The following is a 130,161-nucleotide window of genomic DNA, read 5'->3' as shown; positions in this document are numbered from 1 at the left end:
CTAAGGGTACTGATTAGCTTTACCAGAATCATAGGCACTGAAACTGCACAATAAACTCTGTTTCATTGTGATCAGTAGTGGGCTGGGGCAACTGTTGTTTTTATCTCCCTGTTCAAATGAAATTCATTGTGTCAAGTACATGGCTTTCTAGCTTGTTGATCAGTGTTAGTAGCAGAGTTTGGTGTGTAACCTAGCGATGAAACTTGGGTTTAAGGTTTTCTTGTGCCACTGAGTTTTTTAAGCCCTTATATCATAATGTCATTTATGATATTGTGCACCTCCAGGCATTTGCTCCCAACTAATTTATGAGTGAATGATGATGAAATTTAGTTTGTTCTATTCCAGAAGTAATGATGAATCAAACTGTCTCTGTCACAAAATTGCATCTTTCCAGTTCACAGTTCACACGGGGAAAAATTTGTCTGCTCTTCATGAGAATTGCCGTGGCGATGTCTACCACATGCAGCATTGTATGTACGAAGTTGTCTGAGGTGGCACCATAGTCTCTCTAAATTAACCTGCTGCAAAAGGATTTTGTAGGTTAGGCCCACATCCATTATCTTACTAAAAGTTTTGTTTAACCTCTTACTAGGCATGCACTTTGCCTTTGTAGTGCTCTTACATACTTCCTTTGTGTGGACCTTCACATTAAACATATTAGTTGCTGTACTGTGGAAATCTTTTGGTGTGCACAATGTCACAATATCAATAGCTTCTAGAACTACTAGAGACCATTTTAATGACCTAGTAAAAAACAGTTCCTGGAGATGACTGATATCATTGATGACTTGATGAAAAAGTGGCTTATGAAACCCAGTGTTGCAAGAGCCCTCAAATACAGATTGTATCACTGGGTGGCATTCCAAAACCCAGCTGCCAGCATTGACCTAGTAGGTAAGAGGCCACATCTCCAGCACAGTAGATGACATGAAGAAAGAAATTTATGGACACACACACACACACACACACACATATATATATATATATATATATGTGTGTGTGTGTGTGTGTGTGTGTGTACTGGAATTGGAAGGAAATCTCAAAATTAGTTACACTAAGAAATTAATAGAAGTATCTGTTTGACAAATAGGAGGCTTCTGATGCAATGATTGAGTTCTAGTACTGAATGCAAGTGCCCTTTGTTTTGGGGGGCTATTTTTAAACTTCATATTCACCTATTCTCTGAACTCTTCCTTGGTGACATTGTCACAAACTTACGTGTTGCAGAGCTCTCAGAGTAATTCTTCATATTAGGTATATGAGACAGAGTAGAGAACTATTGATGGACACATTTTCCTTGGCAGTTTACACTAAATGTTATTTATGCTTGTGACCTTCCCATTTGCATACTTGCCGTCCACCTGCAGTTTAGTTGATGACTCCATTTGCAACTTTGTGCATTTATTCTATTTTGGTGTGTTTTTCTCTTAAGATAACTCAGTCTTGTGTTATGGTTGTGAAATATCTTTGCACATCCCATTGGTATTTTTTAGAATGAGCATAATTTTATGTTTTAGAATACAAACGAGTCTTCAGATTGAGGACCTTGATAATAACTACTATCTATTGGTGCAAAAGATATCATGAGTTTTTCCAGTTCCTTCTTCAGTTTAATGATAATGGTAATTCCTGGATGGGAAAATATGTAAAATAAGCGAAAGGCAATCATTTACCTGTGGAAGATTGGCATGTGGCGTGCATGCTGGCATGAGCCCCCCCCCCCCTGCCCTCCCAACACACACACACACCTGTGTGTGTGTGTGTGTGTGTGTGTGTGTGTGTGTGTGTGTTCCTCAATAGGTAAATGGTTGCTTTTCTCTTATTTTATGTAGCCTCCTTTGGTTTGGCATTCTGTGGCTGTAAATGTTCAGTATGCGAAGTTCCAAGCTGTTATTCAGAAGTTAACATTTCCAGCTAAAAAGCTTTTGCAGAGTAGTTTTATTACATTGGATGTGATCTTTCTCCTTTGAGTTCATTTTTTATTTATGACATAATACTGTCAACAAGATAACTTGCCCTTGCATGATATTTGTTCAAGAGTGCCACTAGACTGCCCACTGGGAGGAGTTGGGGTTTTGTTCCATCATATTGGTCACGTATTTATGAGCAGCTGTCCACAGCACTGCTACCTAAGATATTATCAGTAACACAGTTTGTCAATGTTGCCAGGCAATAGAACAGCTGGTAGTAGCAATTCTAACAGCGTTCATTGTCATCCAACCAAACTACGTTACCATTTGTTTGCTAGAGGGCTGAGAGCATTGTTTACTTGTCATTTACTGCTAAAGTTTTTTGGTTCAGTCATCAGGCTTGTCTGAAAAAGAAATGGGTCAATTGCATTTGGAGGCATGTTATTAGTGTTTCTTGTGGCTTGTTTACTGATGTTAAAGTTCTGTGAAGATGCTCAAGGAACTTAAAAGGGAATCCTTAGAAGAAAAGTGGAATTCTTGTCATGACTCATTAATAAATTTAGATATTATGTATTTCAGATGGATTTTAAAACAGTTGTACTGATCCTTCATATATTTCACATGCAACATATAAAGGAGTTTGTTGACTGCGTACAGAGACTTGTGGACGGTCACCATTGCCCCCCTTTTTCTGCACTACTCCATGTACTAATGTAGTACACCACTGGGGACAGCACATGGCATACAAAGAATTTTTATTTAGGTGTAGAATGTTTCCAGAGATTTAAAGTAAGAAATTTTGTTACATATCCAAATGATAAAAGATGGATAACAACGAGACTGAAGTAATGTAAAATTTCGGATATTTCATATAGAGTAACATCTGTCATGACCGTTGTTTGTGAGACAAGAAAATTCTCATTTTTTCTGTGATGCTGATATTATTTAAGTCCATTCATTATAGAGGGTGTCCCTGCAAGAATTGTCAATATTCATGTGTATGACATTAATGATTATTCATAGAAAAATGGCTTAGTAATAAAGGACTCTAAAATGCATACCTAAAGAGCACTTTTTCAGTAGAAGAGATTTGTTTCACAATAGCAAAGATGTAGTGCTCATAGCTCTTAAGATATGCATTTTGGAGTCCATGATTACTCAATATTTTTGTGTCAAATGAGCAGTCCTGTCATATCCCAGTTACTGACCATTCCTCCCAGGACAGCCTGTATGCAGCTGTAGTGTCTACTAAAATTATGTACTTTAAAAAATAAGACCAATTACTATCACGGACAATGGTGGCAGGTCAGAGTAATGTGTTTATTTAATGAATATTGCAGAGGACTGCTTTCTTCAACCTCAGAGACAAATTGGTCTAGCTAATTCAGTTGTAGGGCATAAATGGTTTTTCTAATGGAAAAATCAGTTACCTACCCCTCCACCCAATAACTGATGTCTCAGGCAGACATTTTGTGAATTCAGATTGCAAGAAAATTTACGTGAAAAACGTACAATTCAACTGACGTCCTTGCACTGCGTGTGTAACTAAGTTATCCTTCAATTTTGATTGATGTAATATGTTGGCTAGAAACATAATAATGAAATGCATATCATCATTCAGTGACCATAGTGTAGAGGACGGAGGAAAAGTTTTGGATAGCAAATTGCTATCCTTTGGGGTGAAATCATAGTATGAGCTGTTTAATATAGTTATTTCATAAATAGTTTCACCCCAACAGGTTGGCTGTATTCAAGAACAAGCACTTGAGAATGCATTTACAACCCTGAAACTAGCTGCAAAAAAAAAAAAAAAAATAAAATATATATATATATATATATATATATATATATATATATATATATATAAACTGCTTTCACCTCTGGCAATGTTTGTTAGTGTGAAAAATGCTGACTTTCACTCTGTATCATAATCCATGTTAAACTGTAGGTCCCTGTATAACTTTCTGGGAAAATAAGTTCAAAGGTTAGAGGAAGGCAGCTGCATATGACCTGTAATAGGACTGTCTAGTAAAGCACTGTGGATTTAAAACCAACCCTTGGATTGAAGACACCTTTAAACAAATAAAATAAAAAGTGTAGTTTTGGAACTTCTATATCCAAAACAAATAATTTATCAGTTATGGACTTGCAAATAGAATTCTCGTTTAAAGATAATGGGGAAGATCATAGTTTACTATACCTTCCTCCAATTCATGACCAATATACTGTAAGTAACTGTCATTTAGGTGATTTAAATGAGTGTATTGTGTAATGCTTTTTAATCTACTATGTGCCTAAGCTACGGATGCTAGTGCTAAATGCCAAGCACCCTCAAAAGCTCAGCTTTAAATGATGCTTCATGTTGCAAGAAAAATTCAAAAAAGAAATTACGATAAACTCTGGACAGACTTCAGAAACCTTGTTCAGTATGATGGAGTGTTGCTTGTAACAGAGAAGGGTTTTTTTCAGTTCCACAGTCTTGGTTGTGAGGATGGTTTGAGAACTGTGCTGAGGACTACCAAATCACAACTGAATTGACCGCTTAGTCTCTCATCTAATTCTTCATCTGTCACAGGATCTCAGTTCTGAGAGGAAGATTGGGAAGTCAGAAAAAACTTTCACCATTAGACTAAGACAACTGCAATAAAACAGCTAGTTGGGAGCACTGTATTTCATAGATCCAAAATCAAAAATTTTCCGTGTAGTCCACTTTTTGCTCATTTTTTTGTTTTTTCCAGTGTCTTGATTCCTTCCTTGGTGTGTAATCTGGAAGATCTGCAAAATACTCATCTACAGCTGTCATAACCTCCTTACTGACATCAATGCATTCAAGCTAAAAAATATTTGACTGTCGAAATGTGGAAATCAGAGGGTGCCAAATCTGACAAAGAGGGATGATGTCATAATAATTTTCTTCTCAAACTCCTCAGTATTCCCATTGCAAAACATCTTTGTACAACCTCTTACCATGTAATTTTTCATTCAATTTGTTCATAGCTAATTCTTTAATTAAAATGTACTCCCTCCCCCCCCCCCCCCCCCCCCCCCCGTACTTTTTTTAATTTAACTTCTGATATGTGTGTGACATTTGGTATTAGACACACTTTAATTGTCAATCACCTCATACTACATTGTGCACATTCTGAATGTTTTAATCTGTGATGGTGGTTTTGGGATGTCTTTTGTGTGGGTAGTGTATGACAGAAGTACAGCCATATTAGAATTATGTTGCCTATGCAAAAATATTGGGATCAATGGTTAGGAAAGGGTGGAAATGACTGAGTGACAGATACATTACATAAAACAGATTTATTAATACATTTCAAAGCTCAGCAAATTACAGTTGTGTGTGCCATAGAACAATTGCCTTTAACATCAAACATCTCATAAGAACAAATTGTTATGCTGAAACATAATAATTATTCAAACCAGCATTGGCTCAAGATTATTAAACTACTCTTAAAACAATTATTGATCCAACAGCAAAGAAGTTGTTCAATTGAATGCACTTTACAGTTATTTACGAGAGCATCAAATAAGTTGTCTGAAGTGAAATTACACTACAAACACCAGAATATTCATAATTCCCAATCTTTGGATAATGTAATTGTACAGCTGCTACTTCTGCTTAAGTAATGGTACCACAAAATAAATTTTAACACAGCAAAATATTACACTGGTTGTACTTCGAACACCACCCAGCAATGAGCGTAATGGTATAGTGAGAAAATTCTGCCTACTTCATTTGGCAGCCAGATCAACATTCAGAATTATTATTGTCAACCAAAATTATCAAAAACACTTCCTTCCCTTTTTCAGTGCTTGTTCAATTTCCAGGTGCTGTTTGTTACAGGCAAATATTTGTAAAACCAGTTTCCAAGTCGTTTGTACAGTATACAAAATATCTTGTAGTGTACCTGAAAATGCTGACTCTCCTACACCATTAAGGAAGACAATTTATAGAGACCTTACTCATTCACAAACAATGGTCAGTATATTCCACTATACATCGTGATGACATCCAATAAGACAACACAGTGCCTTCTGTCTAGAGCCAAGTAAACAAGTTCTCTGCACTGGCAGTGCATACATCGAGAGCTGCACTTGTTGCTTACTCGCCGTCACAGTCCTGAGTCACTACTCATCTTCTACCTCTATGCTGGCACAGTTTAAGTCTCACTTAGTGAGAGAGGTCACCTCAGCATCAATAGAGAGTATAGCCAACATAACTATAGTGCCGAACACGGCACATGCCCTTAAAAAAAAATGTTGATTCTGAACTAAAAATGAATTTTATGACATCATAGTACTCTACTGTACTCATTTTCATAGCAAACTTACTGTTAAATAGTTTAAAAAAAAACTTGTGGACAAAACTACACTGCATGACAAAAAAGAGAAGCAGCCAGAAAAGATGGAGAAAATGAAATAAAACCACATGGGTTGAGGAGGGGGTGTGTGTGATATTTTTATAGTGATTAGAAAACTGTGCCGAGTTTACAAAGAACTTTGCAGAATGAGCTCACTTATTAGTATGAAATTGCACTTTCTCTGTTCTGGGTGCATGCACCGATTGATTTGGAAAGGATGTCAAAGGGATGGTGTTGACGTCCGAGTTTGTCCCACTCTTGTTCTGTTGGGGATGGAGCTGGGGATCTCAACATCATGCAGACAGTCTTTGTTATTCAGTCTTGAGTACTATATACAGCACGGGATTACCATCTGTCCCTTTCAGTTTGTATTTATGCATCCTGGACTTTCTCATACTGAATACTGTACATTAGCCCCTCTTCACAGACCTTGGTAACACAATGAGAGAAGTTGTAAAGCTAGGAAACTCTAGAAATCATTTATGCAACTCTTAATTCAGTATTGTAAACAGAACAAATTTTAAAAAATCTTTACAGCTGTGAACAGTGTCTACATTACAGTGGGAGGTGTACTGGAGGACTAAGAAAACATGCTATACATCAACATCTACACTCTGGTTGAGTACTTTGTGTACCACTGTTACTGCCCACACTGTTCCTCTTCCAGTAGAAAATGGGGTGTGAGAAGAATGATTATACCTTTAAGGTCATTGTGTGACATACATAGAAGGAAACGGCATGTTGGTTGACTCCTCGAGAAATATAAGGTCTCAGAATATTATCAGTAAACAGTATCATGACACACAATGCTTCTCATAAGATGTCTGTCACTGGAGTTATGTGAGCACCTCCATGAGGCTTTCAGGTTTGCTGAATCAACCGGTGATGAAGTGTTCTGCTCTTCTGTGGATCTTCTCTATTTACTCAATCAACCAATCTATCTATCTATCTATCTAATCTGGTAAGGGCTACAGACTGTTCAGTAATACTTGACAACAGTTTGGTTGTGGGTTTTAAAGCTACCTCCATTGTGGGTGGATAACATTTCCTGCAGATTCTTCCAATGAATTTGCCTAGCATCTTTCTTTTCTACAGTCAGTTTTCTGTTATTATTACACCGTCTATTGCTCCATATGCAGCCTTCCAAATATTTGATGTATTTGACTGCTTCCAGTTACTGTTCAGCAATCATTTAATCTCATCTATTTATGTGTAACACATTATATTTGTTTATGTTGAGTATAAACTACCAATCCCTGCACCAAGTGACACTCCTCTGCAGGTCTTCCTGCATGTTACTACAATTATGCAGTATTGTGAGTTCTCTATATTCAACAGTATAATCTGTGAATAGTCTCTAGGAGCCCATTACATTATCCAAAAAGTCCTTAATGGTCCTACAACACTTCCTTGTAGACCTGAAAATTACTCTATTAAGACTGACATGCTATTTCCTAGGAACTCTTCAATTCAATCACAATACTGACCCAATATTCCATACAGTCATATTTTGTTCATTATGTGACAGTGTAGTATTGTACAGAATGCCTTCCAGAGCAAATCAAATTTTAATCACATAATACATTGCTGTGCAAAACTTAAGGACGAAAGTAACTTTAGCATGATATCACTCCCAAGTATCATAGCTTGATGAAGCTTGGAGAATACATAGAAAGAACTGTTACAATATGATACAGAGGATAACTGAAAGTTATCCACAGTTAGATGTACAGAAATGCCACTTTTATTCAAAGATTACACTGAAGTCACCGTGATTCATGATGTTTCCCTAGACATTGCAAAAGGCACTAAATGGTTCCTAACAGTGTACATGATCACCACAGATGGCTGTGCGTACTGTCCGATGCTGACCACTAGGTCATTATGGAGTACTTGTGGTAAAGTGTTCCATTCCTCCACCAGCACAGTTGACAAATGTTGGATGGTCGTGGTCGTGCTGCAGTATGTCTCCCCGACACGTCTCACATCTGCTCAATGGGATGTAAGTCATGGGAGGGAGTGAGGGGGAGGGGGGGGGGGATGGGCAGGCCAGTCCACTTGTCAAATATCGTCTTGTTTCAAGAACTACCCCACCTGTGCTGTTTGATGTATCACACATTGTCATCCAGAAAAATGAAGTTGTGGCTGAATGAGGCTAAGAAGCGTCCATGAATCAGCATGGTTTTAGAAAACATCATTTGTGTGAAACTCAGCTTGCCCTTTTATCGGATGATATACTGAGAACTATGGATGAAGGGCAATAGGCAGAGTCCATATTTCTGGATTTCCTTAAAGCATTTTACATGGTGCCCCAATGCAGGCTGTTAACAAGGGTACGAGCATATGAAATAAGTTCACAGATGTGTGAGCAACTCGAAGACCTCGTAAATAATAGAACCCTGTATGTTGTCCTCGATGGCAAGTATTCATCAGAGACAAGGAGCAGCCCTGGAAAGTGTCATAGGACTGCTGTTGTTCTCTATGTACACACAAACAATTTGGCAGACAGGGTGGGCAGCAGTCTGCAGTTGTTTGCTGATGATGCTGTGGTGTATGATAAGGTTTTGAAGTTGAGTTACTTTAGGAAGATAAAAGACGGCTTAGACAACATTTCCAGTTGGTGTGATGAATGGCAGCTAGTCCTAAATGTGGAAAAATGTAAATTAATATGGATGAGTAGCAAGAACAAACCTGTAATGTTTGGATAGAGTATTACCAGCATGCAGACTGACATAGTCATGCCGTTTAAATATCTGGGTGTAATGTTGCAAAGTGATATGAGGTGGAATGAGCATGTGGAAACTGTGGTGGGGAAGGCAAATGGTTGGCTTCGGTTTATTGGGAGAATTTTAGGAAAGAGTGGTTCATCTGTAAAGGAGACCACATATAGGATGCTGGTGTGACCTATTCTTGAGTACTGCTAGAGTTTTTGGGATCCATACCAGGTCGGATTGTAGGAAGACATTGAAGCAGTTCAGAGGAGAGCTGCTAGATTTGTTACCAGTAGGTTTGAAAAAAATGTAAGCATTACGAAGATGCTTCGGGAACTCAAATGGGAATCCCTGAAGGGAAGGCAGCATTCTTTTTGGGAAACACTATTGAGAAAATTAGGAGAACCGGCATTTGAAGCTAACTGCCAAACAATTCTGCTGCCGCCAACATACATCATGTGTAAGGACCATGATGGTAAGATATGAGAAATTAAGGCTTATATGGAGGCGTACAGACAGTCGTTTTTCCCTTGCTCTGTTTGCGAGTGGAACAGGAGGGGAAATGACAAGTAGTGGAACAGGGCACTCTCACCATGCACCTTACGGTGGCTTGTGGAATTTCTATGTAGATGTAGCTGTACATGTAGACTGCACCCCTGAGAAGATGCACAGGGGAAGGGGCACCGACATATAAAAAATATTGGGAAGGGGGGGGGGGGCATACTGGAAGTATTGCCCTGGGAAATTTTCTAAATTTTCGATGAAAAATAGTGAGTTTTAAAGTTTTTTGTAAGCATTTTAGAGTCATATGATCAACATTAGAACCCCAAAAACTGGACTCTTGATAACTCGACACTCCGGAAAACTTGACAAGCCTGACACATTTTTTAGCTTTGAAAAACGAAACAAAACATAAACACATACGGTATTTTTGTAAAAAGCTAATTTAATTTACAGTAATAATCATGCTTATAGACTATTACAGAGCAGTGAATATATAGCACTGAAAAGGCTGAAATTATGTTTAAATAAATCCTAAATTATCGTTAAAAGCATAAAACATAAAATATTGCTGTCGCACATTAATAACACTTTGATTAATAAGTGAAATAGCTAATTTAAGCTTACTTTGAATAAGGATCGGGGTTCGTTAAATAAAAACAGCATCTCAAAGTTAATGCTTCAATACAGTTAATAAAGTTAATACAGTATTCCTAATAGTTTCAGTCAAAAAAGTATGTAAATAGTGGGTTTTAATTGGGTCTTGCACCCTAAAAATATTTAAGTATTTGAAAATAACTAATACAGTACTATATTAACATAGTAATACAGTACTAAACTAGTACTAATATTTCAAAACTGAAAATTTAACATTATATATGTATTTAATTCTCTATTTTATAAAGATTTTTAATATTACTCTAAATGCTATTATTAGGGCTAGAGTGTCTTTAGAAAGGTGCAAATGTCGACCGTCTGACTGGATTACTGAATATGAAGTCGTTGATGACTGGTTGGATATCCAATTCATCCAAAACATCTCTGTAGGCATGAAGAACAGCCAACTTGTTCAATTGCTTCTGTCCCAGCAGTGAGCTGGCTTCATTGTTTTCATACTTCTTTGGTATGCTTCAATTCCGAGGAAGCAAAGGATCATCAACTTGTGAAGGTTTTTCTTTTAAACACAATTCCCAAAAGTGTTCAAAACTATCATGCCTTCCATTCAATATACAAATCAAGCCCTGATATATTTTTTCCAGATCAGCAACACTTAGATGAGGGCATTGAATTTTTTCATTGACATCCTCTACTGGGTTCATTGCATGGCAATAAAGACATAAAAAGAAATAAGTCTTGAATTGTAACATTGACTCAAGGTAATCTGTACATTTGTATGCAGCTTTACTGTATGGTTAAATGATGATGGCGTCGTCTTGGGTAAAATATTCCGAAGGTAAAATAGTCCCCCATTCGGATCTCCAGGCGAGGACTACTCAGGAGGACATTGTTATCAGGAGAAAGAAAACTGGCGTTCTACAGATCGGAGCGTGGAATGTCAGATCCCTTAATCGGGCAGGTAGGTTATAAAATTTAAAAAGGGAAATGGATAGGTTAAAGTTAGATGTAGTGGGACTTACTGAAGTTCGGTGGCAGGAGGAACAAGACTTCTGGTCAGGTGAATACAGGGTTATAAATACAAAATAAATTAGGGGTAATGTAGGAGTAGGTTTAATAATGAATAGGAAAATAGGAATGCGGGTAAGCTACTACAAACAGCATAGTGAATGCATTATTGTGGCCAAGATAGATACAAAGCCCATGCCTGCCACAGTAGTACAAGTTTATATGCCAACTAGTTCCGCAGATGATGAAGAGATTGGTGAAATGTATGATGAGATAAAAGAAATTATTCAGATAGTGAAGGGAGACGATAATTTAATAGTCATGGGTGACTGGAATTTGATAGTAGGAAAAGGGAGAGAAGGAAATGCAGTAGGTGAATATGGATTGGGGGGAAGAAATGAAAGAGGAAGCCACCTGGTAGAATTTTGCACAGAGCATAACTTAATCATAGCTAACACTTGGTTCAAGAATCATAAAAGAAGGTTGTCTACATAGAAGAAGCCTGGAGATTTTGACAGGTTTCAGATAGATTATATAATGGTAAGACAGAGATTCAGGAACCAGGTTTTAAATTGTAAGACTTTTCCAGGGGCAGATATGGACTCTGACCACAATCTATTGGTTATGAACTGTAGATTAAAACTGAAGAAACTGCAAAAAGGTGGTAATTTGAAGAGATGGGACCTGGATAAACTGAAAGAACCAGAGGTTGTAGAGAGCTCCAGGGAGAGCATTAGAGAACGATTGACAAGAATGGGGGGGAAAATACAGTAGAAGAAGAATGGGTAGCCTTGAGAGATGAAATAGTGAAGGTAGCAGAGGATCAAGTAGGCAAAAAGACGAGGGCTAATAGAAATCCTTGGGTAATAGAAGAGATATTGAATTTAATTGATGAAAGGAGAAAATACAAAATGCAGTAAATGAATCAGGCAAAAAGGAATACAAACGTCTCAAAAATGGGATCGACAGGAAGTGCAAAATGGCTAAGCAGGGATGGCTAGAGGACAAATGTAAGGATGTAGAGGCCTATCTCACTAGGGGTAAGATAGATACTGCCTACAGGAAAATTAGAGAGACCCTGGAGAAAAGAGAATCACTTGCATGAATATCAAGAGCTCAGATGGAAACCCAGTTCTAAGCAAAGAAGGGAAAGCAGAAAGGTGTAAGGAATATATAGAGAGTCTATACAAGGGCGATGTTTTTAAGGACAATATCATAGAAATGGAAGAGAATGTAGATGAAGATGAAATGGGAGATATAATACTGCGTGTAGAGTTTGACAGAGCACTGAAAGAGCTAAGTCGAATCAAGGCCCCGGGAGTAGACAACATTCCATTACAACTACTGACAGCCTTGGGAGAGCCAGTCCTGACAAAACTCTACCATCTGGTGCGCAAGATGTATGAGACAGGTGAAATACCCTCATACTTCAAGAAGAATATAATAATTCCAATCCCAAAGAAAGCAGGTGTTGACAGATGTGAAAATTACTGAACGATCAGTTTAATAAGCCACTGCTGCAAAATACTAACACGAATTCTTTACAGATGAATGGAAAAACTGGTAGAAGCCGACCTCAGGGAAGACCAGTTTGGATTCCGTAGACATGTTGGAACACATGAGGCAATACTGACTCTACGACTTATCTTAGAAAACAGATTAAGGAAAGGCAAACCTACATTTCTAGCATTTGTAGACTTAGAGAAAGCTTTTGACAATGTTGACTGGAATACTCTCTTTCAAATTCTGAAGGTGGCAGGGGTAAAATATAGGGAGCAAAAGGCTATTTACAATTTGTACAGAAACCAGATGGCAGTTATAAGAGTCGAGGGGCATGAAAGGGAAGCAGTGGTTGGGAAGGGAGTGAGATAGGGTTGTAGCCTCTCCCCGATGTTATTCAATCTGTATATTGAGCAAGCAGTAAAGGAAACAAAAGAAAAATTTGGAGTAGGAATTAAAATCCATGGAGAAGAAATAAAAGCTTTCAGGTTCGCCGATGACATTGTAATTCTGTCAGTGACAGCAAAGGACCTAGAAGAGCAGCTGAACGGAGTGGACATGGTCTTGAAAGGGGGATATAAGATGAACGTCAACAAAAGCAAAACGGGGATAATGGAATGTAGTCAAATGAAATCGGGTGATGCTGTGGGAATTAGATTAGGAAATGAGACGCTTAAAGTAGTAAATGAGTTTTGCTATTTGGGGAGCAAGATAACTGATGATGGTCGAAGTAGAGAGGATATAAAATGTAGACTGGCAATGGCAAGGAAAGCATTTCTGAAGAAGAGAAATTTGTTAACATCGAGTGTAGATTTAAGTGTCAGGAAGTCGTTTCTGAAAGTATTTGTATGGAGTGTAGCCATGTATGGAAGTGGAACAAGGACGATAAATAGTTTAGACAAGAAGAGAATAGAAGCTTTCGAAATGTGGTACTACAAAAGAATGCTGAAGATTAGATGGGTAGATCACATAACTAATGAGGAGGTATTGAATAGTACTGGAGAGAAGAGAAATCTGTGGCACAACTTGACTAGAAGAAGGGATCGGTTGGTAGGGCATATTCCGAGGCATCACGGGATCACCAATTTAGTATTGGAGGGCAGCGTGGAGGGTAAAAACCACAGAGGGATACCAAGAGATGAATACACTAAACAGATTTAGAAGGATGTAGGTTGCAGTAGATACTGGGAGATGAAGAAGCTTGCACAGGATAGAGTAGTATGGAGAGCTGAATCAAACCAGTCTCTGGACTGAAGACCACAACAACAGCAACAGGTGTTCTTCAAAGTTTTTCAGTATTCTCAAGATACTATAAGCTCGCATACTCCATCAAGTCGGGCAAAGGGGTCGCAGACCAGCTTGGTCATTGGCGCTCTCACAGCGTATGCTTCTGAAAAGTCCCATCCTTGTTGGATTTCCTTACGGTGTTTATTAAGCCCTTGGCTAAAGCCATAATATCCCTCATAGACGTAAGATGGCAGAGACTGTCTACAACTGCCAAGTCTAAACTGTGAGCAGTGCAGTGCACATAATGTACTTTTGGTTGTATATCCAAAAATAACTTTTTTAGTCCTTTGAACTTGCCTCTCATATTCGAGGCAGCATCATAGCACTGTCCTCTTAAGTTATCCATTGACAAAACAAGATGAGCAAAAATGTCTTTTAAAATACTAAACAGAGTTTGTGATTTAATGTTGGGGGTCTCGTATAAGCCAATAAAGTCTTCATTGATGATTAAGGAATCATCGACAGTATGAATACAAAATGACACTTGTTCATGAATCGAAGAATCACTTGTTTCATCAACCATAATAGAAAAATGTTCAGTCGTCTTGTCTGAAGCCAATACCTTTCTCAACACAGACTTTCTTAGTAGATCAATGATCTCATTTTGAATGTCGTGGGATGTCCACTTATACCCCAAACACCCTAACCAATTTTTGAACTCAGGTATGTCATTCTCTCAGAGTTCCAACAATTGAAAAAATTTGAGTTTACATCTTCATGCCCTCTAATTGCTAGTCCTTGTTGGCATAGAAATTGCACGGTAGTAAAAATAGTCTCAAGAGCTAAACGGCCTTTCCTCATATCGTTATCTAACTGTTCATTCAGCTGGGAGGCCACATTGTGGTTAGTGATAGAATTTAGTTTCAGAACACCTTCTTTATACATAAATGTATTTTCATTAAGATGGAATTTTTCCAATGCCTTTTTCTGGTTAGAAAATCCTACAGAAGTAAATGCATCTTCTTTTGAAGAAAATTGTGATAGATTTTTAGCATATGCCTCTTTGCAGGTTCTGCAAAAAACTTTTTTGATAGATGCTTCATATTCTAGCCATGTATATTTGATCAACAATGACTGCTGCAATGGTCTTCCCTTACCGGATTGTCCAGGTTTTGGCTGTGAATAGTTCTCGCCTGATTACGACGAAGCAGTTGGCGACACAATAATTGTTGGAGGTTAACTTGCAGTATCATCAACTTCCAAGTGCGCCTTTTTGGTAACAAATTTATCCATTGCAAACTTAATTAACAATATACTAAGAGACTAAAGTAAATGGATAAAATATAGTCATATAAAATAGTCCACTAGACACTAAAGTCAGAACACTAAACACGTCTGCAGCATGCACTGAATGAAACTATACATACTGAATGACTGCGACGTCAAGGTGATGTGAGGTGGAGGGTTCCAGGTGCTTCTGTTCCAGTCCTTTTGATGTCGCCGAGGCCCCAGCACTGGCCCACCAGTGCCAGACTTTACCCGAAGGTTCATACACTGGGACAAATTCTAAGTGTTCCTGCAGCACCGTAACACTATCATGATTCACACCACTCGTTTTCAGTTAACCTGCATACTACTGTTATAATTATTTGTTTTAACTATTACTGAATGTATTTTAAAAGGTAAATAGCGTCAAACAAGGAAAATAAAAAATTCCAACATAATTTTGTGATTTTACAAAGCATAATATAACTAATAATTTTCTTAAATTATTGGGGGAGAGGGGGACTCCACCTCCCCAAACGAATTTTTGCGGGGGCTCGGGCCCCCCTCAGGCCCCATGGAATCGACTCCTGTGCACAGGGGGAAGGAGTACAATATTACAATAATGTTGACTGGTGAGTGTACTTTGTTCAAAGATTTGGATGTCAGTATGCCCATGTAACATTAGACCTCCAACACCATAACACCTGCACCATCAAAGTGATCATGTTTGACAATACTGGATGTACCTCACATGGTGAGAGGTGGGAGTGCAGACTGCACCCAGGAATATTGTCAGACAGGATTGTTTTGGTGGTCCAGATGTTATGGTTTGGGGATGCATAATTTCTCGTTGGCATATCGACCTCCAAATCTTTGAAAATTGTAAAATCACTGGTCAGTGTTATTGTCACACTCTACTACTTCCCTGTGTACAACTTTTCAGGGGTGCATTCAGCCATGACTTAATGGAAGGCAATGTGCAACTGCATCAAACAGAGCAGGAGGAGGAGCTCTTGGAAAGAGAAGATATTTGGTGAATGGACTAGCCTGCTCATTCCCCCAACTTAAATCCCTTCACACTTACATGGGATGCATTGGGGCAACACATTGCAGCATGTCCACATGCATGAACAGCCATGCAGCAGTTGTCAAGTGCACTGGCGGAGGAATGGAACATTCTACCACAATAACTCCTTACTAACCTTAGGGCTAGCACAGGAGTACATGCATGCCATCAGTGGTGATCACACATCCTATTAAGAACAATGTCAAGCCTTTCGTAATGTCCAGGGGACCATCATGAATCATGGTGACTTCAGGGTAATTATCGTCTTTGAATAAAAGTGTCATTTCTGTTTGTCATATTGTATACTTCAATTACTGGAAAATCCAGGAAGGACTGTAACAATATGTGCAAAGGAAAGTTGCCACTCACCATATTATGGGGATGCTGAGTCACATATAGGCACAACAAAAAGACTGTCACAAGTATAGTTTTCGGCCAGTAAGACCTTTGTCAGAATTAGATGACAAACACACACATACACACTCATGCAAACGCAACTCACACACACGATTGCAGTCTCAGCTCCTGCTCGCAGTGTGGTCTCATTGCACATTTCTTTTATTTACCTTCTGTAGCAGTTCTATGTGTGGTCCAAGTTTCACCAAGCTATGTTACTTCGCAGTGACCCACCATGCTAAATTTACTTTGGTTGTTATGTTTGGTACACCAGTGTATTTATGATATTAATTGCCAATGATGCAGCGACCATGCCAGAATTTGAAGATTTATCCATTTAAAATGTGGGAGAAAAAGAACTGCAAAATTGCATTCTTTTTGTCTCATACTTCTTTGTTTTAAAAGAAATTCAGACATTTTAAATTTCTGGTCAACTTTATCAGATTTCCAGCTATTTTGTACTTAAAACAATTGTAGAGACATGTAATACACACAGTGGCATAGAAGACGGAGGTAGATCTCATTTATTGCCATTACTCACTTTAGTTTGTTTGGTTATGATGGTTGTATATGTGGCAGTGGAAACTGAGTACAATCATGAGGTTGTTGATAGAGACCATTTGTGCTACATTCACATATATTACCACCAAAAATATAGGGCACAGTAGTTACAGTGGAGTCATATGTTTTTTCGTTTCAGGTATTCCGTGACCACATTCTTTCCGTATCCTTTCAAAATGGAAATAGTATAATGTCTCCATTAACACAATTGTCGATTGCAGAGGAAACAAAAGTAAAGAAAAAATGAGGTCATGCTTTTGTGTTGACACAACTTACACAAAAAGTAGGGAATTCCCATCAGTCATTCGAATGTTTCACAAGACCAACTGATAAAACTATATTCTGACAGTTCCTTTGGCTGTGCCACTCCAGATATGACTCCAATGAAAGGGTGTCCATTGTGCTTGCTCTGATTATAATATGCTGGGTACACCAGCTGAATTTAGTCCCTTAACTCCCGAAACCAACCAACCAACCAACACCAGATGATGATCATCGCACCTCATTGTATGTGACAATCTGTAGCAGGTGTACTATAGGTTGTCACATACAACCATTTTATGTAGTCTGAATCACTACAAAAATCTAGCTAAATTTGTTTTTTTTTTTATTATATACAAAGACTGCCAATACTGTAATGCTATTGTTGAAGTGTAAACAACTCGAAATAGCAGTTTGAGCACGAAATTCTCAGAATTAATTTTGACTCTTAAGTTCTCAAGGTGATTCCATCAACTTCACTACTGTAATGCAACCTCTCGATTCTGTTAGCTTGAATGTGAATACTACCTCAGTACAGAAGCAAAAATCAGTAAAATGAGAGTGGCATGATAGGTTATGAGTGGTGGTTTGCCACAAATATGCAGAGAGCTGCCACACTTGCACACAATGTGCATGCCTAAAGAGCTTACCCACCTAAATGCAGTGACCAGAGGAAAGGATTTTCCAGCCAGCAGATTAACAAGGCACCATCAGTTAGAGGTAAAAACCAGGACGTGGATAAAGAGGACAGCATGTTGGCAAAATCTTCAGCTTTTCTTCCCTTTGTTGGCAATATTCCATCCAAGTCAGGCAGAATCCTCCAGAAATTTCAGGTGAAAGTGATATTCTACAGACTGCGGAAGAATGCTACACTCACCTTAAGCAACCAACCTAGTCTGCTATTGCTGAACATTGTACCGCTGTCAGACATTCAATGGAGTATGATAAAACAATAATTTTGGTCACACCAACAAGATTTTGGGACTCCATTGTTAAAGAATCTCTTGAAATATGTGTGGCAGAAAATCTGATGAAGTATGATAGTGCCACCAGTTGGATAAGGCATGGAATACCATTATTTCCACAGTTTACTCTAGATGAAGAAGACAGTATGCTAATGGTTGCAGCAAGTCACATCCCTCAGGAGAGTTGAATTTTCCAATTTCGCCATTGAGAGTATTGCCCACTGGGTTGTGTGGTCAGCCTGCCAACACTATCTTGATGTGTGTGTGAATACATGCAACACACTAATAAACTGCAGGATGGGGGGAACCTTCATTCTTTGGTGGCTCATCTGAAGATGACTAGGAGGTTCCTAGTTGAAATACCATGGATTATATTTGATGCAAACTGAGAGCTAGCCCAAAACTTCCATGAATACAGTTTTGCCAATTGGGATCACTTGGAACTTATTCCAAACATTTGAGTGGGTAAATGTAACATTCTATCAGGAGAGTTACATTACATGCCTGGTTTAGTTCTTCTTGGAGAAACGGGATGCAGAATGTTATAATAGACAGTTCATGTAATAACCAAAGGGGTACTATACTACCTGCATGGGTAAAAAAGATACAGTAAGACAGCTCTTCTTTTTCTGAATGAATGCCATAACCATGTCATTTGAATCAGAAGACTGAATTAACCCTTTTTACAAATGATATAAGCACTTTTGACACACGAAGAAAAGAAACATCAGTAGAGAAAATAGTGTATCACTTTTCTCCTAAAGTCATTAACTGATATTTTTCAAATTGACCCACCTTAAAGTTTGAAAACTGTAGCTCACATGGTTTTGTACTGTCAAAAAATATGTCACCTTTGTTTCATATATTGTACCAGCATAAACAATAAACAGAATAGAAAGGCCTAAGTGTGTGGACATATGTAAGGATGGAAAGCTAAAGTGAAAAAGCGGCTTTCTCCTCAGGAGTAATTGTCATCTTGAGGGTACAGAAAAAGTTAAGTTAACATACTGTCATTTGCAGATGTTCTAAGGGATAAGATTTTATTAAATGTATGTATGTATGGGATTCATATGTGAAGCAAGCATGTGTGAAAGCAGATAAAAATATTAACTGCAGCTTTACTATACATTCATTCATTTGAAATTGGTTCTTAGCAATTCATTTGATTTTGAGCATAACAGAGACATTTATAAATGGAACACGAGAAGAAAAATGATCTGCATACCCTCATGTAGATCTGATTTTGGCATAGAAAGAAGAGAAACATACAACTGACAACTTATCCCCAGAATTAAAAATGCAAAAGGGAATATTAGGGTTCTAGTATACTGCTAAGAGATGGGATCATTTTTGGAGCTAAAATGGATAACTGTATTCTGTATTATTCACCTGAGAGTATCTCAGAATGTTTATGCAAGGAACAGCATTTTGCACAGCCGATCATAGCACTAGGTGATGGTATAGCGAATGACCATGTGAACTGCTGCAAGTTAAACAGATCAGGATCTGATGATACAAGCATTATTGTCATGCCAAGAAAAGACACTTCACTAGAGAAAATGACTGATGAATTTCTAGAGGAGTTGATTTTGGTGAGAGATTGGGATCCCACGATGAGGGTCAGCCAGTAACATCAGATTTTACAGATGATTCACAGTGTTCAAGATATTGTATAGAATTTAGAGATTAGTTGGAGACAGTGAATTGAAATGAAGAGAAAGAGCGCACTGGAACTTGAACTGAATTTAAGAATATTAAAAACATGAGTTTTGGAGAAGTGTGTGCTGTATCTGTTGGTATCTGAAAGGGAGACACCAGAAACAGAGTATATTCAAAGCAAGAGTATAAAATCCTATGTTTTTGGAAACAGAATAGTCATGGCCAATATTAATTCTAAAGAGGAAAGTAAAATAAAAAATTGTAACCAGCAGAATTTCACATTGTGAATATTTTCTCTGCAGAACTTTGTTATTTTTAATTTTTGGGGACTTTGAACTGGAGAAGATATGAAAGCATTTCTTTTACCACTTCCTCCATGAAAAGGGAGTGGAGAACTGACAGGTTGTGGCTTGAAGGTCTTAAATAAAATGAGAGGTTTCATGAGAGACCACTGGAAAAAAAAGGTCAGTTTTACCTGAGGCTCTATAAAGTCTCTTACCTTGTATCCCAGCTTAACAGAAGAGATGAATGTAGGCCACAGACAATTTTGAGGTGGGTGCCATGATACTAGTACCATATCAAGTGAATATTTCAATAGAAAGAGGAATGGCATCGTAATTTTAATGTAAGCAAATTTTCATTCCATGAACAGATCAGCTTGCGAGTATGTCATGATGCATTCTGAAGTGCTGCCAGTCACTTGACTGGGAGCAACGCATGCAGAGTGTGTAAAATTTCGGTGTGCTACTGAGATTCACAATGGTGTCTGGCTATGCTACTGTTACATTAACCAATGAAGTATTCATTCATATCACAGTGTTTCTGAATATCTCTCAAGAATTTGCATCCATTGTGTCATGCATACCTGTAAATAAAGATTTATACCATCTTTATTATTTTTTAAGTAGTGACTTTTTTTGTACTTAGTTCTGACAAAATAGCTCAGTTTAGGTTTTAGAAAATATAACATACATGGAAGACATGAAACTGAAGCACTGAGCCATTTAGTTGGTGTATGTATGTGGGGGGGGGGGGGGGGGGGGAGTAATTTAGTGAAAGGTAATGATCATATGATTCTTCTGCTGTTTTTTTGTTGCCTTTGCACTATAGTTTCTAGAGATAATCCTTCATTACTGATGGCGGTGAGTGAATATTTCTTTTTAAAAACTGTTCCTTCAAGTTTTGTTCATGGTTTATCAGGCATCTGTTGTAGCATCCTCTGATTTCTAGTTCTATCATGTATGATTTTCAAGACATGGCCAGTTTTACAGTATTGTGGTGTGTAGATTTTTGCAATCTTCCATAGCAGCAACTGTACTAATTTTAGTGGTAAATGTAGTGACTGATGATTCTGTAACATGTTGAATACTTATTTTTTATTTTTACAATTCTATAGGAATGAAAGTGGATTATATATTCAAAATGTTTACAGAATCAACACTTTTACCAATAAATTGAAATGTATCTGGTTAAAAACTTTTGTAATTTAAATTTATAATACACTTAAGACATAAAAATAAAAGTAAGACTTTTTTTATGCATTTTGGTAATGGGACATTGATGTTTAAGTCTGAAAACTTGATGCCTTGTGATGTCATTATTTTTCCAAACTACAAATATTTGCTACTTGCTTTGATTTTTATTTCATTTTCCTTGCTATGTTTGTAACTTTACACAGGTTTGTTGTTTCATTGCCTACTCAGTTGTTTCATCCATCCAGTTGTTTCATCCACTCAGTCACATGGGCACCTCCCCGTGCATTAATTGCCGGCCACTGTTACAATGAAATTATTTACAGGCAACACTCAATCTTAGACGGGTCGAGGGTATCGGCCATCCCCATTTCGACGGAACCTACATGAATGCGAGCTCAGAGTGCACTACTTCGCTCGTTATCAAGATAGTCGGCGCTTTGGTCAAGACACCGGACTCGCATTCATTAAGGAAGGAGTTGAAATTATAGGTTTTCAGAGGTCTGCCCATATATATTATGAAAATAGCGAGATGGTTGTATTGAAAATGGCACGGCCTTTTTCCTTCCCCATTCTTGTTCATTTCGAGCTTGTGCTATGTCTCTGATAACCTCGCCTTCGTTGGAACGTTGAAGCCAACTCTCCCATTTTTTTTTTTAAATAAATGGGCAGATAGCGTTGCTATCGCCACATCGATATTTATCCTAAGATGAGGAAACCGTGCCGTGTATGCCATTTGAGAAGTGACAGTAAATGTATAACGCTTTGCTTTTAATCTTCCTTTTCTGTCCGTCCGGCAATCAGCTAGTGTGCTACTACAACATTTAGCGTGCAACCTGCACAACGGACTGGAACTGAACTCAACGAAGCATGCGCGTGGGAACACCTGCCCCCTACCCCAACGGTTTGTCTGGCATGTGGGCTCACATCGATCCAGATCACAGCAGCGTGGCTCTGCTGACGAAAACGTCGCTCTGTATTAAGTTCTCATTTTTATTGTACCGTGTTAGTGGTTCGTAGAAAGGTAAACTACAACCATTTGAACAGCACTCAAGCACATCACTTAATTTTGTCTGGCAAGACACTTATGGCACTATACTTAGCAACAGACTTTGCTTTTTTACGTGCGTTAACTTATGTGTCCCTTCAGGAAAATTTCATTACTGTTTGAATTAAAAATTTTTAGCATTGCATATATTTTATGAAATTTTTATCTCTTTCCCGATCCGTCGATGTTTGAGAATGATATTTCGTGACTTTGTCATCTTCATTATTTCCAATCACGCTGAAAAACTTCTGGCATTTCTTGCGCAGGTGGTCGTCAAACTATTTTCTTCAAACTGTTGATGTTTCTAAATTTTAGAGTGTCTATTGCATTTAAGACAAAGTACGTAAAATTGAATGATATGACCTCATTGTGGAGCCGTTATGGATACTAGGGTACCTATGTTACGCGATGACTTCTCGGCCTGTGAGAATGATCGAAAGATTTGTTTATTAGTTTTTTTATATAGCTTGCAGGATTTTCATGATCTTGTCTTTTAGCAAGCAACAGCAGCATTGTATTACTATTTTAAACAATGAATTAAGAATTTACTGTTCGTAAGTGGACTTATCCCATATCAATTGTACAACCTACTGTACCGACTTGATCCAAGAAGCCAATTAATAACAAAAATAAAATAAATAAATAAATAAATAAAGTGGCTTCCTCTTATGATAATTAAAGGGCTTTATTATTAAAATACTAAAAATATTATGCTTCTATCCGGAGGTACTGTATACCTAATTCTCAAGATGTCATTCTGTCTTTCATCGCACGGCTTGTATTTGCGAGAATGCAGCTAATTTTCCTGAGGATCTGAATTCATTTCTAAAGTCTTCAAGTTTGTAGCAGTCATCAAATACTGAGATGTAAACTATCTGGCCAAATACATATATTTTTCTGATTCGAATTGCCCTCTGCTAACCAATATCTAGGTTTAGTGCTTTCCCTAAAGTTTTTTAAGTAGACTTGGCCACTGTTTCTATGTTTCGATACAGTGTACCGATACGTGGAACTGTTTCAGTGTTTCGGAACGGCTGTGGTTCACTGTTTCGAAACAGTGGTGTTTCATTCCGCCCCTGTCTCGGGCAACCGGACCAAATTCGATCTCGAGCCAGACAGAGAAACTGTATCGTTGTTTCAAAATAAGGCTGTTTCAGTCCACCTCTGCTTGGAACGGACTAATTGTATCGAAACAGTGATGTTTCATTCCGCGCTGTGTCGGACGAGATTCGAGCTCGGCATAGGTACTGAAACACAACATACCACTTCGTGAGACACTTTCAAGAGTGTCGAAATCTTCTTGACAAGCAATAGCATGAAGCTTAAGATATCCGAAAATAAAGCTTCGTTTCTATCTGACTGTCCTATTCTGAAATGGCGTAACATCTGCTTTATAAACACTAACCAAACAATAAAACAACGCATACTATTCACATTCAAAATAATAAATATGTGAAAATCATTCACTTTTTTTTTTTTTTACAACATACGTTTCTCTTGTCATGTACAGTAATCATATTAAGAAACTCAAGTAGGCCTACAACATTTTGAATAAAGAAAAAAGTCCAGTTCCGTTCGTGGTGGTTCTTCTGTCTTCAGCTATGGCTATCCTCAGCCAATTGAAAAGTATGAAAGTCACACGACACGAAAGCAGCGCATTTGCTTCAGGAAATACGAAACTGCCAAGACGTCTAAGTGATAGTTTCATACTTTCTGCGATATGATTAGCGCTCTCGCACCTCATTTATGTTTATATGGACATACTTATACAGTAGACATTCAAGATGATAAAATGTGTAGGTTTATTACATTACAAAACACAAACTGTTTCACTGTTTCGAAACATCGTATCGAAACATTACATTGTACTGTTTCATTTGTTTCGAAACAGTTACGTGTTTCAGTGTGCCCATCTCTATTTTTAAGCGAATAGTGAGATGTTAACTTGTACAAAACAACCGGCATTCCGTAATAGAAACCGAGTTGCTGCCGCGCCTGTACGGTATCTTGTAAGGGGAGAGGGGGGGCTAGACTTTGGAGTATGGGACATTTTTAATATTTTGGAAGACAAATGGCGACTTGTAAGTAGCCATTAAAAAGTTCCCATTCCGATCGTGTTAAAAACCTGCATAATACCGACATTTAAATCATTCGCTTGAAAGAAAGACGCCTGGCTACACTATATTTTACCTTTTCCTGAGAGCTGGGGGTGGTGGCGGTCCCACTTTTCTCCAGGTATGAACGCCCTTGGTTGCTATTACGTCCTTAGTATTATTGTAGTCATAACGTCGAAGAGATCTTAAAAACAAAACACATTGAGGACATTGGGCCGGTTTTCAATAGCTTATCCAGGATCTTCACAGGTGAGGGGGAGCAACTCGCGTGAGTTTCGCGGTAAATGACGAAACAGTTTACAGATTCACGACTCTGGATACACTTGCTACTAGTCAATATTCATGTTCTTGCTTTCCTCGGACTGACACTAAATTGATACATGTGTCTTTGAAAGCGGGGCACTATGAAAGTTCAGTCTGCGAGGATTATTTATAAAGGAGTGAGTTTTGCTGTCCTCCCCTACACCTCATCGGGTATGTTTTTTTGCCGGTTTTGCTTTGGAGTATCTTTCTATTCTGTTCCACGATCCCCCCCTATAGACACAGTTAATCGGAGATAGGTCGTGACTTTGAGAAAGGAGTACAGTATAACCTATTAACGACATAACCGTCCCCGTCAGTGCATTATTTGTTTGCTACCTGCTCCATGTGCTGTCTACCAGTTACATGGTTACTAATGCCTATTTGCGCCTTATATTGTCAAAAACTTCAAACCCCTTGTCCCATGCTTAACTTATAACCAATGGGTAATTTAAAGTATTGGCCAGGTGCTAGTAGGACTCGCGCACTAAGGGTTCCACATAGAGTTAATTACGTTTATAGACAGTTCATCCATTCAAGAAATCGGGGATCTCGAAGATTTTTGCGTGTTATCGACGTTGCCACAGGCAAGATGTCGATCCCAGAGATTCCTAGACTTTCGAGAATGTTTTAATTTCAAGTTTGAAGTCGGATGACAAATAACAAAAGAAATATTTTTACTGTGATATAATTACAAATTAACAACTTCGGATTTTTCTCATTACTTGCACTGTGAAGCCTTTCTTCTTGCCAAATTTTATGATTCGAGCCCAACGGGAAGTACCCTATGGGTACTGGTGAGTGAGTTTGCTAGAATCAAAATATGTGACATAAATGGTCGTATCTTTTGACTACATTCACTTAGAAGCTTAACATTTTTACACCACCAAAGAACCATGGACCTCAGTATGTGACATAAATTTCAACTTGATACGTGTAGCTGTTTATGAGAAAAAGGGTTTTTAACAGTCGGATAGACAGCCTGATGGACAGACGGTCAACAAAGTGATCCTGTAAGGGTTCCGTTCTTACATGTTGGGACACTGAACCCTAAAAAAGACTACAGTGAGTAAAATGATGCAGTTCCTTTCCAGTGACGTCAGTAACAGTATTGAAGGTGGAAGGGGAGGAAAGGCAAGGCAAGGGATTATTGATCTCAGCTGCATCGGGACATTAAGTGGAATCAGCGGCGACGAGTGAAAATGTGTGCCAGACCGGGTTTCGAACCTGGTATCTCCTGCTTACTAGGCAGGTACGAAAACCAGTGCGCCATCCGGAACAACAGTGTTATGGCAACTGCGCGGCCTATCTCGGCACGCCTCGCAGCCGACCCACATTTCCACCGAGTGCCATCTATTCACAGTCCCTGTCCATTTCCTCCATGCTCGCTACCCAGAGATTACTGCAGGAGGTCGGACGTACTTGTGCATCCACATATTATTGATTCGCCTAGATTGGCAATGGATCCACCTTCTTCAGTGCTTTACGTACTGTATTACCCTATCAATATCTTCGTATAGTTTATCTATCACGTCATCATGTGTACCTAAATACTCGTTGTTGGTGTTGGTTTGGTGTTGATAACAACCCTGTACATTCTAACATCGCTGCATGTTGTGAACTAGGATTGTTGATAATTTTAAAAATATATCGAGAGTCCGATAGCAAAAGCTTGATCTCTGTGTAGCGAACATGGAGGAAATGAACAGGGGCTGTGGATAGGAGGCGCACGTTGGGAATGTGGGTCAGCCTCGAGGTGTGCCGAGACAGTCTGCGCAGTTGCGACAGATGGCGCAGTGGTTAACGCATCTGCCCTGTAAGCAGGAGATCCCAGGTTCGAATCCTTGTCCGGTACACATTTGCACTCATCGCCGCTGATTCTGCGTAATGTCTCGATGTAGCTGACATCAGTTATACCTTCCCTTTCTTTTTCTTTCTCCCCTCATCCCCCTCTCGACCTTCAATTTACATATAATTTATCACAGCTGCGGATTTTGCATGGTGTCTGTTCTTTTGGACACCACGCATTCGTATATTTTCAGTAAGAGTCGTTGCTGCGTTTTCGTACTTTGCGCTTTTCCTGCGTTTGTCTAAATGATTCTCAGTTACAGTAACTGCATAGCCTCGAACTAGTTTAAAACTGCGTAGACATTTTCACGTATAATATAGACCTTTCCTACGTGTCACTCCCATGGAGGTAACTGCAGCTAGCATACAGGTAGATGCATGTAAAATGTCATCCATTGCTCCATCTATAAACAGATTGGGAATAAGTTTTCATATATGGCACTGTAAGAAGTACTGTATGCCACACGCCTTATCGTTATTTCGAGATTATAGATATGTATCTGATCAGGACTGTCAGATGACTGAGTAGCGGAACTCTTTACATTTCAATGTTTGATTTAACAAAGCACAGTACAACCATAGTCCATTTTATAGTCCAACGAAGATAACATAATCCAACTTTGTAGACTTAAATATCGGAAGTCCTTAAAATTCTAGTATTGCTGGATGCGAGGAAAGTAGTTCACTTTATACACTGACGGTAAGAAATCGCAGCACGAAAATATAATTAATTTAGAGTAATGAAAATTTGGGAATACATTTAACTAGATAAAATATTTAAGTGATTAACACTGCAAGATTACAGGTTAATGCAAGCGAGAGATAAGCCATTGCAAATGTCAAATGCTGGTTCATCAATTGACCAGTGTAACTGACAGAATGTTGAATGCAAGCATGCAAACGTGCATGAATTATGTCGTACAGGTGCGGGATGTCAGTTATTGAGATGGAGTTCCACGCCTGTTCGACTTGGTCGGTCAATACAGGGACGGTTAATGCTGTTTGTGGATGACGCTGGTGTTGTCGTCCGATGATCTCTCATATGTGCTCGATTGGGGACAGATCTGGTGGTCGAGCAGGCCAAGGCAAAATGTCGACACTCTGTAGAGCACATTGGGTTACAACAGCCGTATGTAGGCGAGCGTTATCCTGCTGGAAGGTATCAAATGGTTCAAAATGGCTCTGAACACTATGCGACTCAACTTCTGCGGTCATCAGTCGCCTAGAACTTAGAACTAATTAAACCTAACTAACCTAAGGACATCACACACATCCATGCCCGAGGCAGGATTCGAACCTGCGACCGTAGCGGTCGCTCGGTTGCAGACTGTAGCGCCTAGAACCGCACGGCCACTCCAGCCGGCTGGAAGGTATCCCTGGAATGCTTGTCATGAATGGCAGCACAACAGGTCGAATCACCAGATTGACATACAAATTTGCAGTCAGGGTGCGTGGGATAACCACGAGAGTGCTCCTGCTGCCATACGAAATGGCACCCCAGACCATAACCCCAGGAGTAGATCCAATGTGTCTAGCACGCGGACGGGTTGGTTGTAGGCCCTCAGCTGACCTCCTTACCAACACCCGGCCATCACTGGCACCGAGGCAGAACCAGCTTTCATCAGAAAACACAGCAGACCTTCATTTTGTCCTCCAATGAGCTTTCGCTTGACACCACTGAACTGCAAATGGCTGTCGCTTATGGTCAGTGGAATGCGCTCTAGAGGGCGTCTAGGTCTGCGCTATCCTTGAAGTAAGAGTTCGTTGTGTCACTACGCTACCAACCGCTACGCAAATTGTTGCAGCAGCTGCAGTACGATTCGCAAGAGTCATACGCCGAACATCATGGTCTTCAAATGGTTCAAATGGCTCTGAGCACTATGGGACTCAACTGCTGTGGTATAAGTCCCCTAGAACTAAGAACTACTTAAACCTAACTAACCTAAGGACATCACACACATCCATGCCCGAGGCAGGATTCGAACCTGCGACCGTAGCGGTCGTGCGGTTCCAGACGGTAGCGCCTTTAACCGCTCGGCCACTCCGGCCGGCCATCATGGTCTTCCCTCTCGGTAGTGCCACGTGGTCGTCTGGAGCCCGATCTTCTTGTGGTCGTACATTCTCGTGACCACCGCTGCCAGCTATCAAGTACAGTGGGTACATTGCTGCAAAGTCTTTCTACAATATCGCAAAAGGAACATCCAGCTTCTCCTAGCCCTGTTACACGACCCCATTCAAACTCAGTGAGGTGCTGATAATGGCTTCTTTGTTGTCTTTAAGTCATTCTGGACTAACATCAACTCATCACGTCGAATTTCAAAGGTAACTAACGCTCACGATCGCTACATCGTGTATTTAAAGCAAACCTGATTTGCATCCTCATAGCGGCGCTTCTTGCGCCACTCTTACGCGATTGGCGAGAAAACTGAATAGACATCTTTCAAATGTAGAAACACACGTGCTAACTTTCGTTTATATCGTACAATTCCTTGATATTGTGACTTTTTTCCGTCAGTGTATATTGCTCACGGTTTAGTCTTCTAATCGCGTCAGGTATTACTAGTAAATGTATTGAGTTCCAAGCGTTTAATGTAGCGAGGAAAGGGTTGAAGTATTTGTATGTTGTTTTGTTCCTTATGAGGATTATAAGTGACGGTCCCCTAGAAAAACACTCTCGTAAGTGTCTACTTTGTTTAAGAGACATAACCGTTCTTCGGCGAACGTGTTGTCGACTAAAGGTCGTGACTTGACACCCAGCGTAACTACAAACAGAAAGGTGCACTTTTACTCGCTGTACTTCTTCGTTACTAGATACCAGACGACTTACTGTAGGTTGTTGATCGACTGACAACTTTCAGTACCAAAAATAGAATTCTCAGTAGCATTTTGCTTTCGCACTAGTGGAGAGCAAGCGTTGATGCTGGCAGCTCATATACAACTAAGAAAGCGAAGTGCGGTGAATGGTACGAAAACAATGCCGCCACTTACGGACAAGACACGAGGCTTATCTTGAAGCGCCTTCGCCACTTTGGATGGAAACGGTGTTCTGTATCTTCTCTTATACATAGTGTGCTATTATTCCGCTATTGGTTCAAATGGCTCTGAGCACTATGGGACTTAACTTCTGAGGTCATCAGTCCCCTAGAACTTAGAACTACTTAAACCTAAGTAACCTAATGACATCACACACATCCATGCCCGAGGCAGGATTCGAACCTGCGACCGTAGCGGTCGCGCGGTTCCAGACTGTAGCGCCTAGAACCGCTCGGCCACTCTGGCCGGCGCTATTCCGTTATTACCGATGTTAATGCATATGCTATTGCTATTATGTAGTAGCTAATTTTTGTGTGATGGAGGACACGCAGCATTATTTCTGACACGCTGAAATGGATAATTAACAACGTAGAATACAATACTGATGTATCTTCGCAATTTACGTTAATTTTTTCAACATACCGACGTAAAAGAACTAAGCGGAAAGAGCAAACGCAGTTTCAGGTAGTAACTGATTCCTGACGTAGCTGACAAAAAGATTTTTCCTTATGATGCTTGGGTGCGCCTTCAGCGGGCTGCGTTGATTCCACATGATCGCAACGGCGGGGTTGAAAGTAAACTTGAAAAGAACCATGATTTGAGAGTTCCATAATTTTAAAGAGAAACTGCAGATTTGTCATCTCCATAAGGCGTCACGCTAATACCCCCTAACACCGCCTCTAGTATTAATAATGGCCCCAATTCGACGAGGAAGAGTGCACAAATTACATCATTTGGGATATGTGCGTCAGAAGCCATTCATTGACGATTAGATGCCCAGGGACAACCAAACTGCTACGTTTCAGCAACTGTTCCAAATAGTCCTAGACGTTTTCTGTAGTTCTTAGAATAGGTAATTTAGTGGGCTAGTCGAGGAGTGATAGGTTACCAGAGTGTTCGTCAAACCGGAACTTGCTTGCTTCCCTGCGAAAACAGCTGTCGTCATTTAGGAATACGGGACTATTCGCAGCATACTCATCGTGAAGACGTAGAAGAAAGGGTAACACTTGTTCGCCGAGAATGTTGAAACAATAATGTTAATGTTCATGTTCATCTGAATGAATGGTTCCAAGTCACCGTATGAAAATAACCCCAAAACATCACAAAACTGCTTCCGGTCTCATGTGCACCACCCACATACTGGGTTAAAAGCCTCGTTGGGCTGTCTGTGTACTCTACGCCTTGCAGCATATGAAAAGAGGAAAAACCGCGGCTCCTTGGACCGCACTACACTCCTCAAATCAGCTACTGTCCAGTTTCTGTTTTGTTTGACGTAGTGAAGACGTAAGCAGTGACGTTTTGCGAGGTAGGCGACCCCAGATGTCCACTGCATGCAATTTCCTTCTGAATGTTCACACGGAAACTGGCTGAGATAGACCTGCGTTCACTGACTGCAGCAATTCCTGTCGTGTTCGAACCAGGTTGTCACTGACAGTTGTCTTAGGTCGCTGTCGGTTAGGAACTGTGTACAAGCACTGTTTTTATTCCGTGTTACATAGCTACGAGTCGTACATCATTCCTTGTAGACATGTTGGACATTCGGGACTGATACATCACGAATCAGGCAACTTCATTCACATTGTGGTCATAGGCACGTCGAAAAACGACAGCTCCTTTCTGCACTTCTGTCACGTCTCGCCAACCACCCATCTTACTATGCCGATTGTGCACAATCCACTGGCACATACATTCCACTTGACTGCCATTACTTACGCCAGTGTTGGACGGTCACGTGATCGCCTAATACCAGTTCTACGCTTAAGTCCTGCATCACCGAATAAGCGAGCACGAAATGCGAGATGGGGCGAGGACAGTCTAATTGTATAGGGTGCCCGCACCAGTTATTGTGGCCGAACATGGAAGGCATGACCGAATACTAGGTAATGTCTGATAAATACGTTAAACGTATCTCGATCTGCGCGCAACTGCTGCCAGTACAGGCTTCTCATTCGTCGTCTGTGTAATCCTGCAGCATGAGGAAGCCAGTGCAGTAACATTGAAACCAATGCATAGACACTGGAGGAATGGGAGGGCTAAAAAGCGAAGTATGGCATAAATTTCTGTTGGTTGTAGACGAAAACAGAAAGTCCTCTAGATACGTATCATTCATGAACTGCTCTATACTGATGTGTTTCCAGTCGGAAACTACTCATTTAAAGAAGCACAGTTGTAAGAAATCCCACACTGGCACAGCTCCTTCAGTCATACCAGCAGGAAAATAAATAAATAAACAGAAGAGCAAAATGTGTTTCGTTATATGGCAAAGATATGAGATCTTTTAAAGAACTAGGCTAAGAAGGTCTAGATGTACATTTTAGCGAAATCAGCACTTAAGATGTCATGCTACATCCCTCTTAAACAAGCAGACATTTCAAAGAATAGGTTGATGCAATATGAAACAAAAAGGGCCTTCTGTTATTAATAAAGTTATTAATAAATCATTTGCTACAGCCGCCGATATGTGGACTGATTCACACAACCAGGTGCATCATTTGACGCTTTCAGCACATGACATTAATACGGATTGGTCTCTTGTGAATAATACTATATTCACGGACGTTAAGAAGATGGGAGTAAATATTAAAAAATAAATATAAGAGACTATGGCTGACTGGAACGTCTCGCCGGACATGTTGCATAATTTTGTTTTTTTGTCAGAGACTAGGCCGACTATGGTGTCAGTATAACAAAAGCATTAGCCACCACCTCAAATATAAACTGTTATTAATTGGCACAATCGCTTCACCGAAACTGTCTATGTATTACATAGGGCGCCGGGTAAGTGTCGGCCAGCAGTCTGTGATGTAGCAGTTGAACAAGTTCGGCAGTCTTACATTCGCACTCCGGTGAGGTATCCACATCGAACATTTGTAAATAAAACCAGAAGATATATTGCATTTATTGCTGTAAGTTATTTATTTGTTCACAATTAAAAGTTAATTTTTTGTAACTAATTTATAAAAACCCTGTACTTTGGAAAAAAATCGAAATCCGGAAGGCTGGACGGGGATTTGGACCCCGTCCTCCCGAATACGATTCCAGCATCTTACACCAGAGTTGCTTCGCTTGGTTTTAATCGCTCTAGCCGATTACACAGATGCTTCCTTAAACAAGCGCGTGCTATTTCTTTCCTTATCTTTGTCCTAATAAACTATTGTCGCCGATCAAGTGACATCGATGTCGGTATAGCAAATGGTTCAAATGGCTCTGAGCACTATGGGACTTAACATCTATGGTCATCAGTCCCCTAGAACTTAGAACTACTTAAACCTAACTAACCTAAGGACATCACACACATCCATGCCCGAGGCAGGATTCGAACCTGCGACCGTAGCGATCACGCGGTTCCAGACTGACGCGCCAAGTACCGCACGGCCACACCGGCCGGCGATGTCGGTATAGCAAAATGGTCAACGGGATATATCGGAACCACAACAACGACGTGACAGCCAGCCCCAAAGTGGTTCTCAGATGGTTTTCCGCATCTACTCAAACAGCGTACGTTTTTGAGTTCAAAACTTCCTTCATTAACAGAGGTTACACGTTAACCGTCTCCTTCAAGGTAACTTATAAGCTCACCAGACGAAGTCCTAATCACCCCCTTAAATGACCACACTGGTTGCTTTGGAGGGCTGTAGATGGTGTAGAATAGAGTGCTGCAGCCCTCAATGTTAGAGCGGTTACGGCTCTCGTGCTGATGTGGGAGGAGGAGAGGGGGGGGGGGGGGGGCGAGCAGCTCGTGCCCAGCCCTCCACGTACTCGCTCCATGTCTGATGTCTGAACTCCGGACATGCGAATAACCGAGCATCACCGGTCATCGCTGACGTCTCACTTCACCTCATCTCGCCGCACTCTGCAAATCAAACGCCTCTGTTTGCCTTCGTTCCTCTTTCTTTCTTGTTTCTCTCTCTAACACTAAAGCAGCATTTCCAAGAAGTCTTACGTGTCATAGCTAACTTCAATTAGCATGTGGAAATATGTGATATTCAGTACAAGCACAGAAAAAGAGACTCATTTCCAAACAGGAGATTAGATCTGCTTGTCAATAACAGGAAACTACGTACCCACTAAATAAATACTATCCCTCAAATCTAAGAGACGACTGTCTCTATAAAGAAAATATACGAAGAATATTATGTATTCACAGCCGTAAATACTCACTCTTTTGCCGGCCGCTGTGGTGGAGCGGTTCTAGACGCTTCAGTCCGGAACCACGCGGCTGCTACGGTCGCAGGTTCGAATCCTGCCTCGGGCATGGATGTGTGTGATGTCCTTAGGTTAGTTAGGTTTAAATAGTTCTAAGTCTAGGGGAGTGATGACCTCAGATGTTAAAAAGCCCCATAGTGCTTAGAGCGATTTGAACCATTTATTCACACTTTTCACTTGAAGTAAATTTATAGTTAATCTTGATCAGCAGTAGATCACTGACGCAGTCTGGATTTAAGTGGTTGTCCCGATTTGTTAATAACATACCAGCTTCACTAAAGCATCTTTCACTAGGTGCCTTTGTTGCTGGGATATTTAAAATACGTCTTGTAACTGCAGCCATGCGTGGTAGATCCTGTTCATGTCTGTTGCACCACTTTAACTTGTAATCTTCATCTCCAACGTGCACTAAAATGTAAAGATCTACATCATCTGCAGCGGCGGATTTGTCATTGCCCCAGTTTTTTTTATTTTATTTATTTTATACGTCTAGTGCCGTAGGACCAAATTGAGGAGCAAATCTCCAAGGTCATGGAACGTGTCAGTGCACGAAATTACAAGGGAAAAGTAATAACAGATAAAATAAAATGTTTATGAACCTAAAAAAAGTCAAGCCATAAGTTTAAGTAAACGCAATCAACAAATTAACATAGGAATCAGCTTAATTTTTCAAGTAATTTCTCGGCAGAATAGAACAGTGACCCATGAGGAATCTCTTCAGTTTCGATTTGAAAGCGCATGGATTACCGCTAAGATTTTTGAATTCTTGTAATAGCTTATTGAAAATGGATGCAGCAGTATACTGCACACCTTTCTGCGCAAGAGTAAGGAAGTGCGATCCAAATGCAGATTGGATTTCTGCCCAGTATTATCTGAGTGAAAGCGGCCAACAATGATCCAATTCATTTCATTACCACCTCCCACGGTAATTTCTGCTTGAGCGCAGCACAGCGCAAGCTTCCAATGCGAGAACTACACAGACCACTAAAGCGGTTCGCGGAGACTAAAATCTCATACAGTTTATTCTGGCGGTCATTGCGATTTAATAATGCTAAATAACAGAATAACCACGCAGTGTGTGTGCATGTTTTTTCCTCCTAAGCGTAAAAATTTCAAACCCAAACGGTACCAACTTGATGCGATTTTGACAGAGGATGACACTTTGAGAAACATGGCTGTAATACAATCTTAAACCTTATAATGGATCATCTTAGCTGTAAGAACCTTCAATTATAAAAGAACCAACCAACACGAAACGTGTTCATGAAGCTTGCTGCCAAAGCAAGGATGTTTCTTTTAATTTTTGTTGCTGCCTATCGATAACGAATTCATTACAGACGGCGCTCAAGTTCTGAGTGCACAAGGATGGGAAAGAAAATTTATCGTAATTTATTCGAAGAAACCGTTCTGGCTTTCACCATAAATGGTTTAGGGAAACTACGGAATCAATAAACCTGGATGGCAGGACGGTCAGTTCCCGGATGCGACTCCACTATACTAATCACTGCACCGCCTTGCTGGTGCAGAACTGCCAGTCGACAGCGAAGTCATCACAGACGGAAACCACAATCAGTGGGTAAAGCATCAGCCGCTGTATTTCACTGTCGGTACCAATACACTCGCTGCATCCAGAACAAAAAGAATCGGTGTATTATTATTAAACCAACTTGCGGCCAAGTGCTGACGTCATGGTTTGTTAAATTTGTAAGTGACGTGCCTGCACTTGAACTGACTTTTAGAGAAAGGAAGCACAGAATTAAACCAATAAGCACAGAGAAAAAACGAAGAAAGGACACGCCACACATTCGCTTGAAAATTACGGAAACATACCTATTTTTTAGTGAAACAACTCATATATTATGAGCTGCAGACAAAGGACTCCAGAAAATCTAGTCACGCATTTTCAAAGGCATATCTGAACTGGAAGGGACTTGACTGAGGGTACTTTTTTTACTGCCCCATGCACTACATTTTCTTGCCTTTTCAATCATGGACAGCAGTGCATGAGCTGATTGACTGCTTCATCTATCTATGTTCGATCTGTAATTAATCGTATCTTTGGGCCGGCCGCGGTGGCCGAGCGGTTCTAGGTGCTTCAGTCTGGAACCGCGCGACTGCTACGGTCGCAGGTTCGAATCCTGCCTCGGGCATGGATGTGTGTGATGTCCTTAGGTTAGTTAGGTTTAAGTAGTTCTAAGTTCTAGGGTACTGATGACCTCAGATGTTAAGTCCCATAGTACTCAGAGCAATTTTTTGAATCGTATCTTTACGATTACTGCGGATATGGTCCGTGCGTGCGTGCGCTCCTGTGTGTGTTTGAGGGGGGGGGGCGGTGGAACGGGAGAACCACAGTGTACCTCTATATAATGTTCAAAATTATCTTAGGATTGGCAGCTGCAAATAAAGTAGAGGTAGAAGCAAGGTCGTCAATGTGAGTGAGGAGAAGAAGATTTCGACGTTAGTCTGGTGGCCAGGACATTACTATACAAGGTCAGTCGAGAAAAGTATTTGCACATTACGTACCAACACAAATAAACAAAATGTCTCCGTAAAGTAGACGGTAGAAAGCTTTAAATATACATACAAGCATTATGTAAATGTTCTCAAAGAGAATTTCTAGAAAGAAGACGAAAGATGGAAAATCACCAGAGCTGGGTACTATGGGGAAACGTCGTATGGATATGTGGATTTTCAATTTAGATTCATTTACTAAGTGAGGATGAGATATGCTGTCAGTCTTTTGATTATTATTGAAGAAAGAAGCATTTTACGATGATGACTTTGTTGATCGGTCTAAAATGGAAAAGGCCTTTATTTCAGTTTTTGATAACTTCGGCGTCCACTATGGCAACTTCTTGTTGTTGGTGTTATTGATGATGATGGTGCAAAGAGAAGTTATTGGCATGGAGGGGCCGAATTTTGAGGCAGATCCATTTGGTGAATATTAGCGATTTGATGTGGGTTTGGACAGATGACACAACAAAAGGAACAACGGTATTGTTTCAGAGAGTCAGTACAGTTGTTACTCCAGGAAAGTCTTTACTCGAACTGTCTACTGCTTTTGAAGCTGAATAAGATATGACATTATCGTGACGAAATGAATCATCCCACATTCACAAAGCGGCTCTCTAGAATCGCCAATGCCACGCGACGGTAAACCACTTGAAAGTGGGAGGAGGAGATTGATTGGCTTCAGCGACGAAACGTGAAACGAACTGAGAATTAAAAAAAGAAAAGAGTAGAACTTACAGAACTTATATAGTCTTCTTAAATCGCAGTTTCCCCAAAACAAAACCGACGAGCTGAAAAAAAAATGGAAAAGCAGTCATGGCTGCTTCGGTGTCACGGCTGGCATCTCAACACAGCAGAGTTGATCTGGGCCTGAAAGCTGCCGTCCCAAGAAAGAAAACAAACACTTTGCAGGAATGTGGCGGTCACGTGACACTACTGAAAGGGGAGGCCATCGTGGCTGGCGCATCGTGCTGCATCTGCGGCAGCAATTGGCACCACCGTGACACAACGACCTGTTTCAAATCAGTTACGTCAAGGATAGCTTAGAGACAGACGCCCTGTAACATGCATTCTACTGACTCCAAACCACCGGCATTTGCGACTTCAATAGTTCAAGCGAGAGCTCATCGGAGGGCAGCATGAAGGTCTGTTGTGTTTTCTGATGAAAGCTGGTTGTGCCCCGGTGCCAGGGATGGCAATGTGTTGGTTAGAAGGAGGCTAGTTGAGGGCCTGCAACCAACCTGTCTGCGTGATGGATGCGCAGGACCTACACCAGGAGTTATGGCCTGGGGTGCGATTTTGTCTGACAGCAGGAGCACTGTCGTGATTGTCCCACGCACTCTGACTGCGAATTTGTACGTCATTCTTTTGATTCGGCACTGCCATGCCTGAACAGCATTCCATGCGGTTTTGTCCTACAGGATAACGCTCGCCCACATACCGTTGTTGTAACTTGACACGCTTCACGGAGTGTCGACATGTTGCCCTGGCCTGCTCGATCACCAGATCTGTCTCCAGTCGAGTGCGTATGGGACATCATCGGACGACAACTCCAACGTCATCAACAACTAGCATTAACAAAATGGTTCAAATGGCTCTGAGCACTATGGATCTTAACATCTGAGGTCATCAGTCCCCTAGACTTAGAAATACTTAAAACTAACTAACCTAAGGACATCACACACATCCATGCCCGAGGTAGGATTCGAACCTGCGACCGTAGCAGCAGTGCGGTTCCGGACTGAAGCGCCTAGAACCGCTTGGCCACAGCGGCCGGCTAGCATTAACAGTCCGTGAACTGACCGACCAAGCGCAACAGACATTCAACTCCATCCCACAAACTGACTGACATCCGGCACCTGTACAACACAATGCATCTACATTTGCATGTTTACATTCATCATTCTGGCGCTTACACCGGTTATTAATGTGGCAGCATTTTACATTTGCAAAGGCTTGTCTCGCGCTTACATTAACCTGTGATCTTGTAATGTTAATCACTTAAATCTGTTACCTAGACAAATATATTCCTGAAATTTCATTACTCTACATTAATTATATTTTGGTGTTGCGATTTTTTTCCGTCAGTGTATTTTGTTCAAAATGGTTCAAATGGCTCTGAGCACTATGGGACTTAACATCTGAGGTCATCAGTCCCCTAGAACTTAGAACTACTTAAACCTAACTAACCTAAGGACATCACACACATCCATGCCCGAGGCAGGATTCGAACCTGCGACCGTAGCAGTCCCGCGGTTCCGGACTGAGCGCCTAGAACCGCTAGACCACCGCGGCCGGCAGTGTATTTTGTCTCTTGGAGTTTTAGTAGGTGTTAGATTTCAAATTCAGAGGTCCAGAGTTTCTTCCCCAGATCGTTCTAAGATTTATGCTGGCGCTTGGTGTGGTTTTCATCGTCGACAGTGCTTTGTTGGAGTAGAGAATTGCACGACATTTCAGTTTCAAGTTGAGTTGCACATCTCCTCTACCACCCGCTTCCCTACAAGCATCTCGAACAGAACGATCTCCTCCATGCTAACCAGCAAAGGTCATGTGAAACCCAACTAGGACTTCTCTCATATAGAATCGTGAAAGCCATGGATCGAGGCAGGCATGTAGATGCAGTATTTCTCGATTTCAAAGAAGCGTTTGACTCGATATCAAAAGGACGATCGTTTGGAGTATCAGACGAAATTTGTGACTGGACTGAGGATTTCTTGGTAGGGAGAACGCAGCGTCTTATCTTCGACGGAGAGTCATCGGCAGATGTAGAAGTAAGTTTGGGTGTACCGTGGGGAAGTGTATTGAGTCCCCTGCTGTTCATGTTATATACTAGGGTCATTCAATAAGTCATGCCGCACAACCGTGGTGAACATCTATAAACGTTTGTGTGCCGTGTATGGCGATGCTGCAGTTGATAGGAGTACAGTTGGGCGATGGGTAAAGAAAGTTACAGCCTCAGGAAATGCAGAAGCAGAGCTCTATGGTCAGCCACGCTCGGGACGTCCTGTCACAGCGACTGCTCCAGACACGCTGAATCGTGCGGTATTGGTGCCGACCGGCGAGTCATAACTCGACAATTGGCTCTACAGTTGTCGGTCAGGATTGGAAGTGCGTCTGCTATGATCGAGACTCTCGGGTATTCAAAGAGGTGCTCGCTATAGGTTCCACGAATGCTCACAGCGGATCACAAGATTCAAAGAAAGGTCATTTCATCTGAATTGTTCGAGCGATTTGAGACCGACGGAGACGCATTTCTGTCACTGATCGTTACGGGGGACGAAAGCTGGGTGCACCACTTTGCGCCTGAAACAAAGAGGCAGTCCATAGAGTGGCATCATCCTCATTCACTACAAAAGAAGAAATTCAAGACAACCCCCTCTGCCGGAAAAGTCATGGTGACAGTCTTCTGCGATTGTGATGGCGTCAGTCTCGTGGATGTGATGCCAAGAGGGTCAACCATGAATTTCGAGGCATACGTGAAGACTCTGAACAAACTCAAGAAACGTTTCCGAGGTGTTCGATAGGACAAGAGTCCAGCAGAAATCTTGCTCCAATACGATAATGCACGCCCACACACAAGTCTGAGAACACGGGAACACACCGCCAAATTGGGTTAGACACCATTGCCTCATCCACCCTACAGTCCAGACCTGGCACCCTCGGAATTCCATCTCTTTGGGCCGCTTAAAGATTCTCTGCTGGGACCACACTTTGAAGATAACGAGAATGTCAGTTATGCAGTGAAAACATGGTTACATCTACAGGACAAGAGCTTTTAGCAACAGGGAATACATGCTCTTTCACAACGTTGGCGTACGTCCATAGAACGTGATGGAGACTCCGTAGAAAAATATGACACAGAAAAGACATGTTGATGTATATTGTCACCAAATTCTGACTTTTAACAATAAATATGTTCTGAGAAAAAAAGTGGGGTATTTCTTATTGAACGACCCTCGTATTAATTGCTTTACAGACAATATCAGGAGTAACCTCAGACTTTTTTGCAGACGATGCAGTTATGTATAACGAATTGCTGTCTGAAAGAAGCTGTGCAAATATCCAGTAAGATCTTTATAAGATTTTAATGTGGTGCAAAGATAGGCAAATTGCTTTAAATATTCATAAATGTAAAGTTGTGCACTTCACAAAACGAAAAAACATAGCATCCTAAGCCCATAATAAGAGTATCAGCGAGTCACAGCTGGAATCTGTAAACACATACAAATATCTGGGAGTAACAGAAGGGCATGAAACGGAAGTATCACATACATCTACGTCTACATCTGCGTGATTACTCTGCTATTCACAATAAAGTGCCTGGCAGAGGGTTCAATGAATCACCTTCAAGCTGTCTCTCTACCGTTCCACTCTCGAACGGTACGCCGGAAAAACGAGTACTTAAATTTTTCTGTGCGGGCCCTGATTTCTCTTATTTTATCGTGATGATCATTTCTCCCTATGTAGGTGGGTTTCAACAGAATGTTTTCGCAATCGGAAGAGAAAACTGGTGATTGAAATTTCATGAGAAGATCCCGTCGCAACGAGAAACGCCTTTGTTTTAATGATTGCCACTCCAATTCACGTATCATGTCTGTGACACTATCTCCCCTATTTCGCGATAATACAAAACGAGCTGCCCTTCGTTGTACTTTTTCGATGTCATCCGTCAGTCCCACCTGATGCGGATCCCACACCGCACAGCCATACTCCAGAATAGGGCGAACAAGCGTGGTTTAAGCAGTCTCTTTAGTAGACCTGTTGCACCTTCTAAGTGTTCTGCCAATGAATCGCAGTCTTTGGTTTGTTATACCCACAATATTATCCATGTGATCGTTCCAATTTTGGTTATTTGTAATTGTAATCCCTAAGCATTTAGCTGAGTTTACAGCCTTCAGATTCGTGTGACTTATCGCGTAATCGAAATTTAGCTGATTTCTTTTCGTACTCATGTGAATAACTTCACACTTTTCTTTATTCAGGGTCACATAGGTTCACTAATTGGTAAAGCAGGTAGCAGACTTCGGTTTATTAGTAGAATATTAGGGAAATGCAGTCATCCTACAAAGGAGATTGCTTACAAATCACTCGTGGAACCCTTTCTAGAACATTGTTCAAGTGTGTGTTACCCATATGAAACAGCATTAGCGGGGGATATTAAATGTTTACAGAGAATGACAGTACAGATGGTCACAGGTTTGTTGCACACGTGGGAGATTGTCACAGAAATGTTGGAAGAACTGTTATGGCAGACTCTAGAAGATAGACGGAAACAATCGCGAGAAAGTCTACTAACAAAATTTCAAGAACCGGCTTTAAAAGATGACTCTAGGAAAATACAACAACCCTCTACATATTGCTCCCATAAGAATCGTGAGGGCAAGAGTATATTAGTTACATCAAGCACAGAAGATTTAAAGAATCATTTTCTTCTTGTGCTCCATACTTGAATGGTACGGGAAGAAGCCCTAATAACTGGTATAGTGGGACGTACCTTCTGCCATGCACTTCGCAGTGATTCGCAGAGGATAGATGTAGATAAGCAGATGAGCCGATACAATGGTTGCAGTTAGGCAAGGGTGTGTCATCCGGCGCCACAGGTGCATATTGTGTCACCTCCAGGAGGCTTCATGCATTCAAAAAATGTCGCATTGCAACGTGCTTCTCATTGTAGCTTACAGGATGCATGAGAGCTTACAGCATGTGATTCGTCGGATGAAGACAATGACATACTACCTCTGTAGAGGCGAAGAACATAACACACTTCTGTAACCTAGAACTTCATCGGGCATCATAACTTGAAATTTTGCTTACAGTGTTTTCATGTTCAAACATACAACAGTGAATTCGTACGTCTTCTCAGTGAATATGAAGAAAAGTTGAAGCGTCATTTAGAACACTCTTCTTTGTTTACAGGAGTGAGCAAATGTAATATACATGACTTCACTGCTTCTATTTCAAACATGATCAAAAATAAAATGGAAAAGGAGATAAGTGAAATGAATTCTGTGTCAGCTATTCTGGATGAAACAACTTATATGTGTAATTACTCGCAAGTATCCTCACTCCTCAGTACTTCGTTATGGCACGTCTGTTGATGAAGTCCATGAGAGGTTTTTAAAACTCACGAACAAGCTATCAGTTACGATGGAGCTACGGTTATGTTTGGCCATTTCAATGTAATGCAATAAACACGTTTTCTGCTGCAACATTCGTTCACCGTTTTGTTCATCGACTGAATTCAGTGCTATCGCATGCCATGTCAAATATTGTAGATTTTCCCCCCTCAGTTTGAATGGTCTTGCCATTGTTTTTCAGGTCAACCAAAAGAATCTGGGTTGTAGACGAGAAAATAAAGAAACTCTGAAATGGTTCAAATGGCTCTGAGCACTATGGGACTTAACATCTGAGGTCATCAGTCCCCTAGAACTTAGAACTACTTAAACCTAACTAACCTAAGGACATCACACACATCTATGCCCGAGGCAGGATTCGAACTTGCGATCGTAGCCGTCGCGTGGTTCCAGACTGAAGCGCCTAGAACCGCTGGGCCACACCAGCCGGCAAACTCTGAAATGCTTCGCACTTAACCCTGCATTGCTGCTGGTGGGTCTCCCGGACCCTGACTTGAGTGAGCGATTCGTTTTCGTTAGGTTCACAACACTGCACACGAGCAGCGTTCCTTGTAGCTTCCTACCTTACACAGCTGTGCGATTTGCTCGTCAAGTGATGGAGGAAGTAGGACCCAGAGTAGCAATGATGGTACCGTTTGTCCCAAAAATGTGTGAAATCTTATGGGACTCAACTGCTAAGGTCATCAGTCCCTAAGCTTACACACAACTTAATCTAAATTATCCTAAGGACAAACACACACACACATGCCCGAGGGAGGACTCGAACCTCCGCCAGGACCAGCCGCACAGTCCATGACTGCAGCGTCCTAGACCGCTCGGCTAATCCCGCGCGTTTGTCCCAACGCAAATACGTTTGTAGCACACATTCAGATTGCTGAATCAGCCTATTTATTTCAGACGAGGGCTAGAATGGATGTAACAGAAGATCTGTGCAACGATCCACTGCGAAATGAAATCGTTAGTGACGATTCAGGTGACGAAGGTGGAGACGTAGACGTCGTCGAACTGTATAGTGAAGGCGATACGGAAAGCGACGGAAGCGGGGATGGCAGTGATAGATATGAGAACAATAAGAAATATTTTATTGGTAAGGACAAGTGTATTAAATGGATGCAAGACATGCCTACTCCTCGTATCAGAACGAGGTCACATAATATTGTGTCACATATTCCTGGTGTGAGGGGAATGGCAAAGAATAAAAGGACAGAAGTAGAAATATGGCGGCTGTTTTTCACGGATGAAATAATGGATGAAGTAGAGATACGTACTAACCAATGTATCGAATCCGCTAAGTCGAGATACTCTTCGTCTCAGACCATCATTCATGAGACAGATAAAGGTGAAATTGGAGCATTTCTTGGTCTGTTGTATTTAGGTGGAATCTACAAGGTTGGTAGGGTTAATTTAGAAGAACTCTGGGACAGAGATGGAACAGGATTGGAATTATTCTACTCTGCAATGACCCTAGAGAGATTCAGGTTTCTGGCACAGTGTCTGAGATTTGATGATAAGTCAACGAGGTCCGACAGGCGAAAAGAGGATGAATTGGCACCTAAACGAAGTATATTTGATTTGTTTAGCAGAAACTGCATAGCACACTATTCTCTTGGAGAATATGTCACTGTAGATGAAATGCTTGTCAAATTTCGACGACGATGTAGTTTTCGAATGTACATTCCTTCCAAACATGGCAAATATGGAATAAAAGTATTCAATTTAGCCGATGCAAGAAAGGCGTACACGTCAAATTTGGAAGTTTATTTAGGTGAGCAGCCAGATGGACCGTAAGTAATAGTGCAGCTGATGTCGTCAAAAGGCTGTGTAATCATATTTACAAAACAGCAAGGAACATAACGAGCTATGAAATGACCCTGTCACTTCTGAAAGACCACAAACTGACACTTTTGGAAACATTAAGGAAGAACAAGATGGAAATTCCCCCAGAACTCGTGAACAGAAGAGCTAGAAATGCTTTTACAAGTATCTTTGGCTTTCAGAAGACGCGCATATTAGTGAGTTATGGACCAAAGAAAAACAGGTGCCTACTTCTAACGAGTACTATGCACCATGACAACAAAATAGATGCAACAACGGGGAAAGAAATGAAGCCGGAGATGATAACTCTGTATAATGCTACTAAGGGTGGGGTAGATTTAATAGATCAGATGTGTGCCACCTATGATGCAGCAAGGACTAGAAGGTGACCGTTGGTCTTATTCTTTTGCTTACCGAATGTGGCAGGCATAAATAACCTCTTCGTCTTCAGAGCTAACAACCAGGGGGAGACCAAGAGGAGAGACTTTCTGAAATCGTTTGGGAAGGCTCTTGTCAGAGGCCAATTACTACACAGGGCTGGCAGTCAGCATATCAATCGACCTCTCAGATGGTTCAAATGGCTCTGAGCACTATGGGACTTAACTTCTAAGGTCATCAGTCCCCTAGAACTCAGAACTACTTAAACCTAACTAACCTAAGGACATCACACACATCCATGCCCGAGGTCTGCCTCTCAAAACATCTGTCAACAGACTGGCGGGGGTCCTACAGCAAGAAGATGGGAGTGTGAACCAGAGTACGTGCTTAAGAGAGGACGGTGCTATGGGAGTGAAGATAGCAAAACGCAATATATGTGTTACAAATGCTCTAAGTTTGTGTGTCTCAAAAAACAATCAAGTTTAATTTGTAAAGACTGCATGTAGTGGCCTGGTGTGGTAAAACGACATGTGGAAACAGTACGTTCAAAAGACAATGTGGAGACTCTCCGTTTACTTACAACGTTTTCGTAGATGTTTTCTACTCATCTGTTCATACCTATGTTTAGTTTTCGTAGCTTTTATTGTTCTACTTCGTGCGCTATGGCACACGACAGTCACATTGTGTAACCATTATTGTCCTGTACGGTATGTAAATGTTAGAATCACTGTCTAATTTGCTTACGTAGTAATAAAGGACAACAATTTACTCAGACCCAAAGCAAAACGTGTTTGTTTACTTCATCTAGACAACATACGTGAATGTGAAGCCCTTTTGTGCTCCATATCCTTTACAAATCAGACTGATACGCAGGTCGGGTCTGTGAGACTCCTCGTAGCAACGGTGGTACAAACGAACACAGTAGCAACGCAGGGTTAAAAAATATAATGTTTAGTGGCTGCGTTCTTGTTGCGTTCGCACTTTAGTTCCAGGTACGGAGATACCTGTTACAAACATGATAATATGCTTAACTGAGATCAGCTTTGTAAAACTTACCGCAGCTGTCTATCTTCAAGTTATATCAGTGTTCTTGATACGTGGTGACCTTTCGCCACTGCTGCCAGTGCGGCTGTAACCTCGAAATAAACATTTTGAGCAGATGTTGGAAATAGTATGACCTGTCCTTCCTCACTCTGCGTTATTGCTGTCGCTACGTTTAGGCTTTGATTCAATGATAAATATCCATCTTCTGTACAGTCCTATATTCCTATTTTAGACAGGAAGTATTACAGAATAAGGAAAGGGATAGGTTGGGGACTGCAGTAAGAGACTAAGCGAGTTGGCTTAATGCTTAACATTCGAGTGAAGCCGAACCATATCGAACCCAGGACTATATTATTCCCAGATGAGACGTATTACCCACGCACGAAAACTAATACCGTGACGTGGCTTCGTGGACATGCAGTGCATTATTTGTTTCAAGACGACACTAAGGACACTTTAGACTTCTGGAACTATTTGCAGGAACGACATTGCAAGATCCTCCGTAACCCAAGTATCGACAATATTTTTCCAATTATTTGTGGAGTGCGTTCCACGACCCACCACGCAGCTGAATGATCATGGGTAAGAGAAGCTAAAATTACAAGACGATGACAGAACACTACACGGTACAACGTGGGATCTACCTTGGCCATTGCGAGAAGTCATACCTGGATGATACAGCAGATGGAGAGTTTCTTCGTGACCCCTCGCACTGTGTAGCGGTATCTGCCCCCTTTCCTCTTTTTGCGCCCAGTGCGATAGGTTCTCGCGGTTTTTGTTTTCCATCCGGTGCAGGATGTAGTATCGGTTAATGGTGGTGCGGCTTCCACCCTTTGGTTTTATTTAATGACTTCCTTAGCCTCACACTTTGCTCTCCTTCTTTTTGCCCTTTGCTACACCTGTAAGTATGTTTTCAGTTATGTGCGTCCCCAATTCGACACAACGAGTGCACTTATTAGTTTTAGTTACTTACTGCTTAAAAAAAGCAAATTAATGAATTAAATAAAATTACAAAAAAATAAACAATAAAACCATAGCATCCCTTGTACTACATCCACAGGCATGGGAGGGAGGAGACATTGTGGCCAGTCCTCGGGTTGCGACCCCTGCCCACCTTGTCTCCGCCACCCCGCACCCCACGACCTGATCAAAAAAAAAAAAACAAAAAAAACGCAGTGGACTCGCATTCGGAAGGAGCTGGGTTCAAATCCAAGTCTGGCCATCCAGCACTAGCTCCTTTGAATAGGATACCACGGATTTTCTTCTGTATGTTTAACTTATTTGTGTTCGGCCTCTAATAACCCCCCCCCCCTTTACACACACAAACTCACATTTAAATCTTCTACGCTCTGCAATCCTCACAAACCACCTTGTGGTGTGTGGCCGAGGGTACTTTTTGTACCACGGCTACTTTGTCCCTGTCCTCTTCCAGTCACGAATGGTCTGCGGGAAGAACGACTATTGGTAAGCCTGTGAGAGCTCTCTCATCCTATCTTCACGAACCTTCAGCGATTGATACGTAGGAGGAAGCAATATATCGGGACTCTTGTAGGAACGAAGGATCTTGGAATTTTAATCCTACGTTACAGTGTGATGCACAACGCCTATCTTTCAGCGTCTACCGCTGGAGTTTGGTGAGCATCTCCGTAACGCTTTTGCGGTTACTAAATAAACCTGTGATGAAACGTGCTGCTCTTCTTTGGATCTTCTCCATTTCCTCTATCAATTATATCTTGTACGGGTCCGACAATGACGAGCAATATTCAAGTATTGGTCGAACGATGGTTTTGTAAGCTAACTCCTACGTGGACGGAAAACACATCCTGAAAATTCTTCCAATGAATCTCAGTCTGGCATCTGCCTTACCTGTGATTAATCTTACGTCATCATTCCACTTTAAATCGGTCCCAGATATTTAATGGACGTGACTGCTTCTAGTGATTTTTCTGCAATCGTGTAACCATAAAATAATGGGTCTTGCTGCCTAGTTATGGTCAGTACGGTACGTTTGTTTCTGTTTAGGGTCAAAGGCCAATCTCTCCATTAAGCGTGGACCATCTGCAGGTCTTTCTTCATTTCCCTACAATTTTCTAGCGTTGCGACTTCTCTGTATCTAACAGCATCATCCGCAAAAAGCCTCATGGACCTTCCGACGTGATCCAATAACTCATTTATATACAATGTGTTTATTACAGGTGCAAAAGTGAGGGGCGTAGAGGACAATGGAACAAGCAAACAGTCCTAATAAACGTACGTGCCGAGGCCAATGGCTTCTCAAATATGACATATGCACAAGCGTAGTCAAGCCAATGCAGCAACAGTGTTAATGCCTAAGACTGTGTTTATTTCTAAACACCGCAAGTGAGGCGTGAATTGAATAGTGATGAACTGCCTGCATTGGGTTTCATCATCGTTCTGGAATCATAAGTTCTGGAGAAAACTGTGTCGAAAAAAAGTGTATCGGACGTGGCTCGCCAATACTATGGCCTCCCAAGTCCCCGATTAGAACTCGTTGGATTATTTGTGTGTAGGTATTTAATTGATTTGGTGTATTACAGCCCAGTTGACAGCGTCGCTGAACTCCGGAAGTTCATTGCAGATGGTTGTCAATGCTTTCGGGACACGACTGGGATTTTTGAACGTATGAGCATCGATGAAGAGACGCGCTGAAGCCTTGTCTTCATATTAACGGTGACCACGTGAAACGCTTGTTGTAATGCGTTTGTCCTCAAGAGCATACCTAAAGTTTATACCTTCGGGAACTCTGATATAAGGTGTTCATGTACTCAGCCGTGAAACGTCACATAGGGGAACCATTGGTTTCTGGGGTGTGTTTTAGGATTATATGGTTTTTCGTTGTCCTCTACTGCCCCCTTCGTTTATGTCTATCACAGTGAAACAACGTGCATGTTATGAAAGGCAGTGGTCCTATAACTCTCCTCCCGGGTACGCCGTTAAGAAAGACTTGCTGTATTCTTTTTGCGAGGAGCTGTTCCATCTAATCACAAAGCTGGTATGATATTCCGTGCGCTCGTATTTTATTCATTAGGTGACAGTGCGGAACTATATCGAACGCCTTCTGGAAGTAAAGGAGCACGACATCAAACGGGGTGGCGGTATGTACTACGTTTTGGGCCTCTTGGACGAACACTGGGACCTGTGTTTCAGACTATCGTTGTTCGCGAAATCCATGTTGATTACTCCAGAAGAGGTTTTCAGTCTCCAGAAATGTCAATAATATGCGTGCATAAAACATGTTCCAAAAATTGTACAATAGAACGCACATGAGCGCGCATACACACGCACGCATACACACACACACACACACACACACACACAAACGAAAGCAAAAGAAAATAAGCACGAAGATGACGAGTCATGTGGACAGTAAAAGGGCTAGAAATGTGTAAATATCTGAAACGGATGCAAGGAGGATTAGGGTTTCGAGTCCCAAAGACTGCCGTTTCGTTCGAGACGTAGTGCAACCTCGAACTGAGGAAGGAAATCTGTCGTGTCCTGTTAATAGTAGCCATCCTGATAGATGCCTTAAGTGAATTTGGAGAATAGCGAAAAATCTTAATCTGGGTTGTCGGAGGGGAATCTGAGATGCTATCTTTCTGAATACGTGAGCAGTGTTTTAACCACTGCGCCACATCAGTCTGAAATTAATGATAAGTAGTTGGAGATAGACTTTTGCGACTTGTTCTTTTTTCTGGTCTTATCCCGTATCTTCATGCTGTTGAAATATTTTATGTATGCGGCAATATTAATGGTAAGAGTGGCCGGATGCCCTTCCTGTGGTCACGCCTGCCCCCTCCCCCCCCCCCCCCCCCCACCTCCGCCAACGTACCCTCCGCGAACCTCTGGCCCCACCAGCACCACCTAGGGACGGAATTTATACAACCCTCTTCTCTGCGTCTGTTGCTATTGCGCGTGAAAATGTGAGAATGTCTTCGAAGTGTTTGCTAATCGTGTATCTGGGACGGACGTGGGCACCAGCCACCAGCAGTTTTCACCTACTCGGATGTTGGAAACCATCTAAAAACCACATCCAGGCTGGCTGGCATATTTATTTATTTCTCAAGTAAAGCCTTGCTGCCTGTTCTTATATAGTAAATAGTACATTTCGTGATTTTACGTATTATGTCATACAAATTCAGTTTTATCAATAGAACATTTTTTGAGAATTTTACAGAAGCATAATACTAGAGAAAAAAGAAAATACAAAAAAGTACAAATGTATATGTAAAATTTTGTTTAAATTTGTTGCTGACATAAATAATGATAGTAAATAAGATACATAATAGGTTGTGGATGTATTTTAAGTTAAAATTAAAGTTATGTTTAATGGAAGAAATAACAGATGACAATAAATTTAACTTAAATATGATGTCACAGTTCTTCCCATGATACTTTCTGTGTGTTTGGTATACATTTATTACATACGTTGTCTTGATTGTGGTAATACTTAATTGATAATGTATTGATTAATTATGTTACAACATGTTTCCGAAATTAAGGTAACAGTGGAGATTGAGAGTTGATTTAATATAGTCGGTAGCATCAGGTACGACGACTCGATAAAACTTGGAGCCAGTCATATCTGAAGCAGCGAAAGAAGAAGAAATGTCACATATTCAGATAGTGTTACATATTAAGAAACAGTATAACAACCAACGAAATAGAGAATTACGTTTTCAGATAGATTAGATTTAATCTTGTATGTGTATCTCATCTTCACTCCCTAGCGGTCGTTAATCCTCCCAGCGGATTCGATCTGGGACCGGCGCGCCTAACACGCGTGACTATCCAGGAGGGTCACATACACTTTTGCGATCATTGTTTTCAAATAGAAATGGTAGTTCACAATGGTAACTGCAAGTCATAGGTAATGCTGAACGGGTTTCTGAGCTAAAGGACATACACTTAATAACACGACTTGATATAAAGTTAACTTAACACTTCCCGAAATTTGCTGCAACATAAACATTCATTCTTGAATGCGAACAGCTAATCGATGAAGAATTAATTCCTGCAGAATTTGTGTGCAACGAAACCGTTCGTTTAGTTCGAAAATTACTTTGGGAAAAAAAGAGCTCTGAGAATATTTCCGCTGCTACCATCGCCTCCTGAGACTCAAAACGAAGTTTCAGTACAGTGATCTGTATCATCTTCATTTATGTATGTATTAACCCCTGATTATGTTTACTGCAGCAGGATCCAAACCACTTACTGACAAAGAAGAGCGTAGTCAAAATAGTAAAGTCATGTTGCATTTTTGGTTTCGAGACTCTCATTGAAAAGTTTTATGTCTTCGAACAAGTCGGCATCTTTCTTTCTCTATATGTGAGAAGTGTGTCTTAAGGTTAATGATTTTAGTATGGACGACAGTGATGGATGTATTAGTATAAAGTGTAGTGCTGTGAACTGACTAATAAGATAAGAAAGAAAAAACTGTATCTGCTTACGAGTCTCCTGCTAGGCGTTGCAGCTGCATCTGGCGGATGGATTGAAAGTGATTCCACACGATGCCTTTTCTGTGTTCAATTTTGTACATGCGCATAAATTTTCAACAGTGTAACTGCGTATACACAATCATATACAACTGTTCACTCCAGGAAAGATCTGTACCCGAAGACTAAAGTTGCGAAGGTCACACCAATATTCAAGAAAGGTAGTAGGAGTAATCCACTTAATTACAGGCCCATATCATTAACGTCGATTGCAGCAGGATTCTGGAACATACATTGAGTTCGAACATTATGAATTACCTCGAAGAAAACGGTCTATTGACACACAGTCAACGAGGGTTTAGAAAACATCGTTCTTGTGAAACACAACTAGCTCTTTATTCGCATGAAGTGTTGAGTGCTATTGACAAGTGATTTCAGATCGATTCCGTATTTCTGGATTTCCAGAAGGCTTTTGACACTGTACCACACAAGCGGCTTGTAGTGAAATTGCGTGCTTATGGAATATCGTCTCAGTTATGTGACTGGATTTGTGACTTCCTGTCAGAGAGTTCACAGTTCGTGGTGATTGACGGAAAGTCATCGAGTGAAACAGAAGTGATTTCTGGCGTTCCCCAAGGTAATGTTATAGGCCCTTTGCTGTTCCTTATCTATATAAACGATTTGGGAGACAATCTGAGCAGCCGTTTTAGGTTGTTTGCAGATTATGCTGTCGTTTATCGACTAATAAAGTCAACAGAAGATCAAAACAAATTTCAAAACGATTTATAAAAGATATCTGAATGGTGCGAAAATTGGCAGTTGACCCTAAATAACGAAATGTGTGAGGTTATCCACATGAGTGTTAAAAGGAATTCGTTAAACTTCGCTTACACGATAAATCAGTCAAATCTAAAGGCGGTAAATTCAGCTAAATACCTAGGAATTACAATTACGAACAACTTAAATTGGAAGGAACAAATAGAAAACGTCGTGGGGAAGTCTAACCAAAGACTGCGTTTTATTGGTAGGACACTTAGAAAATGTAACAGATCTACTAAGGAGATTGCCTACAATACACTTGTCCGTCCTCTTTTAGAATACTGCTGCGCGGTGTGGGATCCTTACCAGATAGGACTGACGGAGTATATCGAAAAAGTTCAAAGAAGGGCAGCACGTTTTGTATTATCGTGAAATATGGTAGCGAGTGTCACTGAAATGATACAGGATTTGGGCTGGACATCATTAAAAGAAAGGCGTTTTTCGTTACGACGGAATCTTCTCACGAAATTCCAATCACGAACTTTCTCCTCCGAATGCGAAAATAATTTGTTGATGCCGACCTTCATAGGAAGAAACGATCACCACAATAAAATAAGGGAAATCAGAGCTCTTACGGAAAGGTATAGGCGTTCGTTCTTTCCGCGCTCTAAACGAGATTGGAATAATAGAGAATTGTGAAGGTGGTTCGATGAACCCTCGGCCAGGCACTTAAGTGTGATTTGCAGAGTATCCATGCAGATGTAGATGTAGATGTAGTTGCGTAATTACCGGGAAATGGAGGCTGTGCGTAAGACGCATTCTTCCCGTCTTCGATGGAAATCTTTGCGCGTCTTAGCAGGCAGGCCGCTGCGGCCCATATGTGTTTGATCGTATAGCGTACTGAGGTTATTTTGTGAAGCGATTTGCATGGAAAAATGTCTCTTGATCCCAAAGAAAGTGCGCTTAAATTTATAGATGATTACATACAATGAAAAGTCGTGGATTGCCGATTGCACAGGTTATTCAAATAAAAATTTGAGATGTGATGCCCTGAGCAGCAAGTATTAGATAAAAAGTATCTTATCATATTAATGTAAAGAATAAGATACCGTAAGTTTCGAAGTAAGAAAACAGAGAAGAATAAGCCAGATATTTATGGTTCAAAATGGCTCTGAGCACTATGGGACTCAACTGCTGTGGTCATAAGTCCCCTAGAACTACTTAAACCTAACTAACCTAAGGACAGCACACAACACCCAGCCATCACGAGGCAGAGAAAATCCCTGACCCCGCCGGGAATCGAACCCGGGAACCCGGGCGTGGGAAGCGAGAACGCTACCGCACGACCACGAGATGCGGGCCAGATATTTATGAAAATTGCGTATAAAGACTGTGGACGAATATTCATGCTATTGGGACTTAATAGCGTAACAACTGAGGAGCCTGACATCTGAGCAAAATAAATGATGAGGTATGTGTAGCTCCTCGACGAACTACTAGAAATAGAAATGTAGGACATTGATGATGCAAAAAATACAAAATTGCAAAACGCAGCCTCCGTTCTAGTGGATTCTGGCGTCTATGAAATTCCCAAATTTTTCGAGTCCGAGGATGTTAATCTACATATAATCTATCATGATTAAAACTGGGTAAACAACTTTTTATGAAATAAAATACATCTGACGCACTGAATGTTAATTAAACTTCTCAGTTTCAGGAATAATCACTGAAATGCTTTCTTTCGAAATGCGAAACAAATAGTTCAAACCGATATATAAGTGGCTGGTTACTAGCTAACAGAATGTTATTGCCAGCCTTATCGCTGTAGTTTCCCAAGGAGAAAATCTAAAATCTCGCTTTAGCCTCTATCTAAAACTTCCAAATAAAACGTTGTCCTCACTTTGTATTCTCGTACCTATGTTATTTAGATACTTCTTTACCTATAGTCACTGTTAGGTTTCTTTTTCTGTCACCTTTTCAACACAATAAATGTTGCACAAGGATCCAAGCAAAGAAGGGGATCCATAGCAAAGTGCTTGTGCAATGAGGCAACGTATGGACACGAAAACGCCCATAATTTCCACAAGTTTTTGTGCGTGCCCTTTAATTCCCGTGTGTCTGCGACTGCGAGCGAGGAAAGAGCCATCATGTGGACATATTTTACCATCAATAGTATGTCATTCTGTTAAGTTTTAATACACCGTGAAAGGGTTTAAAGACAATGCAGGATATTGGCGTATAGTCTGGCGATCGCCAATTCTAAACCACCCCGGTTTGCAACTGCAAGCGCTGAAATCTATCGCCGTAAAGGTCAGAACAGGCTATAACGGGGTCTACAGCCATCACCCTAGCGTGATTAATCGACCTCGGTTACACTGGAAGTGCAGCTTGCGATGCGGCGGCGGCGGGGGTGAGGAGACGATTGGTTGGTGGCTGGGCGGGGGAGGAAGGAGATTCACACGTATGCCACGAGGATGATAATTTATTCCTTGCACAAGCAATTTGAACTCTTTTTGTCTACTTCTAGGTGAGAGTCAGGTCCTATACTTCTGCTGATGGTGCATTTCCTATTTGCGGTACCATGTTTTGCAAGGGATAAGGTATCTCATTTCTGCAGCCATTACTCAACACAATAAAAAGTTACATGCATCAGACAAAAACAAGTAACAGAACTTTAGTAATGCGTTATCAGTGAGACCATAATTCATGTTGGCCTCCATGAACCACTTTCATTGAACTGAAGTTAACATCGAGATGTGGGCAAACGGTGCATTGAATTTAATGGAACTATACACTGGAAAAACACGCGATTCATACACACACACACACACACACACACACACACACACACACACACACAAACACACACACACGCACAAAAAAATGGCTCTGAGCACTTAACTTCTGAGGTCATCATTCCCCTAGAATTTAGAACTACTTAAACCTAACTAACCTAAGGACATCACACACATCCATGCCCGAGGCAGGATTCGAACCTGCAACCGTAGCGGTCGCACGGTTCCAGACTATAGCGCCTAGAACCGCTCGGCCACTCTGGGCGGCACACACACGCATATACACACGCGCTTTACAGAAAACCTAGAAAGTGTACACTGCTCTACCACAGGTAGTCACCCCAATGAGTGCTTAACCAAGGGCCTAACTAGAGAGGAAAGAATGGAGTTTGCTGCAAAGGAAAGTAATGAGGAGACAGGCTCATCTCACGGAAAAATATCCCACGTTGGAGCGGCGGCGTCGATGGAGACGGGCCGAGAACTAATGCATAACAGAACTTTTAACAAGGAGGCGCTGGCAGCTTTAAACATTGCGCAACGGAATTAAAAGGTTACTTTTTCAAAGCTCGTATTGTCTCTCATTGCGACACAGAAGTCTGAAATTTGGCTCAAAGGCGTCTACAACCTTCCGCTGTAATACAATATTGTAATGCCTGTGTTATTCCGTATTACGATGCAACGTTCCTTTGGACATGCAAGCCTGTACGGGAACATACATAATTTATGTACGAGTACAGGTTGTTGATACATGGTTGACGACATATGGAAGTTTGGGTCTGACGTGGGTCGTGGTCAAATAGCCAGATGGTAAGACGACTGTTCGCGATAAAAGGGAAATCCGGGTTCGAGTCACGGGCTAACACAAATTTTCATTTTCGTCATTTCGTTATACAGCTGATGGTTGTCCATATTCGCAACTGCTAATACATTTCATATATTCCTCCTGTAATGATACAAAAGCGTGGCACCCTGTGACGTCACCTTCGAGCTCAACGAAATGTGTGGGAATCAACGTCCTAAGGGAAGGGGTGATTTCACTGATGCCCTTCACGCCACCCCCTGAGGCTCTTCGTGCCAGTTCTGGGCGGCGACGTGTCTAAAAAGTTTTGGTCGGCCACCCGAAAGAAAACGGCGGGATTTCAACGTTCTGAGCTCCATCTCAAATGGTTCAAATGGCTCTAAGCACTATGGGACTTAACATCTGAGGTCATCAGTCCCCTAGGCTTAGAACTACTTAAACCTAACTAGCCTAAGGACATCACACACATCTACGCCCGAGGCAGGATTCGAACTTGCGACCGTAGCAGCAGCGCAGTTCCGGCCTGAAGCGCCTAGAATCGCTCGGCCACAGTGGCCGGCAGCTCCATCTCAGAGGCGCCGAAAGAAGGTGTGAAATGTGGGTAGAAGGGGGTGTGACGACCTTCCGATTGTATGACATGTCCACGGTGGCGTTGGGCAGAGTTGTGGTATAATTTGGTGCCAATTAACCCACCCTACACGACCCCTGAACTTCTGAGCTGTGGCCTTCTTTCGCATGAAATTAGAAATATATATTAATACCTTCTGCTGCTGACGGTCGTTGATATATATCAACGGGGACAGGTGAAAATGTGTGCCTCGGCCGGGACTCGAACCCTGGATCTCCTGCTTACTTGGCAGACGCTCTGTCCATCTGAGCCACCCAGGGGACAGAGGATAGTGCGACTGCAGGGACTTTCTCTCGCGCACGCCTGCCGCGAGACCCACATTCTCACCTTATATGCCCACACACTACATTTGTAGGGTCCCTACCCAACACACTCATTACTCGTGGAAGACATTCTTACCAAGCCCCGTAAGAGTTCGGGTAATATGTGTGCATCCGCACAGGAGAGGAAGTTCATGGCCGGTATCGCCAGAACTATATAGTTATATGGATATGATGTCTTTCGGACATGTCCGAAAGAACAGACACCATATCCATATATTTTTTCGCGTGTGTCGACGCCTTACTGTTTCAAGCGTCTCCGAGCCCGTGGGTCACGTCGCAGGGCGCCACGGTTTTGTACCATTACAAAGGAAAGTTGTAGGCATCTTTGATAGAAATTACGGGCTTTCGAAAAACTGCATCTTTAATTTTGCTGCTCACTATAGCTTTACCATTCAATTTTTTTCCCGTTGAGCAGGTCTCTTACCGCCTGATGCCGATACGAACTTACGCAGGGCTGACTTGAAGGCTCCTCTCTTGACTCTTCGATGGGACGTTAAGCACTAATAGTCCTTCCTTTCTTTCTTTCTCACTGACTCCTATCTTGCCCAAGCCAAGGGCAAGTACTTCTCACTCTTAGAAGCGCTCTTTCCCTCGTACGTCTGCCTGATTCATTAGACATGTATAGTTTTTACATGTTGTTTCACTTGCGCACTGTCGCCAACATGATGATCAATACATATAGAAACTAGTTATTATAACAAAAATATTTTCAGCGTGTAGCTTATGGAGTTCTCAAAATGATATTCCTTAAATTTGTGAAAACTACAGAACACTGTTCATACAAGATATTTTGGATTATTTGGAGAATACTTTCAGACTCCAATAACCGACAGAACCACTCATTTAATTTTTGTAAGTAATAAATGTGGTTACTTGGAGCAACAGGCGATTCAGACCGACTTTCGCAAAAACTTCATTCAAATGAAGGGTCTGCCTATTTCAGAGAATTTTGAGTTTTGTATGATATATACTATTTAGAATTGATGAGTCAAGTCTTACAAAATGTAACAACACTACATTTTTGTGCCGAAATATCTCCTCACTACTGAAGCGTAGTACATCTGAAGAAATAAGCAGTTTATGATGAAATGGACCGAACAAATTGCCGAAAACACTGGAAGGCCGTAAACGATCGATAACTGCTCATTAGCCCCCTAATACTCGTGGAAACTGGATTTACCACTTGCGAAACTAATTGCCTGCCTCTTGATAGTATCCAAAATGGACGCGATACAATAACGACTACACACTGGCGTGCAAAACTTAAGGACGAAAGTAACTTTCGCGTGATGTATCACTGCCAAATAATACATCTCGATGAAACTTGGGCCATACATACAAAGAAATACTTCAGTATAGTACGGAAGGTAACTGAAAGAAATGTGCAATGAGACGAACAAAAATGACACTTTTATTCAAACATAATAATATCACTGCAGTCACTGTGATTCGTGATGGTCCCCTGTATGTAACAACAGCTGGGACATGGTTCTTAATAGGGTGTGCGAGTAGTAAAACAAGGATGGCGCCACCCCACTCTTCATTGTTGCCAAATTTATCCAAGATGGCGGTGATAGATATGGCAATGTCGCAATGACGTCATGGTGGGAAGTTCAAATTTTGGCGGAAAAATAGGTCAATTGGACTACCTCCACTAATGTGACCTCTTCCCATCGCCCTCCCCTCCCCCAGAAAATGGCGGGAAGTTTTAATTCCAGTTGGACAATGCAACACACCACAGCTACCTCCACTAACCTAAGAAAATGGCGGGAAAATAGCTCACTTGGGCTACCTCCACTAACCTGAGTCATCCAGCCACCACGTCTTCCTAGGCATTGGCGGAAAAAGGACTCAGCCTGTGTTGGATAGGATGGATGTAATTCTTTATTTTGCATGCAGTGTTTAGTTAAACAATGTGAGTCAGTAGATCTATCCAGTGTGTTCACCATGAGGTCTGGAGTCCATATGAGCTAGTACACAGTACTGCCACTAGAGGGCGCCGTTGTCCCGGTGCACGTAAAAAACGCTTTCGAACTATCATCAGTCGCAATGTATCAGTGATCTCTTACAACACCCGTATGCACAGACACTGCTGTGAGCCACCGTCGGATGCACACCAGAGCATGACCTATTGTTCTCAGGCCGCTGCCGACGGCAGGTGAAAGTTGTGTCTACAGTAGAGTTCATTGAGTGTTATACGAACGTCACATGTCTATGTAAATAAGAGGCAAGTCCCCCTCTGGGACGCGCGTGCGTGTTTACCATTGCTGGCGTGATACCTCTCTACCTATGGATATTGACGTCACAGGTCGCGCTATAGAAATCTGTTCCAATGCTTCCCAGAATAGCACAGTGTGAATCGTTCCTAGCAATCCTAACAGGACACGGGAAACACCCAGCCACCACGCATACCTGCCGGTCCAGCACAGGCCTAATTTCCAAGCCAGAGATGTCTGTGTAGCTGCTCACCCATGCAGACGCAGTTAAATGTTATACTGATGTCTCATGTTTATGTAAATAACAGACAAACTCCCCTCTGGACAAGCTATAGAAATCTTCAATAATGCTCTCAGAAACTGTTAACGAAAATAGCCTAGAATAACACCGAATGCTTGCGAGATGCCGGGGCGAGCAGTGTATTTAACACTCAATTCTTCTAGAATCTACATATGTACATGATGCTCTAAGCCCCCCCTATTCTAACTCCAACTTTTGCTGTTGCACAAGGATAAAAAAAATACACGCGAACTGACTCTAATCAACCCTGCCAGTGGAGTAGAAGAGAGTTTGGCACCTGCAATAATTTAATGTGATAAATAAGTTAAATAAACGAAGGTTTCATTAACATAGTGAGGAATGATGGGGTTGCTCTACCAATTAACAGAATGAAAGTTCGGTCCAAAATAACAATATGATTTATTAAGACTAAACACAAAATAATAAACAAAAACACATGAAACATTTATAATACATCAAATTGGCTCAAATTGGAGACTCAAACAAACGCTGTGAATGTGAAGTTGTCCCTAAACTAGATTGTGAGGATTATGACGAAGTGGTATGTGCAGCCAATTCCTTGCAACTCAAATCTTAGAGAAAACACATAGCCAACCCAACATTAATTCCTGCTACCCAAGACAGAACAAAGTTAGAAAAAGACGAACAGGCGCGCTCTGCTGAGCTCTGATTATCACCTAGGAAAATCCCTGTCTGCCAGTGCTGCGGACATACCTTACCAAACTGTCTTCTTAACTGCCAGAACACGATCTGGCATACCGGAGCCGATGGCTGGTTGCTTCGACGTCCTCGACCGAAAGGCGAGAGCCGACTACCCACATGAGCACCCGTACAAAACCGAACACAGAACATTCCCGCCCCCACGACAGTGGCCGTGGTTAAACGTTCCAATCAGCAACTCGAAAACCGGCGGAAAATTCCACTCCATTGCCGGAACGCTACCATTCCACCAATGGAGATTCTTGGCGCCAATTTCTGCGCCGATCTTGCTACGTCACGGAGCTATGCCCTGAGCAAGCCAATCACAGTTACTATTTTGCAGAAAGCGCGGGAATTTTCCCGCCACAGCTGCCTGGGTACACAAGTCATTCCCACGCCTCGCTGGTAGCCCGCCAGAAAGTGTTTTCGCTAAGTTTCTGCGAAGTAACGGAACTTCTAGCCCAGCCGCTACTTCAGGCCCTGCAGGCGTGCCTCTTGACAATGTCGGCGTCTGGAAAGCATTCACTCGACTCCCTCACACCTGTAAGCTTACCCTTTCAAAGTTAACAGAGCCCGCCTGTCACTGGACCACCCGGGTGACGAGAGACGCTGCGTGGGAAGTCCGCGTGTGAAGGAATAGCAACTTTCCACCGCATGCAATTAGAGAGGAGAATCGTAAGATAGAAATATGAGAGGGGGCTCATGCCACCTCTCATGCATTTCTCCCTCGCATTTCCTAACGGGATAGCCCGTCCATTACTTATCAGTTCCTTCTAGAAACTGGTAAACTTCCATATAAATAGTTAATCCCCCATTTTTTTGTAGCTTTCGTGACGTCTCAGCTCGTCTGAATGGAAATTCCTGTCCTAAGAGGACCTGTTCACGAAAATAGCCCAGAATAAAACCGATTGCATTCTTCCTGATGGTCCTAACGAGGCAACCAGTCCATCATGTATTATTATTCCTGGAAATCGTTAAGTCCTTCTTTCAACAAACATCTCTGAAACACAAATGTTCTCACTGCTATGTAGAGGCTTCTATGCCCCAGCACAAAGGATGTTTTGTGACTGAATGGAACATTCTGATTGGCTCTTACTGAATTTACCCGCCAAGTTAATGATGCTGCCAGTGTGGAAGCAGTGTCCGCCTTTTCTTTCTGCAGACGAGACTTTCAGTGGCAAAAAAAACTATTTTGTACAGATCACCATATTGCACTGACAGTTAAACCCTGCAAAAGTGATCTACAGATCGTCAAATACATCCAACGTATTCACCGTGCCGCTGTGCAGGGCAAATGGAAGAAACTACCACCGTAAACGCGGCCTGTGCCCACAGCCGCAGAAGAGCCTGTCAACCAGGGACAGAGGTCAGCCAGCTGTGGACGACCCCACATCCCGGGAGAACGCTATCAATGCTCCCGGTGCAAACACTTGTCATATTGAATCTTCTCAAATTTCTGCAGAGTACACACGTAACACACATGGTCCTGAAGGCAACTCAACGCAAACTGGGTATTAGTTCAGTATTCACCCCATCAGGGGGAGCCACAAGCCAAATCGTTATAAGCCATAAGCTTTCTTGGACTCTCTGAACTGATGTACAAAGGACGCGCAAGCCCCATCTCGGAAAAAAGGCGTTACAGTTTCCGGCTCCGACCTGTTTGCTTGCTGCTACGCTTTCTACGGCCATCTCCAGACTCACAAGAATATTGGGAACCAGACACATATTTATAAGTGTAACTGCAATTAAATATTAGGATTGCTGCCATAGTCTGACACCAAGCAATGTACTGGACATGTCTCCTCTTTACGACCGTGGTTCTGGACAGTGTGCGGTTTGCAGGGGGGGATGGGGGCAGACCATCCCCTCATCTGGTTTTAGTTTATGCATCCCAACCTGGGATGTTTATTTCCCACGCACTGGAGTAAAACTTCACATATAATTTAAATTTGTGGAGCCGAACACTGTAAGTATTTAATACAGTCTTATTATTAATATGTATGCTTATTAATTTTGAAAAAGTGTTATGTAGTAGGTAAGCATTTCAAAACATTTAGAACTAAACGACAAGACGACGCACGCCACATTTCCGTAGCATGCCACAATATTGCAAGACGTCGCCCCAGCGTAAACGAGGCTTTAGAGCCAGGTCTGTATTGTATGGTGGATGTGATGTGTTGCGTACGAAACTAAAACCTGCAATCAGAACCAAACGTCGTGGAAAACTGTGAAGAGGTGTCATCCTGCAGCAAGATAACGCTCGCCCACATTCTGCCAAACGGACAGCCGACGCAATAAAGGAGTTGAGATTCGAGGTGCTGGAACATCCACCATACAGTCCAGACCTGGCTCCAAGCGATTTTCACATGTTTGGACCCTTAACGGAAGCAGTACAGGGAATGAGGTTTCAAAGTGATGAAGACATCATTGCTGCGGTGCAAAATTGGTTACAGATTCAACCGATAAATGTATTTTCTGACGAAGTAAAAAAACTCGTAAACCGCGGGAAAACTGCATTGAAGTCCAGGGAGGTTATGTAGAAAAATAACGCATGTTGCAGTTTTCTATCATCAGAATAAGTACAGCTTTTCGCAAATGTGCCTTCACTTTTTGAATTCCCCTCGTATATCTGTATGTAGATGATTTTGTAAATAAGCTTTACCTGTAATGTACTTTTAAAGATATAACAAGGGATGGCTTTTCTGATAGTGCTTACGCGTGAATAGTGAGTTTCGGCATTAACATCTATTTATAAATAACTGTTTAACCATGGGTAAAGCCACGGTCCAAGCTAGTAACATATATAATTATACTAACCCCCTAAGACACCCCCTCCCCCCCCCCCCCCCACTGGTAAAACCACAAATCGAACACTGGTTCTGGAACGAATCTCAATATCTATAGTGCACATAACTTTCCATGTAAAAAAATCTTTCATTCTCCTTACAGCTATCAAGGTGCTGAATCTATACCTCCCTCACGATAGGACAGGCAGTAGCGACTACCAGACACTCGTACATATACCGCAAAGACTTTGTACTAAGGCTGGGTCGGTTTCCCTAGGCACAAAGCGTCACTGCTTCTGGCCGCGACCTATTTGCTTGCTTGCTTGCTTTCTACACACAACTCCAGAGTTTGGGATTACAAGAACACATGTATTTTCACATGGTTTGCTAGAATATCATGCCATTTTCGCGACACTTCTCGATATCAAGAACATAGCAGTATCCTAGCAATCGCTCGCACAGAATAATTCCGAAGATAGAGACTGGAAATTATTTATCTAAAAATCCGAAACTTTAGCGAGGTGGAGCGTGCTGTAAACCACTGAATAACTAGAAATTTATCAGCAAACGTGTCTTCCATTTGTCTCTCACCTGCTAGATGCGCCTACCACAATCGATGTTCTCTCAACTAAATAAAGACGGGAAATGTGAAGAAGCAGTCAATCGGACAATTTACATGGGAGGGAATAATGGTCCAGCGCAAAGACATATCCATATTGAATCTTCTCAAATTTCCACGCGATCAAGAAAGCTATCCAACACATACTAAGTATTAGTTCGCTATTCGGCTTCACGCATCACCTACTAATACTTCGCCAATGGATGAATGCTGACGATACGAAATAATACTGAGAGGAAATCAGCGATGGGTGGACATGTTTCATAAGTTTTTCTTGTGAGTGGTACCAGTGCGTCTAGAGGACGACATGGTTAAGTCAGCTACATTCCTGCATCCCAACAGGCCTTTCCATTTGGACGGCTCCTGCCGTTACTGGGAAACGTGAATCATTCTCGCCACAGGCCACCGTCGGCGCACCACGCAGCCCTAGACAGAACTATCCTAAGAAATCGGTCACATACATATTTGGCCGCTATACGTATAATTAAATGTTACAATTGCGGTCTCAGTTGAACAACATCGTTTAGGTAGTCCCTATGCATCTTGCAATTGCTGCCATTTCTACAGCTTTACGCATGTGATCGTTCCGATTTAAGTCAGAACTGAGTAGAAGTCGAAGAAAGCTATATCTACGAGCTTCTGAAACCTGTGTAGAAACAGGCTAAACTGAGTTAGTGCGACAGGACTGTGTTTTGACCATTCGATGGAAATGGGAACAAATCTTCGTAGCTCTGCCGACCTTGCACGATGTGTAAAGTCAGTGCCAAAGAAAGCCCGCTCCTGCAACATGAAGTAGTATAAAAGACAGTACGGGAACTGGGAGAAGGACGAGGATTTCACTACTGCATTGTGGTGCTTCTCCAAACTACATACAAGCACTGCTGTCCGAAGCAGATCTGCGTCCCTCAGGACTCATTCATGACTATCACCCTAACATGCTATCTTCGTTATTCTATACCATCCAACAGAGAAAATTTACGAACTATAAAAGCTCCACTAACTTCATCCGATATAGAACTCGATAAGATTTTTGCCGCATTTCTCTCGTCTCATATATCGAAAATAAATACCGTCTGCGTGCTGGCATCCAGCACATGTGACGATCATTTTCAATATACAGCTATTGATCCCTTGCACAGACCAGTGTAAAGGTTAATCGCCTGTACTGTAGGAGGATGACCGCATCCCGCAAACTATACTATAAGTCGAAGAGACCCTCCCTGTGAACCTGTGTCGTTTCTTGAAACACTGTTTTTTTTTCTGCTGTAACACGCTTTGTACGCTGCCATACATTTTTTTTGTTTTTCGGCCACGACTTTAAGGTCTGTGTCAGGTTCTAAACTGACACAGACGATTTCGAGGTCTGTGTCAGGTTCTAAACTGACATTAACAGGTTCTGATCCATTGCTTCTCACAGAAAAGTAGACGTTGCACGGCACGAGTCACGTTGTTACTGCTGCTACCATAACACATCACGCACATTGAATGATTTTAAATAAAAGACAGTTACAACATAAGCAAACTGGAGGAATTCGGTGGCGTTGCGGAGAGTTTCCAAACTGCTGTCCGAAGGTGATTGACGACCTCTACATTTAAACTCATCTGTCACAGTGACAGAATAGCTGATGGCTCTGCGTTCCATTTCGACTGATTCCTCATTTTTCAGGATGCATCAGTTGTGTGACACAGCCTGTGTTCGACTCATATACAACCGCGTGTTCTGTGTGGGTCTTAGAGCAGTGTTTACTTGCTATCAATAACAGTAAATCTCTCGGTCATCATAGGAGTTCCCTCTCATGTGTGATGAAATTCGACACATTCCTCTAAACGAACGAAGATTTATGTGATGTACTCCATTCCCCTGTCATATCTTGGGTGTAAAATCGATACTTCAGTTACATAACTAAGTTAGCGATAGGTGTTTGTGAGACACTGCAATCCCCATCTGCTTGACAGATGTGCTGTAACAGAGTTAGTGGCGGCTTGACTTGTAATTTCACATATCGGCCGCTGCTGCTATGCGTTTATCTGTTTCCTTGTGAGAGGTACTCTCCATTACTAACGATCATTTTATATAGGACTGATGTGGTCATAGTATAATTTCTGAACTGTGATCGGATGTGAAAAGTGAACGCTATAGATCTCTGGAAAGCTATATTGTGCACGTACCACACAGAGACACTGTTCTGAGGAAGTAGATTTTTTCGTTTTACAGTTTGTTACCATAGTATATCGTAGAGAAACCTGCAAGATGGATGTATGTCATGAGCTCGAATTATATTTCTTACATTGGAAAATTAACAGCACTGCATTCCACACGACTGATAGGTTGGAAACTCAAGCGATCTAACATTATAGCCTGCTTTAAGTGCAGAACCATGTAGCCTTAGCAGTACGTGTGTTTATGCTCTCTCTTACCAGTTCCCTCCTGGTACTGATCCCAGACGCTAGAACAATACTTTAAAATTGATAGCGTAGTTGATTTACTTTAAATGCTTCAAACTCCATCTGTCTGGAGCTCCATGATCCATAAAAATCACCCGTTTCTTATTCTTCTTAACCGTTTGCTATTACATCACAACACTTTCAAATCTGTTACTACACATTGATAAGGAGTGCTAACCTCCTCGACATGGGCGCATCTGAAGAAATCTTGTGCACTTGGATGGGTGAGGACTCGGCAAGATCCATTCATTCACAGGACGTGGAATGTAGTGGTATACTTCTGGTCGGCTGTAGATTAAATCGGTAAGAGCGCTGCAGGGTGGTTTGGTCAAAGACAGTGCGAGGGCGTCTTTCAGTCTCTAATTTTATCCTAAGACTGCGAGAATGCTCTAAAAATGGTTCAAATGGCTCTGAGCACTATGGGACTTAACTGCTGAGGTCATCAGTCCCCTAGAACTTAGAACTACCTAAACCTAACTGACCTAAGGACATCACACACATCCATGCCCGAGGCAGGATTCGAACCTGCGACCGTAGCGGTCGCGCGGCTCCAGACTGTAGCGCCTAGAACCGCTCGGCCACTCCGGCCGGCGAGAATGCTCTGTGACTCTCATAGCTCACCAATTAAGCACTATGCTCGAGGTGCTAGAAATGCGTAGAGCACTGTCTGGTATAATTTGATGATGTATATGTTCGAGAATTAACAATGAATGGACGTACTGCACAGTCATCTATCTACATTCGCAATGATACTCGCAAAGTAGAGAAGGGATACTATGATACTGAAATTAGCAAACATGCTGTTGCGTCATTGGTTGATGTTGAAATTACTGTAAAATTCCTAAAATTGTTTGCAATATAAACTGTGATGCTTATTATTTCAGTACATCGATGGTGCCTTTTCTATACCATTCGTCCACTGGTGCATTGTTGGTTACCACATAATGATTGACTGACATCGCTTGTTGGAGAATGAGTTTTAGTGGAGGGGCAACACCTTCTGAGGATGGCCAGCACCGAAACAGTGATCGCGTACATGACTGCAATATGAAGAATCGGTCGAAACGGAACGCATAGCTATTCCATCACTATGATGGATCAACTATTTCTGTGGAAGTTTGCCAATTGCTAGAAGGGACTGATAAGTAATGGACACGAGGGAGAAAGCATTCGGTGTTACTATAGGCTATTTTCGTTAACAGTTTCTGAAAGCATTATTGGATATTTCTGTAGTGTGTCCAGAGGTTAGCTTGGGTGTTATTTGCATAGAAATGAGACATAAATATAACATTTAACTGCACCTGCACGAATGAGTAGGCCTTTGCTGGACTGGCAGGTACGCGTGGTGGCTGGATAAGCACGTAAGCGGTCGGAGGCCTCTCGAGGGTCCCATTAGAATTGCTAGGAACAATGCACGCTGTGCTGTTCTGTGAAGCATTGGAACAGATTTCTATAGTGCGACCTGTGACATCAGCAGCCATAGATAGAGAGGTATCGTGGCAGCAATAGTAAACACGCACGCCCGTCCCAGAGGGTGACTTGCCTCTTATTTACATAGACATATGACATCAGTATAACAGTCAAAGAACTCTAACTGTAGACGCGACTTTCATCTGCCGCCGGTAGTGGCCTGAGAGCAATACGTAGTCGCGCTCCAGCGCTGGCTTGCGTCCGGCGGGGCTTGCGGTATTGTCTGCGCATGCGCGAGTTGGACCAGTTGGCTGATATGTTGTGACTGATGATAGTTCGAAAGCGTTTTTTACGTGCACTGAGTGGTTGTGCACTGCATTATTTTCGGCTGTTTAAGCGTTGTGAGCGTGTCTGCAGAGTCGTTTACACGTATTATTTTGACAATTTACTACTTGCTTGCATGCGTGTAGGCTGTGTCTTGCATTATTTCGCTAGTTTAGAGTTGTTTGCATGTCTGTCCATCAGTGTACCGCATTATTTCGGTGATTTACGAGTAGTTTGCGTATCTGTATGCTGTGTACTGCATTATTTCGGTTATTTACGAGTTGTTTCCGTCTCTGCACATCAGTGTACTGCATTATTCACTAGTAGTTTGCAGGTTTACAGATTATTTACTGTGACCGCAAGTACATAAGGGCGAGTGTTTTGTATCAGTGTAATAAATAAACTATGTGAAATTCGTCCTTAAATAAATTGTTCCAGAAGTAAATAAAGTACACTCCTTCCTCTCTCCAGCAACCCAGAATAGGCTGAGTCAATTTTCCTGCCATTTTTCCCCTCCAGACCGCCATCTTGGATTACATCACGGGAGGGACGACGGCACCTTCTGATGGCAGTACTCTGTACTAGGTCAGTTGGACTGCAGACCTCATGGTGAACACACTGGATGGATGTACTGCCTCAAATTGTTTAAATAAACATTGTATACAAAATGAAGACTTACATCCATCCTATCCAACACAGGGTGAGCCTTTTCCCACCAATTCCTAGGAAGAGGTGGCGGTCAGATTACACGGGTTAGTGGAGGCAGCCCAAGTGAGCTATTTTCCCGCCACTTTCTTAGGTTAGTGGAGGCAGCTGTGATGTGTTGCATTATCCTGCTGGAAATTGAACTTCCCGCCATTTTCTGTGGGAGGGGTGGGGAGGGGTTAGGTTAGTGGAGGTAGCCCAGTTGACCTATTTTTCCGCCGAATTTGAACTTCCCGCCATGATGTCATTGCGACGTTACCATATCTATGGCCGCCATCTTGGATCTGCCATCTTGGATAAATTTGGCAACAATGAAGAGTGGGGTGGCGCCGCCCTTGTTCTACTACTTGTGCGATCACCACGCACGGTAATCCACTCTCTGCAACTTGCTCCTATAATGGCTACAATTTTGGTAAACCGTTCTTCTGGTACGGTACTCCATTCCTCTGCCAGTGCAGTTGACAACTGTTGAATGGTTGTTAGTACATGTGAATGTGCTGCAGTATGTCTACAAAACGTATCATACCTGTGCTCGATGAGATTTATGTTTGGGGAATGGGCAGGGCATTCCATTCGTTGAGTATCCTCTTGTACAAAGAGCTCCTCCACCTGCAATGTTCGCTGTTGTCGCGTATAATCGTCCATAAAAATGAAGTCATTGCCGAAAGCACCACTGAAAAGACACGCATGAGGAAGGAGGTAGTGTCACAATATCTTTGGACGGTGAACGTGGTGACGTGCTGAAAGACTGGAGGTCGGTACGCCCACGCAACTTCATGTGTTCCCACACCATAATGCCCAGACCATCAAAACTGTCACGCTCGACAATGCCGAACGTACTCTCATATGAAGAGAAGTGGGAACATGCTATGCACCCAGGAACATACTGTAGCAACTCTTTCTATGTTTGGTGCGAGTTCCATTGAGCTATGTTACTTAGCAGTGGCACATCATGCTAAAGTTACTTTCATTCTTAAGTTTTGCACAACAGTATAGATGAATCTTATATTGTGAGATGTTCATGGAGCCATTCTGTCATAATTAGTAATAAGGCCAATTGTCTGCATAAATGTACAGAACTGTTATGGGATGCTTTAGGCGAACAAACAAGTGCACTCGGTAGGTCAGCAGGGTCCTGTATCTTACGCTTATTGGGGCTGATGGCAGAATCAACATCGATCGAAATTCATCACAAGACAGACGGTGAACGGGCAAACCCCCGCCCCCGCCCTCTGACAGTCTCAGGAGTTGGTTGGCGTAACTTTCCCTGCCAAATGGGGTGACCTTTGCGTTTTTCGGGACACTTTCACTAGGGTTCTTCCTCACCATGCACTGGAATGGTGGATCCAGGTCTGATTCCCGGTGACAAGCCGAGTGAAGTGCAGATCTCCCTCTCTCTGACGAATATCCAGAAAAATTCTGGCTGAATCCATTCTATGCTGTTTGTGGATCTCACTCAGCAAACGTGGCATCCATCTTGCATAGATTTTGCAGTGGTGCAGATGGTCTGTCAGGGTCTTTGCGATGGCTAAGTGTCAAATTGCAGCCCCAGAAGGTAGCCGCTTAGGATGCTGCAAACGGTAGTGCGACGCTATTCCTCCACAATATTGCAAGTGCATTTATGGCATCATCACATCTCACTGCAGTGAGCCTGCCAGTGCACTGTTCGTCATGCACATCTTCATGCCTACCACAAACAGTACACGCCAACGTCGGACCATTTTAATGCTCAAACAGCCGTCCCCGTAGACAGAAGTTAACTCCCGATGGATATCGACAGTGGATAGTTGTTTTCCTGCGAAAAAAAGCGAACGACAGAGCGCAACTCGCAAGTGGACACACTTGGTAGTGGTAACGCCACGCTAACTGGCAGCGTACGGGGAAGAAACTGTGGTATGCATCGCAAGCTGGTGTGAGCACCTTGTATGCGGTTTATTTTACAGACACAACACGCTTTCCCAGAACCCTTCTAACATACCCAAGTCTTCCATTCGTCTTCCCTAAAACTGACTTTACGTAGTCTTCGCTTTTCATATCACTTGATAGTATTAGCCCTAAATAATTGCGCGATGTGACGTGCTCAAGATATTCACCACTAATAATGTAATCAGATAATATACGGTTCTTTCTCTTTGTTATAGGCACTATTTTACATACATCCACGTCTAAAGAGAGCTGCCATTCATTATACAAAGCGTATATTTTGTCCAAGTCCTTATGCAATTCCTTACCATCATCCAAAGACGATACTGCCCAGTACTCAATTGCATCGCCAGCGAACAATCTTTTACCGTAATGCTGCTGACAATATCTGGAAAGTAATTCATGTATACTGAAAATATGTGAGGTCCTTTCAAGCTTCCCTGGTGAATACCCGATTTTACTTTCCTTTCTGTGGAACATTCTTTGTCCAGTATAACGTACTACGTTGTATTAGTCAAACATTGCTAGAGTCAGTCACATATTTGCGAAGGTGCTCCGTATGGTTTCATCTCGTTAGTAGTTGTCGAAGTAGAGGAAATCCCTTAATCGTTATAATTTTCAGTTTTGAAACTATTCAATTGTGCCTGTGATATTTTACCTCCACATTAAGTGCTGCATGTGATATGAATCTCCTGTCTGTGTGTCTAAGCGTTCATATTTTCTTTATTTCATCTTATTGTAATTCAAAATATACAGGATTGAATTTCTTAAAATATACAGGCAGTTTTTATGATTTTTGTTTCAGGTGGACAATCTATGTTTGGCGAGGAACCTTAAAAAACGATTTATTAAATCGCTGACTATAAACAACCAGAGGACTTAAGAATTCTAATAACTACTGCTTGCCCGTACCGACTGAGACTCGACAAAGAAGTAACAGCATTGCAAATAACACTTTAATTCTGCTATGTGGATTGAAGTAAGTAGAGTCAGACAGAATTCACTATATCCAAACGAAATTTTGTACTGAATCTGTATTTATTACGAAATTTTGAAATATTTCTAATTTTTGTGCTGCAGAAAAATCTTTAGTTGGCTATGGGTCTGTGGGAAAAGTTGACGACGCTGTTTGGAAAAAAGAAAGAGGTGAATGTTCTCGTCGTTGGACTGAACAATAGCGGCAAGTCAACTGTAATCAACCATTTCAAGAATGAAGAAGACAGAGCCATGGAAATTGTACCTACAGTGGGATTCAACATAGAGAAATTTCAAAGTATGTGTTTTTGTGTTAGTTTGACACAGAAAATAAATGTTTTGTCAGAATACACAAACAAGTTGAGAATGACGCGATTCTTTTGCTTACGAGTTCTGATAATTTAGGTTTTATAATGCGATAAATAATTTAACATTGCGAGATAAGTGATACCTGATGACCATCATCTACATGATATTACAGCCGGTTAATTTGTCAATGTGTTGATGATTTCCACAACATTAAAAAACACAGCTCTGCCTTACGGTACATTCTGGGTAATTAGTGTCAACACAGATTTTATTTGGAACTCCGATTACTCGCACTCGCACCGAAGTCAAAAATTTGTAGAAAAACAGCATATTTTGATTTTGAGATCGCCAAGTCTGTCAATCACACATCAGTTAAAAGTGTGAGCAGCCACAGATCCATGTTTTAGCACGTATGTTTCAAATTGCGGGGAATACTGATGTGTGTTTCCTAAGGGACCAAACTGATGAGGTCATCGGTCCGTAGACTTACACACTAGAGATGGGCAAAACTGTTCTTTTCAGAGATTGGATCAGAACTGTTCACTCCCTGAAATGAATTAGCTCTTTTTCATGACTCACCACTCATTTACAATAGAAAATAAATGGAAGGCACATTGACCTTTAAACTTGGTTTATTCCAGTACTATACCTGTATTTTGATCTTATTTGATCCTATTTTGAAGTAACACAGATAATGAGTAAGAATTTTGTATTGTCTATTGAAATTTCCACGATATGACAAAGTTTTTGATTATTGATTTATTTTGCACTATCGTGGTTTTTTGGGTGATCGGAAAATGTTGTAACTTGAGATTTACATTAACAATATATTTGGCTATAATGTATTAAAATTTCATTAACCTCATACAAATACATCGCAAGCCATATATTTTTAAAGTGAACGTTTCCTTTCGAAGACGCCTAAAATCGCAAAATCCGTACCAGAATAAGAAAAAAATATATAAATTTGACTGTAAAACGAAAGTGCTGCATATAGCCCTATGCAGAATAAAACAAGGAAAATATTGGTGTATCACATTTTGCGATACGTTTATCGGTTCGCTCGTAATTAAAGCGTAAATTCGAGTGTCCATAATAAAAATCCTATAGTAAGAGGAGTCATCAGGAACCTAATCTAATCAGTTTAAACAAATAAAAATAAAATAAAAACAATTGATGTATACATAACATAATAATGTAATATACATAGCGGTATTACTACAAAGAACAATATCCAGTAGGGGCGAACTCCGATGCAGAGGCGCTGAGTCGAGCAGGTCGAGCCGCGAGCTGTATTACTGCGTGAGCTGAGACCGCAGAGACCAGAGTGACACCTGAGTCGCTTTGCTCAATGCTCTGGCTAGAGTCGAGATGGTGGGGTGAGCGTTGAGCGGGCGAGTTCCGAGGGTGGGGGGAGCGGTGAACTCACCCGCTCCGAGACAAATCGTCCGTTCCCTTGCGAGCAGGTTGTTGCAAGTAGTTCCTATGTTATCCGCTAGGTGGCTCTCTGTCCTGTTGCTCGCATCAACTGCCCAGAGGGCAGGACGTGCGACTGAAACGATCGCCGACAGAGTGCGATGCGAAGTTAAGCTGCGCCAGACACTGCACACGGCAGACGACGCACAGAGACGGCACGGCATATGTGAAACACAAAATCCAATGGGGCACTGCACAATGCAGGCAGCCAAGGTAGAAGCAGGGCAGAGGCCGGCGCTGGCTGTGTTGTGTGGCGTGCACTGTGCTCTGACCAGCAGAGGCGCTGCTGATATGCTCCATCTCTCTCTCTCTCTCTCTCTCTCTCTCTCTGCCGTGGGAAACGTTTGGAGCTACCGTTCTTTTTTTCTGAATCACTGATTGTTCACTCCTTTGAAAGATTCAACTCCATGAATTAGTTCAAGAGCGGATCCCCCATCTCTATTACACACTACTTAAACTACCTTATGCTAAGAATAACACACACCCATGCCCGAGGGAGGACTCGAACCTCCGGGGAGAGAGGCCACGCAATCCATGAAATGGCGCCTCTAACCGCGCGGCCACTCCGCGCGGCGGAAAACATAGTTGTGATTAGGTCCCCCTGTCAGCTAACAGGAGGCCTACAGAGGATCATATAGACAAAATGACAAGGCCTAGTAGAAACTCTTGGATAACACAAGAGATACTGCATTTAATTAATGAAAGGAGAAAATATAAAAAATGCGCCAAATGGAAAGATGAAAGGGAATACAAACGTTTAAAAAGCACACATGTAAGGATTTAGAAGCATATTTCACTAGGGGAAAAGTAGATACTGCCTACAGGAAAATTAAAGAAGCCTTTGGGGAAAAGAGAAGAAGCTGTATGAATATCAAGAGCTCAGATGGAAAACCAGTACTGACAAAAGAAGGGAAAGCTGAAAGGTGGAAGGAGTGCATAGAGGGCCTATGCAAGGGAAGCAAACTAGAAGTTAAGATTATAGGAAGGGAAGTGAACATAGATGAAGATGAGATAGGAGATATGATACTGCGAGAAGAATTTGATAGAGCTCTGAAAGATCTAAGTCGAAACAAGGCCCCAGGAGTAGACGATATTCCGTCAGAACTGCTGATAGCCTTGCCGATGGTTGCTGAAAGGTGAAAAAATTACCGAACTACCAGTTTAATAAGACATGGTTGCAAAATACTAAGACGAATTGTTTGCAGAAGAATGGAAAAACTGATAGAAGCCGACCTCGGGGAAGATCTGTTTGGATTAAAGAGAAATGTAAAAACACGAGAGGCAATTCTGACGCTACGACTTACATTAGAAGATAGGTTAAGAAAAGACAAACCTACGTTTACAGCATTTGTAGACTTAGACAATTTTTGTGACAATATTGACTAGAATACTGTCTTCGAAATTTTGAAGACAGCAGGGGCAAAATACAGGGAGCTAAAATATATTTGCAACTTGTACAGAAACCAGACGGCTGTTGTAAGAGCCGACGGGCGCGAAAGGGAAGCAATGGTTGGGAGAGTGAGACAGGGTTGTAGCCTATCCCCGATGTTATTCAATTTGTGCATTGAACAAGCAGTAAAGGAAGCAAAAGAAAAATTTGGAGTAGGAATTAAAGGTCAGGGAGAAGAAATAAAAACTAAAGTCTGCCTATGACATTGTAATTCTCTCAGAGAGAGCAAAAGACATGGAAGAGCAGTTGATCGGAATTAACATTGTCTTGAAAGGAGGATATAAGATGAAAATCAACAAAAGCAGAACAAGGATAATGGAATGTAGGTGAATTAAATCAAGTGAAGCTGAGAGTATTAGATTAGGAAACGAGACACTTAAAGCAGTAAATGTGTTTTGTTATTTGGGGGTCAAAATGACTGATGATGGTCGAAGTTGGAAAACAAAGTAAGTGACAATGGCCGACGTAGAGAGGATAAAAAGTAGACTGCCAATTGCAAGAAAAGCATTTCTGAATAAGAGAAATTTGTTAACATCGAATGTAGGTTTAAGCGTTAAGAAGTGTTTTCTGAAAGTATTTGTCTGGAGTAAAGCCATGTATGGAAGTGAAACATGGACGATAAACAGTTTAGACAGAAAGAGCATAGAAGCTTTCGACAAGTGGTGCTACAGAAGAATGTTGAATATTAGATGGGTCGATCAGGGAACCAATGAAGAGGTACCGAACAGAATTGGGGAGACAAGAAATTTGTGGCACAACGTGACCAAAAGATAGGAAAAGTTGATAGGACCCATTCTGAGACATCAAAGGATCACCAATTTAGCACGGTGGGAAGCGTGGAGGGTAAAAATTGTAGATGGAGGCCAAGAGATGAATACAGTAAGCATATTCAGAAGGATATAGGTTGCAGTAGCTATTCAGAGATGAAGCGACTCGCGCGGGATATAGTAGCACGGAGAGCTGCATCAGACCAGTCTTCGGGCTGAAGACCACAACAACAACAAACGAAATATGTTCAGTTAGCAGTGTCCGCTTTGAAAGAAGTATCCATTTGAGTCCACACACGTCTAAAATCGTTCCTTCCAGTGTCCAAATAATTTCCGCATGGTGCGTTCTGTGAGGCTGGATAGGAGCTCACTCTTATTTACCTTCCATCGAGCGTAAGAATATCTGTAATAAATTTAGAGACCACTCCCACTAAGTTAACTGATTTCATTAAACGTCTCACAGCATAAGAACACTGTTCGCGTACTAATCCATCATGACAAATAGTTCATTAGTATTGTGAGCAATTGCATTTCTTTATCATCAGAGTATAAGTACACACTATCTGATCAAAAATATCAGGACACCACTATGTAATGTGTAACTGACCTCAGATGTTACGAGAGGTGGACCCGCCAGTATAAAAGGAGGAGGGGAGTCTTGTGCTGTCAGTAGAGAAGCATTAAACAACAGAATCGGTCTGTCAAGAGAGCTCAGTGACTTCGAACTCTGACCAGTCATTGAGCTTCACCTGAGTAAGAAATCCAAGAGGGACATTTCAACACTTCTAATGCTGCCCAAGTCGAGTTTGGAGATGTGACTGTTAAGTGGAAACGCGAAGGAACAACCACAGCTAGATCACGACACAGTGATTGTGCGTAGGATGCTAAAAAGAATGAGGTACTACGTTCGACCAGCTTCTCATAAGCCACACAGTTCTGTAATCAGTGCTAACGGACGGTAGAGGTGGTGTAACAAGTGACGCTACTGGCCAGTGTGTCTGGAAACGAGTGATTTGGGGTGATGAATCAGGCTGTATCCTATGGAAAACAGACGAAATGGTCTGGGCTTGTCGAAAGCCTGGAGAACTTCACCTGCTACTACGTGTAGCGCTAACGGTGAAGTACGGGACATGGGGTGTTACGTTATAGGGATGTTTTTCTTGTTTAGGGTGTGGACACCTCATCGCACTTTAAAAAAATACTAAATGCTGAAGAATATGAGCACATTTTACAGCACTGTGTACTGCATACAGTAGAGGAACAGCTCGGAGACGATGACTGATTGTATGAGCGTGACACTGCACCATGTTCAAAAATGGTTCAAATGGCTCTGAGCACTATGGGACTTGACATCTGAGGTCATCAGTCCCCTAGAACTTAGAACTACTTAAACCTAACTAACCTAAGGACATCACATACATCCATGCCCGATGCAGGATTCGAACCTGCGCCCATAGCATCGCGTGGTTACGGACTGAAGCGCCTAGAACCGCTCGGCCACCGCGGCCGGCAATGCACCCTGTTATAAAGCAGTATCTCAGAGGCAATGGATTTCGGATAAAAACATAAAATGGACTGGCCTGCCCAGAGTCCCTGCCTGACTCAAATGGAATACCTTTGGGATGAATTAGAACAACGACTTCACTCGAAGCCCTAGCGTCAACGTCACTCCTATATGTAGTTTTGTCTCTTGAGGAAGAACGGGCACCCGGCCGGAGTGGCCGAGCGCTTGTAGGCACCACAGTCTGGAACCGCGCGACCACTACGGTCGCAGGTTCGAATCCTGCCTCGGGCATGGATGTGTGTGATGTCCTTAGGTTCGTTAGGTTTAAGTAGCTCTAAGTTCTAGGGGACTGGTGACCTCAGAATATAAGTCCCATAGTGCTCAGAGCCATTTGAACCATTTGAATAACGGGCAGCCATTCCTCGACAGACATTCAGACACCTCATTAAAAGTGTCCCCAGCAGAGTTCAAGCAGTCATAAAGGTAGATGGTGGACACACTCCATATTAATGTCCATAATAAGTGTCAGGACATTTTTGGTCAGATAGTGTATTTTGAAACCCCGAAGTCATGACATGTACAGCAACAAATGTTTCAAATGGCTCTGAGCACTATGGGATTTAACATCTGAGGTCATCAGTCACCTAGAACTTAGAACTACTTAAACCTAACTAACCTAAGGACATCACACACATCCATGCTCGAGGCAGGATTCGAATCTGCGACCGTAGCAGTCGCGCAGTTCCGGACTGAAGCGCCTAGAACCGCTCGGTCACCGCGGCCGGCGTACAGCAACACCTCATTCTTTTATCTGTTGTCGAATTATCGGTATCTGAAATAAGATTCGTGAAAAAAATGTAGCGTATGAAAAGTTGTAAATACTTGTACCATAATGAATTTAATTCACTGCCTCAGTACGTTTACTTAAAGAAGTTTTTCAAGTCGTCTGTAAATACAAACCAGAGGAAGAGCGATCGAAAGAAAGAGAAACCGCCCAAAATCGAATCTACATACAGGATTAACCCCAATACTGCCGACAAAATTTCGCAAGCCGTTCAGGGATATTTTCTGAGTATTTTGGCATAAGGAACAAGAAGTCCCCATTGTTTCGTTACGGAGTAATCGCTTTTCGTTTGATTTTTTTTACCACCAAGTGTATTTGTATCTGTATAGCACTGACAATATCTGCACAACAGTGCAAATGTTGACTGTCTCCACTGTGTGTTGTATTTGGAAACAAACTTGTTCAATTCACTCACGATACTTGCTCTTGACAACAGTAACGCTCATTTTGGTTCTAATGGTTCTGAGCACTATGGGACTTAACAGCGGAGGTCATCAGTCCCCTAGAACTTACAACTACTTAAACCTAACTAACCTAAGGACATCACACACGTCCATGCCCGAGGCAGGATTCGAACCTGCGACCGTAGCTGTCGCGCGGTTCCAGACTGAAGCGCCTAGAACCGCTCGGCCATTCCGGTCGGCTAACGCCCATTTTACTCTGCGTTCATTACTGCTCGAGTATGTCTCGAGTTTGTTTCTCTGGCGAGCTACTTGTGCTTTTACAATTATGAACAGCAGTACGGATGGGTTTACATATGAAGGGTTGTGAAAGTTGCAGAAACAAAAGTACTGTGACCTGCTGTCGATGTGGAAAATGTTCAGCATAGCGTCGATATGCCGCTCTTCCGTTTGAACCTATCCATACTGCTGCGTGTATCGCTCTTAACGTATAACTAACACTGCCAGGGAAACAAACCCGAGACAAAACCGAACAGATCTAAATGCAAGTTTGAGGGCTAAGAGTAAAGTGGGAGTTATTACTATCAACAGCGAATAACGTGAGTCACTGGGACAAGTTTGTTTCCAAACAATACACTGCTCTTGCCGTCGACATTTGTACTGCAGTGAAGATATTTTTAGTGCAATAAACCGAGATGAGAAATCAAATAAAATGAATTACTTTGTAACGAGCCACCGGATACCACCGGCCCTAGTACCAAATTACTCAGAAAATATTTTTGAACCACTTCCAAAATTTTCTCGGTGGAGCTCACTTTGGACTAGATCTATGTTTCAGCTTTACCACTGCCAGATCGCTAACATTTTTCTCAACCTACCCAATTTTAGAAGCAAAATACTGTGTTGTCAGTATATTTGCAGAAATTAAATAAATGTCTAGCTCTTCAGTAGTCCTAGGCAGGATCTTATCTCCAGTCCCCTTGGGTATGCATAGTAAGAATTAAGGTGTAGAGACAGGCCTTACTAGATGTATAACTGTTGCCCAATAGCACATAGACCACTGTGCTCACTGAATTCGCAATGTAGTATTGTTTTTATTGCTATGGATGATTTCAGAAATGAACGGAAGAAAGAAGTAACAATATCTCAGCGGTCTCGTCGAGACCGTCGTACATTATGCGTTAGATGAGTATGTGCCAAGCAAGATCGTAAGAGATGGAAAAGAGCCACCGTGGTACAACAACCGAGTTAGAAAACTGCTGTGGAAGCAAAGGGAACTTCACAGCAAACATAAACATAGCCAAAGCCTTGCAGACAAACAAAAATTACGCGAAGCGAAATGTAGTGTGAGGAGGGCTATGCGACAGGCGTTCAATGAATTCGAAAGTAAAGTTCTATGTACTGACTTGGCAGAAAATCCTAAGAAATTTTGGTCTTATGTCAAAGCGGTAGGTGGATCAAAACAAAATGTCCAGACACTCTGTGACCAAAATTGTACTGAAACAGAGGATGACAGACTAAAGGCCGAAATACTAAATGTCTTTTTGCAAAGTTGTTTCACAGAGGAAGATTGCACTGTAGTTCCTTCTCTAGATTGTCGCACAGATGACAAAATGGTAGATATCGAAATAGACGACAGAGGGATAGGGAAACAATTAAAATCGCTCAAAAGAGGAAAGGCCTCTGGACCTGATGGGATACCAGTTCAATTTTACACAGAGTACGCGAAGGAACTTGCCCCCCTTCTTGCAGCGGTGTACCGTAGGTCTCTAGAAGAGCGTAGCGTTCAAAAGGATTGGGAAAGGGCGGAGGTCATCCCCGTTTTCAAGAAGGGACTTCGAACAGATGTGCAGAACTATAGACCTATATCTCTAACGTCGATCAGTTGTAGAATTTTGGAACACGTATTGTGTTCGAGTATAATGACTTTTCTGGAGACTAGAAATCTACTCTGTAGGAATCAGCATGGGTTTCGAAAAAGACGGTCATGTGAAACCCAGCTCGCGCTATTCGTCCACGAGACTCAGAGGGCCATAGACACGGGTTCCCAGGTAGATGCAGTGTTTCTTCACTTCCGCAAGGCGTTCGATACAGTTCCCCACAGTCGTTTAATGAACAAAGTAAGAGCATATGGACTATAGGACCAATTGTGTGATTGGATTGAGGAGTTCCTAGATAACAGGACGCAGCATGTTATTCTCAACGGAGAGAAGTCTTCCGAAGTAAGAGTGATTTCAGGTGTGCCGCAGGGGAGTGTCATAGGACCGTTGCTATTCACAATATACATAAATGACCTGGTGGATGACATCGGAAGTTCACTGAGGCTTTTTGCAGATGATGCTGTGGTGTATCGAGAGGTTGTAACAATGGAAAATTGTACTGAAATGCAGGAGGATCTGCAGCGAATTGACGCATGGTGCAGGGAATGGCAATTGAATCTCAATGTAGACAAGTGTAATGTGCTGCGAATACACAGAAAGATAGATCCTTTATCATTTAGCTACAAAATAGCAGGTCAGCAACTGGAAGCAGTTAATACCATAAATTATCTGGGAGTACGCATTAGGAGTGATTTAAAATGGAATGATCATATAATGTTGATCGTCGGTAAAGCAGATGCCAGACTGAGATTCATTGGAAGAATCCTAAGGAAATGCAATCCGAAAACAAAGGAAGTAGGTTACAGTACGCTTGTTCGCCCACTGCTTGAATACTGCTCAGCAGTGTGGGATCCGTACCAGATAGGGTTGATACAAGACATAGAGAAGATCCAACGGAGAGCAGCGCGCTTCGTTACAGGATCATTTAGTAATCGCGAAAGCGTTACAGAGATGATAGATAAACTCCAGTGGAAGACTCTGCAGGAGAGACGCTCAGTAGCTCGGTACGGGCTTTTGTCGAAGTTTCGAGAACATACCTTCACCGAAGAGTCAAGCAGTATATTGCTCCCTCCTACGTATATCTCGCGAAGAGACCATGAGGATAAAATCAGAGAGATTAGAGCCCACACAGAGGCATACCGACAATCCTTCTTTCCACGAACAATACGAGACTGGAATAGAAGGGAGAACCGATAGAGGTACTGAAGGTACCCTCCGCCACACACCGTCAGGTGGCTTGCGGAGTATGGATGTAGATGTAGATGTAGAAAGACTTGGATCGCTTCTCTCGAATGGCGCCACGGACTAAAGAGATGTTCGAGATTTACTCCAAGACATAGGCGCAGAAACGGATCATAGGGCAACGTTTATCACTATACCTCATCACCTCTCTGCCCAAACTGTTTTGATAAAATTTTTTTCATCTCCGGGATTTGAAATGGCGCCCTGGGACTCTGATCTAGTAGATGGCCAAAATTGCCCTTCAGACGCCCTTTAACGTTAAGATTCGCAGGCACAACTGGTACACTAAATATTCAAAAATCAGTCTGAATAGCATCTTGGTATTCAGGAAACACTTAAAGCCGCAGCAGCAAATGTACTAAGCCTCCACACGATGATTCAAAAAAATTCTGCAACAATGTGCAGTGCTTCGTCCGTGACGTGCAAAACATATATTTGGATCTGGTTTTCATGACATCAGAGTCATCTGTGTTCCAATGTGGCTGAACAGCTCCCAAGTCTAACTTAGAGTCTGCCACCTCCTCAACGTTGTTCTGGTCTCCAATCCTAAGAATGGTTTGTTGCAGCTCTCCACATTACTCTGTCCTCTGCCTGCCTATTCAACTAACATCCATTTCAATCCGCTTTCTGTATTCCTCACTTAGTCTCTGTCTGTAATTTTTACCCCCTCACACTTCCTTCCACTACCAAACTGGCAATTCCATGATGTCTCAGAATGTGTCCTATCAACCGATCGCTTCTTTTAGTCAAATTCAACTATATATTTCTTTTTTTCTCGACTTCGATTCAGTACCTGCTCGTCAGTTACTCGATCTACCCATCTAATCTTCAGCATTACTCTGTAGCACTACATTTCAAAAGCTTCAATTCTCTTCTTGTCTGAAGTGCTTATTGTCAATGTTTCACTCCGTACAAGGCTCCACTCCAGACAAATTCCTTCAGAAAAAAGACCCCAAACACTTAAATTTATGTTAGATATTAACAAATTTACCTTTTCCAGTCCGCCTGCTTAGCTGAGTGGTTACGTGCTTGCCTACCATGCAGCGGGCCCGGGTTTTATTCCCGGCCGGGTTGGGGGTTTTCTCCGCTAGTGGACTGGGTGTTGTGTTGTCCTAGTCGCCCAATGTGCCGTCGACTGAAATAAGACTCGAACTTCCCCGGATGCAGATTGCAATGCCATACGATGATTTAATTTTTTTTCTCTTTACCAGATAATCTTTTCGTGCCATTGTCACTCTGCAGTTTATATCCTCTCTGCTTCGGCCATCGTCAGTGATTTTCCTACCCAAATAGCAAAACTCGTCTACTACTTTTGGCGTCTTAATTCATTATCTAATTTCTTCAGCATCGCCAGATTTGTTTCAACTACATTCCGCTATCCTTGTTTTACTTTGTTACGGCTCGTCTTATATCCCTTTTTCAAGACACTGTCTACGCCGTACAACTGTTCTTCCAAGTCCTTAGCCGTTACTGACTGAACTACAATGTCATCGGCAAATCTTAAAGTTTTTAATTCTTCTCCTTGAACTTTAATTCCTTCTCTACATCTGTCCTTCGTTTCTTTCACTGCTTGCTCAGTGTACAGACTGAATAACACTGGGGTTATGCTGCACCCCTGTCTCACTCCCTTCTCAACTGCTGCTTAACTTTCATGTCCTTCGGCTCTTATAACTGTTGTCTAGTTTCTGTACAAGTTGCAAATAACCTTTCGCTTCCTATATTTTACCCCTGCTACCTTCAGAATTTCAAGGCGTGTATTCGACTCAACACTGTGGAAAACTAGCTCTAAATCTACAAATGCTAGAGTCTTTTCTTCAGTCTTTGTTCTAAGAGAAGTCGAAGGTCAGTGCTGCCTCGCGTGGTCCTGTATGTCTCCGGAACCCAAAGTGAAGTTCCCCGAGGTTGGCTTCAGTGACTTTTTCCATTTTTCTGTAAATAATTCGTCCCAGCATTTTGCATGCATGACTTATTAAACTGATGGTGTGGGTCACATTCACACTTGCCAGCATCTCCCTTCTTCGGGATTCGGATTATTACATTCTTCTTGAAGTCTGAGGGTATTTCGCCTGTCTCATATGTCTTGCACACTAGGTGGAATAGTTTTGTCGTGGTTGGCTCTCCAGAGGTCCTCAGTATTTCTAAGGGAATGTCGTCTACTTCGGGAGCTTTCTTTCGACTTTCGACTTGGGTCTTTTGGTGCTATGTCATATTCTTCTCGTAGTACAGTGTCTCCCATCTCATCTTCACCTACTTCTTCAAGTCTGTTTCCGTTATATAGATCTATACATTCCTCCCACCTTTCAACTTTCCCTTTTTTGCTTTGCCATCGGAGCTCCTGATATTCATGCAGCTTCTTCTGTTTTCTTCATAGATTTCTTTAGTTTTCCTAAAGGCGGCATCTAATTCCCCCTAATTATCTATGCTTCTACATTATTGCTTTCCTCGTCTAGTCATTCCTGCTTTGCCGTTTTGTACTTCTGTCTGTCTCATTGTCTTAACAACTATATTTTCTTTTGACTCCATTTCCTGGATTTTTATATTTCCTCCTTTCGTCAGTTAGTTTCAACATCTTGTGCGTTATCCAAGATTTCTACTGGACTTTGCCTTTTTTGCCTATCTGATTCTCTGCTGTCTCCACTATTTCAACTTTCACAGTTAGTAATTCGTCTTCTATTGTATTCCTTTCCCTTGTTTCAATCAATCATTGTCTAAACTTCGTCTAGAAATCTCAGTTACCATTAATTCTTTCAATCTGCCCTGCTTAATTTCCTACCTTTTTGCAATCTCATCTGTTTTTAATCTGCAATTAATAACCAATAAATTAATGGCGGTATTCATATCTGTCCCTGAAAATGTATTGCAGTTTCCAATCTGGATTAGAGGCCTCTGTCTTCTCATTACGTAATCTGTTTCAAACCCTGCTATGTCCGCAGCTCGTGGTCGTGCGGTAGCGTTCTCGCTTCCCGCGCCCGGGTTCCCGGGTTCGATTCCCGGCGGGGTCAGGGATTTTCTCTGCCTCGTGATGACTGGGTGTTGTGTGATGTCCTTAGTTTAGATAGGTTTAAGTAGTTCTAAGTTCTAGGGGACTGATGACCATAGATGTTAAGTTCCATAGTGCTCAGAGCCATTTGAACCATTTTTTTGAAACCCGGCTGTGTCTTTAGGTATCTTCCAAGTGTACAATCTTCCTTCAAGCAAGTATTAGTCATGATTAAATCATGCTCTATGCAGAATTCTGTAAGGTGGCTTCCTCTTTCATATGTTTCCCCTATTCCATGTTCTTCTACAATATTTCTTTCTCTTCTTGCCGGCCGCGGTGGTCTAGCGGTTCTGGCGCTGCAGTCCGGAACCGCGGGACTGCTACGGTCGCAGGTTCGAATCCTGCCTCGGGCATGGGTGTGTGTGATGTCCTTAGGTTAGTTAGGTTTAAGTAGTTCTAAGTTCTAGGGGGCTTATGACCTAAGATGTCGAGTCCCATGGTGCTCAGAGAGCCTTCTCTTCTTCTTCCTGTTATCGAATCATAAAGACTTTTCGCTTCTCTTAACTAGCTGAATAATTTATATTATCTGATCACACACTATTTCAATTTCTTCATCATCTGCGGAGCTAGTTGCCACATAAACTTGTGGTATTGTTATGAGTGTTCACTTGGTGTCTGTCTTGGCGAAGAAAATGCGTTCACTATCTTATTCACAGACGCTTCCTTGCACTCCTATTTTCTTATTCATTATTAGATCCACTCCTTCATTACCCCTATTTGGTTTAGTATTTATATCCCTGCAATGACCTGATCAGGAGTCCTGTTCTTTCTGCCATCGCACTTCACTAATTCCCACTATGTCTATCTACAGTCTGTCCATTTCAGTTTTAAACTGTTTTGCCCACCTAAACGGTTAAGGGATATAACATTCCACGCTCCTACCAGTAGAATGTTGTTTTGTTTTTTCTGACTGAGTACTTTCCACCTGGAGATCCAAATGGTGGACTATTTTACCTCCGTAATATTTTCCTCAAGAGGATACCGTCATTAATTTACGATACAGTAGAGTTGCAAGCCCTTGGGAATTATAACGATTCTAGTTTCCTTCTCCTTTTAGCGGTTTGCAGTACCAGCATAAGAAGGCCCTTTTGGCTACTGTTCCAAGGCCATTTCAGTCTATTACGCAGACTTTTGTACTGCAACTACTGAAAAGGTTGCTGTCCCTCTTCAGGAGCCACATGTTTTTCTGGCATCTCCACAGATACCGCTCTGTTTTTTTTTTTTTTTTTGCACCTACGGTAAACAATCTCTATCCTCTATCGCTGAGACACATAGGCCACCCCATCTCGACGAGGTCCTAGGTTCATGAGATTCCCGGCTCAGTTGCATTATGCAAATGATCTCTGGTATGACTAAGTAGGTTTTCTCGCTGTAATAATTTATGGTATTCTTTTCATGTTTGCAGCTGGATTCTAAGATCAACTTTCAATAGTATTTCAGGATTCACCTCACCATCATCAATCTAAACAAGTGTACGTTGGTCCGTTGAGCAAGATTAGGACTCTGTTAAAGATAGTAATAGGCTGAGATGGTCTGGTGTCACTATAGGAAAGCTCATGTAAGCCAGAGTGTTCACACTCTCCACTACAGGTCTGTGGAACATGACCGCCACACTAGGTTGCAGCAACCGGAATAATACGACGCGACGGGGCACTGCTTGATCGACGGACACTGCGTGAAATATGAGGACATACAGGTAGCTGCTGCTACAACGCGCTATTGGGACTGTGATCTTAAAGAAGCAATTAAAATTAGTAATAGTCGTATTAACAGAACAATGGCTTCAACTTAAGCAAGACATGAAACCCTGTATTAACCTGATTAAAAATAAAATTTACTTTGGCTCGGCTGCGAGATAATTTTGATAACAATTTTCAATAACAGTAAGTCGTTCCTACCTGCTGTTATCACGTGGAGACATTGCATGCTTCTCATTACGTTGGGGCAACACTAAAAGCTTCAGCTTCAGCTTTGGCGTTGGCATCGTTTCGGCAGAACACTGGAGATGGCGGCCAGGTGGTTACCTGAAATACTGAAATATTATGTCAGGTTGATATTAGGACCCGATAGCAAGCTCAGAAGAGCATTATAATGCGACTAACACCATCCTGTCCTGAGCAATTTCATTCCTCCACCACTCTGGACGCAATACGCACTGATCTTGGAGTCTTGGAGTACAACCAAAAAATCAGCAAACTGTGCCAGTTGATCCATGGTGTCCCCATGTTATTGTGATGCCTCGTGTAAGGAGGAGAAATGCGTACCATCACGTTTCCGACTTCGATAAAGCTCTGATTGTAGCCTATCGCGATTGCGGTTTATCGTATCGCGACATTGCTGCTCACGTTGGTCGAGATCCAATGACTGTTAGCAGAATATGGAATCGGTGGGTTCAGGAGGGTAATACGGAACGCCGTGCTGGATCCCAACGGCCTCGTATCACTGGCAGTCGCGATGACAGGTATCTTATCTGCATGGCTGTAACGGATCGTGCAGCCACGACTCGATCCCTGAGTCATCAGATGGGGACGTTTGCAAGAAAACAGCCATCTGCACGAACAGTTCGACGACGTTTGCAGCAGCATGGACTATCAGCTCGGAGACCATGGCTGAAGTTATCCTTGACGCTGCATCACAGACAGGAGCGCCTGCGATGGTGTACTCAACGACGAACCTGGGTGCACGAATGGTAAAACGTCATTTTTTCGGATGAATCCAGGTTCTGTTTACAGCATCATGATGGTCGCATCCGTGTTTGGCGACATCGCGGTGAGCGCACGTTGGAAGTGTGTATTCGTCATCGCCATACTGGCGTATCACCCGGCGTGATGGTATGGGGTGCCATTGCTTACACGTCTCGGTCACCTCTTGTTCGCATTGACGGCACTTTGAACAGTGGACGTTACATTTCAGATGTGTTACGGCCCGTGGCTCTACCCTTCATTCGATCCATGCGAAACCCTACATTTCAGCAGGATAATGCACGACCGCATGTTGCAAGTCCTGTACGGGCCTTTCTGGATACAGAAAATGTTCGACTGCTGCCCTGGCCAGCACATTCTCCAGATCTCTCACCAACTGAAAACGTCTGGTGAATGGCGGCCGAGCAACTGGCTCGTCACAATACGCCAGTCACTACTCTTGATGAACTGTGGTATCGTGTTGAATCCGCATGGGCAACTGTACCTGTACACGCCATCCAAGGTCTGTTTAACTGAATACTCAGGCGTATGAAGGCCGTTATTACGGCCAGTGGTGGTTGTTCTGGGTACTGATTTCGCAGGATCTATGCACCCAAATTGCGTGAAAATGTAATCACATGTCAGTTCTAGTATAATATATTTGGCCAATGAATACCTGTTTACCATCTGCATTTCTTCTTAGTGTAGCAATTTTAATGGCCCGTAGTGTAGTTCTAAGTCTAGGGGACTGATGACCTCAGATGTTAAGTCCCATAGTGCTCATTTTTGTAATACAATACTAGTTAAATCTTTGATATTATTGCTGATTTTGTTTAGAGATTTTATCATCAATCTGGGCCAGCAAGAAGTATTGTTCTAAATATTATATTATTTCAGCGTCATTACGCGTCATTAATGGTTCTCCCTGTAAGATGTTGCTGTTGCAGACCAGAACGTGGCCTTCACGGCAGTGGACATGTCGGGGCACGGCCGGTACCGCGACCTGTGGGAGCACTACTACAAGGACTGCCACGGCGTCATCTTCGTGGTGGACAGCAGCGACCGGCTGCGGCTGGTGGTGGTGCGCGAGGAGCTGGACCTGCTGCTGCAGCACCCGGACGTGGTGGGCCGCCGCCTGCCCATCCTCTTCTTCGCCAACAAGACTGACGTGCGCGAGGCCCTCTCCAGCGTCAAGATCGCCATCGCCCTCGGTCTCGAGCGCATCCTGGACAAGCCGTGGCACATCTGTGCCAGCAACGCCCTCACTGGCGAGGGGCTGCAGGAGGGCGTCGAGTGGCTGACGAAGCAGGTCAGGGAGGTGGTCGAGAGCAAGTCGTGAACGAAGGTTCCAGTGTCACAGTCTTCACATTCCGTCCAGTCAAAGTCTGATTATTAAATGTAAAATTGCCTCAATAAAGCAAACTCTAAAATAAAACACGGTGCTCGTACATATGACCACTCTACACAAACAATTACATCCCCTTCCCTTATACAGACGTGGAATACTGTTATTCCACGTATGTGTCGTAAATTTCGTTATTCTTAATATGCAGGCCACAGTTATGTCAATTCTTTCCACTGTTATCTGACCAACAGAGTAGGCGATTTCTGCGATATTATGTTTGTCGCAGTTGAGCGCCCCACAAACCAAACATCATCATCATCATCATCATGTTTGAATCATTTGTAAGCTTATTTGTCCATCGCTGACATAGAAGACCGCAAACCTTCTTTCCTTCCCGCCTGGGCAAGCTGTGCAGTGACTAGAGTACATATAAAGCTCACTGGGACAGGGTAAATGCTAGCTACAATAAAGTCAATAATTCGATTGTAATATTGGAATTTTAATTTGATATCTCCCACAACTGACAAAATTTACAAAAAAAAATGTGAATTTCTTTGTCCACCCACACACTCCTGGGATGGGCACATTAACAATTTACGATTACGCGCCCCTGTTACCGGCAGCTGCGTTGATAAATACTCGGCACCTCGCAAGGATAAGTACCAGATCAAGAATATTAGGTAGGTTGTTGGAAGTGGTTAAGCGTTGGTGAAAATCTCGCTTCTGAGCACACAAAGAGCTCTAACCGCAGAACTCTGCACGGAACACGCTGTGGCGCAGTGCTGCGATACAGACCGTATATCTCCCTTCGAAGACGATGGCCATCTCCAATTCCGTACCGCCCGATGGCTGAAGGCGAAGTCCACTCTCTCCACAATTCTCCCGTCTCCCACGCGTACGAAAACGCGGTGGAAGAATACTTAGTTTCGGCCAATGTCGAACGCTCTATCATCGCCGAAATCCCTCCAACGGCATTTATGAGATCTACCCAATGATCGAGTAGGTCGTAACGCCCCTAGGCAAACGAAATTTCCGTCTTCGCCACGTGTTGCCCAGCACAGGTGGCTCAGGATGCCGGGCTATCTCCAAAAGCGCCGTATTGTCCCGCTACCTGCCGCCCACGGCGACCCGGCGAGCTACGGCCAGCTGTAAACTTTATACAGGGTTATTACAAATGATTGAAGCGATTTCACAGCTCTACAATAACTTTATTATTTGACATATTTTCACAATGCTTTGCACACACATACAAAAACTCAAAAAGTTTTTTTAGGCATTCACAAATGTTCGATATGTGTCCCTTTAGTGATTCGGCAGACATCAAGCCGATAATCAAGTTCTTCCCACACTCGGCGCAGCATGTCCCCATCAATGAGTTCGAAAGCATCGCTGATGCGAGCTCGCAGTTCTGGCACGTTTCTTGGTAGAGGAGGTTTAAACACTGAATCTTTCACATAACCCCACAGAAAGAAATCGCATGGGGTTAAGTCGGGAGAGCGTGGAGGCCATGACATGAATTGCTGATCGTAATCTCCAACACGACCGATCCATCGGTTTTCCAATCTCCTGTTTAAGAAATGCCGAACATCCTGATGGAAGTGTGGTGGAGCACCATCCTGTTGAAAGATGAAGTCGGCGCTGTCGGTCTCCAGTTGTGGCATGAGCCAATTTTCCAGCATGTGCCCTGTAACGTTTTTCTCGCAGAAGAAAAAGGGGCCGTAAACTTTAAACCGTGAGATTGCACAAAACACGTTAACTTCTGGTGAATTGCGAATTTGCTGCACGAATGCGTGAGGATTCTCTACCACCCAGGTTCGCACATGGTGTCTGTTCACTTCAGCATTAAGAAACAATGTTGCTTCATCACTGAAAACAAGTTTCGCACTGAACGCATCCTCTTCCATGAGCTGTTGCAACCGCGCCGAAAATTCAAAGCGTTTGTCTTTGTCATCGGGTGTCAGGGCTTGTAGCAATTGTAAACGGTAAGGCTTCTGCTTTAGCCTTTTCCGTAAGATTTTTCAAACCTTCGGCTGTGGTACGTTTAGCTCCCTGCTTGCTTTATTCGTCGACTTCCGCGGGCTACGCGTGAAACTTGCCCTCACGCGTTCAACCGTTTCTTCGCTCACTGCAGGCCGACCCGTTGATTTCCCCTTACAGAGGCATCCAGAAGTTTTAAACTGCGCATACCATCGCCGACTGGAGTTAGCAGTTGGTGGATCTTTGTTGAATTTCGTCCTGAAGTGTCGTTGCACTGTTATGACTGACTGATGTGAGTGCTTTTCAAGCACGACATACGCTTTCTCGGCTCCTGTCGCCATTTTGTCTCACTGCGCCCTCGAGCGCTCTGGCGGCAGAAACCTGAAGTGCGGCTTCAGCCGAACAAAACTTTATGAGTTTTTCTACGTATCTGTAGTGTGTCGTGACCATATGTCAATGAATGGAGCTACAGTGAATTTATGAAATCGCTTCAATCATTTGTAATAGCCCTGTATATCGCAAATCTCAACTTCCGACACTTTTCACCAAGGCTTTAAGTCAGTGGCTCACTCATGCAGACATGCAGGGAATACTGCTCGAGAGTGCCTCATATTTATCATAATTTAATAAAGTCATGATCTGATGCCCTTGCCAGTCCCTTTATTATTAATACTAATAGTGGTAAGCTAACGTGTAAGTGCCCCTGTCCTGGCACCTTACACATTTCCTTGTTGCTTCAGGTAACACCATAGGTGTGATTAGCCCTCGGTTGCACAAAGCGAGTCTTTTTGGACCTAGAACCTCTCATTTGCTCAACAGTTTTTGAATTAGTTTGTTTCACTTTGTTTTCTGCGTAGTCCTTCGGTACGCACCACCCGGTAGCCGCGTGCATTAAAGCTCTGCTTCCAGGAAGGGGAGGAGAGCGGCATCGCATCGAATCCGTCTGGCAGATTACTGACGAGGGTCGGCTTGCTGACGAGCCCGGATGTGGCTTTTAGGTGGTTTCCCACATCCAATTTAAGTGAATACTGGGCTTGTATCTAAGTCCCACCTCACTTACAAGTTTCGCAAGAAAATTTTCCCTGACTTTCACATTAATAACACTAAATACAGATCTGGGGATTGAGGAGGGAGGGGTGGGGGAGGTAACGGAGAGGCGATAGGAAGGGCATCCTGCCGCCCCTTATGTTGAGCACGACAAATCCGTAAATACCCATACCGACCGTGCTCCGATGTGGGACAAGGGTATACGAAAATGAAGAAGTACTCCGTGGAAACACAGCTGACTTTCTTTGTGAAAAAGCATTATTTGATGCAAATCATATTAATTACTTTTCTTTATTAATACTGGTAACTCTATATATCTGATGCGTGACAGGGTTCTTTAAGACGCTTTAGCAAACAAGTCGGGTTTCGAATAGTTCATTTACAGTGGATGTGAAAGGCCCTTTATGTTGTCAAGACTACTGACAACAATTAGAAGAGCAGCACAGTTACACTTAGTTTTGAAAAATCAGAAATACTGCAAAAATTACAAGCTAGTATTCTATTGACAGGTAAATGTGTTTTTTTACATCTAGATACTATCAGATGAGTATATGTTTAGTTTCATAAGCAGAATAATTATGTTAGGCACTTTTCTCCTCACTTTCAGGATGGATACCTGTGGGAAGCAAAAACATGATCTGAAATTAGCACAGGTCATCGAAATTTTGAATTAACGTTTTCTGATTGGCTTGAAGATGAAGCCTTCTTTTATCAAGAAGATAGCAGCCGTTCACATTGTACGTGTTTAAATTCTGTCAACGTTTTACCAGGCGAGCTCGGAAGAGAATAGATTAGTGCTGGGCTGGTGTGCTAGTCAATATGTCAACAGACTTCAGAATGAGGTAGACGGAAACGCACACACTGCTATGCCACTTAACAAGTCACTGTGAGGTAGCGCTAAGTAACTTCACTGCCTGAGTGTCAGTACAAAATCAAACCTAGACAGAAAAGAACCGAGCTCACCGATCCAGAATTATTACTGAATTACCACAGAGAGGCAAGGAGCACTGACAGGTCCAGTAACTGAGAACAAATGCATTCATACACTCAGAGCCACCCCATTTTATGCGCGGACTCGGCCCGTTAAATAAGAGAGGCTTTCGGAGCTCAAGAACAATTTCTGTCACGCTGCCATTCTGTCTGTGTTGCTAGAACCAGAGAGACTGACAGTCTGTTGAGTCTTCAGTGAAACCACGACAAGCTGATAGGTGATGTTCAGCGAGCTGCTTGCTTGCTGACTTCAACACCGAGATGCAGCCAAACTTATACACACCACAGCCATGGTCTACTGATGCTGCTTACTGCGTCATCCCGGATGGGAAGACTGGTGAGTGCCAAGCCTATTCCCCTACTGAGCCATGCAGGCTGCCATCTTCGTACTGACCAGGCAAGTCGAATCTGAGCAGCCTGCTGGCTGACTCATACCATCTGCTGCAGTTTCGATCGATCCTTGATGGTTGACCAGGGCCTAATGTCCATGAAAACCAATGTACCGGAACACAGTTGGCAGTCTCCACCTGAGTGCACGACGGGCTGTCTTTGAAAGCACCGAGGTGGGAGCTGTGCTGGGTCACCATGGAATGTCTGGGCTGGCAGCACCTTCATCGCCTTGCCACCGCCTCTGGCACTCTGATCTACAACAGTGACATCACGATTTGTTGACGAGGTGTCAGCGCTCCTTCGCGGTATGTGTGCTTACACCCGACCACCGACTGCAGGTCTAAAGACACTCATACCCGTATACACTTTGCACAATAAATAAATGCTATTATACAGGGCGGTCCATTGATCGTGACCGGACCAAATATCTCACGAAATAAGCGTCAAACGAAAAAACTGCAAAGAACGAAACTTGTCTAGCTTGAAGGGGGAAACCAGATCGCGCTATGGTTGGCCCGCTAGATGGCGCTGCCGTAGGTCAAACGGATATCAACTGCGTTTTTTTATATAGGAACCCCCATTTTTAATACATATTCGTGTAGTACGTAAAGAAATATGAATGTTTTAGTTGGACCACTTTTTTCGCTTTGTGATGGATGGCGCTGTAATAGTCACAAACATACGGCTCACAATTTTAGACGAATAGTTGGTAACAGGTACATTTTTCAAGTTAAATTACAGCACATAGGTACGTTTGAACATTTTATTTCGGTTGTTCCAATGTGATACATGTACCTTTGTGAACTTATCATTTCTGAGAACGCATGCTGTTACAGCGTGATTACCTGTAAATACCACATTAATGCAATAAATGCTCAAAATTATGTCCGTCAACCTCAATGCATTTGGCAATACGTGTAACGACATTCCTCTCAACAGCGAGTAGTTCGCGTCCCGTAATGATCGTACATGCATTGACAATGCACTGACTCATGTCGTCAGGCATTGTCGGTGGATCACGATAGCAAATATCCTTCAACTTTCCTCACAGAAAGAAATCCGGGGACGTCAGATCCGGTGAACGTGCGGGCCATCGTATGGTGCTTCGAAGACCAATCCACCTGTCATGAAATATGTTATTCAATACCGCTTCAACCACACGCAAGCTATGTGCCGGACATCCATCATGTTGGAAGTACATCGCCATTCTGTCATGCAGTGAAACATCTTGTAGTAACATCGGTAGAACATTACGTAGGAAATCAGCATACATTGCACCATTTAGATTGCCATCGATAAAATGGGGGCCAATTATCCTTCCTCTCATAATGCCGCACCATACATTAACCGCCAAGGTCACTAATGTTCCACTTGTCGCAGCCATCGTGGATTTTCCGTTGCCCAATAGTGCATATTATGCCGGTTTACGTTAACGCTGTTGGTGAATGACGCTTCGTCGCTAAATAGAACGCGTGCAAAAAATCTGTCATCGTCCCGTAATTTCTCTTGTGCCCAGCGGCAGAACTGTACACGACGTTCAAAGTCGTCGCCATGCAATTCCTGGTGCATAGAAATATGGTACGGGTGCAATCGATGTTGATGTAGCATTCTCAACACCGACGTTTTTGAGATTCCCGATTCTCGCGCAATTTGTCTGCTACTGATGTGCGGATTAGCCGCGACAGCAGCTAAAACACCTACTTGGGCATCATCATTTGTTGCAGGTCGTGGTTGACGTTTCACATGTGGCTGAACACTTCCTGTTTCCTTAAATAACGTAACTATCCGGCGAACGGTCCGGACACTTGGATGATGTCTTCCAGGATACCGAGCAGATTACGTAGCACACGCCCTTTGGGCATTTTGATCACAATAGCCATACATCAACACGATATCGACCTTTTCCGCAATTGGTAAACGGTCCATTTTAACACGGGTAATGTATCACGAAGCAAATACCGTCCTCACTAGCGGAATGGTACGTGATACCATGTACTTATACGTTTGTGACTGTTACAGCGCCATCTGTCACAAAGCGAAAACAGTGGTCCAACTAAAACATTCATATTTCTTTACGTACTACACGAATATGTAATAAAAATGGGGGTCCTTTTTTGAAAAAAAGCAGTTGATACCAGTTTGACCTATGGCAGCGCCAATTAGCGGGCCAACCATAGCACCATCTGGTTTCCCCCTTTCAAGCTAGACGAGTTCCGTTCTTTGTAGTTTTTTCGTTTGACGCTTATTTTGTGAGATATTTGGCCAGGTCACGATCAATGGACCACCCTGTAGAAACCGTTGTATCACTGACTCCTGTGTGGATGCACTGGAGCACTCACCCTCGCCATATGCTCGACCATCTGATCATAACATGCCACTAGCCCGCGCGTCGCAACACAGAGATGGTCCGTAATGTATCTGAATTTTTTACGGTTCCAGGTGAAGCAAGCAGTGAAGAAACAGACGAGACAGGAAAAAATATGCTGATTTCCTTACCGGTCGTATTGGAATTCTGTCGAGTAAACCACCGCCTCCATTCAGCAAAATTCGAGTACATAACACAAAATTTCCACCTGATCTGTGAGTAGTAAGAGACCCTATGAACATCTCTCTTAATGATTCATGGGGTTATTTTATCTCATAAAGAATGTTAGAAAATAGGCTCATTGCTAGCAGCAAGAACAGCGTTAACACAATGTAATGAACGGATTATTGATTATTGCTGATGGTGGTAGAAACTGAAAATGTGGCAGGCAGAGAGCCATTTCACGATAGCTTCACCATCACTAGTTACTAGGCCACATTTTCAATTAACAGGTTTGGAGATGTCAGAAGAGCCTAGAGATTCGTTGACAAACGGATCAGAGAGGTCAAGAACAACACACAAATTCGTCAAATTTGGAAAATTTTCATCGGAAACTAGCAACAAAGGTTGCATCCTGATTAAATTTTAGCTATAGATGAACAGTATGTCCCCTTCAGAGACGATTGCAGGGATATTCAGTATATTTCCAGCAAACCAGACAAATACCTCCCTTTTCTTTTCCAGAGCTCTCATAATCGAGTATTTAAGTCTTTTCAGTGAAAGACATTCCTGAAAAAATGTGCCAAGTACATTGCTTACTTTTTTTAATTTTATTTACTTTTATTCAGTTGGAAAACTCTTTGAATCACTTAATATCAGTAGTATAGCTACGGGGTTTCTGGCCCACTGACCGAGTTCAGGGGGCTTTCGCTTAGTGGCGCTGCAGTCTGTTGCTACTAAAGTGAGTTGAGGAAGCCTCAATTGATCAGTACTGCAGTCGGAGGCTATTTCGCTCTGCTAATGATGCTGTCGAGAAAAGTATGCAAAAGAACTGAACTGTGTATACTATTGCCACAACGTTGTTTTTTCAAGTCGGAAATGTCTGTATTATTGATCAAAAATGTGTAAAGATATTGCCAATACTGGTTTACCTTTTAGTGTTTCCATGTCTAAAATATCTATTATTTATCAAAAAATATATCCAAGCTTTGTCAGTAACACTCACACAAACACTCTCTCTCTTTCACAAATGATGATTTTGTGCTTCACTAAAAACAGTTTATGTCAAATATGGTATCCAAAATTCTGCCTCGTCAGTAAATTTCATCCCTCTCTCACACGCACGCTCGCGCGTGCACATACACGCACACACACACACACACACACACACACACACACACACACACACACGCGAGCGCGCATACACACCCATGTGCGAAAACAACATCAAAAATACATAAATATATTGACAATACTGTTGTAGCTTTCAGCATTTGCATGTCTAAAATGTCTGTATTATAACGGGTGGTTATGATTAAACTTTTCCTATTGAACTCGGTATAACACGGAAACTAATTGGTTCAAATGGTTCAAATGGCTCTGAGCACTATGGGACTTAACATCTGAGGTCATCAGTCCCCTAAGCTAAGAACTACTTAAACCTAACTAACCTAAGGACAGCACACACATCCATGCCCGAGGCAGGATTCGAACCTGCGACCGTAGCGGTCGCGCGGTTCCAGACTGAAGCGCCTAGAACCGCTCAGCCACACCGGCCGGCACGGAAACTAATTACAGTACGAGGACCAAACGTGGTAGCATTAATGTCAAGGACATGGGGAAGAGAAATAACGCAGAATCAATTTAGGTGAAACAATTTCAATATGCTGCTGCGGTACATCATACCATTACATACCGGTGCCATTACTGTTACAAAGGGGCTCAGTATGGCGCCCATCAGAGTCCAAAAGAGTCTGAAAGCGCAGGATTGCATTCTGTACAGCAGAATGAAGCATGCCCGTAGCTATGCTGGCTACCTCTCTTGATATGCTGCCCTTCAGATCAGCACATGTGTGAATGTTCCCCAGGTAGACAGCGTCCTTCAGGTAGCCCCACAACCAGGTACAGGGAGTGAGAACAGGTGATCGTGCCGGCCAAGCATTTGGAAACGATCAGCTGATAATTCGATCGTTTCCAAATGTGTTTCGGAGAAGCAGGTGAACTTCATGAGCGATGTTCGGTGGCGACTTATCTTGCATGAAAACTGTTCAGTTCAATGCGTCTCTCTCTTGTAGGGCGGGTGTGACATGCGGCGAAGCATATCGCAGTAATGCTCGTCAGTCACACTGCACGTCTTTGGTCCTTGAGCGCCAACGTGTTCCAAAAAGAACGGGCAATGACGAACGTACTCGTGAAGCCACGTCATACGGTGACACGTTCACCATACATAGGAACTTCATGCACAGTGACTCGAGGTGAAGATCCCCACACTCGGCAGTTCTGTGTGTTCACCTCTCCCGTCAGAGAAGAATGATCTTCGTTTGTCCATAGGATGGTCCAGGGCCAGCTCTCGTCAACTTCAATCCTTGCGAGAAAGTGGAGAGAGAAGTCAACATGTCGTTGTGCGTCTTGAGCTGCAAGCTGCTGTATGATATGGATCTTGTACGGATACCACTTGAGAATGGTTCGAAACACCTTCCATACAGCGGACCACTGGAAGTTCAACTGTCGTGACGTAGCACGCGCACTGCCTGACGATCAGGAATTCCGCGCAGCGTTGTCTGCCATAGCAACAGTGATGTCATCAACCACCTGTGATGCACTGGTCGTCAGCCTCTTTCCGGAGCGACACCCAGTTCTTCAGTTGATTCGAACTTCTTCATCATGCTCTGCACAGCAGGTGGAGAAAGAGGGCCCTTCCGTAATCCTTTCAGCTGGTGACATTCTCGAAGAGCAGCTGCAGCATTACTGTTGTTTTGATAATAGAGCTTCACCAATAATGCCCTGCTCCTTTTGTCCAAGCTCATGCTCACACGTCAATAAGTGCACTGCCACTGGTCAGATGTTTGAGACTATGAATCATGATGACTGATCACGGCACCTGGTGGCCATAATTGGAACTGGAAGGTGGCGCTGTGACGCATGGAACTCATGCACCCCATACTCTGGACATTAATGCTACCAAGTTTGGCACTTGTACAGTAATTAGTGGCCGGTCGTGGTGGCCGTGCAGTTCTAGGCGCTTCAGTCCGGAACCGCGTGACCGCTACGGTCGCAGGTTCGAATCCTGCCTCGGGCATGGATGTGTGTGATGTCCTTAGGTTAGTTAGGTTTAAGTAGTTCTAAGTTCTAGGGGACTGATGACCTCAGAAGTCAAGTCCCATAGTGCTCAGAGCCATTTGAACCATTTTAGCCAGTAATTAGTTTCCGCGTTATAACGTGTTAAATAGGGAAAGTTTAATCATAACCAACCCGTATTATTTATTAAAGATACGTAAGCTCTGTCAGCAAACAACACACACACACACACACACACACACACACACACACACAATGAAAATGTCTGTGTTATTTATCAAAATACTTGTGTCATTACTGATCTAACTTACATATTTTACATGTTAAATTGCACCTGGCGATGAGCAAACTTCAATCTTTGTAGCACACTTGGTGCAAGGAACAACGGAGTCACAAATTAAATATTTTCACATCTAGTTTGTTTGTGTTACTGTTATGTACAGTACTAAATAGATGTTAGCTAAAATAATATGTTAAGCAGGCAAGACGGTGATAGTTGGCAGTTACAAAGAAACAAATGAGCATGCATAACTTAAACTGACACCGGAAGCTGACAGTAACCTGACAGTTGGTGTCAGCTACTGCCAGAGTCAAATTATTGTGTAACTTACAGGTTAGGATACACTTGGCACCTAAAATATGACTGTGAATTCTCAAATTTAGTGCTATAATTCTATTCCCACTGCTAAACTACCTGTTTTGTTGTTCTGTGCAGTACGATACACACGAGACTAAAATAACACGCTAAGAAGTGCAGTAATAGTTGACACTTCTCATTAGGCCTAAGTGACGCTATGTTACAGATGGTACAAAACTAACTTTCATCACCTGACCAAGCACCATTTTAGCGGGGAAGAAGCTACTCCATCATGTTCTATGCTAAAAAAATACACTACTTAAAAGAATTAGGGGAACATGATTTGGGCTTCTGCCATACTCCACTGAGCAATAATTGAGGACAGCGTATGTTACCAAATTATACTTTTATTTTTCACAAATTAAGTACGCAACAAAACACCATTATATCCTCGATCGTTTGCATAAAAAGAGCTGAAGTGTCCGACATGTGTCGAAAACAAAGTGGAAACAATCATTCATCCCGTGCTTTTATTGGTCACTGAGAGCTTAAATAACAAGTATGCCTTCCGCGAGCGTTTATCGCTGCATGACACCTACGCGGCATGCTCCGTGTAAGTCTACGAAGGTCACCCTGTGCTATCCCTTCCCATTCTTCAATGGGAGCCCATGAGAGGTCTTGGAGAGTCTGTGGTGGAACGGGACGACCACGAATACGTCTGTCAAACATTTCCCACATAAACCCCAAGCATTTCATTACGTCAGTGTCCAGGCTTCGCAAGATATCCCGATTGACGCCCGCCACATAGGCCCCGGCATTCGAAGGAATTCAGGGCCACCACCGTATGCAGTAGCCACCGCATGGACCAATAGGATCTGTTCGATGTGCTGCCTGGCGATAAGATGACCATGAACAACGGCAAGGTCCGTATGGCTGTCGACACTGAAGCGTCCCCACATCATCACAGAACCGTGTAAATCTGTCGACTGGCAGGTACCGCTCACCACAGGTCTCCACACACGAACATACCATCATCTTGCATAGGAGGATATCTGGACTCGTCTGTGAATAACACGTTTCGCCGGTGAAGAAGTTGCCAGTTGACATGGAAACGGCAGAATTGAAGGCGAGTTGCAAGATGTTGGCGTGTCAAACGGGGTGCTCGAATAGGACTTCTGGGCTGCAATGTCCCATCTCGTAACCTGTTCAGTACCGTCTAATCGGACACAACAGCTCCAGTGGCACTTCTGAGCTCGTCTTGCAGTGCTCTGGCGGTATCCGTACGATTCTGCAATGCAGAGACGGTCAGATATCGGTCTCGTCGACCTTGTCCAACTCGCCTTGTATACTGGCCTGTTTTCCTGTAGCGTGTCCACAACCTATGGACGACCAGGGATAGGTATTGGCGTCTGCAGCAACACGTCCGATACTCCACAATTTTTGGATAATACAGACAGACCTTGCACTTGCACTGCATTAAGACGTCGCATTGCATGTATGGGCGAATAAAACGTCCACAAATGACAACTGACATCTGTGTACCTCATTAGAAAACACTGGAATACAGGTACTCACTTCCTTCTGAGGGATCAGCTGACAATGTAATGCATAATACAGCCAGTAGATGGTGAATAATTTTAATTGTTGCCTACGTTGAAAGTAAAGATCTCAAGCCAAGTAATAAGACCACAGGTACGGCCTGTATGGAAATGTATTTAACATAATGGACGTTGATACACGTGTTCCTGCCAGTTCTTTGAACGTTATTGGTTAGGTAATATAGGTTTTTTATTACTTTCAATCTGTGCCCTACCTGTGATTATATTCTACTGGTCTCCACAACGAACTTTCGAAGAGGGCTGTGACATTTAAAAAGTGGTTCAAATGGCTCTAAGCACTATGGGACTTAACATCTGGGGTCATCAGTCCCCTAGACTTAGAACTACTTAAGCCTAACTAACCTAATGGAATGTAGAATGTTGGACTTTGTTGACGGAGCCACAACCTCTCCTCTGATTGCACCACTTCAGTATCAAGGTAAGTTCTCGAAGGTGTTCTTTAAGTTTTGGAAACAGATGAAAATCGGATGGGGCCGAGTCGGGACTGTATGGAAGGTGATCGATGACAGTCAACACAAGGCGTCGTAGAGTTGCAGCGCTGGTATACGGTCTGGCATTGTCATGCTGAAAGAGAGTATGCTCCGTGTGTGAACGAACTCTTCGAATTCGCGCTTTCAATTTTCTGAAGGTCTCGCAGTACCTTGTAGAGTGTATGGTGGTCCTTTCAGGCATGCATTCCAAATGTACCAAGCCATCAACATTCTAAAGTCACTTCGTTCACCTATCCTAATATCTTTTGGGTATGACCAAATTCTAGTACTCGTCTTCTACCCTAAAGTGTCTAAATTTGGATAAAATGAAGAAGATGTCACTGAATTAATTGTACTTAGACTTCTGGTGATGAAGTTTTAACGGTAGTCTCCCAGAATTCTTGTGCAACCTTGTAAAAGTCGGTTCTGGTAGTAGGATTAAGTTAATGTTTGCCTTTAAATAAATACTGTTGATCATGATGCCATTTTCCACCAGATGGTTTAATTTAGAGTCTGATACACTTTGACACCTGATTACAATATCTACATATATTAGTGATGGCAACAGTTTATAGAGGGGACTCTTTAACACACATCCACTTTCGTGCATCCCTGACTGCCAAATGCGTCGTCTGCATTGATACGTCAAAGACGTCGTACAACCTCCAGGTTCATGTTGGAGTTGTTATTCTGGTTTTCATTTATACACTTTTGAAGCAGGTTAATGTCATTTTAAAAATTAGAACAACGTGAAACATATAGGTTTATGGGAATACGATGCTTATATTTCGTTGACAATGGTATACTTAATTTGATTTGGGCGTGTTTTCCACTCTGATTATCAAATAGGTGATTTGCAGTTTTGTGTTTTCTACGAATAGGTTAAATCTGTTTTACGTTCCCTATTAGGATTTACAAATAATTATAGCATTTTTGATGTGAACAGTTTTGAGAATCAACTATGTTTTTCAGTTCAAAATTATGATGCAATTTTCATATTTCGAAATTGGCTGTTTTCACTTTCGGATAGAACTGATAAAAACTAGGAAACATTTCAGTGTTTCTGACTCCTAAGTTTTCGGATGAGACATAAAGTTCCAAAAGACAATTTAATTAATAATTTAAAATTATTGCACAATTTGTAATTTTCGTCTTTTGGTTTGTTATTGAAATTAACTTGGCTGTTTCTATGATGTCAGGGCTCAGAGATATGTTTACACGTAATAATATATGCATTTTGTCTGATTCAAAAATTTATGTTTTCTTAATAGTTTTGTAGTTGCAAATTTAGTTGTGAGTCTACATTGAATATAATTTTCGATAAGCTTTAAAATATGTATCATATTTCCTGTCTATAGAAGTTATGGAATGTCTACAGATGTTATCTCTCGAAAAGTACTGTGTGAACAGTTTGTACAGATTGTAAAGATGAACTAGATAGTTTTAATGAGTCTACCGATACCATATATATAATATTATAGCATCCCAGAGCACAATGAGTATGACTTTGTCTGCATATAGCGTGGTCTTCAACTTTTTTGGCGTCGGTGATGCTTTGTGGCTGAAATCCCTTTGTACTCTCTTGTTTTCGGGATCAGAATGGTGAACCCAACTTTCATCACCTGTCACCGTGTTGTTAAGGAACCCGTAAGCCTCAAGTTGGAACGCAAAAGAAATCGTTAACAGATGTCCAATCTTCTCTGTTTCATTCGAGCACCCACCGCGCACACAGTTTTCTGCACCGAATTTCTGCGTTTATGGGCTGTATACGCTCTCGCGATATGCCGCACTTATCTGAGTTATGTGTCTTTGTTATCGGACGATTTTTTCTGATGAGAACATCAGTCCGATTTCGATGAGTCCCATCGGTTGCCGTACGTGGCCGTCCACTCTGAGCTCTTTCACACACGTTGAAGTGAACACCGCCGTTTCCTTCATTACGAGCACGAACAACCAAACATTGCTCAGTACTCATTTCGATACAAGCATCACGGTACTCAGCTTTCTTTCTTCTATGGATTTCAATTGGAGGCATGTTTTCTGCCGTTAGAAACCGCTTTACAACATGCTGTTTCTCACGCACGGACTTAGTCACACCGCTATGTGATACGCCACAATTCGAAGTTCATCAGCGGCGGAGGGTTGCAGCTTGCGTCGGCGAAGCGGGAAAGTAAGTAAGCGAGTAATATGCACGCATGTTTAGTTATCCCTGATTATTCTCCGGTTAGACGTTGTTATGTTCGTACAAACCATTTTCCGCGCTACTTCCAGAATAGAACTTCAGCGGCTGATAGACGGGTACTGTACAACTCGCCCTTACTAGTGTAGCGATCTGGCCAAAAATCTTCTGACAAAATTTCATTTTCCTGGATACACCGATACTGTGAACAGAATAAAAAATTCGATGGCTTTACTTTTCAGGACGCACCGTATTTCACGAGTCAGACAGCGTTACTAAGTGAATTCTCTTTGGCATTAAAATATACACTCTCTGTATCATCAAAATATTCAAGGCACATTTGTCACTACTTATGAAAGCAGTCTACCCTTTTTCAATATCTACACACAGCTTTCGTGGTGTGGGCCGGCCGCAACAAATGGTTCAAATGGCTCTGAGCACTATGGGACTTAACATCTGAGGTCATCAGTCACCTAGAACTTAGAACTGCTTAAACCTAACTAACCTAAGAACATCACACACATCCATGCCCGAGGCAGGATCCGAACCTGAGACCGTAGCGGTCGCGCGGTTCCAGACTGAAGCGCCTAGAACCGCTCCGCCACACCGGCCGGCCCTGCCGCAACACTGCAGTTGCAACGACCAGCCAACAGCTCGCAGTGGACGTGGTGCAGGAAACACCCAAGTGGGGACTGCGAACCAAGGATCCCCAAAAGTCTCTCTGGAGACAGTTTATGTCAGCCAGCCGTAGGCCCCAAGCTGGAGGACAACAGTTCAGTTCACAGCAGCACGGCAGCGCCATAACTAGGCGTGGCCCATAGACCCACATCTAGTGGAAGCAGCGTCTAGTAGAAGTTGGGGCTTGATGACGCACTTCAGGTAGACGACTGGGGTGGATTAGTTTTCAGTGTAGCCAGTGGTCGATGATAGATAATGCATAGCTGAGGCAGGTGGGGTATTTATCGCCACTTGATCCAGATCTGTTATAATAGGATATCACTTTTAGTCACGTAGACCACATAACTGGTGCAGCACCAGGCTCCAGCAGGCTGTAATCCAGGTAGCCACCACGGCAGCTCAGCCCTCGAATTCTGCCCACGCACCATGCTGCGTCGCCAATGTTCCAGCTCTGGCAGCAGGGCTTGGAGTGTTGTAACCGAGCTCGCTTCAGTGCTGGAACAGAGAATTTTGTCATTCCAGCTCAGCACCTGTCCAGCTTCTGCGGCGGAATGTGGTAGGTAACCTCCTGGTTCGCCTGGTCGCAGGTTGCGGGCACCGATTTGGAAAGCTAGCGCCATAACACCAGGTAATTTTCTAAATACACATGCCAAGGCAGGTAGAAGACGCTGATTCTTCTCTGATTAAAGTGTAAACATGACAAAGGCCTGATCTCAGACCTTGTACCCAATTTGAAAGCATCAATAAGAAACCCCATAGTAGCTGGCGACAATAGTCATTAAATGTCTGATGATGTCTTTGTAAGCCGAAAACAGGTTAACACAATAAACTAATGCTGTAGAACAAAAGCAAAGTAGCGCGTTTCATTCATTAAACAAGTAGATGTTTAAATCTTGAGTTATGCATACAACATCATCCGAAATTGTGCTAAACGCGTTCTCTGAAAATTATTTCGAGCAATTAGTTGATGAGCCCACTTGAATAGTAAACGGTTGTGAAAACACACTTGATCTCTTAGCAACAAATAATCCTGAGCTAATAACGAACATCAAAACAGATACAGGGATTAGAGAACGCAGGGGTCACGTAGCGAGACTGAATATCGTAACTCCCAAATCCTCCAAAAATAAATGAAAAATACATCTGTTCAAAAAAGCAGATAAAAATTCGCTTGACGCCATCTACATCAACATATCTACTCCGCTAGCCACCAAGCGGTGTGTGGCGGAGGGCACAATTCGCGCCAAAGTCATATTCCTCCCCCCCCCCCCCCCCCGTTCACTCGCGGATCGCGCGAGACGATCTCCACTCATTCCAAATTAACAGTGTAAGTGTGGATCACATGTGGCTTGATATCGACAGCAATTGAGAGATTTGTAGAAAATAAATTAACAAACGACGGAGCTGATCCCCATTGGTACAGAAAAAAAGTCAGAACACTATTGCAGAAACAACGAAAAAAGCATGTCAAATTTAAACGAAAGCAAAATCCCCAAGAATGGCAATCTTTTACAGAAACTCTAAATTTAGCGCTGACTTCAGTGTGAGATGCTTTTAATAGTTTTCTCAACGAAACCTTGTCTTGAAAATCCAAAGAGATCCTGGTCGTATGTAAAGTATGCTAGCGGCAAGACACAATCAATGCCCTCTTTGGGCGATAGCAATAGAAATGCTATCGATGACAGTTATGCTAAAGCAGAGTTACTAAACACAGCCTTCTGAAATTCCTTCACCAAATAAGACGAAGAATTCGAATCAAGAGCAACTGTCAACATGAGTAACTTAGAAGTAGATATCCTCAGTGTAGTGAAGCAACTTAAATCACTTAATAAAAGCAAGTCTTCCGGTCCAAACTGTATACTAATTAGGTTCCTTTCAGAGTACGCTTATGCAATAGTTCCGTATTAACAATCATATACAACCACTTCTTCGAGGTAAGATCCATACCCAAAGACCTCAAAGTTGTACAGGTCACACCAATATCCACAGAATTACAGGCCCATATCATTATCGTCGATATGCAGCAGGAATTTAGAACTTTATTATGTTTGAACATTATGAATTACCTCGAAGAGAATGATCTATTGACGCATAGTCGACACGGATTTAGAAACCGTCGTTCTTGTGAAACACAACTAGCTTTTTAGACACAAGAACTTTTGAGTGATATCGACAAGGGATTCCAAATTGATTTTGTATTTGCAGTACTGCAGTGCGGTGTGGGATCTTTTCTAGATGGGATTAACGGAGTACATCGAGAAAGTTCAAAGAAGGGCAGCACGTTTTGTGTTATCGAGTAATAGGGAATAGAGTGTCACGGACATGATACAGGATTTGTGGTGGACGTCATTAAAGCAAAGGCGTTTCTCGCAGCGGCGAGATCTTTTCACGAAATTTCAATAACCATCTATCTCCTCCGAATGCGAAAATTATTTTGTTGACGCCAACCTACATAGGGAGAAACGCTCATCATAATGAAATTAGGGAAATCAGAGCTTGTACGGAAAGATATAGGTATTCGTTTTTTCCGCGCGCTGTTCGAGAGTAGAATAATAGAGAATTATTGTGAAGGTGGATCGATGAACCCTCTGTCGGACTCTTAAGCGTGGTTTGCAGAGTATCCATGCAGATATAGTTGTAGATAAAGAGTGGAGAACCTATATCGGATGTAGGGGGCGGCCCTGTGGTGAGTTACTGTATATCCATCCGTAGCAGCCACGCAGTGGTATTCCAAACAAACCATCATGCACAGAATGCAGATGCTCACTGAAATCGAGGGCAATTAGAAAGGATACCAAGTGACGAACACCCAATTTTCTGTGCTATTTTCAGAGTATAAAATATGTTAATAAAGACTGTAATCACTTCGCTATCATAATTTCGTATACTCTACGTATGATACCTATTACGGCAGTTACATAATCAAGTTCTTCCACAGCGATTTGGACCATACATAGTAGCACATACCCATATTCCAGCCTTTTGAAAAACACAGTGAGCTATATTTTCAAATTGTGCTGATTTTTATCAATATCGAGGCATTTCTCGCCACTCTTGCTTCTTGGACTCCCCTTCATCAGAAAAACTACATTTCCCAAACCTTTAATCCCAGTAATTAGTCAGTACAGAATGGTGTGTGTGTGTGTGTGTGTGTTTTTTAGAGGATGTCTCTTTATGTTGAGAGTCAAGAAGGTCACACTTGCAATTACTAACCGACTGTGGTCGCGCGGTGGTTACCACACTGGATTCTCATTCGGTGGAACAACAGGTCAAATTTCCGTCCGAACATACGGATTTAGGTTGCCCGTCACTTTCGTAATTCGCTTAAGGCAAATGCCGGGATGGTTCTTTCGAAAGGACACGGCAGATTTCCTTCCTCATCCTTAGCTTGCGCTCCATCTCTAATGACCTTGTTGTCGCTAGACGTTAAACATTAATCTTCATTCTTTCCGTTCAGTTGTAAGTGTTCTGCACTTTCATGAACAGTAATGGTATTGGCTCCCAGATAACTTGGCGAAAATCTCAAACTTCGGCTCCAGTAACACAGAAACTTTAAAGTGAACGCACTGCCAATGATATACAACTAAAATCCTTCAGTATTTGTGTGGTAGGCGGGTGAGGGATCACCTATATTCTCGCTGAGATCATCCATCTCTCTGCTTCGACAAACAGGAGATTAGCACATTGCACACGTCGTGATGTCACCTCCAGTTCAGGACAGCCTTCCATGACGCAGCGTCTGGCAGATTTTATCACGTTCAGTGATTAGATAAACAGTCCCTTTGTAACTAAAGAGGCGATTACTTATCAGCTGAAGCTAAATCCTGTTATAAATGCAGTCTCACGTGACGCGCGAAAAAAAAACGCTTACCATATTCCTAGCTTTAACTTTTTTCAAGTTCTGAGTCCTTTAGTCAACATTAGATGCCAAAAATAAAGACAATACAGGATATTAGTTTCCTCTGCGGCGAGAACAACAGTCTCCTTTTCACATAGGCAGACACACCCATACAGCCTCTCCCCCCCCCCCCTCTCTCTCTCTCACGGACACACACACACACACACACACACACAAACACACACACACACACACACATAAAAAGTACACTCACGGAGGCCCTGGGATAAGCACCTAAAGTGCCCCCCCCTCCTACCTTTCCTGCACTCTGACCCCTTCCACACCCTATTCCCAAGTAAACAAATGTCGGTCACACCTTCTCCCTCACAGACAGTGGTCCCGCCCCTCTCTCCTCACATACACACACGTTACATGACACCACCACCCTGTCATCCTACTCTCAGGTGAGTCAAAAAGTGAAACTGCCTAGTTTGCTTTAAATACTTAGGTAAGAGAAATACAATCTTAACAATTTTTCCATGATCTATCCATATATGTAACACCAATTTGTTCCAGAATCAACGGAGGAGGACTGAAGCAGCAAAGATGAGACACTGAAGACCATTATCTGGTTACAGATTCATAGATCGGCAAAAGAATAGTGAAATTAGAAATGAACTAGGCGTCAGAAGCATACTTCAGAACGTAGAAGAGTGCAGAAACAAAGGGCATGTACACATTCAAGGGATGTCAGATTAAGAAACATCTAAATTAAAATATGCTCTTCAAAGAAAAAAAAATGTTAGGCGTCCTAAGAAGAGATAGAAATGTCAGTTGCAATCTACTTAAATTGGAACAGGCAAGCATGCCTAAACCTAAACTGGATATGATGATGACAATGAGAATCTACACTCCTGGAAATTGAAATAAGAACACCGTGAATTCATTGTCCCAGGAAGGGGAAACTTTATTGACACATTCCTGGGGTCAGATACATCACATGATCACACTGACAGAACCACAGGCACATAGACACAGGCAACAGAGCATGCACAATGTCGGCACTAGTACAGTGTATATCCACCTTTCGCAGCAATGCAGGCTGCTATTCTTCCATGGAGACGATCGTAGAGATGCTGGATGTAGTCCTGTGGAACGGCTTGCCATGCCATTTCCACCTGGCGCCTCAGTTGGACCAGCGTTCGTGCTGGACGTGCAGACCGCGTGAGACGACGCTTCATCCAGTCCCAAACATGCTCAATGGGGGACAGATCCGGAGATCTTGCTGGCCAGGGTAGTTGACTTACACCTTCTAGAGCACATTGGGTGGCACGGAATACATGCGGACGTGCATTGTCCTGTTGGAACAGCAAGTTCCCTTGCCGGTCTAGGAATGGTAGAACGATGGGTTCGATGACGGTTTGGATGTACCGTACACTATTCAGTGTCCCCTCGACGATCACCAGTGTGTACGGCCAGTGTAGGAGATCGCTCCCCACACCATGATGCCGGGTGTTGGCCCTGTGTGCCTCGGTCGTATGCAGTCCTGATTGTGGCGCTCACCTGCACGGCGCCAAACACGCATACGACCATCATTGGCACCAAGGCAGAAGCGACTCTCATCGCTGAAGACGACACGTCTCCATTCGTCCCTCCATTCACGCCTGTCGCGACACCACTGGAGGCGGGCTGCACGATGTTGGGGCGTGAGCGGAAGACGGCCTAACGGTGTGCGGGACCGTAGCCCAGCTTCATGGAGACGGTTGCGAATGGTCCTCGCCGATACCCCAGGAGCAACAGTGTCCCTAATTTGCTGGGAAGTGGCGGTGCGGTCCCCTACGGCACTGCGTAGGATCCTACGGTCTTGGCGTGCATCCGTGCGTCGCTGCGGTCCGGTCCCAGGTCGACGGGCACGTGCACCTTCCGCCGACCACTGGCGACAACATCGATGTACTGTGGAGACCTCACGCCCCACGTGTTGAGCAATTCGGCGGTACGTCCACCCGGCCTCCCGCATGCCCACTATACGCCCTCGCTCAAAGTCCGTCAACTGCACATACGGTTCACGTCCACGCTGTCGCGGCATGCTACCAGTGTTAAAGACTGCGATGGAGCTCCGTATGCCACGGCAAACTGGCTGACACTGACGGCGGCGGTGCACAAATGCTGCGCAGCTAGCGCCATTCGACGGCCAACACCGCGGTTCCTGGTGTGTCCGCTGTGCCGTGCGTGTGATCATTGCTTGTACAGCCGTCTCGCAGTGTCCGGAGCAAGTATGGTGGGTCTGACACACCGGTGTCAATGTGTTCTTTTTTCCATTTCCAGGAGTGTATATTGCACTTGTAAGACAATATTTCCACTTTCAGAATACAAAATATTGAAAGTTATCTATTTACTACACTGAATAATGTCACAAAGGGCGAAATAATATCTAATACTATAGTACAAGACGAAACAAGAAGGAGTATACACGATGAAAGTTATTTAAACCGACAAACTCTGGGTGCTTTCACGGGACACCAAAACAAATATTTTTCTCAAATGTCGTAATTTCCTGTTGGCATTATTAAATCACTCTTCAGTTGTAATGACTAATGTGTTGTTCTAACGGTTCCTGTTGCACCGGTAGAGAGCAGCTGTAGTAACTGTTTCACATTCACATTTCGTTGTACGTCTTGACCCAGTATAGTACACGTTTACTAATGGGGCGATACACCGGGAATGAGTACACTCACGTTGTTGGTGTTTACTACAGAGCGGTGGGATCTCCAGCACCCACAGTTCACGTGATTGGAGTGAGCTTATTCCACCTTTCACATTTACTGTCGCTCGTCAAGTAAGGCTCTACGTGAATGTGTGGCCAAGGATTGTTGGTGACTATTTAACTGTGCCATACCTCCTACCTAGGCTATTACATAGCAATAATTTTTACAGTTTCCTCGCTAGAGCATTGTCAGAAGTGCCACTGGCTACAAGACAGCGCTTGTGGTTCCATCATAATGGGGCGCCTGTACATCTCGGTCGTCTGTACGTCAATTCTTGAACCGACAGTTTCTAGAAAAGTGGAAGCGGTGGCCCGGCACCATGGCTTATTCTGACCTTTTTTAATTGTGGGGAGAGAAGCGCAACCTTGTTTACTAAGCCGCTGTTGCATCAGAAAAGGCTCTGGTCGCTGGATAATAGCAACTGCATGAGAAATTAAGAACTCTCCTGCAGTCTTTGACCGTGTTAGACAGAACATGTCCCGCCGGGATACCCTTCGTTTAAAAGTCAATGGACACATTTTTAATTCAATGGTTCAAGTGGCTCTGAGCACTATGGGACTTAACATCTGAGGTCATCAGTCCCCTAGAACTTAGAAATAATTAAACCTAACTAACCTAAGGACAGCACACACATCCATGCCCGAGGCAGGATTCGAACCTGCGACCGTAGCGGTAGCGCGGTTCCAGGCTGAAGCGCCTAGAACCGCATGGCCAGTGCGGCCGGTGACATTTTTAAGCCTGTGCTGTAATTGTAGTAATTGTGTTGTAGTAATGTTGTTGTCTCTTGGTAAAAAGATTTAAAAATAGTTTGTGTTACTTTTTGTCTACTGTAAGATTTTATGTGCTCATAAAATGGTGCCTCACAGGATAACACATAGCGTTTTCAACGTCCCATGCAACATCTCAGAGTTTGTTATCGTAATTAATTTTCATCCAGAGAAAACACCTTCTACCGGTTTAAAAAATCCTCACAGGAAAATATGACATTAGAGAAAAATATTTTATTTCATGTCCCGTGAAACATCCCACATTTTGTCGGTTTAAATAATTTTCATTCTGTATTATTTCAAATAAGTACATAAGTTTGAATGTCCATCTAAAAATGTTATCTGATAATGAAATATATCTGCTTGGTGATATAAACTGTTATCTTATTTAAACGCAAGCTTCCCAGGCCAGTTTTTGCGTTCTTGGTGATTTTTTTTATGGGCATTAGGAAATTGTCCAATTCATGTTCCTGTGCTTGACGTTTCGCTTCCTCATAATCGAGACGTCATCAGACGCTGTAAATGTTCAGATAGCCGTTTGAGACTTCAAAAAGCTCAGCTGTTTATATAAGTATCCGCAGAAGGTCATCAGAATGTAGCGCTAACTTGTGCTACGGTGCTTGAAGTGCTCTGTTTGCTTTATTTAGCACTAAGACCCACAACTTGTCTCATCTTAGCCCTTCGTATTTTCTGTTAAGTTTGTTCTTGTGCTTCTGAAGTACTGAAATTAGCTAAGTTGTAAGCCTTAGTACTAAATAAAGCAAACAGCACCCCACTACAAGTTCCATAACAAACGTCGCGTGACTCCGCGAGCATAAAAAATTTGACTTGCTGAACTTGATTGAGTTTGTAACTACTATCTTAGTTTTTATGACCTCTGATGATGTCTCAAGCATCAGGAGACGAAACATGCCCTGGGCCACACCCTAACGAAAATAGAATAAACATTCAAAAGAACGCAAAATCCCCAAGACTGGCAAAGTTTTGCAGAAGTTCGGAATATAGCGCGTACTTCAATGCGAGATGATTTCAATAATTTCCACAACGAAATTCTGTCTCGAAATCTGGCAGAAAACCCAAAGAGATTCTGGTCATATATAAAGCACACCTGTGGAAACACGCAATCAATACCTTCACTGCACGATAACAACGGTGAAGTCACTGATGACAGTGCCCCTAAAGCAGAGTTATTAAACACGGTTTTCCGAAGCTCCTTCACCAAAGAAGACGAAGTAATATCCCTGAATTCCAATCATGAACAACTTACAAGATGAGAAACATAGAAATAGATACCCTCGGTGTCGCAAAGCAGATTAAATCACTTAATAAAAGCAAGGCTTCCGGTTCAGATTGTATACCAGTCAGGTTCCTCCCAGAGTATTCTGATACAATAGCTCCACATATAGCAATTATATACAACCGCTTACTCACAGAATGAGCTGTTCCTAAAGACTGGAAAATTGCTCAAGTCACACCAATACTCAAGAAGGGAAGTAGGAGTAATCCGTTGAATTACAGGCCCATATCACTAACGTCGATTTGCGGTAAGGTTTTGGAACACATACTGTATTTGAACATTATGAAGTACCTCGAAGAAAACGATTTATTGACACGTAGTCAGCACGGTTTCAGAAAGCATCGTTCTTGAGAATCACAACTAGCTCTTTATACTCATGCAGTAATGAGTGCTATCGACAGGGGATGTCAAATTGATTCCGTATTTTTAGATTTCTGGAAGGCTCTCGACACCGTTCATCACAGGCGTCTTCTAACCAAACTGCGTGCCTACGGTTATCGCCTCAGTTGTGCGACTGGATTCGTGATTTCCTGTCAGAAAGGTCACAGTTCTAAGTAATAGACGGAAAGTCATCGAGTAAAACAGAAGTAATATCCAGCGTTCCCCAAGGAAGTATTATAGGCCCTATGTTGTTCCTGATCTATATTAACGACATAGGAGACAATCTCAGTAGCAGTCTTATAGCCGTCTTAGAGTGTTTAAAGATGATGCTGTCATTTACCGTCTAGTAAAGTCATCAGATGATCAAAACGACTTGCAAAATGATTTAGATAAGATATCTGTATTGTGCGAAAAGTGGTAACTGACCATGAATAAAGAAAAGTGTGAAGTTATTCACATGAGTACTAAAAGATATCCGCTAAATTTCGATTCAGCGATAAGTCACACAAATCTGAAGGCTCTAAATTCAATTAAATACTTAGGGATTACAATTGCAAATACCCTAAACTGGACTGATCACATAAATAATGTTGTAGGTGGAGCCAACCAAAGATTGCGATTCACTGGCAGAACACTTAGAAGGTGCAACAGGTCTACTAAAGCGACTGCTTACACCACGCTTGTCCGCCCTATTCTGGAGTATTGCTGTGCGGTGTGGGATCCACATCAGATGGGACTGACGGATGACATCGAAAAAGTACAAAGAAGGGCAGCTCGTTTTGTATTATCGTGAAGTAGGTGAGATAGTGCCACAGACATGATACGAGAATTGGCGTGGCTATCATTAAAACAAAGGCGTTTTTCGTTGGGACGGGATCTTCTCATGAAATCTCAATCACTAATTTTCTCCTCCGATTACGAAAACATTCTGTTGGCACCCACCTACATAGGGAGAAATGATCATCACGATAAAATAAGAGAAATCAGGGCTCGCTCAGAAAAATTTAAGTGCTCGTTTTTTTCCGCGACGGTTCGAGAGAGGAACGGTAGAGACAGGTTGAAGGTGGTTCATTGAACCCTCTGCCAGGCACTTTATTGTGAATAGCAGAATAATCACGTAGCTGCAGATGTAAATTACTTAAATAAGATTTCTCTCTTTCTCGTACGTGCAAATGGTCTATTATTTTAGAAAAATCAATATTTTGTGCTCTTTAATTTTCCACGTAAACTTATACGCCTACATCTTCATGTATCCTCTGCGAACCACTGTGAACTGTGTTGCGAAAGATATTTTTTACTGGTCTGTACATTAAAGTCTGTTGCTGCTCCATTCACAAATAGAACGCCCTGAGAATGACTGATTCTGTGTGAGACTAATTTCATCTGCACGATCTTTAGGGAACAGATAAACAGGGCACGAGCATACGTCGTTTCTGCGTTGAAATATGGATCTTGGAGTTTCCAAGCACGTTCTTGAGAGATGTACGAAGTGAGGCTTCCAATTTTGTCACTTGAAATTGTCCAACATTTCCTTTCACACTTCTAAAATCAACTAATCGATATGTCGCAGCGCTAAGACACTGGACTTCATTCGGCAAGACGTGGTTTCAAATCCCTATCTACCCATTCAGATTGAGGATCTCCGTGATTTCCCCTCAACTCGGACGAGGATAATGTCGGGATGGTTCCTCTGAGAAGGCTGCTTCCGATTTTCTTACCCATCCTTCTCCTACCGCATTTTGCTCGCTCTCTCTAATGACATAAAAGGGAATCAGTGGTTCAGAATGGAGTGGCACAGGGCTGTAGCCTGTCCCCGATGTTTGAGGCTAACCGATGACAATGTAATTCTGTCACAGTGTAATGTCTCTTGCAGCGGTCTCTCCGTGATATTTTCAGAAATTTTATAAATTATACACTCCTGGAAATTGAAATAAGAGCACCGTGAATTCATTGTCCCAGGAAGGGGAAACTTTATTGACACATTCCTGGGGTCAGATACATCACATGATCACACTGACAGAACCACAGGCACATAGACACAGGCAACAGAGCATGCACAATGTCGGCACTAGTACAGTGTATATCCACCTTTCGCAGCAATGCAGGCTGCTATTCTCCCATGGAGACGATCGTAGAGATGTTGGATGTAGTCCTGTGGAACGGCTTGCCATGCCATTTCCACCTGGCGCCTCAGTTGGACCAGCGTTCGTGCTGGACGTGCAGACCGCGTGAGACGACGCTTCATCCAGTCCCAAACACGCTCAATGGGGGACAGATCCGGAGATCTTGCTGGCCAGGGTAGTTGACTTACACCTTCTAGAGCACGTTGGGTGGCACGGGATACATGCGGACGTGCATTGTCCTGTTGTAACAGCAAGTTCCCTTGCCGGTCTAGGAATGGTAGAACGATGGGTTCGATGACGGTTTGGATGTACCGTGCACTATTCAGTGTCCCCTCGACGATCACCAGTGTGTACGGCCAGTGTAGGAGATCGCTCCCCACACCATGATGCCGGGTGTTGGCCCTGTGTGCCTCGGTCGTATGCAGTCCTGATTGTGGCGCTCACCTGCACGGCGCCAAACACGCATACGACCATCATTGGCACCAAGGCAGAAGCGACTCTCATCGCTGAAGACGACACGTCTCCATTCGTCCCTCCATTCACGCCTGTCGCGTTACCACTGGAGGCGGGCTGCACGATGTTGGGGCGTGAGCGGAAGACGGCCTAACGGTGTGCGGGACCGTAGCCCAGCTTCATGGAGACGGTTGAGAATGGTCCTCGCCGATACCCCAGGAGCAACAGTGTCCCTAATTTGCTGGGAAGTGGCGGTGCGGTCCCCTACGGCACTGCGTAGGATCCTACGGTCTTGGCGTGCATCCGTGCGTCGCTGCGGTCCGGTCTCAGGTCGACGGGCACGTGCACCTTCCGCCGACCACTGGCGACAACATCGATGTACTGTGGAGACCTCACGCCCCACGTGTTGAGCAATTCGGCGGTACGTCCACCCGGCCTCCCGCATGCCCACTATACGCCCTCGCTCAAAGTCCGTCAACTGCACATACGGTTCACGTCCACGCTGTCGCGGCATGTTACCAGTGTTAAAGACTGCGATGGAGCTCCGTATGCCACGGCAAACTGGCTGCCACTGACGGCGGCGGTGCACAAATGCTGCGCAGCTAGCGCCATTCGACGGCCAACACCGCGGTTCCTGGTGTGTCCGCTGTGCCGTGCGTGTGATCATTGCTTGTACAGCCCTCTCGCAGTGTCCGGAGCAAGTATGGTGGGTCTGACACACCGGTGTCAATGTGTTCTTTTTTCCATTTCCAGGAGTGTATAACTCAGTACATATCTCGAAATATCTCTTCTTATCTTACCGATTCCTAAACTTTAATATACGATGATTATCAATGCAAAGTAGTTTCAAGCCCTATTATTCCTTGGAGCGTCCATTTACTCCATGGAATAGCTTCTCTGCTATCTATGTTTTCTCTTATGAAAGAATGAAAGAGATCTTGCCGATTAGCCGTGAAAGAAGGAGGATGTATATGTATGTATTGTTGAGCTAGTCGCCATCTTGATGAGATTCTGTATGAGAAGGAATTTAATACATGAACTAAACTAAAGTAAGTGTGTTCGCGTATTATTTAAGTGATTATTATTGACAGTGTCTGCTTACTACGTTGTGTTGCACGGGATCAGTGGGGAACGTCTGATTTACACTGGGCGAACCTGCCGTTTTCTATGCTCAAGATATCCAGTTACTTCAAATAAATAGGCTAACACGGTCTTACCAGCAGATCTCCGGTCTTCCCCATGTGATCACCGAAAGTTAATAATTATTACAAATGTTTTCAGGAGATCGACTGACAATTTTCGTCGCACCGAGACTTCGAAATTGCTTCACCGCCTTATGGAATTTAAGTTAAGCTCAGTTTAATCAGGATAGAACAGTACTGAACTGTGTGAATGTGATAAGCCTGCTTTGTGAATGAAAATTCCCTTAACATACGCATGTTTTTACTATCCTGATCAGTGAAGCTAAATCAGGCCGGCGTGAGAGAGGATTTTAAATTTTTTGAATACCACAAAAAAAAAAAAAAATTAAAACAGACAGCAAAAGACTTGAAAGGCAGTTGAACGGAATGGACAGTGCCTTGAGGGGAGGATATAAGATGAACATCAAATAAAGGAAAACAAAGATAATGGCATGTAGACGAATTAAATCAGGTGATACTGAGGGAATTAGAATAGGAAAAGAGATACTTAAAGTAGTGGATGAGTTTTGCTACTTGGACAGCAAAATAACTGATGATGGCCGAAGTAGAGAGGATATAAAGCGGATACTGGCAATGGCAAGAAAAGTGTTTCTGAAGAAGAGAAACTCTGTTATATCGAATATAGATTTAATTGTTTGAGCGTCTTTTCTGAAAGTATTTGTATGGAGTGTAGCCATGTATGGAAGTGAAACATGGACGATAAACAGCTTAGACAAAAAGAGAATAGAAGCTTATGAAATGTTGTGCTTCAAAAGAATTTTGGCGGTTAGATTGGTAGGGTCGAGTAAATAATGAGGAGATACTGAATAGAACTGGGGAGACAAGAAATTTGTGGTATAGCTTGACTAAAGAAGAGATCGGTTGACAGGACGCATTATAAGACATCAAGGGATCACCAATTTAATTTTGGAGAGAAGCGTGTGTGTGTATGGGGCAGGGGGGGGGGGGGGGAGGGCGTATAAATCACAGAGGGAGACCAAGAGGTGAACACAGCAATCAGATTCAGAAGAATGTAGGTTGCAATAGTTATTCGTAGATTAAGAGTCTTGCACTTGAAAGGAGAACTGGATCAAACCAGTTTTCAGACTGAAGACCACAACAACTCTAATGAGCTCGACGACGGGACGTTAAAGTCTTAATCCTCAGTCTTTATTGCTGACAGCACCGTTCCTAAAAAGTCATAAGCATCTGCAACGCCTTGTGTGGTATATAAATACCTTAAAGTAGATTATATTGAACCTGAAAAGGGAAAGATTGTGGTTTTAAGACCAATTGCTACTCTTCGTTCATTACATTTCTTGCTCTTAAGAATTATGTTTGCATAGCCTTAAGAATGTTAATGAATCTCTTTGCGTGTACAGATTTTTTTTATCCGCCAGCCAAACGAGTTGGATTTGGCGTATTTAGCGTTACTTTGGAAGTTGTGATGGAACAAGGTCTTTAGTCCTAGCACCGGAGCATGCTGCGACCAAAAAATTTATAGATATTCTCAACTGTTTCGAAATACAGCGCTGATGCTTGATTAGTCTACTGTACTCTAGAGTGCCTTTAAGGACTAAATTTAATTTGTAACTTGATTCTCTTTTGCGCACCATTGTAAACACCACTCATGACTGACGCTCCGTAACCGCCTTGTCCAAAAACGTTTCTCACATTCAGTCGCTTTCGTTCTATATATTCATGTACTAATGTTTATGTCGTAATGCAAATCAACCTTTGACATGGTAAAGGAGGTTACTAATTCGTTTATCTTTACAACCGAATGATTTCCAAAAGTGTATTTCATTATTTTAAAATAGCGAAAGACATCTCTTGACTGATAGATTTTACTAATTTTTTCCATTGTGCCTTCCCATTTTAATTTCTCACTTTTTCTTTTTTAATTTCTTTAATTTACGGGTGTACCTTATCCTCGGGGGCAATGCGCTGGTCCTTCCAGTCTAGTCAAGCCCCTGCTACACTGCTTGACAACTGCTAACGAACAGAGACATTGTTGGAAAAGGAGTAATCACAGGCGACGTACATACACAATAGAGGTGGAGTGGTATATTTATAACGAAACATGGTACAGATTTAGCGACATGGCAAAACAGGATAACAGACATAAATAACGTTCATGTCTGACACAGGTTAGACTCCCGTCATGAAGGTCGATGTCGGACTCTCGATAAGGAATATACCCTCCTCTGGCACTAATGCGTATTTTGCACCTATTATTGCTGCTGGCTACCAAACTGTTGAGGAGTCCTTGGGAATATTGTCCCAATCTCTCAAGGCGGTGTTCAGTTCTTGCACGGTTCAGGGAGGGCTGTTCGTTGTGAAACACGTCAGCCAAGAGCATTGCAGGTATGCTCTATAGAATTTAAGTCCGGGGAATACGCAAACCATTCCATACATTCCCCGGGTTCCCGGGTTCGATTCCCGGCGGGGTCAGGGATTTTCTCTGCCTCGTGATGGCTGGGTGTTGTGTGTGCTGTCCTTAGGTTAGTTAGGTTTAAGTAGTTCTAAGTTCTAGGGGACTTATGACCACAGCAGTTGTGTCCCATAGTGCTCAGAGCCATTTGAACCATACATTCAGTGTCTCCACTTTCCAGTGTATCCGACACTTCAGCGGTCCTGTGTGGGCGGGCATTTTCGTCCATAAATAGAAAGTCGGGATCTACCGCGCCCCTAAACAGACTGACATTATCCAGAATTATCTCCCTGCAATACCGCTGTGCTGTAACGGCACCTGGCGCACAGATATGCAGCAGTGTTCAGCCATCGTGCATATTGCCTGCCCACACTATAACGCCAAGGCCATATCGATGATGTTTATGAGCATTCTGTGGTGTGTAACGTGTTTCCGTCTCTCTCCACACTAACTGGTGGCCAGAACCACTTGCCACAGTGAAGCGGGATTCGTTGGAGAACATCGCTCTGGACCACTGTTGGCTGACCCCAACCAATGTCTGTTTCTTTCCGACACTAGGGCTACGTGTCGATCCTCGTACGGTGTGGTGGTCCGTCTTCGACCACCGGCATGCTTTCGCATAACATTTCCTCCTTCAGCGGCCTTTTTTAATCGCGGAATGACACTTTTGGACATAGTCATTCATGTGGTCACAGTAGTGACATTTTGATCGAGTTCGAGCCGTTCGACTGCTCGACCACGTTCGTAAGCACTCAAATGATGTCTTGCAGACATGTTGCTGTACCATACGGAATGTCGCACTAATCGGTTCCTGAACAATCGTCGTCAAACACCGTACTGCAAGAACTATCGAATGCATACAGAGCGTTCGTGCAAAAGCTTCGCTGCAGTTAACACGTCCCGCCTCTACAGTTCATTTTTCTATCATTCGTCCGGTGTTCCGCAACAATTCTCGGTTGTTCTGTAGCAATTGGCAGTTGTCCCTTAATAAGTGTCAGTTGTTCCTTAGCAACTGTCAAGTAGCGTATTGTCGCTGGATAGTATCCCTAATATTGTAGTGACTATTCTCCTTACATTCTCTTAGAGTAAAGAGCATACCGCGACGCGACGCAGTTTTCAACAATACACGCGTCTCTGCAGAGAACCACGACGTTACTTAGCAATACTTTGAGACAAGGTGACTGGCGAGTAACATGAATGTTTCCGTTTTGTCAGAAAAATCTTAGGAGTGAAATGCAGTAAGAGAATGGAGCAATGCCACCACAGTTCTGCCAATATGTGTAACCCAAAACACAGACGTCAAAACAAATTACACCATTCTGCGAACCAATAGCATGAAGTCTCAGAGGTGTGTGTGTTTAATGAATATGAGGATCTTCGACACTGTAGTTATATTTACGGGAATATGATTTTGAAAATTAGTCATCCAGACTATTTATCAAGGTTTGTCTGAGGCAGTTAGTGTTGGAGAAGCGTGAATTTTACAAATCTTGCACTTACAGGAAAATCAGAGTACTACAGATTATACGCTCTGCTGCGAAGTTTCCGTGCCAAGCGATTGTATTCATTCTTATAGACACTGTTAGACAAGTCAAGTGTGTCATCACGGTGTCTTGAAACATACACTCCTGGAAATGGAAAAAAGAACACATTGACACCGGTGTGTCAGACCCACCATACTTGCTCCGGACACTGCGAGAGGGCTGTACAAGCAATGATCACACGCACGGCACAGCGGACACACCAGGAACCGCGGTGTTGGCCGTCGAATGGCGCTAGCTGCGCAGCATTTGTGCACCGCCGCCGTCAGTGTCAGCCAGTTTGCCGTGGCATACGGAGCTCCATCGCAGTCTTTAACACTGGTAGCATGCCGCGACAGCGTGGACGTGAACCATATGTGCAGTTGACGGACTTTGAGCGAGGGCGTATAGTGGGCATGCGGGAGGCCAGGTGGACGTACCGCCGAATTGCTCAACACGTGGGGCGTGAGGTCTCCACAGTACATCGATGTTGTCGCCAGTGGTCGGCGGAAGGTGCACGTGCCCGTCGACCTGGGACCGGACCGCAGCGACGCACGGATGCACGCCAAGACCGTAGGATCCTACGCAGTGCCGTAGGGGACCGCACCGCCACTTCTCAGCAAATTAGGGACACTGTTGCTCCTGGGGTATCGGCGAGGACCATTCGCAACCGTTTCCATGAAGCTGGGCTACGGTCCCGCACACCGTTAGGCCGTCTTCCGCTCACGCCCCAACATCGTGCAGCCCGCCTCCAGTGGTGTCGCGACAGGCGTGAATGGAGGGACGAATGGAGACGTGTCGTCTTCAGCGATGAGAGTCGCTTCTGCCTTGGTGCCAATGATGGTCGTATGCGTGTTTGGCGCCGTGCAGGTGAGCGCCACAATCAGGACTGCATACGACCGAGGCACACAGGGCCAACACCCGGCATCATGGTGTGGGGAGCGATCTCCTACACTGGCCGTACACCACTGGTGATCGTCGAGGGGACACTGAATAGTACACGGTACATCCAAACCGTCATCGTTCTACCATTCCTAGACCGGCAAGGGAACTTGCTGTTCCAACAGGACAATGCACGTCCGCATGTATCCCGTGCCACCCAACGTGCTCTAGAAGGTGTAAGTCAACTACCCTGGCCAGCAAGATCTCCGGATCTGTCCCCCATTGAGCATGTTTGGGACCGGATGAAGCGTCGTCTCACGCGGTCTGCACGTCCAGCACGAACGCTGGTCCAACTGAGGCGCCACGTGGAAATGGCATGGCAAGCCGTTCCACTTGACTACATCCAGCATCTCTACGATCGTCTCCATGGGAGAATAGCAGCCTGCATTGCTGCTAAAGGTGGATATACACTGTACTAGTGCCGACATTGTGCATGCTCTGTTGCCTGTGTCTATGTGCCTGTGGTTCTGTCAGTGTGATCATGTGATGTATCTGACCCCAGGAATGTGTCAATAAAGTTTCCCCTTCCTGGGACAATGAATTCACGGTGTTCTTATTTCAATTTCCAGGAGTGTATGTTCTCCGTTTGATTATCATAATAAATAATATATTTTTATACCAATTTCAACCATTATGGACGAATGTAAAATATGAGCTGCATTTTCGTCATAAAACTAATAGGGATTTTAACTGATAGGTGACTGACATACGAAATTGGATGTAATTAGAAATTATTGTTTCTGCTTCCGCATATTTACATAAAGTGGGTCAGGGAGGACGCAGTGTGTTATGTAAGATGGAGAGTCATGATGTGACAGATGTAGAAGTAACTTAGGTTGTGCTCCAGTGTGTTGGGACCCTTGTTGTTTACGTTGTATATTAACGCCCTCGCAGTCAACATTAATGGTAACCTCGGACTTCTCACAGATGAAGCAGTTATCAATAGTGAAGTTGTGTCTGAAAAAAGCTGCGCAGATAATACATCAGATCTTGATAATATTTCAAAATTGTGCAAAGGTTATAGGCCCCTTTAACTGTTCAGACAAGTAAAACTATGGACTTCACAAAACGAAAAAACGTAGTATCCTATGACTTACAATATCAAGGAGACACAGTTAAATTCGGCCAACTCGTAAAAATTCCTGTGTGTAACACTGTGTAGGCATATGAAATGGAACGATTACGTAGGCTTGGACGTAGGTAAAACAGGCGCCAGGTAGAATACTAGGGAAATGTAATCGGTCTACAAATAACCCGTGCGACCCATTCTAGAATATTGTTTAAGTGTGTGGGTCCTGTACCAAATAGGAATATACAAAGAAGGGCAGCACGAATGGTCACAGATTTGTTTGATCCTTAGGAAAGTGTCACAGAGATGCTGAAATGACAGGAACTTGTGTCTACAAACTGTCACAAGAAAGCCTACTTACAAAGTTTCAAGGACCGGCTTTGAATGATGACTCTATGAATACACCACAACTTACCTCCATATAGCTCCGTAGGGATCGTGAGGATAAGACTAGATTGATTGTAGACAGACAGAGTGATTTAAACACTCCCTCTTCCGCGTTCCTTAAGTGGATAGAACGAGAAGCTCTAGTAACTGGTACAATCGGACGTACACTCAACCATGCACTTCACAGTGGTTTTCAGATTAAAGCTGCAGAGGTATGAGTAACTTTCGTCTTTGTGCCAGTGCAGTTTGTATCCTAAATCCCAGTTCACATTTTCTCGGCTTCTCGTGTCCATAATACCGAATCGTTGGATATCGCTGAATTCGATCAGCTATTATGTTGACGCTTCTTGCTGCCAAATTTGACGATCAAAAGATAGCTGGGTGCAATAAGACTGACGCTAAAGCCGTCATTGTTTAACGCTTTGTTTCATTTCGATAATAAGTAATTTGCAGCAGTGATTATCGTTTGTACGTGATCACTTAAACCAAAATGTACCTCTGATCTGACACAACAAATAAGAGTATTAATCGTCAGCTTTGAGAAGACTGTCGGAGCAGTGGCTGATAGAGTATCTGTTTCGATAGAAGCTTTTCCTAGAACTGTGTATGGCTTCAAACTGGTATTCACCTGTTTCCGGTCGCTATAAATCTTAGCTTTCAATATCGAGTGCAAAGAGTATTTTTATTGAATGTACCAATTAATATAAACTATTTCAAATTCAATTATATGTATCATTTATGTGATCTATAACGTTTGATCTCGTTTACGGGTACATAGACTCACTGCAAACAGCGCCGTCGGATAGTAAAATAGACTAAATTATTCGCATTCCTTTACGTCAGCAAGGTTTCAAAAGCCAATTTTGATTATGTTACTATAAGAAAAGACTTCATTTGGCTGATCGACTACACCAATTTTTCTGTCATTGTTTCGATTTTATTTTTTTCTTGTGTACTGTTCGTTTCTTCCTTCAAGTATATGCGCCGCCGTCTCATCCTCTGCCTTGCGGCGTCGTGAGGATGCGGTATGGAGAAGCACGTGGACAGCACACCGATCTCCCGGCCGTTTTGCAGACTTTCCAGACCATGGGGCCGCTACTACTCGCTCAAGTACCCCCGCAATTGGCATCACAAGGCTGAGTACACTCCGTATCAGTCCTCCTATCATGAAAAACTCCTTGGTAGTACCGGGAATCGAATCTGTGTCCTTCGCATAGCGGCTACCAAAGTTGACCACGCAGCTACGGGGGTGAACGTGTGTATACAGCATCTGATCAAAAGTCTACGGACACCTATTAGTGGACGTTAATATGGAGTGTATCCACCATTTGCCTTTATGACTACTTAGACTCTGCTGAGGTGTCTGAATGTCTGTGGACGGATGGCAGCACATTGTTCCTCAAGAGCCAAATTCAGAGAAGGTACTGATGCTGGAGGCTGGGGTCTAGAGAGAAGTCGACGTTCTAACTCATCTCAAAGGTGTCCCATTGGGTTCAGGTGGTGAGTCTGGCCAGGCCAGTTGATTTCAGAGAATTATTGTCCTTATTGTCCGCAAACTATTGCCTCACAGATGGTGCTATTTGACAGGGAGCATTGTCATGTTGATACAAACAATCGTCATCTCCGAACTTTTTCTCAACTGTACGCAGTACACGATGCTGTAAAACGTGTTCATATTCTTCCACGTTTAGAGCTTTTTAGTCACAATAAAGGAACCACACTCTAACCACAAAAATACCCCCACACCGTAACACTACCTCCTCTGTACATCACTGTTGGCACTACACATGTGGTAGGTAACATTGTCAAGGTATTCGGCGAACCCAGACTTAGATCCCTCCATAGGACTGTTCAGGGTATATTGTGATTCATCAGTCCAAATCACTCGTTTCCAGTCATCCACTGTCCACAGGCGTCGCTCTTTAGACTACAGAAATACGTGACTAATGAGAACATGCTTGACGAGTGTACCCCACCTTTAAACATCCTATGGTCATTCATTGGGCTAACTGGACTGCTGGTCCTCTGAAACTCACGAGTGATTCCTTCCGCTGATTTTCTGCGATTTTTTGCGACCACCCTCCGCAATGCTCGACGGTCACTGTCCGTCAGTACTTAGGTCTGCCTGGCGTTGGTTTAGCCGTGGTTGTTCATTCGCGTTCCTACTTGACGCTCTACATCTACATCCATACTCCGCAAGCCACCTGACGGTGTGTGGCGGAGGGTACCTTGACTACCTCTATCGGTTTTCCCTTCTGTTCCAGTCTCGTATTGCTCGTGGAAAGAAAGATTGTCGGTATGCCTCTGTGTGGGCTCTAATCTCTCTGATTTTATCCTCATGGTCTCTTCGCGAGATATACGTAGGAGAGAGCAATATATTGCTTGACTCCTCGGTGAAGGTAAGTTCTCGAAACTTCAACAAAAGCCCGTACCGAGCTACTGAGCGTCTCTCATGCAGAGTCTTCGACTGGAGTTTATCTATCAGATTAGATTAATTGTTCATTCCATAGACCCATAAAAGAGGGAATCCTCCTAGGTGAGGAACATGTCAGATAAACACATTACAAAAATGTTATTAGAAAAACCTGAGTTTCATTAATTTTAATGATTCTCAGTCAATAAACAGTAAAATTATGTACATGAATTAAATTTAAACTACTAATATTTACAGGTTTAATACTTACATATGCTTTCATTAAATCCATCATTCACACATTTGCTAGTTTCTTGGCTATTACAACCATGTATTGTCAAAAATTAAAGTAAATTATTCATTTCAGCGATCTTCAGTTAAGAACAGTCAGATTATGTACAAGATTTAAAATTAAACTTCCACTATTTACAGACTTAAGACTTACATCTGCTTTCCATACATCCTTCATTCATACAGTAGATAGTCACTTGGCTGTTACAACCAACTATTGTCAAAAATTAAAGTATAATAAATTTTCATTAAAATGGTCTACTGCACTTGTTGAGAAACTCATAGATGGAATAGAAGGAGTTGGTCACCAAAAATTCTTTTAAATTATGTTTAAATTGTGCCTTGTCTGAAACTAAACTCTTAATGGTTGCTGGTAACTTATTGAAAATATGCATTGCTGAATACTGAACTCCTTTCTGGGCAAGAGTAAGTGATTTTAAATCTTTATGTATATTGTTCTTATTCCTAGTATTGATACTATGTACTAAGCAGTTAGTTGGAAAAAGAGATATATTATTTACAACAAACATCATTAAGGAATAAATATACTGAGAAGCTGTGCTTAATATGCCCAATTCTTTGAATAGGTTTCGACATGATGTTCTTGGATTTACACTACTCATTACTCTTATTATACTCTTCTGTACTCTAAAACTTTTTTCTCTGTTTGTGGAGTTACCCCAAAATATGATACCATATGACACAGTGGAGTGAAAATAAACAAAATATGCCAGTTTTTTTATATTTATATTTATATGTCTGAGATCATTCGCATTGCAACACAGACTTGTTTAGACGCTTTAGCTGTTTATTTAGTATATTGCTCCCAACTGAATCAAGTTGTAATCCCAAGAATTTTACACTCTCAACTTCTCCTATTTCCATGTCATCATATTTTATACACACACCAGAAGAAAATCTCTTGTAAGTTCTGAACTGCATATAGTGGGTCTTTTCAAAGTTTAATGACAGTGAATTGGCTATGAACCACTTATTAATGTCAGTAAAAATATGATTAGCTGCCCTTTCTAAATATATATTTGATTTACTATTTATTGCAATGTTTGTATCATCTGCAAATTAGACAAACTTGGCATCTGGTAATGTGACAGATGACAGGTCATTAATATACACAAGAAACAGTAATGGACCTGGTATGGAACCTTGGGGAACACCACATGTAATTTCTTCCCAGTCAGACGATGTCTGATTGCCTACTGCTGAAGTGTTACGTAATAACACCCTTTGTTTTCTATTAGTAAGATATGACTGAAACCACTTTGCGGCACTACCAGTGACGCCATAATATTTTAATTTACTTAAAAGATTACTAAAGGATCCTGTAACGAAGCGCGCTGCTCTCCGTTGAATCTTCTCTATCTCCTCCATCAACCCTATCTGGTACGAATCCCAAGCAGAGGGCGAACAAATGTACTATCCTTTATTTTCGGATTCTTCCAATGAATCTCAGTCAATGAATCACTCCTAATGCCTACTCTCAGATAATTTATGGAATTAACTGCTTCCAGCTGTCGACCTGCTATGTTGTAGCTAAACGATAAAGGATCTTTCTATCTATGTATTCGCAGCACATTACACTTGTCTACATTGAGATTCAGTTGCCATTCCCTGCACCATGCGTCAATTCGTTGCAGATCCTCCTGCATTTCAGTACAATTTTCCATTTTTTCAACCTCTCGATATACTACAGCATCATCCGCAAAAAGCCTCAGTGAACTTCCGATGTTATCTACAAGGTCATTTATATATATTGTGAATAGCAACGGTCCCACGACACTCCCCTGCGGCACACCTGAAATCACTCTTACTTCGGAAGACTTTCCTCCATTGAGAATGACATGCTGCGTTGTGTTATCTCAGTCGACTTCGGCAGTTTTAGAAGGATTGAAATGTCCCTGCTGGATTTGTTAGTCAGGTGACATTCAACGACAATTTCACGCTCAAATTCACTGAGCTCTCCTGGCTTCTGATCACATTTCTTACAAGCCTTCCGTTGTTTTTCTAAATCGCTTGTGGTAAACGCCGGAACGGTTCCTTTGAAAATGAAGTGGCCGATTTCCTTCCCTAATCCGAACTTGAGCTCAGTCTTTAAAGAGTTCATCGTCTTTCTCCGTGGCCTCTTATCATTTGCCTGAAACTCTTGCCTTTTCTTTAACTGTTGCCTTGTATCATTTGAGATTTTCTTGTAAAAGTTTTGTTGTTGGGTGAAAAACATTTGTTTAGTAATTGCATCTTTCATCTATGTTTTTATTATCAGACTAAGCTGTCGAAAGTTTTAATCTAGTGTTGGAGAGTGTCAACTGTGGTCTAACAAGGAAGAAAAATAAACGCTCAATCCCGGGAGAGAAGAGGATTGCTAAATAAGTAAGAAAATGTAATCTGCTATTTGTTCTTACTGCAGTATCTTAACATTAGACAATACTATCATAAGCCGTATAGTATCAAAAATAATGGTAAAGGCAACAACGTTGCAACATCATGACTACGCTGCAAATCGCAAGTGCCTGGCAGGGAGTTCATCGAACCATCTTCAATTTATTTCTCTACAGCTCCACTCTCCAACAGCGAGTGGGGAAAAACAAACACTTAAACGATCCTTCTACTAGTAAAATCATAGGCTAGTCTTGTCAAACTAGAGATTACATTATTACATATTTCACTGTGATGGTTTCTCATTCACTTTACTTTCCTGGAAACGAACTAACAGCAACTAATACACTACATAATCGGCTAATAACATTACGTGTGACGGGCCGTGAAGCGAAAGAACAATTATTTTGGCGTGTGCCGTGTTGTCCTGTGAACAGATTTTACGCCACAGAGTGCTCCAAGTATGTATACTCCGGTAACTTTCTTTCTCAATTAAAGTTCAACTTCTGCTGATAGAAAGGCCACTACGGAAAGATTGTAAGTGTAGACTGCGTCGCCTGTGGTCTTGTCAAGGGAACCTTCCCTTTCATTCAGCTCAGGAAGCCGCGGGGAACATTGTTCAGAATAGACAGAACGAAATTTGGCCCAGGTACTACCAGTATTTTATTTTGGTGGCATAAATACTGCGCCACATTCACTCACCGACTCACTTTGTGCGGGCTGTACTAGTTGCTAGGTTTTTAGCGAACAGGAAATATACGAAAGGCTGCCTCTAACTCACTGTTCATAATAACTTTGGCCTTGTGTATTCGGAGACGCCTGACGCAACTGTCCCCCGGTTTGCGACAACAGCTGATCCGACAGTCGTATTTCTACCGAGAGATAGGCGCCGCAACTGCACGAGCTGCGTTAACTGCATTGTGATACATGAAACGTTACCTCGCGCATGTAGCGAGATGGTACATCAATAAAACATCCCACATTTAATTAAAAGGATCTAGTTTGAAACTAGGTCGATCTACTGGGCTATCAATCGTACGAAATCTGTCATTCCATATGCTTCACACGTGGCCACAACCATTCTCTTCCTCGTTGTAGCCAGAGTAAACATGATTACTTGGGAACTTGGGAACACGTGTCCAGTCTCTAATGACGTAAATACCAGTGCAACATAGAAGAAGGGAAATATATATACAGCTTTGCTTCCGCCGTTTGCCGATAGGTGTGCTCCCTGCCGCCGTTGGATAAGTAGCTGCCAGCAGCAAGTCGTATACAATTAGCTCACTTATTTGTTACATAGTTTAATTCTTAATTTCTTTGCGTGTTTTTGGTACTTGCATTGTTTAATTCATAAATTTCGGGCGTATTATAGTATTTGAGAGTTGTAGCATCACGTTTTAGTACCTGAATAGTGTAAAATCGCGTAGTCCCCTTCCGCCACCGAGCTGTGTGTCAGCAGTGCGCAAGTAGCAGCATTACTGCATTTACTAGGCAATCTTGTATTTTAATAACCGTTTAAATTTTGTGTCGAATTGTTTGTGCTCTCTGTAGATTAGTTCAGACGTTCTTTGTACAACAGTTTTTAGCATGGATAGGGACTGCAACTGCTGTGTTCGGATGCAGGCTGAGTTAGCATCCCTTCGCTCCCAGCTTCAGGCAGTGTTGGCTTCGGTCACACAGCTTGAGGCTGTTGCCAATGGGCATCACTGTGGGGGTCTGTATGGGGGTTTGTCGGGGACGGCCAGCTCGTCCCACGCATCCCCCGATCGGACTACGACTGTGGCTGCCCGGGATACTGCCCACATTGAGGCTGATCCCTCACCTGTGGTAGAGTGGGAGATCATCTCGAGGTGTGGCAGGGGGCGAAAGACATTCCGGAGGGCTGAACGGAAGGCCTCTCCAGTTTGTCTGACGAACCGGTTTCAGGCTCTGTCTCAGGCTGATACTCTTCTTCGGCCGGACATGGCTGCTTGTCCTGTTCCAGAGGTTGCCCCTCAGTCTGCAAGATCCGGGCGGTCGCAGAGGGTGGGCTTACTGGTAGTTGGGAGCTCCAACGTCAGGCGCGTAATGGGGCCCCTTAGGGATATGGCAGCAAGAGAGGGGAAGAAAACCAATGTGCACTCCGTGTGCATACCGGGGGGAGTCATTCCAGATGTGGAAAGGGTCCTTCCGGATACCATGAAGGGTGCACCCATCTGCAGGTGGTCGCTCATGTCGGCACCAATGATGTGTGTCGCTATGGATCGGAGGAAATCCTCTCTGGCTTCCGGCGGCTATCTGATTTGGTGAAGACTGCCAGTCTCGCTAGCGGGATGAAAGCAGAGCTCACCATCTGCAGCATCGTCGACATGACTGGCTGCAG

At 42.7% G+C, this 130,161-nt stretch overlaps 2 protein-coding genes across 2 annotated transcripts; both read left to right on the top strand.

Annotated features, from left to right (window-relative positions):
• The first annotated feature begins 22,410 nt into the window (after window positions 1-22,410).
• LOC126184577 (ADP-ribosylation factor-like protein 6) lies at window positions 22,411-88,076 on the top strand. Its single transcript, XM_049927008.1, has 4 exons — window positions 22,411-22,512; window positions 70,910-71,083; window positions 71,185-71,377; window positions 87,621-88,076. Exons 3-4 carry the CDS (start codon window positions 71,203-71,205, stop codon window positions 88,010-88,012), a joined length of 567 nt encoding a protein of 188 aa, XP_049782965.1. The 5' UTR covers window positions 22,411-22,512; window positions 70,910-71,083; window positions 71,185-71,202; the 3' UTR covers window positions 88,013-88,076.
• Window positions 44,548-44,886, top strand: LOC126184455 (uncharacterized). Its single transcript, XM_049926845.1, has one exon. The coding sequence runs from the start codon at window positions 44,548-44,550 to the stop codon at window positions 44,884-44,886; it is 339 nt and encodes a 112-aa protein (XP_049782802.1).
• Window positions 88,077-130,161: the final 42,085 nt, after the last annotated feature.

This window comes from Schistocerca cancellata, chromosome 4, assembly GCF_023864275.1.
Source record: "Schistocerca cancellata isolate TAMUIC-IGC-003103 chromosome 4, iqSchCanc2.1, whole genome shotgun sequence".
In the NCBI taxonomy this organism is placed as follows: domain Eukaryota; kingdom Metazoa; phylum Arthropoda; class Insecta; order Orthoptera; family Acrididae; genus Schistocerca; species Schistocerca cancellata.
This window is presented reverse-complemented; position numbering and strand designations above follow the sequence as displayed.

What these genes read in the sequence shown, in the direction of transcription:
- LOC126184455 (XM_049926845.1), top strand. Translation starts at nt 44,548, where the DNA reads ATGACCCTGTCACTTCTGAAAGACCACAAACTGACACTTTTGGAAACA.
- LOC126184577 (XM_049927008.1), top strand. Translation starts at nt 71,203, where the DNA reads ATGGGTCTGTGGGAAAAGTTGACGACGCTGTTTGGAAAAAAGAAAGAG. An exon ending in CAACATAGAGAAATTTCAAA is followed by an intron (nt 71,378 to 87,620) that starts GTATGTGTTTTT and finishes TTGCTGTTGCAG; the next exon opens with ACCAGAACGTGGCCTTCACG.